Genomic DNA, 116,428 nt, shown 5'->3' on the forward strand with positions numbered 1-116,428 from the left:
AGGATAAAATTAAAATTACTTTAGATACTTTCTGGCACATTGAAAAAAATGCAGTTCTAAATGTTACACTTCCCTATCAGTTTTCATACTTTGACACAGTATTTTTCACTTTGGAAATGTGAAGTTCCCACACTAGATTAAATGCAAGCAGAATAATTACTAAGCTGTCTTGTCATATGCATCACCCCATCAGTGAAACACTTAATGTTCAAGATGGGTTCTGCATAGTTTAAATTTCTCCTTTGTTTAGAGTACTTTGAGGGTTCTAGCTAAGCAAGCCACAAAGTCCCTGCAAGCAATATCTCCCATGAATTAATTTAATCTTCTCTCTCTCTCCAACCCCTGCTTCTCTGAGCCCTGTGATGGGTTTAGATTACTACCTGAAGCACATTCCAATTGAGTTACTGATCTTTTTAAAAGAAAGCCAAAAACAAAGACCTCTTATTAGAGCCAGTGTGCACCCTTTACATGAGAATGTGACTGGTGTACTTGCAGAACAAAGGAGCACAAAGCACAGTCTGTGTTAGCAGGGTGCAATGTAACCCATCCTTGATTTCGGCATGAGTGCTGGCAAACCATCCTTGGCCTTTGCAACTGCACAGAGGCGCTTTTAAATGTGCCTGATAATGCAGTCCCTTCCATGGAATCCAATGCTCACAGGTGAGTTTGCCTGCAGCCCTGCTGTTTTTCCCATCAACACTAAATGATGTGATTAGAGGAAATGTTCTGTAATAGTGTAGGAGGCAGGAAAGGGGAGCTAATTGAGACAACACTAAAAAAATAGAACAATGTATCCTGTATATCTATATATCTATCTGTCTATCTATCATCTATCTATCTATCTATCTATCTATCTATCTATCTATCTATCTATCTATCTATCATGATTTACTTATAATTTTATTTTGACAACTAAAAATAAAATGGCTGCTCCGCCAGGATGGAGGAATAGACAACTAAAACATTCCCAACAAATAATTTGCCAGCGCAAAGGGACTGAAGGATTGTGCCGGCAGGACTGAAGATCGACATGTCAGAGGTTCGAATTCGGGGAAAGCATGGATGAGCTCCCTCTGTCAGCTCCAGCTCCCCATGCGGGGACATGAGAGAAACCTCCCACAAGGATGGTAAAGCATCAAAAACATCCGTGCAACCCCTGGGCAACATCCTTGCAGACAGCCAATCCTCTCACACTGGAAGCAACTTGCAGTTTCTCAAGTCACTCCTGAAATAAACAAACAAACAAAAGCCTTCATTTAAAGATCTCCAAAGAAAGAGACACCACTCCTTTTCAAAGCAGTCTGTGTTCCGGTAAAACCTCTTTCCTTGTGATTTGAATCAATTGGTTTGTGTTCTAATCTTTGAAGGAGGAGAGAGCAAGCTTGCTCCATCCCATATATGACGCTAATTGAAACATGTAAAGATAGCTATCATATCATCTCTGAGTCATCTTTTCTCCATGTGAAATAACTATACATGTATAATTTAATTAAATATCTAGTGGGCGAATGTTGCGTGTCTTCAAGTAATTTCTGATTTATGGTTGCCTTAATGCAAACCTATCAGGGTTTTCTGGGACTTGGGCCAGCCAGTGGGTTTTCATGGATGAGTGGGGATTTCAACCCTGGTTCCAAGAGTCGTAGCCCAATATCAGGGAACATTTGTGAAAAGCCCCCAATTTCTGAAGTAAGAAACAGGTCCAGTGTGGAACACATCTCACCACACTAAAACAGTGGATGTGGTTCTTAATGAGACATGCCACATCATCACAGAATGTCTGCGCCCTATACTACTGGAGAAATTACACTGTTTAGTTGGTATTGCACCACCTGATATCTGCTGGGAAGTAGCAGCCAATAATGAAAGGACCAAGGTAGTGACATCTCCGGCTCACCCCCTGTTTGGATATCAGCCAGCACGCCAATGATTTAAATCAAGGAATAGTTTTCTAAGATCTACAGAATTACTCACCTCAGCAAGCAAGAGTCCAAGAATGGCAGGCTAAAACCCAGAACCTCAATCAATGGCTGATACCAAATGAGAGACTCCTCCCTGGGCACACAGAACACTGGGCGACTTGGAAGGCACTGAACAGATTGCACTCTGGCACCATGAGATACAGAGCCAACCTTAAGAAATGGGGTCACAAAGTGGAGTCCACGACATGCGAGTGTGGGAGAGAGCAAACCACAAACCACCTACTACAATGCAGTCTGAGTCGTGCCACATGCACAATGGAGGACCTCCTTATAGCAACACCAGAAGCACTCCAAGTGGCCAGCTCCTGGTCAAAGGACATTTGATATAATGCCTAGTTTTTAAACTTTGTGTTTTTAAAAATGCATTACAATTGTACCCTTGGTTCACTCTTGATATGATAAATAAAATAAATAGTAAGAAACATGGGATTCTACAACCAGATCAGATGGAATTTTAACTGACAGAAGGAGCCCCTGGTGATGCAATGGGAAGCGGGGTGAGCTCCCATCTGTCAGCTCCAACTTCCCATGTGGGAACATTAAAGAAGACTCCCACAGGATGGTAAAACATTGAGCATTCCCTGGGCAACATCCTTGCAGACGGCCAATTCTCTCACACCAGAAGCAACGTGCAGTTTTTCAAGTCACTCCTGACATGAAAAAAACTTGATAGAAGAGAACTTTACATTGAGAGAGAATGAAAAAGAAAATGCATCCCCCCAAAGGGCACAGACAAAAATACCAAGTAGTATGATCATTTATACATGGGGAGGAAAACGTAAATAGTCACAATAATATGAGAAATTACATTATAAGGGAAGAATGTGACCAAATGACCTGTCTGCCTGCTGCTCAGTCCGCATCTACACTACCATGTAATGCAGTTTTTAACTGCACTATACAGTCAATGTAGATGGGGGCTCCATCTTCTGAATTCAGGCTCTGAATTGAAGCCTCAAAGCTCCAGCACTCTTCTCTGTGTTCTTTATATTTACACTGGACTTGGACTGGAAGCAAAACAGGATATCTTCAAACAGGACTATTTTCAGTGTAATGCAGCAATGGGCACCATCTCAGGACCTGGGAGCCAGTAAATCATTTTTTGTTTGTGAAAGAGGGTAATCTGGCCCTTTAAGAAAGTCTTCCTGTCAAAATAACATATAAATGTTTTTCTGTTCTGACCAGAGGTTCGAAAGTAGCAACCGGATATTTTTGCACCATTTTTTGCGAGGGGAGATCTAGAAAGTTAAATTGAAGGTACAGAGTGTTGTTCACCCCAAACGTCACCTGTAGCCATCTCCTAGCCAGTTCCTGTTGGTCTTCATAGACTCATAGAGTTGGGAGAGACATCTTGGGCCATGCAGTCCAACTCCCTGCCAAGAAGCAGGAAAATTCCATCCAAAGCATCCTCAACAGATGGCCACCCAGCTTCTGTTTAAAAAACTCCAAAGAATGAGTCTCCACCACACTCCTGGGCAGAGAGTTCCATTGAGGTGTTGCAGGTTTTTTGGGCTGTATGGCCATGTTCTAGAAGCATTCTCTCCTGATGTTTCACCTGCATCTGTGGCAAGCATGAGGTTGTGAGGTTTGTTGGAAACTAGAAAAATTAGGTTTATATATCTGTGGAAGGTCCAGGGTGGGAGAAAGAATGCTTGTCTGTTGGAGCTAGGAATATTTCAATTGGCCACCTTGATTAGCATTTGATGGCCTGACAGTTTTTAGATGTGGCTTGTTACTGCCTGGGAAATTCCTTTGTTGAGAGGTGATTAGGTGTTCCTCCTTGTTTCTTGTCTGGAGTTCCCCTGTGTTTGAGTTTTGTTTTTTATTTACTGTTATAATTTTCATTGCTGAACAGCTCTCACAGTCAGGAAGTTCTTCCTCATGTTCAGGTGGAATCTCCTTTTCCTGTAGTTTGAAGCCATTGTTCTGCATCCTAGTCTCCAGGGCAGCAGAAAACAAGCCTCCTCCCTCCTCCTTCTGACTTCCCCTCACATATTCTACATGTCCATCATGTCTCCTCTCAGCCTTCTCTTCTGAAGGCTAAACATGCCCAGCTCTTTAAGCCACTCCTCATAGGGCTTGTTCTCCAGACCCTTGATCATTTGAGTTGCCCTCCTCTGGACACATTCCAGCTGGTCATCATCATCATCATCATCATTTAATAACTTATTAATCACCCTCCATCTGAGAATGCTCTAGGCGATTTACAGCTAAATTATAAAAGATAAAATACATACATACAAAAATTAAAAATTAACAGAGATTGAATGCTCTAGTAAAAAGCCAGGTCTGAAGTGTGAGAGTAAAAGGCCCTAAGTCACGCATGGCTCTCATGTAGTGCGGCAAGGAATTCCACAAGGCAGGGTCAACATCTCCCTTCAATTGCAGTACTCAGAATTGAACACAGTATTCCAGATGTGGTTCAAGTTGTTTCCAATTTATAGTGACTCTATGATGCCTCGATGAAGGGATTTTCTGAGATGTACTGAAAGAAACCCAGTGGGTGTATATGGTTGAGCAGGGAGTTGAACCCTGATCTCCTCAGCCATGGTCCAAAACCCAAACCAATATGCCACTCTGACTCCCACAGTGCTAAGCATCCTAGCACAAAATGCTTTTTCTTCCATTTCTACAAAGTCAAAATCATTTATCACTTCTCATTCTCAGTATTAGGATATGCTCCCCTTCTACTTTTGCACATTCTCCTCCTGTCCAAAAGGCAAACAATTCATATTTAAATCCAAACAGTCCCCTTCTGATAAATGTCTGACCTGAATATAAAGGCTCAGAGAGAAATTCTCTCTGATTTCAAGAGTATTCAATACAATCATTCAGAATTCAAAGGGATGAGAACAGAGATAGCTTTAGATGTGACTGAGCTGATTAGTGTCAAGGCATCAAAAAAAGGCAAGTTCAAAGGCATCCTCTGTGCGGTGCCTGTGTTAGAAAGGATGTTTTTAAAAGCCCAAGAAAGCAAGCTCCTAGCCTTCACCAGGCAGAGAAAAGCGGGATTAGAGACTCTTGCTGTTCTTTGAACCTCATAAAAGTCATGCTGGGAAACAAAGTGAGGCGGGATACAACAGGATTTCAAGCTAAAAACTGTTAATATGTTGATTTTATTTCACCTACAGCTTTTAAAATTAATTAATCTATAAATACATTATAAGTGGCATTAGCCTCCCAGTCCTGAGATGCTCATATGCAGGATAATCTTATGCCACGAATGAAAGAGTGAATGGGTAATCAATGTGAAATGGTTACACATAGGATATGTGGACATATCCTTCCGTCATCATCTTGAAATGTATGCATTCCATGCATTATCTTGAAATGTATGCATTGAAGAAAGAAATATACAAGTTTGTCTACTCTACCCACACTAAGCAGTTGTGCCTGTAGACCAGTGGTTCTTACCCTGTGGGCCATGGACCACCAATGGGCTGTGAGGATGAAAATCTGGTCCTCGAACCTCCTTCTGCTTTATTTTATTTTATTTCCGCTCTTTTTGTGCTGCCTGTCAGTCCTTCCCTGTCGCTGACCATGGCATATGTTCTGTATCAGAAACTAGAGCTGATATGATCTATCCAATGCAATTTTCTGAATCAGCACCCAAAACCGAATCTAAAGTTGACCAAAAACTGATTCGTAACCCTTTTGGTACTAATGTTAGAGAGTGGTCCCTGGTCAAGCTGTTCCTGGTTAAAGTGGTCCTTGGTCAGAGTGGTCCCTGGTCAAAAAAAGGTTGAGGACCACTGCTGTAGACATCTCTTTTCCTCTGATGGAAAGGCTTAAGTTGATCACATAACACAACAATTGTATGTTTGTTTGAAGCAGATTCAGAAATTAAAATACAACACCTAGTGTATCAAAAATCTAACTGTATCTAAATAAATGTTCCTCTGCTCTCCCACTATGATAAACCAGAATCTAGACAGAATGGGAGCCCCAAGTTCTTACATATAGTTTGCCAAGGTTGGCAAATAATTTCTTTAAATCATATGCTTTGGGGAAAATTCCATGAAGCTAGCAAACAAGATAGAAGCCAAAGCCAAGCATCTAGGTATCAGTCATATGCAACATACACTGTGTAACCTTCACAATGTCAGCTTGTTCTTTTGGAAGAATTTCCTTAGCACCAGGATACACCGATAACAGAATGTTCCCCTTCTCGGTGTTTATTCAGATGTAAAGTGGCTGTCAGAAAGGTTTTTGCTAAGGATTTCGCACACTTGATTGGGGGTTTTTAAGCAGAAGGTAATGTTCTGAAGGGTAAGAGTTTACCAAGAGATACCCTAAAACAGTTTTCACAGAGAAAATTGGGCAAGAACCATAACAACTGAACAGCAAGAGGAGGGAAAACACTTAGGTTAAAAGGGGAATCTGATAGCCATGTTTAAATATTTAAAATATTTATGCTGCTTCATAGATAAGACAGGGCTTCTTAACCTTTTCCACTCATGACACCTTTTTAGTCCAAGAAATTTTAGCATGATCCTGGGTATTTTAGTTTATTTGTTGTTGTTTATTCGTTCAGTCACTTCCAACCTCATGGACCAGCCCACGCCAGAGCTCTCTGTTGGGCGTCACCACCCCCAGCTCCTTCAGAGACAGGCTCTTTAGCATGGTAAAAACAGAATAAATTGTGCAGTAAGGAGACCACATCACATAGGTAAACCAGTGGTAAAGAAATACCTATTTACTCTAAATGACTTTAAGTCTCCAGGGCAGAATGAGTTGCATCTGAGAATTTGCAGATGTCACCTCAGGGCCATTATCAATTTTGTTGTTTGTTCATTCAGTCAGTTCCAATTCTTCGTGACCTCATGGACCAGCCCACACTAGAGCTCCCTGTCAGCTGTCACCATTCCCAGCTCCTTCAGAGTCAAGCCAGTCACTTCAAGAATACCATCCATCCATCTTGCCCTTGGTCGGCCCCTCTTTCTTTTTCCTTCCATTTTCCCCAGTATCATTGTCTTCTCCAAGCTTTCCTGTCTTCTCATTATGTGGCCAAAGTACTTCATCTTTGCCTCTAATATCCTTCCCTCCAATGAGCAGTCAGGCATTATTTCCTGGAGGATGGACTGGTTTGATCTTCTCGCAGTCCAAGGCACTCTCAGAATTTTCCTCCAGCACCACAGTTCAAAAGTATCTATCTTCCTTCACTCAGCCTTCCTTATGGTCCAGCTCTCACATCCATAGGTTACTCCAGGGAATACAACCGCTTTAACTATGCAGATCTTCGTTGCCAGTGTCATGTCTCTACTCTTCATTATTTTATCAAGATTGGTCATTGCTCTCCTCCCAAGAAGGAAACACCTTCTGATTTCCTGGCTGCAGTTTGTGTCTGCAGTAATCTTTGTGCCTAGAAATACAAAGTCTGTCACTCCACATTTTCTCCCTCTATTTGCCAGATACCAATCAGTCTGGCTGCTATAATCTTGTTGTTTTTTTTTATGTTTAACTGCAACCCAGCTTTTGCATTTGCTTCTAAGTATAAAATCAAACATTTACTGATAGTGAATTAGCATTTGTAAGACTTACTAAACAGCCTGATTTTTCATTCTATGATGTTTACCCGGTACATTTTCTGCAGAGTTCAATGTAAACATTGCTCAACAGATTCATGCGAAGTTAAACCAGCCACTGTTGCCAAATTTCTCAAGACCCCAACATTGAGCTAATGGGACCCTATTTAGGATTTGGGACCCACAGTTTAAGAAGCAGTAGACTAGCCACCTCATCAGATGGACAGCTGCAGAAGAAGGTGGCTGTCCGCTTCGTTACGAGGCATGGGGAATCCAGTGTCCCACACTTCACATTGTTCACATCATCCAGCTTGCAGGGAGGGCGATCACATGGGGGGGGGGAGGAGCATGGAGCATGCATGGTGCATGAGGCTTCCCCCCATAAGTTGTGCCCCTCAGTCCCACAGAGCTGGCACAACATTGTTTGATGGGAGCTGGTCAGCTCCATGGGCGATTGGGGCTGTTTGCTACTGAATCTAATCCTGTATGATGAGGTTGCAAGACATAGAGAAATGGATTCAAATTGCAGGAAAAGAAAATACACCTAAACATTAGGAAGAACATCCTGATGGTATGAGCTTTTCAATAATGGAGTGTGGTGGAGTCCTCTTCTCTGGAGGTTTCCAAACAGACTGTTGAGAGTGCTTTGACTGTATTTTCCTTCATGGTACGGGTTGAGCTGGATGGTCCTTGCAGTCTCTTCTAACTCTTGTTATTCCAAATCCCATCACATGTATTAGTCTCTGCTCCACTAACTGCAGAGGAGGAGTGAAAGATTAGTAATTCAAAGCTTTTAAGCATGGATGAGTATGAGGAAGCATGTGATGTTGGCCTGTAAACTTTCCACCTTCCAGCATTAATGGCCTGCAGTGTTGGAATGGAAGGAGGAAGGAAAGAGAGAAGGAAGGAAAGACTAAAGGGAAGGAAGGAAGGAAGGAAGGAAGGAAGGAAGGAAGGAAGGAAGGAGGGAGGGAGGGAGGGAGGTAGGGAGGGTAAAGAGAGCAAGGGAAGGATGAAGGAAAGAGGGAAGAAAGGAAGCATGAAAGGGTGGAAGGGAAGGAATGAGGTAGAGAGGGAGAAATACAGAGGTAAGGAAAGAAGGGAGGGAGGGAAGGAGGAAGGAAAGAGAGAAGGAAGGATTGGGTTGTGTGAGAGAGGAGGGCCTGAGAGAAGAGCCCAAGGGGTTTGCCCATACCTGATCTACACTGTAGAATGAATGCAATTTGACACCATTTCAACTGCCATGGCTCAAAACTATGGCAATCTGGGAGTTGTAGTTTTACAAGCTCTTTGGCCTTTTTTGCCAAGTAGTGCTGCTGTCTCCCCAAACTACAACTCTTATGATGCCTGGCTCAAGAGCAGTACGTGTGAAAAAGATCTTGGAGTCCTCGTGGACAACAAGTTAAACATGAGCCAACAATGTGATGTGGCGGCAAAAAAAGCCAATGGGATTTTGGCCTGCATCAATAGGAGCATAGTGTCTAGATCTAAGGAAGTAATGCTACCCCTCTATTCTGCTTTGGTTAGACCACATCTGGAATATTGTGTCCAATTCTGGGCACCACAATTCAAGAGAGATATTGACAAGCTGGAATGTGCCCAGAGGAGGGCGACTAAAATGATCAAGGGTCTGGAGAACAAGCCCTATGAGGAGCGGCTTAGGGAACTGGGCATGTTTAGCCTGAAGAAGAGAAGGCTGAGAGGAGATATGATAGCCATGTATAAATATGTGAGAGGAAGCCACAGGGAGGAGGGAGCAAGCTTGTTTTCTGCTTCCTTGGAGACTAGGACACGGAACAATGGCTTCAAACTACAAGAGAGGAGATTCCATCTGAACATTAGGAAGAACTTCCTGACTGTGAGAGCCGTTCAGCAGTGGAACTCTCTGCCCTGGAGTGTGGTGGAGGCTCCTTCTTTGGAAGCTTTTAAGCAGAGGCTGGATGGCCATCTGTCAGGGGTGATTTGAATGCAATATTCCTGCTTCTTGGCAGGGGGTTGGACTGGATGGCCCATGAGGTCTCTTCCAACTCTTTGATTCTATGATTCTATGAGTCCATAGCATTAAGCTATTCGACACTGTTGATGTACCCTAAAAAATGCCCAGCACATCCCAGCCTTTGTGGGATTGTGGGATTTATATTATGTATATAAAGATCTGTTCATTGCGAAATATTCTGGTTTAAACCTCTTCCTGACATGGTAGCATTTTGCATGTTGCTAGACTTACATATGGAGTCTCACATCTGCATTCTGCCCAAGATGGACAATATCATATACTTTTTGTAATCATTAAGCCATCTCTCTTCCAGAGCACTTTGAAAAGAAACATTCCAGAAGTAAATCTGTCTGCCAGATGAAGTTTCCAAAGAGAGAACTTCGTTGATCAAAGCTTATTCCATTTAGAGTCAGCTGTCTTCATTATCCCCAGGTCAAAAATGTTTTTTCCCTTCCCAGCCACACACCTCCACTTACAGTAAGTGGTGAGGATTTAAAAAGAAAAGAAGAAGAAAAACGGGATAAAAAGGTCAGTTGGAATCCAAATGGCATTTTTGACCCAAAAAAAAGTTAAAACATGTTACCTTTTTCGGCAAGACAAAAGCATGCAGGGCGGATTACTTAGATTCAGAAAAATGAGGTGTAATTGTACCCCGAGGCTTGGAAATCCCATATGATACTGTAGTGCACCAGAAACACCCAGTTTCATTTGTCTCTACAAATAACTACTTTGCTGAACATCACTATGAAAAATGACTTCTAGAATCTACTAAGTGGTTGAGTTTGGATTTGTTTGTTTTTGTCTTATCTGTTATATATAGTTTTGTGTTGAATCAAGATGGTCAAACAGGATTCCTTCATTTGCACATTGATTGCACAGTTTCTATATTATCTGTTGTTGTTGTTCATTCGTTCAGTCGTCTCCGACTCTTCGTGACCTCGTGGACCAGCCCACGCCAGAGCTCCCTGTCGGCCATCCCTCATCCCCTTTTTGCCTTCTCTTCCAAGGAGAAGGCGAACTACAAATCCCAGGGTTCCATAGCACTGAACCATGGAAGTTAAAATGTTGAACTGCATTCATTCTAAAATGTAGACTGTGCCTTTGGTATGTTCTGCCTCAGTCTCAACTAATCAAAATAGTTTTCTCTTGCTGAATGGAAGGTGCAAGTGAAGGAGTTAACTCATGAGCTTCTTGTGTTTATTTTTTTAAAAGAAAGAAGCATGGGTCAGTGATGAGGGAAAGAGCTAGGTGGGAGATCCTCAGCTACTATTAAGGTAATAATATATCCCAACCCAAACACAGATTCCAGGAATTATAGCTGCTATTCAGTACTTCCTCTCTGCCATTACTACCCTCCTGGTCAAACTTTTTGGCTGAGATGCGTGGATGCAAGACCAACAAGGACCTGGAGCAGTGCCATTCCAAACACACAGGAGAGGTGAGCCTGGAGGTACTGGTATATATATGTGTGTGTGTGTAATACACACACACACACACACATCTAAAGGTTGCCTTGAGGATAGTGGAATTTCCCTATCTTGAAGGGAAAACTGAAGTTGCCACAGAGACAACATTAAGAAGCTACAGTTGGAAACAAGTCAAATAAAGAGAGAGAATGAGAGCTCTGGGAAAAGCTTCTTTTTGTTGTTTCATGTCCAGGAGCCACACACATACCAAAGTGAAGTGGTTTCCTAAACTGAGGAATAAATGGACTACAAGGGTTGCTAGGTATTACTGGTTAAATATTGAATATTCAGGAAAAGGAATGTGATGCACCCAGGTAGACTGTGATCCTACTAGTTAAAAGGCAATGTACAGGGACTTTCCTGCATAATTTATGATGGGTATGTGCAAAAGAAACATATTGAAAAAATGTTAGGAAAGTATAAATGAGATACACATGGAAGAAGACAGTATTGTTCTACTGGTTTCTGGACTCTTTTGAAAAATGAATTTCCTAAGATGCAGGGTGCATCTACACTCTATAATGAATGAAGTTTGGCACCACTTTAACTGCCATAGCTCATTGCTATGGAATCTTGTAATTCATAGTTTAAGGCACCAGCACTCTTTGGCAGAGAAGGGTAAAGATCTTGTGAAACTACAATCCTGGGATTCCATAACATTACATAATGCCAGTTAAAATTGTGTCAAACTGCGTTAATTCTGCAGTGTAGATGCACCCCTAGGAGGCACTCCATAATAATAATAATAATAATAATAATAATAATAATAATAATAATAATGACAATAACTTTATTTTTGTACCCCGCCACCATCTCCCTGAAGGAACTCAGGGCGGATTACATGGGGACCAAACCCAGCCAAACAGAGTTAAAATACAAAATAAAATACACGTAGAACACCATAACACATAATTAAAAGCATAATTCAACATACAACAACCAGTTATAAGTGAACCCCTCACACTACACAGCTATAGCACTTTGGGTTTCATGGCTGGGTTGGGATTAGAACAGTGTTTCCCAAATCCTGTTCTTCCAGGGACCTCATCATAGAGATAAGCCCCCACCCCATCTAGTTCTGTTTTGCTGCCAATTGCCTTACAGCAACCTGTGCCCCCTCTCTCCTTCCCCTATCACCCCCCCCCCCCAATAGCATTGGCACCCTGTCCCTGCCCCCATCAGATGGGGGAAAGTGCCTAAAAATGCAGGTAGCTTTGTTGGAGCTACCCGAAACATGGTTTATCTTGTGACACTTCCTCTCCACTTCAGCCTCCAATGGGGCGAGGCCATGACCTGCATCATGTGATGACACTTGGCAGGCCCCACCCCCAAAGAGGAGCGAGAAGTCCAAAAACCCCAGTGTGATGAGGTGGCAGGAGTTCTGAACTCCTAGAATCCCTGATCATTGGGCAAACCAGCTGCGGCTCATGAGAGTTGAAGTCCAAAACATCTGGAAGATGAGAGTTTGGGGATCACTAGGTTCCTTTCTACACTACCTATATCCCAGGATCTGATCCCAGATTATCTGATTATCCTAAATTACTTGGCAGTGTCGACTCATATAATCCAGTTCCAAGCAGATAATTTGAGATCAGACACTGGGATGTAGGGCAGTGTAGAAAGGGCCTAGGTTAGAACATTGCTCTCCAGCCTCACAACCCAAGACACAAACCATTCCACAATGCTGGATCAGAGCTCTTTTAGGGCAGATCAATTGTCAAGGCTTTTTTGCAAATAGCAGATCTGTAGTTGAATAAGAATGTTAACATTGGGCCTTTCTTAAAGAATTATGTTTTTCTGAGATCAAGTAGTGATTATTAAACCAATACAAGGCGGTAGTTTGCATCCCATTGTAAATCTAAGTATCCACTTCGAGAAGCATAAACGCCAACATTTTAGAGATAGAAACCAGGATATGTCTGGCCAAGCAACATGAGTTCAAGATGGCCAAAGTTATTAAATGGGGACAAACACACAAGCCTGGATAAGACTCCATCTCCACCTTTCCTATCCCCTTTGCTTAGTTAACTGAGAGCAAACTATTTCAGCACTTTGAAGTCAATTTGCAGCAACTGAAGGACAAAGAGGATGGAGAAAGTGGGCTATTTTTAAAGCAGTTGAAAAATCAGGTGGCAGAAGATGAATGGGGACTATCCCTGACAAACCAGGGCAGTTGATGTCTAGGATGGTGCAACACTTCCTCTGTACAAAGAAGTAGAAAAAGGAATACCTGTTAAGAGTTTGGGTAATTTTAGATTGTTTATTCATGCTATTAAAGCAAATAGCTCTTGAATCCTGAGACTTTTGGATGTCTAATGTTGTAAATGGACAAAAATTAGCTTAGAGTCTGTTTCCAACTTTCACTAATCCTTTCATAAGACTTCAGTCAAACTGCCTTGCTTTCTGTTGTTGTTATAACCTTTGTTGGTCATAATTGGCTGCTCACTTGGCTCTTTTCTCAGAAGCTAATGCACCATTACTGGCATTGGGAAAGAAAGTCCTTGCCAGTCAAAACAGCCAGTTTTCAAAAATTACAAAGCCATATTACCATTCCCCTTTGCTCTCCCCAACACAAAGACTCTTCACAGGTTATTTTTAAGTCCAGTTAATGTTATAAGACAGGGGTCTCAAACTCATTTTCACCAAGGGCCACATCAGCCTTATGATTGCCTTCAAAGGCCCATTAGTAACTTAAAGCTGTATAAATGTAACTATGTTGCTCTGGCATTAAAAGCTTCCTGGGTCACAAAAAAAAGGACACAGTGGTCTGGATTTGGCCCACGGTCTTGCATTTGATATGTGTACTATAAGAGGAAGCAAGAACCTGGATAGATCAAGAACACAATTGGAGTTCTGCAAAAAGAAAACCTGTGCCTTTCAAACTACATGTCTAGTGCTATCTCCTTCCTTACCTTCAGATCCTGCATCAGAAGTACATTTCCTGTGACGGCTGGGCTTATAACTTACCTCTGCTTTGATATTGAACTACAGCAAAGCTGTTACACTTGTCTCTTTTATCTTTTCTGTTGTTGTTATAACCTTTGTCAAATTTTATGCTGCAGGCTTCTTGGTCTGATTGCGGGCTTCATTGTGTGTCATTTTTCTTCTTGGGTTTAGCCATTTGTGAGAAATCTTCATTTTCTTGGTGCATCCACTGTAAATGCCCTCCACAGATAGTCTCTGCTCGTGAGTGATGGGTGGATCTGGTTTCCTGCAAACATTTTCATTTCCAGTGTTGCCAAAGTTTTGAAAACCTATGAAGACTGCATGCTTGCTTGCCAATATTCAAAAGCACCAATTCAGTTTGAACTTAATAATAATAATAATAATAATAATAATAATAATAATAATATGTTATCCACCTCATCACAGCAGGATACAACATGATTAAAACACACAGATAAAGTATAACAGTATTATATTATATTATGTTCTATTAAAATATTTCTATTAAAATATATTAAAATCCTCCTCTATGGATGGTCACCTTGTCATGGTGAGGGGCCTTGTGTGTTCCAGTGAACCTGTGGACGTAACACCGGAGTCATGTACTCTATCAGGGGCCGCAAAGGAGGGTCCAGACCAAGCACAATCCGAAAACACAAAGACCTCAATGGCAAATCAGGTGGAGGATAACGTAGTATATGTTACAACGGCTGTGAAGGTGGAAGAAGGTTGCAACAGATGAGAAGCCACCATCGTCGTGTTAACCATGCCACTGGTTTGGAACCTCATTCTGTGAAGACTGTGTGTTGATCAGCTGTGCACTAAACTCCACATTTTTTTAAAAAAAAAACTCACTCAGAGTCTTCCAAGAAAAATAAAACAAAACTAAAAGTCCCATGGCAATCAACAAGTAGCGATGGGGACAGGACTGTGAAATATGGAAGCCCCTAGTCACAGACTGGTACATGAGCATTGGATATAGATTCAGTCGGTCTACCTCAAGATCCTAGGCAGTTGAGTAGTCCAGCAGCTATATCCATGACTGAGCAGCCCCTTTGAGGATCCACTCAGTTCATCCCACATGGGGAAGGGGCTAGAAAAGGTCTGGCTCTCAAATCCCAGACTGGACTGCCATGTCCAGAGGGGTCACCACCTTGCGGCCAAAAAAGTAAGTTGAACTTTGGAACATGGAACGTATGGACGTTGTTGGACAACACAGACAGCTAACACCCTGAACACAGGACTGCTGTTATTGTAAGGGAGCTGAGGTGTTTTAACATCAACATAGCAGCACTTCAAGAGACCCGGAGAGCAGGAGAGCGACAGCTGAAGGAAGAAAAGGAGGCTACACCTTCTTCTGGAAGGGACTGTCTGAAGAAGAATGAAGAATGCACGGAGTTGGCTTTGCTATCAGATATGACCCAGTGAAATACGTGTCCGAAGCACTAATTGCTCTCAACCCTCTAAATTAACCTTGAGAAATACCAGCAGGCAACCATCATCAGTGCCTTTGCACCATAGATGCTGATGAAGATGTCAAGAAAACTGTTTATATTTAATCCTGTTTTTATGTTCCTATATGGTTATGCTGATGTTTTTATATTAAGCCACTTTGAGTCCCCTTCGGGGGAGACAAAGTGAGGTATAAATAAATATAATAAATATTATAATAATAAACAGTTGGGCAAGATAATTGTTGCAATCGGATTGGAGAAGTTCGATACTTGGACTACAGCCCCCTCCATCCTTAGTCGAAATAGTCAGTGCCCTTTTCCAAGATTTCATCAGAATATGACTTAAAATTAATATAAAATCTTAATAATATAAACATAATATACAATTGGAAGAATATTTCACAGAAAGTTGAATTTGACTCCCACCCACTTGAACAAGTAATTCAACAATTGGGCGTTATGCCACAGTTCAGCGCCACAACTAACCCAACAGGAAGTTAGGGTTTTTCTTGGATTAACTACAGGTGTAACCTGTTATCCTTGTCACAACAGCCTTTAAGCCATCACTCTTCAGACAAGAGAGAGAAAAAGAGAAAAAGAAAGAGAGAGAGATATCATTAAGAAGTATTTGTTTATGAAGCTGTTCTTCGAATTGTAACATGAACAGAATGACAGTAACTAAACTTGGGTTTTGCTCCTTGGTGTGGTGCCTAATTCTTCAATACAATTTGTTCAGAATAACCTTTTCTTGAGGTGGTTCTTGCTCCTTGTTTTCCTGAGCCACTTAACTCCATGCTGTCAGGGCTTTGCATATTGCAATGCTATTGGGTGAACATTCGCTCTTTTTAAGGTTGAAAAAAAGTGCACAACTCTGATCAGTGTTAACAGCCTGATTCTGCCGCTGGTGTTATTATGTTTGGACTCAGAAAATCATGCCAGTAGAAAAATGATATAGGGACAGATTTGTGTACTTTGCCATACTATCTTTCCACTGCTGCAATGTAATGTATTTACTACATGTTTATTCCCTACAGCTGGGATTCTACATCATAGATGCACAGTAGGCTCTCGCTTAACCAACACCCATGCGGATTGGTAGATGCCACCAAAAATGTAGTTTTTGGTTGCTTGTGAGTTACTATTAAAAATAGACCTGACTAAGGACTTCATCACATGCAAGTTCCCCCCAGTATCCACACACTTCTAAAACAGTTCATAGGCAAAGTACTATGGAGCCCATCATATGACACAGACAGACTTCCAGCTGCCATCCATAGTGTTTTGTCAGTGAACTATGCCAAAAGTGTGGAGAAACAGGGGGAACTGGAGCTGGGGAGAAATTGTCTTCTGAGATCCTTATTCATTTCATGTCAAAGCATTGCATAAATAAACAAGCATAAAACTAATAAAATAGAGGGAACACAAGCAGCCAAATAATTTTAAACCAAAAATGGGCAACAGCGACCGCATTGTCTGTAGCTTTAAACATTTCTTCTGAGCCTCTGATGCACCTGGAAATGAGAGATAGCACTTAAAACATGTAGGAAGGGATCTGTCAGGAATGGGCATTAAGATGGTGCCTTGGGTCTCCTTTAGAGTAACAGGATTGAGAGGGAAAATAAAGTATCCCAGAAGTGGTGTCTGTTTTAAGAAAAGTGCCTTGGGTCTCCTCTAAGCAGATGTTTGAGGTGGGAGGAGGCAATCCTGTGTGATGGTGGTAAGTAAATTCACTGTCACCTTTAAAGACGGAATCCCATGCAAAGAAAACGATTCTACATGCAAGAAGACAATTTCCCCTGCTTTCCCCCATTTTTCCCAGCTCCAGTTAATGAAGTCCTAATATTATATCCCATACTATAAACTCTGTATTGACCTGATATTGAAATACAGACTGGTTTGACGAAAATGACATCGAGATCCAAAAGCTAATCGACAAGAAAAGGAAAGCCTTCCAAACATGGCAGAGAGACATCAACTGTGCTGCTAAGAAAAAAATCTACGCCAGTGCAAAAGCTGAGGTCCAAAGAAGGACAAGAGAACTCAAGAACATCTGGTGGACAAAGAAGGCTGAAGAAATCCAACACCTGGCAGATACCCATAATGCTCAAGGATTTTTCAAAGCCACAAAGGTCATCTATGGGCCAAGAAACCATGGCATACAGCCTCTACGCTCATCAGACGGAACCAAACTCCTGAAGGACCAAAAGTCAATTGCACTACGTTGGAAAGAACACTACCAAAGCCTCCTAAACCGCAGCTCCAGTGTGGCCGAAGAGGTCCTCTCACAAATCCCGCAACAACAAACCAGGGATGAGCTTGCAGCACTGCCTAGTTTGGAAGAAGTCAGCAATGCCATCAGCCAACAAAAGAACAACAAAGCCAGCGGACCGGATGGGATCCCTGCTGAAATCTTTAAAGAGGGAGGACCTGCGCTGACACACCAACTCCACCAGCTCATAGAAAAAATGTGGGTGACCGAGAAAATCCCAGCAGACTTCAAGGATGCCACCATCATCACCCTCTTCAAAAAAGGGGAAAGAACAGACTGCGGAAACTATCGAGGTATCTCCCTTCTAACCTCTGCTGGAAAAATCCTCGCAAGAATCCTTGCAAACCGCCTTCTGCCCCTCTCAGAAGACACCCTCCCAGAATCCCAGAACGGCTTCCGCCCCTCCAGAGGAACCGTGGACATGATCTTCACTGCACGACAGCTCCAAGAAAAATGCAGGGAACAAAACCAACCTCTGTACATGGCATTCATCGACCTTGCAAAGGCATTCGACACAGTGAATCGCAGCGCTCTCTGGACCATCCTCCAAAAAATCGGGTGCCCAAGCAAATTTGTGAACATCCTGCGGCTCCTCCACGATGACATGATGGCAACAGTCTTGGACAGCAATGGCTCCCAAAGTGACCCATTTAAGGTGGAATCGGGTGTCAAACAGGGATGTGTTATTGCCCCAACTTTATTCTCCATCTTCATCGCCATGATACTACACCTTGTTGATGGGAAGCTTCCCACCGGAGTGGAAATCATCTATCGGACAGACGGCAAGCTATTTAACCTCAGCAGACTGAAAGCCAAAACCAAGGTCACAACAACATCTGTTATAGAACTCCAGTATGCTGATGACAATGTCGTCTGTGCGCATACAGAAGAAGATCTACAAGCCACTCTCAACACCTTTGCAGAAGCATACACAAAGCTTGGCCTGTCACTGAACATTGAGAAAACCAAAGTGCTGTTCCAGCAGTCACCAGCTGCCCCCTCTCCAATGCCAGAGATACAGCTTAATGGTGTAACATTAGAAAATGTCGACCATTTCCGCTACCTTGGCAGCCACCTCTCCACCAAAGTCAACATCGACGCCGAAATACAACACCGCCTGAGCTCTGCAAGTGCAGCATTTTCCCGAATGAAGCAGAGAGTGTTTGAGGACCGGGACATCCGTAGGGATACTAAGGTGCTTGTCTATAAAGCTATTGTCCTCCCAACCCTCCTATATGCCTGTGAGACGTGGACTGTCTACAGACGTCATATGCAGCTCCTGGAACGATTCCATCAGCGCTGCCTCCGGAAAATCCTGCAAATCTCCTGGGAAGACAAGCGGACAAACGTCAGCGTGCTGGAGGAAGCAAAGACCACCAGCATTGAAGCAATGGTCCTCCAACATCAACTCCGCTGGACAGGCCACGTTGTCCGGATGCCTGACCACCGTCTCCCAAAGCAGTTGCTCTACTCCGAACTCAAGAATGGAAAACGGAATGTTGGTGGACAGGAAAAGAGATTTAAAGATGGGCTCAAAGCCAACCTTAAAAACTCTGGCATAGACACTGAGAACTGGGAGGCCCTGGCCCTTGAGCGCTCCAGCTGGAGGTCAGCTGTGACCAGCAGTGCTGCAGAATTCGAGGAGGCACGAGTGGAGGGTGAAAGAGAGAAACGTGCCAGGAGGAAGGCGCGTCAAGCCAACCCCGACCGGGACCGCCTTCCACCTGGAAACCAATGCCCTCACTGCGGAAGAAGATGCAGAGCAAGAATAGGGCTCCACAGCCACATGCGGACCCACAAGGAAACCCATGATGGAAGACAATCTTACTCGTCCAACGAGGGATCGCCTAAGTAAGTAAGTAAGTAAGTAAGAAATACAGTAACTGAAAGCAATAAAGACAAACATAATGGAGTGCATTTTTATTTTATTTAAACACAGTTTTATGAATGCAGTATACAATTTTTTGCTTTTTTAAAAAATGCCATTTGCTTGAGAGTTCTGGTTAAATGAGTGTCTACTGTAGTTATGAATGCAAAAGTAGGGATTGTCTCCTAATTTGACTTCCCAGATTGGTCTTAACATCCAGCAGCTGGATCAAGCAACAGAGCTTTTTTCTTCTTCTGCTGATGAGTTGTATACTGCAGGATGGCATTTCTAGCCTCTTTCCACCAATGATCTCCAGTCTGACAAGGAGTCGCAACAGTGTAATGGTCATACTGGGGATTGTTGCCTGGAACACAGTATGGCTGCTGGCTCTTAAGGTAAATTGGGGGGGGGGGGGCATTTACTGTATTATGGTGGCAATAGTGCCATAATCTCACAACCTCTGAGGATGCGTGCCATAGATGCATGCGAAACGTCAGGAGAGAATGCTTCTAGAACATGGCCATATAGCCCAAAAAACCTATAACAACCCAGTGATTCCGGCCATGAAAGCCTTCAATAATATAGTGCCATCTGACACCAGTCCAGCTCTCTAAATTTAACAAAAACAACAATAGCTTATGCTGGAAATGTGGGAAGGAGACTGGAACTTATTACCATTTATTTTGGAGTTGTAAGAAAATAAAAAAAAATTGGCTATTGGTTCACAAACATACCCAAAATATAATTAAAACAAAATTTGACATGAAACCTGAGTACTATTTATTGAATATAACAGATCTCGATCTAAAGAAAAATGATGAAAAGATCTTCTTTTACCTGTCAACAGCTGCAAGAATTGCACAGAAATGGAAAGCTAAAGAAATACCTTCCAATGAGGACTGGATTAAGAAAATAGCAGAATTTATGGATTTGGATAGACTTTCTTACTTATTAAAGGAACAGAGTAAGGAAAAGTAAACAAACTGGAACCAACTTAGAGAATACTTGAGAGAAAAAGTAAAACGTAACATATACTATAAGGTACTATAAGTAAAATTGAATATAGAATATACGACACCATAAGAAGATTTACACAATTTGATGATCTTACCTCTGTGGACTGAACTGGAAGGCAACAATTTTTTTATTTTTTTATTTTTACCCCTGTGTTTCAACCCTCCCTACCTCCATCCCCCTATCCATACCCTCCCCTCTTTTCCACTTCCCAATACACTATCACTCTTTTAATTTCCCACTTTGCTATCACCTCGATTGTTCCCTCTCTTTCATTGTTAAAAAAACTCACAATAAAAATTATTAATAAAAAATAATAATATAGTGCCATAATCATCAACATATTGAACAGTTGTAGTCTAGCTTGCACATTTGTAACTGCTGAACAGGATGCCTGACAATATTTTTTCCTTATCCTTCTCCAATGAATGCAACACATTATTTATTAATTAATGAAGCCAATTTTATTGATTCTTAGATCTCGCATATCATTAAAAATACACACACACACAGTAGTTCTTTTTTCAATAGTATCTTCACAACATTCCTGTGACGGGCGCAAGGTCAACCAACATGCTACATGGCTGATGGTTGATTTCAATGCAGTTCTTTCCAGGTTTTATTCAACACTAAGAACTATACTAGACTGATGCATATCCTATACTTTTGGTAAGATAAGTTTCAAGGAACTATGAATAAGGTAACAAAATATAAATCAATGAAACAATATATAGAATTTGACAGGATAGATGCAGGCTTGCCTGCTAGTTCTGAGTATTCAGCTCCCTAACTCAGAACAAAGGTACATTTGGACAGAGAAAATAATGAAGTCACCAGAGAATAAAGAAGAAAGTGTAACACAATAGTGTTAATCAGGCAGATGCAGTCATTTATAAGCAGACAGACAGATTGGTCAGTTAGTGGCCTTGTATAGGTGGTGGTGAAATATCTTCTTCATTGTCTTGGTGAACCATACTTCATTTGGTTGAATAAATAAATTCTGGAGATAGTATAAAACTCAGTGGCTGAAGAATAAAAGGTTATTGACAACAACCTGTAACACAATCAGATGTTGGTGATGCTGTTCCTGGTAAATACCCTTAAATATTGGTTTTGCAGAGATAAAAGGACTAGGGTGGAAAACATGTTTTATTCATGTTTTAGAAGGGATGAATAATAATGTTATGAATTATATGTATATAAAACTGAGGGAGCGATTCTAAAGAAATTGTTATGCCTGCAGATTCTACTTTCCTAACGTTGTGTCTACTTTAATAGCTAACACACTTGAAGAAAAAAATATTTTCCAGTGTTTCATCTGAAATGTTGTATAATGTATGTAAAATCTTAGCCTTCATCTTTCATATGTGTTTTTTTTATTAATAAGTAATAATAACCAGCAAAGAAATTCCAGTGCAAGCCCATCAAGGCTTTGTGACAGGTTTAATTAACTTACTGACAAGGGCAGAGAAAGCTGTTGCCTGTTGAGAAAGTTAATGAAAACAGGATTATGTGCTGTCTGCTCTAGGAAAGGTTGTACTGATGCCTTTTGTATGGAGGCGAGGGAGACGGAGACCTTTGCCCCTTGCATTCATGTTACGAGGGTCTCCCATCACTGAATGGTTGAAGAGGCAGTGAGCAAAAGGCCTGGCCTTTAACCTAAGGGCATCACTTTGAAGACAATGAATGTTTTACTTTTGGGTAAATCAGAACAGACTCGAACTTACTTAGGGCAGGCAGCTTCCCACCCTCATTCCTGCAAATTAGCAGAATTTATTGAGATGAGGGTTTTTGCAAAAAAAATAATAATAATGGCCATGCAGTCTTCATATATGTTGACTCAAAGTTGCACTGAGTTTAGTGGATCTTGGTAGTTATTGAGTTGCACAGCCTGAACACCATTTACTTTTTTCACAGAAACTTAGGGCACATCCAAACAACCTCTTTGTTGTGGAAACTTCCACAATAAAAAGGGGGCTATCCAGATGACATTCTGGGCAACACTCAATTAATTCACTACAAACCAGGAAAACCCTGGTTAATGGTGAATTAATTAGATAGTGGATTTATTCCAGTCCAGACACCATTCCCACAGTTTTCTGGACTAAATTAGTCTGGAAAACTGGGGGAATCCCAATCCCCTCCCCCAAAGCCTAAAACCCCTTTTAAAAGTAAGAAAAAAACTTACCTGGCCTCCAGTAGAGTGTTGCTGAAGCTCTCCCGGTGCTTAGAAATGATGCGCCAGGAGGAGGGGGGGAGAAGGAAAATTGCTCCCCCCCTTTGCTCTCTTAGTGTGTCATTTCTACGTTTTGACAACACTCTACTGGAGGCCAGGTAAGCTTTCCTTACTTTTAAAAGGGGTTTTAAGGCTTTGGGGGAGGGGGATTGAGTCTCCAGGTGTTCTCCCAGGCCAGTCCCGAAAGAACATCAGGACACCCACCCCGATTTCTGGGGTGTGTGCGCATAGGGGCCCATTTTTTAAGCATGGATGCTCCTGGAATAAAGGGCTGTGTGGAAGCACCCTTAGATTCTATTAACCAGAAACCAGAACGCTCAAGCAACCAATTAAAAAGCAAAGAATACTTTAGTAGATAGTAGAAGGATATAGGTCTGTAGCAGGCCAAGTGCAGCCCACCAAGCATATCTAGTGGATGGCAGTCTTTACCAAGACGAATCCCCTGATTTTCATATCTTCCAAGCCAGCACAACAAATACAGGAGGCTACAATATTTGACTGTTGGTATGCTTTGTTTGGCTTGGTGTCCAAAATGACCTATGCCACATAAATTCCTATTTGCCAGAGCAAAAGCCTGCAGAACCTCAGCTTCTTAAAACACACACCGCTTGTTTTTAAAAAAAGAAAGGAAGCATCTCATTCTAGTGCTAATTTTGAAGGAGTCTCCTTTGATGTTCTTTTAGGCAAGACCTTTGATGTGACCAGTTTAAACATCTGTAACTAGTAATTTACATGCCAAGGTATAAGCCAATTGCACCTTGAGAGAGAGAGGCTGAGTCTGGAGAGGGAAGGCTAATTATACCTTTCCCATTTTAACTGCACATGTCTGCCGCTGGCTGATAGATGGTTGCGGCTCCATCCAAAGCCAGTCTTGGAGGAACATGTTTTCTGCACCTTTGGCCTCACTGCCTGCTAAATGCTTCAAATGTGCTGAATATCAGTGGAGGGGAGGGGAAATCCTTCCAAACCCAGGTAAATAAAGCACAGGTGTGCTTTGCAGGCACACCCTTCCAGCCTCTTGGACTGATGTTAATGTTTTATAGCTTGTCTTATGCTATGACTCAGTCTGAGTCTGCAGTGCTTTGGCCTATTGCTACACTGAAGCTGAACATAAGGTATTTCAGATCCGTTAATGCAAAGTTTAGCTTCTCCCCTTTACAGGTATGTGAACCAATTAATATCTCCATAATACAGTCCTCTTCCATCAACAAAATTGGGTAGAATCACAGCTTTGAAACCAGTTAATTACATTTATTATAATATTTCTTAAAATGTCTGCTAAACCACTGTTTTCTTTGTAAATATGTTTTAATTTTTCAATGATTTTGTTAAGAGTTTAATTCTCCTTTAATGCTGATTTTTGCATTTTAATATCATAATCATTTTCATGTGTAAGACTCCCAGATCTTACACAACTGCCTCCCTCCCAAAAGAGAAACATGAAAACATCTTTTTGCTCCTACAGACTTGCGCAGTTACACAAAAATAATAATAATAAAGGAAACAGTAATGGGACAGCAGAAAACATGTATGGCTTTACTCACAGCCTTACTCTGACTGCCACCAGAAATGTACTGCTGGTCATTTCAGCAAAGTGGGGTAAAAGATTGCACCCAAAACACAAACCCAAAAGACCAATCACTGACACAGAAGACAAGTCAGGTTTACCCATCAGGTTTACCCATCACACATGAAAAACTATGCTTCCAAGATGCACATGGTGGAATGAAAAATGATTAATACAGTTTATTGGGCCCCCTGCTGGTGCTGAGCTGCTGAACTTGCTGACCAAAAGATTGGTAGTTCAAATCTGAGGAGCGGGGTGAGCTCCCACTGTTAGGCCCAGCTTCTGCCAACATGTGAGTAGATCAATAGGTACTACTTCTGTGGGAAGGTAATGGTGCTCCATGAAGATATCGCTTCTGTGAGAGGGTAATGACCTTTGAGGTGTCTATGGACAACATTGGCTCTTCGGCTTAGAAACTGAGATGAGCACCACCCTGAGTCAGACATGACTAGACTTAATGTCGGGGGAAACTTTTACCTTTACCTTAAAGTCTACTGTCATCTGGTTTCAAAAAGTACTCACAGCAGATTCTTTGCCTATGAGTGCTTACAGGTGTCCAACGGAATGGACCTTGCATCATATGATAGGCCTCGTAGGTAGTTACCAGTAGGCAAAGAGAATCAGAGATGGGGTATAAGTGTGTATGATAAGGTCCTTGATTTGTTTTAATCTTGGATCTCATTTTGAGAGAAAGGCAGGGGATAAATCCAGGTCATGATTGCAGCATTATTGCACTATAATACCAAAATATTTATATATTAGGAAATAGGAAAAAAAACCTGAAAAAGGTTTAAAAGAACATAGAACACAGAAAGCACATCAATTCTCTTTGGAGGTTTTGCCTTTCCCAGCCAAGCAGTGGAAATGGGATGAGTTTTCCCTGCTGCAGATTTCCTTGGGAATCCCCGAGAGGAGGATAACCAAATCACTCCCACACCCACTAATCGATCATTCTGGCAATGAAAGGGAATGAGACATGAAACTGGATTCTGAATCAAAGCAGGAAAGGGAGTCATTAACGGATTATTTTCAGCACATTAAAAATTACGTTCTCAATGACTGTACAGCACAGTAGCATCAGGAAAACCACAACATGATGCAATAAGGCTGGGACAAAAGTGGGACCAAACCACTGCTATAACAGCATGATGTGATAAGGATCAGAGACATTCCGCCTCTGATTGCAGATATAACGCATTGTTCTAAAGGGACCTCATATTTAGCAACTGCAGTAGCTTTGGAAGTTTTGCCAGGTGTTTCACACACATTTTAAACATAATCTCTGTAAACATCATGGCAAGAACTACGTAGATTCGTAGGAAGGTTGGATTCTGTAGCCAAACGTCTCTCTGTGTTTTTTCCCTGTGTTCTGGCAATGGATTTCACTTCTTTCAGTATGCCAAGTGAGTACAGAACAAGGCAAAGAAAAAGGATAGGGAGAGTGAATACTTCAAAGCTTATGTTGCCCTTTCGGCCTCTTTATTCTATGAATGGGACATTGTCCCTCCCCAGGGGAAGTCTATCATATCCGTGTCACAATGTTGTAACTCTTTGCCAATGAAAATCTGGCCCTGCTGTTCTGCTTGGGCTGCATTTGTATCGGACGTCTTGTTTTAAATTCAAATACCAGATTGGGAGAAGGGGCGATGCAAGTTGCGAAACTAATTTTTCGGACTACATTTGCAGAACAGGATCGGTGTGGATGATGAGTGGTTAAACACAGCAGACTGTTAATGCAACATTAAATGTCTGTTCTTTCTTTAATTTGTACTCTTGCTCCAAAGCTTGCAAAAATATATACAGGTGCTTGCTTGATTTATGCCCTTTCTAACAGGCTGTTCACAAGGCACATAAAGCTAAGCAGCTGTTTAAATCTTTGCAGGATCTTTGCCATTGTTCCTGTTAGCTTTGCAGCTGTATCAACGGATGGCTACAGAAGGAAATTTTACCACGTATATAAAAAAAAAAACAGCTAGCAGAGAAGAGCATTACCAGTTGGAGAACTTCAAAGCTTTTCTAAATTTTTTAAAGAACAGCCAACTGCTTTGAATAACTGCATGAATCATAATATTCTTCCACATGTTTTTACATGTATATCATTAATTAATTACAGAAGAGCTTTGAACCCTTCTGCTGTTCATCTCTTCCCAACAAGAACCCAATTTATGAAATCCTGCCACAAATCTGGAAACTCTTTTATTTTGCGCATATTTTAAATGTATGCCTGTGAACAGTTGAAATGAACTCATGGAATACTGAACCTTCCAAGAGACCACAGGGGCCATCTAGTCCAACCCCATGTTGTGTAGTAAATGCCCTGCTATACAGAAAAAGCATAATCAAAGCATATGTTGCAGGCATATCTATCTACATCAGGCATGGGAAAACTTTCTAACTTGGGGGCCACATGGTGGGTTGGAGCAGGGTAGGCAGGCCGGGAGGGAGGGGGTTCTCCCCAAGTCCCTTCATTGCCCTTTCCTCCCCTTCCTCCTCTTTTGGAGGCAGAAAGAGAAGGAAAGACAGAAAGTTTTTGGATTCCAAAAGGGTTGGCCTTGGTCAGGATGAGATGGTGGACGGAAGAGAAAAAATGTATCCATGTGACCCTGTACTGCCTACTCCTGATATATAATCCTACAATCCCAGAGCTGGAAGAGACCCCCAAGAACCATCATGCAAGAAGGCACAATCAAAGCACTCCCAATAGACAGTCTCTGCGGAAAAGCCTCCAGAGAATGAGACTCCACCACACTACCAGGCAGCCTAGGCCACTCTCCAACAGTTCTTACCCTCAGGAAGTTCTTCCTAATCTTTTCAGCCAAATCCCAACCAGCCAGCATACCAATGCCTAAAATCAAGAAATAGTTTTCTAAGATCTACAGAGATACTTGCAAGAACACCTCAGCAAGTGAGAATCCAAAACACAGGACCTCAAGCCATGACTGATACTGGATGAGAGACTCCCCACTGGGCACACAGTAGCAGCCAATAATGAAAGGACCAAGGCAGTCACATCTCCAGTCATCCCCTGTTCGGATGTCAGCCAGCACGCCAGTGCCTTAAATCAAGAAATAGTTTTCTAAGGTCTACAGAGATATTTGCAGGAACACCTCAGCAAGTGAGAGTCCAAAAATGGCAGGCTAAAACCCAGAACCTCAATCAATGGCTGATACCAAATGAGAGACTCCCTCCTGGCACACAGAAAACTTGGGTGACTTGGAAGCACTGAACAGACTGTGCTCTGGCAGCACGAGATGCAGAGCCAACCTTAAGAAATTGTGCCACAAAGTGGAGTCTGTGACATGCGAGTATGGAGAAGAGCAAACCACAGACCACCTATTACAATGCGGTCCAAGCCCTGTCACATGCTCAATGGTGGACCTTCTTATATCAACACCAGAAGCACTCCAAATGGCCAGCTACTGGTCAAAGGACATTGCAGCTATATAGAGCAAGACATTTTCAATTGCTGATGTCATTATATGAAATTGCTGTTATTCTACCTCTTTTTGCTGTTATGTTTTTCTTGAATCAGGTATCCCCATGAAGATTTTCTTAATAATTTATTGAAGTAGATAATTGGAAAAGTCACAGAATTTTGGTGGACATAAGTTAGGTAAAGGTTTTCCCCTGACATTAAGTCCAGTTGTGTCTGACTCTGGGAGGTTGGTGCTCATCTCCATTTCTAAGTCGAAGAGCTGGCGTTGTCTGTAGACACCTCCAAGATCATGTGGCTGGCATGACTACATGGAGCGCTGTTACCTATTCATATTTGCATGTTTTTGAACTGCTAGGTTGGCAGAAGCTGGGGCTAACAGCAGGAGCTCACACTGCTCCCTGGATTCGAACCTGCGACCTTTCGGTATGAAGTTCAGCAGCTCAGTGGTTTAACCCACTGTGATACCGGAGCATGGGATTCTGAAAAACGGTGGTATCTTGTTGTGTGTCTTCAAATAGTTTCCAACCTATGGTAATCCTAAGGTGACCCTTTCATGACATTTCTTGGTAAGATTTGTTAGGAAGAAGCTTGCCTTTGATGTTTCCAGTGTGTGACTCACAGTGGGCTTCCATGGTTGAGTGAGGTTTTCAATCCTTGTCTCCAGAGTTGCAGTCCAGGCTATATCTAGTGGCATTGAGATTAAACTCTTACTTTCCCAATAGGAAGAACTTCTCAGCAGGTGCGCTGTGCTCTTCAGTGCTACATGACTTGCTTGACATAAAATATGTTGAAAGGTTAAATTTAATTTATACACAAGAGGCAGGGACCTCTAGGACATTTAGGCAGCCTTTCTCTCCTGGTTATTTGCACAATCATTTATCATATTAAACTATAATATAAACACCTGGTTTGCAATAAACACCTTTTAGCACTGCCTAATTTTAATTATTTTGATATCATAATTTATTTTATAGAGGATTTTAGTATGTTATAAAAGTTGTTAGTTCACCTGTATTCTCTTGGGCTTCAACGGAAAGTGTTACAACAATTTTCCTCCTCCTGGAATCAACACTATGATACAATATATTTTAGCTAAAAGGGAGGTTTTATCCTTTGAAAAGGCTTTAGATCTTAAGAGTATGATCCAACCGCTAACCTCCGCTCCATGCAATGACTCTGAAGGGGGAGTTTTAAGCATATGTTTGCTTGCACTCTTTAAATCAGTGGGACTCAAAAACATTTCCTTTACATGCAGATTCCAGGTGATCTATTGATACTGCTTTGACATTAGGATTTAATGATTTGTATACTATTATCCTGGAATTCTAAACAAAAGATGGCTAGTATAAAATTACTTCAAATACATAAGCAATGCAAATGTAGTTAAAATGAGATGCAGCTGGTCTTGGTCTTTATTTCTGCCTCAACTCTGATTCTTTCAGGAAAAAAGACAACCAGAAATTATTATTTCCTCTACTCCTGTGAAGATGTGTAAGGCATAAAGGGGAAGAATAGTGGTAGCAACTGATCTTCAGTTTTGGCAGAAAAAGGGTGGTCAGAGATCCAGCCTCCTTGGCTATTTGATTGACTTGATGGCATTTAATACCAACAAGAAAAGTCTGAAACGAAAAGCAGGGCGTAAGGTAGATACAAGCCCTTTGCCTGAAGGCAACTGGCACCCAACTGTTGGAGAATTCTTCTATTAAAGATGTTATTTCTAAAATGTAGGTTTTTTAAAAAATGTAATTCAACTCTATCCATGCTCATTCTGTCTTCTGCATGAGTTCATCTTCTAGATCCCTTCAGATATCTAAAGATTGCTATCATCATATCTCAGTCTTCTCTTCTCCAAGCACGCAGGAAATCAGAAGACGTTTACTTCCTGGGAGGAGAGCAATGACCAATCTTGATAAAATAGTGAAGAGTAGAGACATCATATTGGCAACGAAGATCTGCATTGTTAAAGCAATGGTATTCCCCGTAGTAATCTATGGATGCAAAAGCTGGACCATAAGAAAGGTTGAGTGAAGGAAGATAGACGCTTTTGAATTGTGGTGTTGGAGGAAAATTCTGAGAGTGCCTTGAAGCACAAGAAGATCCAACTAGACCATTCTCCAGGAAATAATGGCGACTGCTCACTGGAGGGAAAGATATTAGAGGCAAAGATGAAGTACTTTGGCCACATAATGAGAAGACAGGAAAGCTTGGAGAAGACAATGATGCTGGGGGAAATGGAAGGAAAAAGGAAGAGAGGCCAACCAAGGGCAAGATGGAAGGATGGTATCCTTGAAGTGACTGGCTCTACTTTGAAGGAACTGGAGGTGGTGATAGCTGACAGGGAGCTCTGGTGTGGGTTGGTCCATGAGGTCACGAAGAATTGGAAGTGACTGAATGAATAAACAACTGATAATGGCCCTGAGATCACATCTGCAAACTCTTTTAGTAAACTCAGATGCAACTCATCCTTCCCTGGAGACTTAAAGTCATTTAGAGTAAATAGGTATTCCTTTACCACTGGTTTACCTATGTGCTGTGGTCTTCTTACTGCATAATTTATTCTACTTTCACCAGATAAAGCACCATTTTATTTTTGGGAGAAAACTGAGACCAAGAATGTCTGAATATTTTGGCCTTCTTTACATTTTATTATGATTTTATCATATTGTCTACTTCTATTGTGTTGTTGTTTATTTGTTCAGTTGCTTCTGACTCTTCTTCCTCATGGAGCAGCCCACGCCAGAGCTTCTTGTCAGCTGTCACCACCCCCAGCTCCTTCAGAGTCAAGCCAGTCACTTCAAGGATACTATCCATCCAGCTTGCCCTTGGTCAGTCCCTCTTCTTTTGTCCTTCCATTTTCCCCAGCATCGTTGTCTTCTCTAAGCTTTCCTGTCTTCTAATTATGTGGCCAAAGTACTTCATCTTTGTCTCTAACAACCTTCCCTCCAATGAGCAGTTGGGCTTTATTTCCTGAAGTATGTACTAGTTGGATCTTCTTGAGGTCCAAGGCACTCTCAGAATTTTCCTCCAACACCACAGTTCAAAAGCATCTATCTTCCTTCGCTCAGCCTTTTTTATGCTCCAACTCTCACATCTGTAGAGAGGGGAATACTATTGCTTTAACTATGCAGATCTTTGTTGCTACTTCTATAAAGACATTTAACATTAGAAACACATAGAATGTGAGATAAAAATTGCTTTATGTTTTACATACTGACAACTAGAAAGCAATAAAAAACTAGTGAGTGACAAAATGGGGAAAGTGTGTTTATGCAGTTTAGGAATAATCTATCCAAAACAAACACTAAACATAGTCCTTTGATTAGGCACTTGCAGAAATTTTAAAACTGCAGAGCCTTGGGGAATTCCAGAGAAGAAAAAAGGTTTTTCCTTCTCTTTGCATGATGTAATCTCAGCCAATGTTCACCTTCTGGCCTGAAACCCAGACCCACAAGGCAAACAAAACATACAATTACTGCTTTCATTCCTTTTTTCAGCTACTTGGTATTTTTGAAACATGCTGTACATTTTGTCTTGCTAGGTTTTCCCACTTTGAATCCAACTTCACTTCAATATATCCGGGAAGCTGCTAGCTGGGTTCAGTTAGGCTTTGTTCAACACGGAAGAAAGGAAGGAAGGGAGGGAGGGAGGGAGGGAGGGAGGGAGGGAAATATTCAGCCTGAAATGTTACAAATATCTTCTTAAGGGCACATTTTGATGCTGTTGATTTAAGTCTGCTGCAAACCACGTAAAAACCTTGGGTTTTTATTATTACATGTAGAGGCGTTATCAACTCATTGTGGCAGACTTTTAACAGTGTAAGGGGCACATGAAGGAGAGCGAAGATCACTTCCCCCCGTCCAACAAAGTTTTTCACTCTTGTTTACTAAGCAGCAGAAATTATATTCTGCTAATACTAAAAGTGTGTGTGCATTGTCCCACAGTCTGCTTGTCATATAAGTGGTGACATGCGGTTTGCTTATTTACATTATTTAAATAGTTCCCTGTATGGAATCCTTTTCATACATATTGATCTCATCTCTAAGAGGTCACATATGCAAATGCAAAGCCCAAACAAATGAGAAAAAAGGGTTACTTTGCTCCATAATGGTACAATGCAAGAAGTCTGATTCTTAACTATCAATAACAGAAAAGCTCCAGTTTCATGGCCTCCCCATTTTGTTTATTTGGCTCTCAGTCTAAAAAGGCCCACATAGCACTGAAATTCCTTCTTGTTTGTCCACAGTTGTAATACTGCTCAATTTTAGATTCAATTTGGGGTGCTATATCGGAAAATTGCATTGGAAAAACCACATCAGTTCTAGTTTCTGATACAGAACATACATCATGGTCAGTGACAAGGAAGGAGTGGCAGGTGGTGTGAAAGAAGTGGTAATAAATAAAATAAAATAAATAACAAGGAAGGAGACTCGCAGACCAGATGATGTGTCCTGATAGTCTCAACAATGATAACTGGGTGGTAATTTTGATTTTTTAAACAAAATTCATAAAAATAGCATTTTGATCTTAAGAAATCCTGTTTTCTGGGTTGCTTTTACCTCTTGGATCTGTCATTCCTTTCTAGAGATCTTATAACAGGACTCCAAAAAAGGAATACATATCAGTGCCTGCCGATATAGTCTTTGAACCAGATAATATGTATTAGAGGAAAGGCAACCAGGGCAAGTCCCCAGTACTAAGTTACTTCTCCAGTCATTGACCGAAAAACCTATAAGGAAATAGATGTGTGCCAGGTACACATGTGACTGCAAGTATCTCATCACCTACCTCAATTCATTGCTTAAATTCAAACCTTGTCAAATCAAAAAGGCATGAAAGGTGGCTGTGCCAAAAGTTTTTTGTTTATGCTAAGCCAGTCCTGGGAGCTCCCCATTATGTAAGCTAGCTAGTTGCTGAGCAGCACAACCAGCACTTGCTAAAGAAGTAAATTAGTGGATAAATTAACCTTGTGTTCAGTATAAAGAAAGGATGGGATTCCTAAAAAGTCCCAAATACATCTGAAGAAACAGGGCAAAGTTGCCAACTTTTGAACTTTGTATCCTTGAACATCACTTTGATATGCAGCAATTAGCTAGTGATGATATTTAGCTAAGCCCCATGAAAAGGCTCATCTGCACTAGTAACTTGAGCCAGGAGATTGGGTTACTAGAAGGGAAAAAAATCCACACATAGCAGCACATACCAGATTCATGCGTGACTGATGGAACGGCACTGAAGTAGGAATTGCCCACGGAGAGGACAGAACTGGAAAGTGAAGGTTTGCTTTACTGCAGCAGGATAAACATTGATTCTTGTGAAGATGGGATGACTAGAAAAATCATAGATGCAATTTTTGAAATTATGCATCCCACTCTACTCTGGTCCACAGCAAACATTGGAAGAGTGATTATATCACACATTTCTACAATTCCCGTTGTTTTGCTGTCAAGATTGATGTGTTGAAGTCCACGGTATTTTAATCAGCTTCTACTACCAAATATTTAACAGCAATTGATACACAAACATTATTACTCAACAAGACATACAGTGAAAGCTAGGAGAACCTTCATTTGCTGTTTCTGTATATCATACAAATGTTAAATGGCAGGTTTTTTTCTGGCCACTGTATAAATATAGTTTGCTGTTTTTTAAACATTCATAAATATAGTTTGCTGTTTTTTAAAAAACATGAGTAAATGGAGATTAGTATAATACATGGTTGTGCCTTATATAGACAAGGATATACATACTATAACATACTTGTGACAAAGACAGGTTTTGGGGCCAAAATTATATTTTGATGTGACATATGAATAAGTCATATGAAAGAGGGGCCAACCAAGGGCAAGATGGATGGATGGTATCCCTGAAGTGACTGGCTTGACTCTGAAGGAGCTGGGGGTGATGACGGTCGACAGGGAACTCTGGCGTGGGCTGGTCCATGAGGTCACGAAGATTCGGAAGTGACAGAAGGAATAAACAACAACAATGAATATATCAAGGGCCATTTTGTAGAGGGAAGGGGCCAGTGCTTTCTCATGGTGCCAGTCACCCATGGCCATTGCCACCATTTTCCCACTCAGGCACTCAAAAAGGACAAAAGTTGAACTGTGTTAGACAAAGTAAAAGGGGGGGGGGGGTGTCACTGCTTCATTTGGCTTCATCTGGGACAGATTAAGCTCTTCTACTCAGGGAAGGGGATAATTCCTTATTTTGATAAGAGTTAAGGTACAGTACTTACATTGATTTACAAATAAATTGCCCCAGGGTTTTGGCATGATTTTTGATTAAATGTTTAGACTTATATAATAGTTATATTAGCATTCAAGTTGTTAGGAAACTTGATCAAGCAACTGTATGAATGTAACTTCAATTCACAGAAATTTCTCCTACCACACACCATAAAGGGCATGGTCAAAATGCACAACTCTGTTCACTCCTCACACACTCACTGTTTGGGAAAGGGGCCTAGTTAGAACATATTTCCAAGTCATGTAAATACTGTGAAAGGCATGCCTATTTTAAAGCCATACCCAAAAGGGTTTTTTTAAACAAGAAAAACACTTTACTCTCAGGTATACTTTTACTTTTGTTTCACATTTTTCATCAAGATTTAGCAATATAATCAACAAGTGATTTATGTACATTATTATATATAAATTAAAAATCTTCACCAGAATATTTAATTTTCTCTTCTCTTTTATTCAGAATCCATAAAGAATGTTTCAAAGTCTTGATCTAAGTCTGAAACAAGGGCATCCACAAAGTCTTCCAGTGATGGGTACTTCTGAAGCATACCTAAGGAAAATAACACAGGGAGATGGTCAAGACTGAAAAGACTTTGCATAAACCTAGAATGACTGCAATTTGGGTGATAAAAATCAGTATCAAGACCCTCTACCAAGAAGCACAGGCTGATTCAGAAATTCCATAAACATCTACCTTTCTTTAAAAAGCAATGTTACAAAATGCACACAGCTTGAAACAAATACCAAGTATCTTGCATAAAATATATCATGTGGTCTTATTACTACAATTTTTATTTCGGCTTCCGCATCACAATTGCAATATTCCAACATCAAATCATTTTACTTCAATGCTTTGTTGCACCCTACATCCCTGGCCCTAATGCTGTTGAAGGCAAAAGTCTGAAACTGGCAGCCTCCTCTATGTGTCCTTCACCCACTATGTCAGCAGAGATGACGCATGGCATGTGAGGCTTGCTTTGAGCTCAGCCAGCTCTTTTGAAGCCCCAACTTCAGGACTAAGCCAGCTCTTAGAAATGCCAGCTGAAGAGGAGGAATGAAATCAAATCTGCTGCAGAAGCTTTAGTTAGAAACCCAATGTCCAGGGTCATGACCATCTCCACCCTGTAGTATGTGCATATGTGTTATCTGGAACATAACTTCCCACTAAAAGAATATAAAGTTAAAGATATATAAGTATGCATTTTTCATATATCAGGATCTTATATTAAATTTGCAACACTGCTCTTCAGTGAAAATGGAGATAAATCTTAGGATGTTATGATCAATTTAGTAGTTTTAAAAACGAAGACTTACTAGTCTTTATTTACATACTTTTATTCTGCCAGAAAGTAGTTTTGGACTTCCTGGTTCTGAACTGGCAGGAAGCTTGAAGTTTAGACTTCATTGGGTATATATATGCTATAGACAAGGTGCAAGCATTAATGTTCTTCATGTGTTGTTCTCTTATGACTTTTATATAGCCCTCTGAAGAAAGTCTTAAGATAAAAGCCATTAGCAAATATGGGACCACTCCCCAATGTTAGTACTAAAAGGGTTACAAATCAGTTTTCGGTCAACTTTAGATTTGGTTGGTTATTTGGTGTGTTGATTTAGAAAACTGCACTGGATAGACCACATCTGTTCTAGATTCTGATTCAGAAAATATGCCATCCAGTAGTCGCCAACTGCTCACCCACAGAAAACCATGTTTAATAATCTATTGCTGACGTGGTCTATCCAATGCAATTTTTTGGCTCAGCACCCCAAATAACCCCAGGAACAGGCCTAAAAATGAAGACACCAAGACACCAAGGCACCATGGAATGGCTCTGCTCAGGGGGAGGGGGGAGCAGGAGAAGCAGCAGTCAGGGGGCTTGTTGTCGCGCCTTTCATGGGTAGTCAGCCTCTCCCCTCCCAACATCCCCGTTGCCTCAGCACTTTAAGATGTTTTCGCAAGACCAGTTGCTCTCATTACAACAGTATAGTAATGGTGAGGCCATGAGCCATATTTTAGTTCTTGAGGACCACTGCTGGTCCACGGACCACAGATTGGGAACCACTGATTTAAGCCCATCTTAAATGTCCACTGACATTCCGTTTTCCATTCTTGTATGAATATTCCGATAAGTACAACAATAAATACTGCTACACACCTAAGATTTTCAGTTTCTGTAATGATGGTAGTAATTGTGGCAGGTATTCAAATATTGTAGGTACAGATGTATAATCTAGTGTTATGGATCCATAGCTGATTTGCATTCAGTAGTCATACCCTAAACTTATGTAAATGCCACTCTAGCTGACCAAGTGCATGATGGATGGACGGTATCCTTGAAGTGACTGGCTTGACTCTGAAGGAGCTGGGGGTGGTGACGGCCGACGGGGAACTCTGGCATGGGCTGATCCATGAGGTCACAAAGAGTCAGAAGTGACTGGACAAATAAACAACAAGCTGACCTTAAAAGCCAGCAACTGGATCAGGTGAAGGATCCATTCACTTTCTGATCTGGTGGCATAGAGGACCACGTTTCCACCATTCCTGCCAGAAAGTGAAGTGGCAATAATAAGAAGCCAGGCTCCTATTGGAAGTCCTTGTTGCAGCCCTGCTTGCTTATGAAAAGAAGGCAGAAACATCCTTCTGGAGTTCAAATTGAAAGGCGAACAGATTTTCATTGCCAAATTGTGGGGGTCAGACCAGGAGATGCTACAGAGATGTAAGCAAGCCGCCAATCTAGGATACCAGCTAAGGATGGTGATAATAATAAAAATAATAGATGCTGCTTCAGCAGCATTTTGAGTAACTACATCTAGCTGAGCCTTTTAATAAGTTTCTGCAAGAATCAACTAGTTTGATTAGGTTCTTTGCATATACAGTAATAGTTCCAAAGAACATACACCTCAGCAGGAAGAGAAAGGGTCCAGATCTTGAGGCAATTTATAGCTGTTTCTAAAAAGAGCTTCTTGCAAGCATCTTAGAGCACATCATGATTTTAATTAAGTCTAAAATATGTGCTTTGCAAGTGACAACAAGAATGCCCAAAAGACAGTTGATGAGTGGTTCAAATTTAAAAAAAGGGAAAGAACTAATAAAAGAGGAGAATTGAAATATATTCCAATATTTTCATCATCAAAGGTAGTGTAGGAAGCATTCTGAATCTCTGGCTATGCTCATTACTGGGCTGTATACTGACCATAAGCTTTGGTTCAGCCAGCCATTAATTGCTTTGGAAAATGGAAATTTCTGTTTGTATCAATTTAGGGCTAGTCCGTTCTGATTTGGATCCAAGACTTGAGTCAAGATTCAGAAATCTTAGGCTTTGCCTTTTAATGACTAACATCAGAAGTCAAAAAATAGCTATAAACTTGTCAGAACTGGAATTTGGAGTGGCCATGGTAGCCCCTTAGGACTTGTACCTTCCATGTTAGATTTAATAGGTACAGGGAGTTGTATTATATGCCTTTAATTTTTTTAAAACTGGAGTTTGGAGTGGGCCTGGTTGCCCCTTAGGATTTGTATTTTCTATGTTAAGTTAATAGTACAAGGAGTTGTATTATATGCCTTTAATTTTTTTAAACTGGAGTTTGGAGTAGCCATGGTTGCCCCTTAGGACTTCCATGTTGGATTTAGCAGGGTACAAGGAGTTGTATTATGTGACTTTATTTTTAAGGGTATTGAAATAACATTTATTTATTGGCAGATTAAATGTATAGGGATAGCTACCTAACCTGAGAGAAGAACAATTTCAGTTGAATATATTTTTGAAATTTGTTCCTGCCCTTAGCTCACCAAATATCAATGTGAAAAGATAGAGACTGATGGATAAAGTGTATTAATTAAGAAGCTGGGAGATTGTATTAAAAATGATGTATCTGTCTTTTCTGAAAATTTATTAACATGAATTCTATAGCCAGAATGCGGATAATTTTTGACTCACCCTTGTATATACGAATTAAAGTTATGAAGGATGTAAACTGATTCCTGCTAGGCAAGCAAGATTTTGCTTTCATTATCCCCCCCCCCCCCCCCCCACACACACACACACATTTCAGGCTTCAACCAAAACTAATGTTTCTCCTTATTTCTTTACATTAAGCAGTATAAAAATGCAATTTGGAGGGTCAGGATTTGGAACTTGCAAAGGGGACATATCACAAAAGGAGCTGAGAACCAATAAAGATGGGGAAGTAAAGTTCTGATGAAACACCATAGTCAAAACTCCTGTCATAATCACATTACGATTTACAGAAAGATGACAAAAGATATTGATAAGCTGGAATGTGTCCAGAGGAGGGAGACCAAAATAATCAAGGGTCTGGAAAAGAAGCCCTATGAGGAGCAGTTTAAAGAGCTGGGCATGTTTAGCCTGAAGAAGAGAAAGCTGAGAGGAGACATGAGGGGAAGTCACAGGGAGGTATTTAGTATCAATTACTTGCACCCCCTTTCCCTTTTGCCCTTATTCAATTTTTTTATAGCTTTGGCCAGCTAGGCTTTTGTTTTATGCACTGAGGTCTCTCCCATCACTCTCTCAAACATTTCAAAACTTGAAATGACACATTAAGAATTTTCCATGATTACCTCACATCAAACTTAAGAAATGCAGAGAAAATAGTAGTCCACACTGTAGCCACATGTGGAAAACTGGACTAAAAACTTCAAAAAACAAAGTCAGACTGATCAAAGCTCTACCAGGCAAATAGGTTCACACACCCCAAGGATGAAGAACCCAAAGATCACATGATGATACCAATATCCCTTATAACTATAAAGTTGAAAGGATGGGATATAAAACAGAATACACAGCTATTGAGTTCCAAAGGAGATCTAAGAAAGCCAGCTGCCATTTTTAAAGCTGTGAACTTATTTTATAAGTATAGCCTGGCTATGATTCCAACTCAGTCCCTCCCAAGCCTTAGGCAGCTTCAGAGATCATCTCCTTTGAAGTACTACACCTTCAACACTTGGGCTGACCACACCTTTTCTGGAAATAGTTTCAATCAGAAACAATTGAACACTGAAATACTCTTTGTAAAAAACGGTTCTCTGTTTTATGGTAATTTTTATTCTTTTTACAAAAATAGCACAAAACCACAATATGACACAATACACATACTAAAAAGCAACAAAAGAAAAAGAGAAAAATAAAAATAAGAGAAAAAAGGGGTTGACTTCCCGTTTGACTTCCTCCAAAAACAGTTCTCTTGCTTTGGTTCCATTCATTTTAAATTATTACTGGTTACTGCTGCTTACAGCTACAGCATAAAACAACTAAACACTAAAGGGTCATAACTTTTAGATGAATCTTCAATTAAAACGTAACATCGGGTTAAAACCGGCTATAATTTTCACAATCAAGATATCTAGGAGCAACTGGAAACAGCTTCCATATTTAGTGTTTTCTATAGGATGATGGGGAACATTTGGCCAATTGGATGTTTTAGACCAAAACCGCCTTTAGTCACCTTCGGGGCTGAGAAAGGTGGTATATAAATATTGGAAATAAATAAACTTTCACATTTGTTCTTTACCACTGGCAATGCTATAAGCAGATAACTTCATTCCCTGGTCAACATTTTTATTTTATTTTTTATTTGTATTCAATCTTTTAAAATTCTGTATGCCTGATCTATGAAAGAAAGAAATGACCAGCTATTACTCTCCTTGTGGCAAAGCTGATAGGTAACACAACATGGGAGGAAGCGATGAAGAGACATCTTCATTGTTCTGGGGATGAGGTGAGCAAAAAAAAAAACAAAACAAAAAACTTGTAAAGTTGTCACACTTCTTATGTGCCAACAACTAGAAAATAGTAACACTACTTGAATGCATCTTGTATTGTGTCAAAGTCTATCTGTCTGTCCGTCTGTCTGTCTCACAAGTCTGTTGCTAGGTGAAGTGGCCCTCTGTGATGCCACTGGGAAAGAAAGGTGGCATGTGTATGAGGGGAAGGGAGGAAGAAAAAAGTCATGTTGCTATGGACACATTGTGAGATAGGTCCTTTCAGAACTGGAGAAGGGAGGGAGGTGGAAGAAAGAAAAGGGAGGGAAAGAGGGAAGGAAGAAAAGGAAAGAGGAGCAGTATGAGCAGAGTGAAAGAGAAAGAAGCAATAAAAGCAGGGGAACAGCGGCTCCTACAACACCCAGGCAATGTTGAATTCACTAGCATAATCTAAAAAGTAAATGAAAGGCGACATTGGTAGGTTTAACTTGCAGTTGGCTTTAAAGCAAGAGCGGTAGTGTTGAAGGCTTTCATGGCCGGAATCACTGGGTTGTTGTAGGTTTTCCGGGCTACTTGGCCATGTTCTAGAAGCATTTTCTCCTGACGTTTCGCCTGCCAACCTCTGAGGATGCCTGCCATAGATGCAGGCAAAACATCAGGAAAGAATGCTTCTAGAACATGGTCATATAGAATCATAGAATCATAGAATCAAAGAGTTGGAAGAGACCTCATGGGCCATCCAGTCCAACCCCCTGCCAAGAAGCAGGAATATTGCATTCAAATCACCCCTGACAGATGGCCATCCAGCCCCTGTTTAAAAGCTTCCAAAGAAGGAGCCTCCACCACACTCCGGGGCAGAGAGTTCCACTGCTGAACAGCTCTCCTGACTGTGAGAGAAGTCAGGAGAGAAAGCCAGAAAAACTTACAGCAACCAAAAGCAGTAGTATTTGTCCAAATGCGAAGTGGAGTAAAGTGGTCAGAAGAAATCAAGCAGTGACAATATTGATATTACCTTGAACCATGAGTATGGGCTCTTTTCCACCTCCATGCGCCAGCATTTCTCTGCGATAATGTTCACCCATTGCTCTGAGGGAAGAGATGGTATTATTATTTACAGTCACCTGTAAACACAATCTGTTCCAGTTTCCTGTCACTCCTGTCTCATAGTTCCTTGCTAAAGTGACCCAAATAAAGGTCTAATGAAGTCTGGCACCTTAAACTCACATACCTGTTTGTGAAAGGCATTCTTTAAAGTTAAACTAGAGCCACAAAGCTTACTGGCAATCAAACCAAAGTATGACAAATTCCTACACATTTGTGGTGCTGTTTTACAACTTACTGCCTCCAGATATTAAGCTTTCTTTGTGTCAACTACAAAAGTTGTAAGTTTATTATCAGGACTTACTAAATGATAAGAAACTCCAGCTCTGAATGTTCATATTTTGTATAATCTCCTTTTCCACACTAAATAGGCAGTGGCAGGGCAGTTCCAACATAAAATAAATGTGGTATTAATTTAAATCAATTTAAGTTATTCATGGACAGTAAATTCTCTATGTGATATCAATGGGTTAATGGAATTAAAAACTGATGATTGACACATACATCATTATAAGGGAACTGCATTTTTGTAAGCAGATAGGCATCCAGGCAGGTGCAAGTCCCCACGTTAATTTAAGGGTAATGTCATGGAATTTCAATCTGCCTCCAGTCTGGAAAATACATAAGCAGGCACAGATCCTTCATCTCAGTTGTCATAGAAAGAAGAGGGGCCCCATGCATGTGCTTCATACCTTCCAGTTGCAGGAAGCTCTCCAGCTCCCCACATAATCCTCTGTTTGAAGCTTTAATTAATTTGAAGCATTTCGCATCAAACTGGAGAAAGTAACTCATCAGGACTACAGTGATGGGCTCAAATGGAATAAGCTATACTTATCTTTCCTTGTGATTAGAAGTGAAAGAAGCTTTTTTATCTTATTATACATTTCTATGACATTAACAGAAAAAGTTTAGCACCTGCAGTGGTCATGGCAGTGCAGTGGTGGATGACCATAAAAATGTACCAATTTACACATATTATTAATGCCTATATTTTACACATGCATACACATACAGACACACTATACTAGCAAAACCCATTATACAATACTCTTTTAATAACCAGTAGTTTTAAAACAGTGATAATGAAATAACAAAAATATCATTTCTCCACACTAAGAATACTCTGTTAATTCCAATTCACAACTCCACTGCTTCATAAACTTCACATGTCAACATGATAATAGATATGTTTGTTTCTATTTAAAGCAAACAAAAGCAGGGAAACAGAAGGAAGAAGGAAAATAAAGGTGGTGACATTATTTCAAACTACTAAATTTACATCCCTGATGTCCCATATGTGTGAATGCACACATGACTGAGTTTTAAGGCGTCTTCTTTCCCTAATACCTACACTTTGACATGGAGAACAAGGTGAAATTGTAACTGTATGAAATGAACCGAATGTCAAGACCCCAATTATGGGCCTGCCATATTTATTTATCGTGTCAGGGGCAGACCAAACAGATGCATTGCATTTTTAACAAACAAACAGACAGACAAACAAAACACAAAGTTTGCAAGCTTGGTAGTTGATTAAATGTTCTTTGACCAGTAGCTGGCCACTTGGAGTGCCTCTGGTGTTGCTGCAAGAAGGTCCTCCATTGTGCATGTGGCAGGGCTCAGGTTGCATAGCAGCAGGTGGTCCTGCCATAAAGAGCAACATTTGAGGGAAAGTATTTGTTATATAGAGTGGGCCCCTGGTGGCACAGCAGGTTAAACCGCTGAGCTGCTGAACTTGCTGACTGAAAGGTTGGCGGTTCGAATCTGGGGAATGGAGAGAGCCCCCGCTGTTAACCCCAGCTCTCTATGCAGTCATGCTGGCCACATGACTTTGGAGGAGTGTACGGACATTGCCGACTCTTAGAAATAGAGATGAACACCACCACCCCAGAGTCGGACACAAATAGACTTAATGTCAGGGGAAACCTTTACCTTTATTTGTTAGTATATCAGAAAGTGTTCGTGTAAAAGAAAATTGAATGCATGACTACTGCTAGATATAAAAATTAGTAAGCTAATTGGCAGGTGAGAGATAAAATGCCATTAGATTGTGGGAACAACCAAAGGTTTGCTATGTACCTGGATTGATAAAAGGATGGGAATTATGGAGGATGGAGTGGAAGGGAAATGGTACCAAGTTAGTTTCCCAGGGGAGAGACAGTGTTAATAGCCATAATGTAATGTTTTGATTAGAGAGGCAATTGCATTTTTGGCAGTCAAGTGTAACAGTAGAAATGTTGTTAACCAATTAACATATTAGCATGCAAATTTTGAAATGCAATGTCTTTATAAAGTAATGAAATTGGTGGTAATGATTAATGCATCATAGTTCTGCTTTTGCTGCCTTTTCAATAAAGTTTCAAACAAAGTTATTCTTTGTTTGAAAGTGAGACGGTTATTGAAATATAGGCTAGGCCCACATCTGACACCAACCAAGGTTACTGTTCTCTGCTTTTTTACCTGTCAAAAGTGATCAGAAACGGGAGTGTAAAAATGCTGCTGCCCAACAGGTGTTTATTACGAGACCGCATAACACTGGTCTTGCAAGAACTACACTGGCTCCTAATTTGCTTCTGACCTCAATTCAAAGTGCTGGTTTTGATTTGCAATGCCCTAAACAACTCAATATTGCCTTTTCCCATATGCACCTGCTAGAAATCTGGGATCTCCAGAGGAGGAACTGTTGCATGTCCCAGCACCTCATGAAGTTTCATAGAATCATACAGTTGGAAGAGACCTTGTGGGCCATTCAGTCCAACCCCCTGCGAAGAAGCAGGAAAATCGCATTCAAAGCACCCCTGACAGATGGCCATCCAGCCTCTGTTTGGTTGGTGGGTACATCTCACAGGGCTTTCTCTGTAGCAATGTCATGACTTCAAAGCTCTCTACCAAAGGAAGGATGACTCCATCTCGTTTAATTTTCCAGAAGAGAGCTGCTCTGCATGCATTCAATATTTAAAATAGCTAGTTTTAATAGTTTCATAATTAGATTTGAGGATTGTTTTGACTACTTTTCACTGTTTTAAAAGAATATCTAAATTTACTTTAATATCTTCTATTGCTTTAATAGTATTTTATTGGCTCATCACCCCAGGAGTCATTGCGGGCTGGAAGGCAATACAGAAATGCTGGGAAGGAAGGAAGGAAGGAAGGAAGGAAGGAAGGAAGGGAGGGAGGAAGGAAAATACTGTGTTCTAGGAGAATGAAACCAGGAAAATTAACTGTTTACATGTGTACCTGTTGAATGGATCCTGCACAAAACACTTTTTCCATACCATGGAGGCCACAGCCCTAGACATGAGGTAGGAATAATATTTGGCACCATAACCCACAAGATGGCTGAATCTGAGTTGCCAGGCCTGTATGTGAGGGAGAGAGGGGGGAAAGAGAATCGTTAGAATGTCTGGTTTGAAACTAAATGGTTTATAAAGATGTGGAGCAAGAATCCATTTCCCCAGAGAATAAACAATGCAAAATTCACTAGAGACCAACAGATATAAAAACGCAGATATTCTTAGGGCCCTTCCACCCAGCCCTATATCCCAGAATATCAAGGTAGAATATTCCACAATATCTGCTTTGAACTGGGTTATCTGAGTCCAAAATGCCATAGATTCCAATTCAAAGCAGGTAATGTGGGATTTTCTGCCTTGACATTCTGGGATATAGGGCTGGGTGTAAGGGCCCTTGTACAGTTCGCACGAACCAATTGTACAGGTGTGGATGATTATGGAGGGAATTAATCTCAGGCCTCAATTGTGTATAAGAATATATTATAGAGGAGGCCAATTATTACTTGTAAATTAAGGTAACTGCCACCAACGTGAGGTATTTGAGGTACCACCGATGAGATCTGGCTTTACAGACGCAGATTAATTGAGATGAGATGGTCTTCAACAAAAGATAACAAGTTTATTGTGTACAAAGCGTATGGTTGCAGGCTGTTAAATAACTTATAGAACTTTGAATATCACTTGGTTTGTAATACAGTCCACCCTTCCAAATAACACAGCTCGTGGCTAACTTTTACTGAGGTGAAGCTCTTTAGTGAACAATGTTTCCTACTATGAATAGCCTTCCAGTTTGATCTTACCTTGATCAAATCTCTGATCTCTAGTCCTTCCTTGACTAGGGATTTTAACAAGCTTCCTTTAGTCTTCCTTGACTAAAGAAACTGGTCAGGTTTTTCTCTTCAGCCCTTCTAGACTGAAAAACCTCCAGCTGCTAACACACACCTCTCTCCCAGGCTTTTCAAGCCTCCACACTCACTCACACACTCACACACACTCTCCCTTTTCCAAAGACGCACATAACTTTTCCTGCTTGGCTCTGCCCACTTCTCACTCCCCTGAGCTAGCCTGCCTGGTCTCCTTGGCAACGCTCACTGTGGATTCAAACCAGATAACTCTAGTTTTAGCTACTGTTACAAACACAAATATATACTTTAACAGTTAAACACATACATAATATCAATGACTTCTGCACAGCCCTTAGTTATATACACAGTAATTCTTTTTGAAGGATTAAAAAAGCACACGTTACATGTGCCACTGAGTCTTATTTTCCATCTAGGTTACACACAATGTTGCACCTGGAAAAGATAAGGCTACAATAATCTGCCCACCCCACCCACATCAAAAAACAACAAAAAATAAAAACCCAGCAGCAGTAGTCATGTTCTTGTGACTTTTAAAACAAGACCTAACAAAATATAAGTTGGGAGATAGATGAGATGCCTCCTATAAAATATTCTTCATTGGTTTGTTTCTGTATACATAGCTGATTGCTATTACTGGTAATTCTATTGCTACTCATCCATACACTGTCAGGGTTTTATGAATTTGATTTTTCTCCTACTAAAGTTAGTAACATGTCTCCAGAATAAGGGAAATGTGACTTCACAGAATGAGATCCAGGGGATTGTCCAAGTTTTCATTCAATTCAAAGTGGAAGCAATGAAATTGACATCCTGAATACTAAACAAACCTTGTGGTGTACTCTGATTTGCCTAATTCGCAAGAAAGGTTGGACTGCATTTACGGAGATTACTTGATAGAAGTTATGGCTGGGTTTTCTTTTTATGTAAATCCAAAACAAAGCATGTTGACTACAGAGAGCATTTCTGATGTTTGTTTTCAGTTCATTATTGCAATTTAATTTGACTTTGGATTTGTAACAGAAAACATTCCTATGTACATATTTTCTGCAACACCTGTATATTCTTGTAAGTGCCATTTCAAATCATTTAGTTTATTACTATTTCTTATACCATGGCTCAGTTGTAAATCAAAATGGCATAGTCAAGAAACCAGAAGACAACTGAAACTTGGAAGGGTAGCTATGAAAGAACCACATAAAATTCTCAAGCGTAAAGATACATAATTATATATTAAAGCCAGAATCATCCATGTTAAGAGACTTCCAAATTCAATTTTTGGTGGTGAAAACTGGACAATGAAGAAAGCTGTCAGGAAACAAAACCAACTTATTATAAGTTTAAGGCTGGAAGTGAGTTGTATGTATAGATATCACAGGCTACCAAAAAGACAGATAGATACATGAGTCTGAAATCAAATTAGACATAAATCCCATCTAGCGCTCTAGATGAGTAAACTGAGGCTATCATACTTTGGAAGATCATGGAGTGACATGACATATTGAAATAGACAATGATGTTCATTAAAGTGGAATAATAATAATTATTTTTATACCCCACCTCCATCTCTCCAGAGGGACTCGGGGCGGCTTAAATGGGGCCAAGTCCATCAGAACAGTTAAAAACGTAATACATTAAAATGCGTATCAACAAAATAACAAAAAGCAATATAACAAAATAAAAACAACAACCTTAAGCAGTATATAAAACAAACATCAGAACCAACAACCAATGGTAAATGTTCAGTGGAAGGAAACTGGGTGAGAGGAAGACATTATTACAAATGGAATGATGCAACAAAGAATGCCAAAATCTGGCATTTGCAAGATGTAAGTAGGATTGTCAATGACCAAAGGTCTTGAAGCTCCATCATTCACTGTAAGTTATTATTATGTTTATTTATACCCTGCTTTTTCTCTCCACAAGGAGACTTCAAGTTATAGCAACATATCAAACCAAAAAAGTATGAAAAAAGTGCAGTTCTGACAATTTCAGTTTTTTCTCCAAGAACAAGGGGTTGTTTTGATCTGTTCCAAACATCCTATCTTAATGAAAGCCGTTAAAAGAGACATGGACAACTGTGGAGGTTGCAGAACGTTTACCTGAAATCAGCTTAATTTGTTTCCAATCTTTTACATAACACAATACATACTTTTACCCCTTATTCTTAACAATGACACCCTACACTCCAAAGCTGGTTCCAATTATTCTGCAAGATTTTTTTTTCAGTGGAATCTGAGTTCCCACCACATCAGAAACCTTTATAAAGCTTCTGCATCAATCTTTTCAATGTCGGCTTATATATTTACACATCTTATCAGCTCTAAGATCTACCTCTAAGAAAGGTGAGAATAAAATCAACAGAGAGGTGAAGATTACTGGCCAATTAATAACTATGAGTTTTCAAAGAACAGATTCCTGAGAAACACAGCTATGTCACAATAAAATTGCACACTAAACTAAGAAGACTTCTTGAGGATATTAAATAGTATTTGCAGTAGTCTCCTCTAAGCTTTGAAATTGTGCTTCTCGTTAGTTTTTGAAATCACGTGTGATCTTTGTCACTCATCCTTTTTGACAATTCAAATAAACTTCGAGTGTTTCGAATTTCCCTTTGGACCCCCCACCCCCTAGGGCAATCTATACAAATATGTAGAGCACACATCTTGCTGAAGGTCATGTTTCCAAGTTGCCAGCTAGTTGATGAAGTCTTCGGCTACATGATCTGCTCCTCTAAAGTATGCAATAAGACCTGAAAAAGCTGTAGGAAAACATTCCAGAACTTTATTAAACAGTGGTGTGTTCTACAGCATTGCCCAAGGGTTATGATAACATGCCATGTGTAGGTCATGTTCCTGCCTGTTTTTCATACAGTGTAACTGACAGAAATGAAGGTGCCTGGATGATCTATAAAATTAATCGTTAAAGATGCCTGATCCTCATCAACCTACCAAGAATTATCTTGTCTGAAGCTTTTCCAAAACCCCATACATGGTTTTTATTAGAAAGAATCAAAAGCCGGCCGCTTTCTTGTGGCCAAGAGTCTTAAATAAGACACACACTGGCTATTCTCTAGGATTATAAAACAAAGTTTTAAGAGCGTAAGTACAATTCTCGACATTCTGTTTAGCACACAAAAACCTTTGATGCAGACTGTAGACACATGCTATCTAAAGAGTTTGGTTAAAACTTTAAAGCTGTTAACAGCCTACATTAGTCGATCTTGATAGAATTATTGAGCAAAAACGTCAGGCAGCACAAAGTCAATTCTCATCTGCCATGTGTTAAAACAATAAGATTTTTTTTTACGGAGGAAGGCCCAACTGTATATAATAGTGAAGACTAATACAGACAATCTTGGGCTCAAGATTTTTGAGTCCCATTTGTCTATTCAGTGAGCACCCAAACTCCCAATTTCAATTTGCCTTGTATAACATATACACTATAATATCCCTCAGCTGAACACCAGTATAACAGATCCCTATATAATATATCACCAAATATCACACTGCTGGACACCACTATAAAGGAATGTATGTAAATTCCCACCACTGGACCCCAGTAAGAAGGAAAATATCACAACCAATGACGCGAGGCTGGAGGCTTATTGATAATATGTCTGGGCAGCATGGTTCTTCCTCCAAAGATATACCTTTTCCTCAAAAATCCTCCCCCTGTGCCTCCAATTTGGTAACGAGGTGTAGATAGATATATGTAATGGTAGAATGAACACTGCTTGTCTTTTACTCTTCTTTTGGTTTAAAGCTGCCACCAACCCAAGCTGCCTTAGGATTTTTAAAATCAATTTTTGAGGTAAACTTTTTCCACTTCTGCCAACACTGCTCTTCCCCTAGCTCCCAGAATGACTGTTTGGATAAGAGGCCTTTTTGTGGTATTAGGATGTTAAAGTGACTGGAATTATCACAAAGGATTAATGATAGATTGAGGAACGATAGAGACTTTTTGCAAGTTAAATAGAAAAAGATTTATTTATAAAAACAGACAACTAACTTCTGAGAGGCACAAAACGCTTGACTTGTTACAAAAGTATTACAGCTTGATGGTTGCTAGAATGAGTTTCTTCACTTAGTTACAGTCAGAGCTAATCAAACAGATCTAGCTGCTGGTAACAAAAATCCCTCACTCTACTTCAGAGAAATAGTAATGAGTTTCTGACTAACCTATCCTAGGTAGTCCCCTGAGTTATCAGCTAACTCTTCCCAGAGTTCTTCCTGCTAACTAACTCAGTCTAGAGAGCTAATCCCTTGTGCTATCACCCACAAGAAATCAGGTTGTTGCCTGACTTTTCTCCTGTCAGCTAATCAACCCGTCTGACACAGACGCACTCTCCCTGAAAACCTAGTTTCCAAAAACACTTCTTCACCCACCAGCTCCCAGTTCTCAACTCTCATAGAAGCTGAAATCTTTTCCCTTCTAAGACTTGGCTCCTCCCACTTGCTCTAGCCAATCCCAGGAGACATCACACTCCTCCCATCTTCTAACTATCCTCACTCAAGATGGCTGCTTCCCTGGCTTACACTCTCAAAATGGAGGTTTGCCATACTGTTATCCAGGCTTCTTTTCCGGCGTACAAGGTAAGATTCACTACACCTTGCCATGCAAGAGGCTATATAGTGTGATGATTGGGTAGCTGTGAGTTTTCCGGGCTGTATGGCCATGTTTCAGAAGCATTGTCTCCTGAGGTTTCACCCACATCTATGGCAGGCATCCTCAGAAGTTCTGAGGATGTCTGCTATAGATGTGGGCAAAATGTCAGGAGAGAATGCTTCTGGAACATGGCCATACAGCCTGGAAAACTCACAGCAACCTAGTGATTCCAGCCGTGAAAGCCTTTGACAACACAGCGTGATGATTGTTTCTCATTAATCTTGTGGTTTGAACTGCCCATTAATCAAGGAATAAAGTAACGAGAATCTGGGAAGGAATCCTAAACTGACAGCATATGGAATTTTAATAAGCAAATATTTTGTCAATTATCTTTAAAAGAACTGAGAAGCAGAACGAATAATGAAATCCAGACCGTCATAATTATGGGGAAATATATTTTAAGTGTTACATAAACCACCAGGAATTATCTGTATTTGTTTCTAAAACAAAGACCTATATTTTTTGGTGGTGGTGGTGGCGGCGGCGTGGATGCAACACATGCTAGTGTTAGAATTTTAGAAATCCAAAATTATTGTTTGAAGAAGATAGTTTTAAACTAATTAAATAATATATCTAGTTATTCAAGATTTTCTGACTAAAAGAATATACTATTTTTGGGGGTCAGAGTCTTAGAGTGCATATATATACTGTAGAATTAATGCAATTTGAAACTACTTTAACAGCCATGTCCCAATGCCATAAAATCCTGGGATTTGTGGTTTGGTGAGGCACTAGTACTCTTTGCCAAATAAGGCTGAAGATCTTGTTTCCACAAATACACAGCACTGCACCATGGCAGATAAAGCGGTGTCAAACTGCATTAATTCTATAGTACAGCTACACCCTTATCTGTCAGAAGGAATAATGCAGTTTACTTTTAGTGCAATCAAATACATAACACTTTTATATAGAAGCAAACAGCTTTCAGTTTCATGGAACTTTGATCATGGTGTATGTGTAATACGGCACATTCCCGTAACTATTGTATAACTCACAAGATGGTGTTGAATATCCTAACTACAGGAATTTTGTCTTACACATAAATATCGTTTGTGATAGAAGTAAGGCAGCTGGATCCCTGGGATAGCTTTTAAGTCACAATTAATGGAATCTTAAGATATGGAGGCCTTTTGAACAGGTGCTAGTTGTTGAAAAGTAACAGCAGGAGAAGGCTGTCGTATTCATGCCCTGCTTATGACCTTTGCAAAAATATCTGGTTGACCACTGTGGGAAACAGGATGCACACATTCCTTCATCTACACACCTGCTCAAGCACTGAGGTCGGTTGGAGTGGTGATCTTCTATGCTGCACACGTGGGGAGAACACATTGTAGTAGGATATAGGAGAGAGGTTTATTGCTGTGATACGATGGTTATGGAATTGGACAGCCAGTGCTGGTGTCAAAACATGGCCTTTTATGAAAGCCTTCAGGATCTAACAGCTTTAATCTAATTGGCGTATATGTTATAGTTTACAAGAGTTTAGATCCTGCTATGTGGTTTTACTCTCTCTTACTTTAGTGTTAAATGGTTTAATATACTTTTAGTCTTCTTAAAATTAAAACAAGATGATGCTTTAAACTGATATTATAGTTCATCATCCTGAGATCTTCCAATATGTGGCAGGATATGAATATTTAAATAAGATGAAATAAATAAACTATTCAGTAGTACTGTAGTGGAAGATAAGCTCTGTTCCAAAATAATTTACCACAAAAATATGAGTCTCCCAGATTTTATAGGGTATGAACAGGACAGGGTCTCAATGACATAATAACATACTTCATTAACATATACACAAGTGTGTTCACAGATTTGGAAAAAGGGGCACTTCAAATTGCTTCTCCTCTTAGGAATGTGCTTTGTTCAATGCAGAGATAATTCTAAAACAATAGGATGGTGCCTGAAACTTGGAGAAGTGTGCTAGTCCACTTCCTATGTTTGGGATTGAGGAAAATCTACCATGTTTGTTATTGTCTTCAATCTAATCAAGGAAGGAGGACCTTGCCCCTTCTCAAGACTATGTGTTTGACACAGGGTTAAACTCTTTCTGTGGGTCCCAGATTGAGTTTTGTGCTTATTTTTTTCTTGGAATAACTGCAAACAACCATTCCTTAATAGAAAGGAAAGGCTTACTGAGCTGCATAATTCACAGTCACCTTGCTCAACTACTACAAGGAGAAGGAGGCATACACTTGCTCTTTGACTAGGAGAGTTCATATTCTGCATCTTGTAGGGTTTATTATCATCTATATCTATATCTATATCTATATCTATATCTATCTATGTATATAATAAAAGTCAAAACTTGTATGCGGAGGACAAAAGTGTGGCGGGAGGAGTATGTGCCAGCGTTCTGATTGGCTGCCGCTGTGGTGCTATTTGCATATGGTCTCTGATTGGCCAGCTTCAAGAGGAGCCCCTGGTGGAGAAAAGAGTTCATGACAGAAACGGAGACATGAGAAGGAAATTTGCATATGGTCTCTGATTGGCCAGCCTCAATTCCAAGATTCCGAGATGACAAAGAGAGGAAAGGAAAAAGCCAGAGGGGGCTGAGTCAGACAATTACCAATACAGACCACACTTGGCACACAGAGCCCCTATGACCCACTGGACATCCTACTGCAGTTTGGAGGAGGATGAACCATGGATGATGGGACTTGCAGTACCATCACTCACATTCTGAGACCGCTGTTAACCTCATCCAATGACTGATCAGGACCAAACTTGGCACATAGACCTCTCATGACCCACTTTACGTCCTGGTGTGGTTTGGCGGGAGATGGACCATGGATTATGGGACTTGCAGTACCTTTGCTCAATTCTTGAGACCACTGCAACCCTCATCCAATTACCGATAAAGACCAAACTTGGCACACTGAGTCTCCATGACCCACTCTACATCCTGGTGCAGCTTGGAAGAGGATGCACCATGGACGATGGGACTTGCAGTACCTGCACTCCCTTCCTAAAACCATTATAACTGCCAACAATGATGGATCAGGACCACAATTTACACAGAGAGCCCGCATAACCCACTCTACATCCTGGTGCGGTTTGGAAGAATTTAACAATGGATGATGGGACTTGCAGTCACTTCACTCACTTCCTGAGACCACTGAGACCCTTGCCAATGACTGATCAAGACCAAACTTGGCACACAGAGTCCCCATGACCCACTCTACATCCTGGTGTACTTTCGAGGACGACAGACCATGGATGATAGGACTTTAAGTACCTCCACTCTCTTCCCAAGACTGCTGCAACCCTCATCTAATGTCCGAACAAAACCAAACTTGGCACACAGAGCCCCCATAACCCACTCTACATCCTACTGCGGTTTGGAGTAGGGCATACCATGGATGATGGGACTTGAAGTACCTCTACTCGCTTTCTGAGACTGCTGCGACCTTCAACAATGACTGAACAACACCAAACTTGGCACATAGACCTCTCATGACCCACTTTACGCCATGGTGTGGTTTGACTGTGGATCGAGCATGGATTATGGGACTTGCAGTATCTTCGCTCAATTCCTGAGACCATCCAATTTCCGATAAGGACCAAACTTGGCACACCGGGTCTCCATGATGCACTCTACATCCTGGTGCGGTTTGGAGGATGATGCACCATGGACGATGGGACTTGCAGTTTCTTCACTCACTTAGTGAAACTACTGAGACCCTCATCCAATGACTGATGAAGACCAAACTTGGCACACAGAACCCCCATGGCCAACTCAACATTCTGGTGAGGTTTGGGGGAGAACAGACTATGGATGATGGGATTTCAAGTACCTCCACTCACTTCCCAAGACTGCTGCAACCCTCATCTAATGACCAATCAAGACCAAACTTGGCACACAGAGCCCCCATGAGAGACTCTACATCCTGGTGCCGTTTGGAGGATGATGGACCACAGATGATGGGACTCACAGTACCTTCACTAACTTCCTGAGACCACTGCGAGCCATATAAATAACTGATAAACACCAACCTTGATATACAATTCCTTTCTCTCATAACCCGGGCAGCGCCGGGTCCCCAAGCTAGTATATAATAAAGAAGAGTGTTTGTTTGTATAGGACAGAGGAATTGTGGAGGGCGGTGTATGTGCCAGCGTTCTGATTGGCTGCCGCTGTGGTGCTATTTGCATATGGTCTCTGATTGGGCAGCTTCAATAGGAGCCCCTGGTGGAGAAGAGGGTTCATGGCAGAAACGGTGCATGACAGAAGGAAATTTGCATATGGTCTCTGATTGGCCAGCCTCAAATCCAACATTCCGAGATGAAAAAGAGAGGAAAGGAAAGGCCAAAGGGGGCTGGGTCAGAACACTCCCAATAAAGACCGAAATAGGCACACAGAGCCCCCATGACAAACTCTACATCCAGGTGCAGTTTGAAGGAGGATGCACCATGGGCGATGGGACTTGCAATACCTGCACTCCCTTCCTAAGACCATTACAACTGCCAACGATGATGGATCAGGACCACAATTTACACAGAGAGCCTGCATAACTCACTCCACATCCTGGTGCGGTTTGGAAGAATTTGACAATGGATGATGGGACTTGCAGTCACTTCACTCACTTCCTGAGACCACTGAGACCCTCGCCAATGACTCATCAAGACTAAACTTGGCACATGGAGCTTCAATGACCCACTCTACATCCTGGAGCAGTTTGGAGGACGACAGACCATGGATGATGGGACTTCAAGTACCTCCACTACCCAAGACTGCTGCAAAACTCATCTAATGACCAATCAAGACCAAAGTTGGCACACAGAGCCCCCACGACCCACTCTACATCCTGCTGCAGTTTTGGAGAAGGGTGGACCACAGATGATGGAACTTCCAGTACCTTCACTCACATTCTGAGACCTCTGTAAACCTCATCCAATGACGGATCAACACCAAACTTGGCACATAGACCTCTCATGACCCACTTTACGTCCTGGTGTTATTTGGAAAACTTTGGAGATGGATGATGGGACTTGCAGTACCTTTGCTCACTTCCTGAGACCACTGAGACCCTCGCCAATGACTAATCAAGACTAAACTTGGCACATGGAGCACCAATGACCCACTCTACATCCTGGTGCAGTTTGGAGGAGGACAGACCATGGATGATGGGACTTCAAGTACCTCCACTCCCTTCCAAAGATTGCTGCAACCCTCTTCTAATGACCAATCAAGACCACACTTGGCATACAGAGCCCCCATGATCCACTCTACATCCAGCTGCAATTTGAAAGGGGATGGACTTTGGATGATGGGACTTGCAATACCTTCACTCACTTACTGACACCACTGCCACCCTCATCTAATGACGGATAAAGACCAAACTTGGCACACAGAGCCCCCATGACCCACTCTATATCCTGCTGCTGTTTGTAGGAGGATGGCCCATGGATGATGGGACTTCAAGTACCTTCACTCACTTCCTGAAAATAATGCTGCCATTATCCAAAGACCAATAAAGACCAAACTTGGCATACAGAACCGCCATTACCCACTTTCTCTAATAACCCGGGCAACGCCGGGTCCCCAAGCTAGTATATAATAAAGAAGAGTGTTTGTATCGGACAGAGGAAGGGCGGAAGGGATATGTGGCAGCGTTCTGATTGGCCAGCCTGAAAGTTCCAACATTCGGATTGGCTGCCGCAGTGCTGCTATTTGCATATGGTCTCTGATTGGCCAGCTTCAAGAGGAGCCCCTGGTGGAGAAAACAGTTCATGGCAGAAACGGGGACATGAGAAGGAAATCTGCATATGGTCTCTGATTGGCCAGCCTCAATTCCAAGATTCCGAGATAACTAAGAGAGGAAAGGAAAAGGCCAGAGGGAGCTGAGTCAGAAAATTACCAATACAGACCACACTTGGCACACAAAGCCCCCATGACCCACTCTACATCCTACTGCAGTTTGGAGGAGGATGAACCATGGATGATGGGACTTGCAGTACCATCACTCACATTCTGAGACCGCTGTTAACCTCATCCAATGACTGATCAGGACCAAACTTGGCACATAGACCTCTCATGACCCACTTTATGTCCTGGTGTGGTTTGGCCGGGGATGGACCATGGATTATGGGACTTGCAGTACCTTTGCTCAATTCTTGAGACCACAGCAACCCTCATCCAATTACCGATAAAGACCAAACTTGGCACACTGAGTCTCCATGACCCACTCTACATCCTGGTGCGGCTTGGAGGAAGATGCACCATGGACGATGGGTCTTGCAATACCTGCACTCCCTTCCTAAAACCATTATAACTGCCAACAATGATGGATCACGACCACAATTTACACAGAGAGCCCGCATAACCCACTCTACATCCTGGTGCGGTTTGGAAGAATTTGACAGTCACTTCACTCACTTCCTGAGACCACTGAGACCCTTGCCAATGACTGATCAAGACCAAACTTGGCACACAGAGTCCCCATGACCCACTCTACATCCTGGTGTACTTTCGAGGAGGACAGACCATGGATGATAGGACTTCAAGTACCTCCACTCTCTTCCCAAGACTGCTGCAACCCTCATCTAATGTCCAAACAAAACCAAACTTGGCACACAGAGCCCCCATGACCCACTCTACATCCTACTGCGGTTTGGAGTAGGGCATACCATGGATGATGGGACTTGAAGTACCTCTACTTGCTTTCCGAGACTGCTGCGACCCTCAACAATGACTGAACAACACCAAATTTGGCACATAGACCTCTCATGACCCACTTTACACCATGGTGTGGTTTGACTGTGGATCGAGCATGGATTATGGGACTTGCAGTCTCTTCGCTCAATTCCTGAGACCACTGCAACCATCAGCCAATTTCCGATAAGGACCACACTTGGCACACCGGGTCTCCATGATGCACTCTACATCCTGGTGTGGTTTGGAGGATGATGCACCATGGACGATGGGAGTTGCAGTTCCTTCACTCACTTAGTGAAACTACTGAGACCCTCATCCAATGACTGATGAAGACCAAACTTGGCACACAGAACCCCCATGGACAATTCAACATTCTGGTGAGGTTTGGGGGAGAACAGACTATGGATGATGGGACTTGCAGTACCTTAACTCACTTTCTGAGACTGCTGTGACCCTCATTCAATGACTGATCAAGACCAAACTTAGCACACAGAGCCCCCATGACCCTCTCTCCATCCTGGTGCAGTTTGGAGGACGATGGACCACAGACGATGGGACTCACAGTGCCTTCACTAACACCCTGAGACCACTGCGAGCCATATAAATAACTGATAAAGACCAACCTTGATATACAATTCCTTTCTCTAATAACCCGGGCAACGCCGGGTCCCCAAGCTAGTCTCAAATAAAGGCGAGAATCTGGAAGCACATCTACAGATGAAGTTATGCAGGAGTATTTCAAGTCCTGAGGGTTTAAAAGACATGTTGACTCCCACACTGATGCCTATGCCAAGGATCTACTCTATTCTCTTAGGGCACTTTACTAAACGCACAGCTCAGTCGATGTAGACACTGAAGGTGAAGGAGAAGGCTTGAATGCAGTACAACAATGTGAACCCCACTTCTTACAATCATGCATAAAGATCACAGCACATCTGCTCCTATAACTGCAGAAATACAAAACACCAGTGGGTGTAAAGACTTAATGTTCATGGTAATAAAATGATTGCAAACTAGCCTTGGTTAAGGGGAAAAAACAGATAATGTTCCTTTCCCCTTTCCTTAAACAAGTATGAGATTCCCCCCCCCCCCCCCGCCCCACAGAAAACCTAAAAGAACTTTTAACTGAGAGGGAGGGAGTCTGTTTTAACTAGGATGCTAAACCCAATTAAACTGCAGTACAGTTATCCCCTAAAGGCACCAGATCCTGTCTCATCCTGGGAGGCCAAACAAGGTCACCTCTAATTAGTACTTGAAGGGATACTACCAACAAACACCAGGTGCCAAAACTATATTTCAGAGGAAGGAACTGGAAAGCCATCCCTGGATATTTCCTGCCTGAATAAACAGTCTAAAATTTGTGGGGACACTGTAAGTTGATGGGCACGTTGAAGACACATATACACAGTTCTCTTGAGATGATAGCAGAGAAGACAGAACTATCAAATGAAATGAAAGGTCAAGATTCAGAGTGACTAATTTGAGGAAGACCCTATCTGTGGCCAGGCGGAAACATAGTCCTGTATGTGGGCCTCAATGGGACATCAATCTTTTTATTTAAGTATGTTTAGTAGTAGGTTAAAATGGGATATATTTACCGATTGCACTTCATCCTGCCTTCATATTAAAAATGACTCTTAAACCTGTTAATAGCACTATAAAAAATTAAGCAAGAAAATCATTACCAGTAAGTAAGAAAGGTTCTCGGAATGCATGCTTGAAGTGTCTTAATTTTGAGTTTTCTGCTAATTTGATAATTCTACAGGCTTTTAACAGTATAGCCGTATGCATGTTTGTTGTGAAGTGTTACATGGAGCTTACTCACAGGTTACTAAGCACAAGCACAGGGCTTCAGCCAAAAACCAAGAAAAAACATTTTGAAGTCAAGAACAGGAAAAAAGAAAAGCTAAAACAAAAACACCCCTGAGATTTTGAAAAGTGGGTCAAACAAGAAACTAAAGGCTTCAATTTATAACACTTCTATGTTTTTATTACCAAGTCATAAATAAACCCAGAAAGACAAGTGATATAAATATTTTTGCAGTAGTTTATACTAGAAAAGAGGAAAGGAATTTAACAAGCAATTAACCACTTAGGTGTTTCTGGAAAGCTTCCATATGGTCTTAGAGATTATATATATAAGACAGAGCAATGGCTTATGGGAGTTTTGCCTTAGTTTTAATAGGACTGGTTAGTCACAACTAACCTGTGCCTCACTGCAATCTTATACTTATCTCCTCAAATGTAAAGCTCATTTGAGGTCAAGAGAACTGATTTCTAGGCATGTGAGGGTAGGATTACAGCTTTAACTTTATTTGGTTTGGGATCATTTTCTGTAGTTTTCCTGTTTAAACGAAAAAAATGAAAGGCTTACAAAAAGCCAAGATTCATGTGCTGATTTCAAAGTACCAACTTTTGTTATGGTTTTGAAATCCATGTTGAGTTTATGAAACCACCCCTATAAAGTAAGCACCGCAGACTATTTACAGAATATTCCACAAAAGGGTTTGTTACACATTCATTTAAGTTTCCCTTTCCTTTGCACAGTCTCTTAAAATCTAGTTTTACGGTGTACTTTAAGATGACACAGTTGAAAGCTCATCTCAGGGTATACAGTATGAATAAACAAAAAGCTTTTCCACTTTAGTTGAAACAGTTACAAGCATTCCAGAATGGAGATATGTTTTCAAGACTCTAAATTCTAATTTTAAAAAATGCCTGTGTTTATATAAATTGAATGAAAAGAGTCAAACTGACGACATTTGATTTAAATTGATCCTTTTCTACTTTCTATATAAAAAGTACAACATCCAATTTTTTTGAATTACAGATGAAAAGCACTCTAAGCACCGATGGTATATGTAGGCTAACAGTTATATTATACTCATAAGAAATTATAAACAAAGTAAAACCCAAGTGATTTGAAGTGGTAACTCAGGATTTTTTTTGAGGCTTTACTCTAGGAATTTGTCCAACTCCGCCTCTAGAATCCTCTCAAAGCAGTGAAGTTGTCGATCTTCCTCCCAGCCTATTTTAGTCAGAGGAAGACCTCTCTCTCTCTCTCATATTTACAAACACAGAATTATATGGAGAGTGGGGTCACTTAGTCTTAAAAAAAATCCCATCCATCTAAATACAGTCCATGGGATGAAAATGAGACAAACAGACATTAGGCCTCCTAGTGGGTAATATTGGCCACCAACTGGGGAACTAGAGGAGATACAAACGGGCTGCAGGCTGCAGTGTGGACCCTGAGAACCACACTTAGCCCATCCCTGCCTTATAGCAAACCAATACTATGCTTGTCCAAAAAACAACAAAGTATCTTCCATAGGTTGTATATCAGAGACTAGGGAAAATTGTCCCTCCATTTTATTCCTTGACTATATCTCCCAGAAGACCCAGTCAGTCTGGTTGATGAACAGATGATGAGAATTGTGGTCCAAAATAACACTGGATCAAAAATTTCACACTGTAGCTGTAAATTCAGCAAACAAGCCATATGTTGAGGACCACAAGGCACTAAATGTCTCATGACACCACATATCTGCAGCCCACTTAGGGTAGTAAAGCCTGTCCCCCAGCACTCTACAATCTGATGGACTGTAATGTAGTGCTGAAACTGACCAAATCATCTGCTGACTGGCAACTACTTACCAAAGCAGACTCTTTTAAGCATGGCCATCACTCATCACACTCCAGTTGAAGAAACGGAAAGATTTGTGTATATTTGTGTCCCTGCAGAACTTTACTCTCAGGAATAGCAGTGCCAGAAATTGTTGAATTTCACCTCATAGAATTCTGACCACTGTCCATTTGGGGCTCCAGGAATTTAAGTCCAAGTGGCACAGCGGGTTAAACCACTGAGCTACTGAACTTGCTGGTCGAAAGGTTGGTGGTTCAAATCTGGGGAGCAGGGTGAGCTCCTGCTTTTAACCCGTTTCTGCCAACCTAGCAGGTCAATAACATGCAAATAGGTACCGGATCTTCGAGAAGGTAACAGCGCTCCATGTAGTCATGCTGGTCACATGACCTTGGAGGTGTCTACAGACAATGCTGGCTCTTCGGCTTAGAAATGGAGATGAGCACCACCACTCAAGAGTCAGACATGACTAGACTTAATGTCAAGGGAAACCTTTACCCTTACTAATATACAGAACCACTGTTCTACAGTGACATGAACATACCATTGTTAGAGGAAGGACACATGTTAACATGTGCCATGGTGTATGCATGGCAATGTGTGAAAGGCAATTTTTGAAAGGAAGAAAGAGGATGAATTTTAAGCTTTTGCTTCTCTTTTTACCCTGAACCATTTTACAACTTGTTTGTGGTTAGCTTCACCTTTGTTTCTAAAGCAAAACTACAGAATGAAAACATAAAGTGAAAAAAGCCCACCACTATTCTGCTCATGCACGCATGGATTTTTTTTTTAAATAGATTTTACTATGGAGTATTTTCTGGGGTTTTTAGTTTTGAGTGAAAGAAGATGACTTTATTCTGTAAGTTAATTTGAAGAAGACACTGGTTGCTTTTCATTTTCCTTTAAAACAAGAATTTGCATTAACTGGTACTCACAGTATTAGGAACATATGGCAATCCATAAAATTTCTCTTGCGTTTCCTTTAAAATGTCTGTGGTTGATTTCTCTAGAGGATGTTTCCCATGGTATATTTGGTCCAGAACAGCATAAAAGACCTAGACAGATAATATATGTTATACTTGACTGAAGCTCAGGCTTGCCATTCACTGTGTGGTTAACCAATCCAGACATGTAGTGTTATTTAAAAAAAGATTAAAGAGCACATGTTTCCTTGCTTTTCTTTAGGTAATCAATGCAAAACATCATATGGAATGATTTTGTTGACAAATACAGTATTCTCATTGTATGAATAATAGTTTGTCAAAATGAGCCTAGTATTTTCACAGGTCTCTCAGACTGACCCAAAGGATTACATGTTACATCAACTGTGTATATACATTTATGTTATAAAAGTATCCTTCTGTCTCCTCACAACTATTCAGATACTCAGATGCTATATATGATCAGATTTAAGATTTCCATTTTTTAGAAAAGATCTCGTGGGCCATCCAGTCCAACCCCCTGCCAAGAAGCAGGAAAATCGCATTCAAAAGCACCCCAGACAGATGGCCATCCAGCCTCTGCTTAAAAGCCTCCAAAGAAGGAGCCTCCACCACACTCCGGAGCAGAGCGTTCCACTGCTGAACAGCTCTCACAGTCAGGAATCTCCTCTCCTGTAGTTTGAAGCCATTGTTCCACGTCTTAGTCCCCAAGGCCACAAAAATCAAGCTTGCTCCCTCCTCCCTATGACTTCCCCTCATATATTTATACATGGCCATCATGTCTCCTCTCAGCCTTCTCTTCTTCAGGCTAGACATGCCCAGCTCTTAAAGCCTCACCTCATAGGGCTTGTTCTCCAGACCCTTGATCATTTTAGTCACCCTCCTCTGGACACATTCCAGCTTGTCAACATTCCCTTCAATTGTGGTGCCCAGAATTGGTCACAGTATTCCAGGTGTGGTCTAACCAAGGCAGAATAAAGGGTAGTTTGACTTCCCTGGATCTAGACACTATATTCCTATTTATGCAGGCCAAAATCCCATTGGCTTTTTTAGCCACCACATCACATTGTTGGCTCATGTTTAACTTGTTGTCCACAAGGGCTCAAAGATCCTTTTCACATGTACTGCTGTCAAGCCAGGCATCCCCCATTCTGTATTTTTGCATTTCATTTTTACTACCTAAGTGGAGTATATTGTATTTGTCACTGTTGAACTTCATTTTTGTTAGTTTTGGTCAATCATCTCTCTAATCTGTTAAGATCGTTTCGAATTCTGCTCCTGTCTTTTGGAGTATTAGCTATCCCTCCCAATTTGTTGTCTTACATTCATATAAAATCCTATACAGGTATGTGCACATTTGGTCTTAATAGGAACAAGTCAAGCAGAGATGGAGAATTATATTCTTAGATCCTCCAGATGCTTTTAGAGGTCTTTCAAAATCGACTGTAAACAGCTTGGTACCATTCTAGCGCTAGTGCTAATTGTGTTGGACTCAAAGGGACCTGGTTCAATCTAAATTATATACAAAGAAAATAATCTTCAAGTAGTAGAATACACATCTCCAGGGATCAACTAAGCAGGACCCTTTCAAGCAACTCTTAGAATGTGGTCACTAAAACACAAAGTCTGGAGGACTTGACTTTCCCCTCCAAATTTTCCGAATGTTACAGGTTTTTATGTTTTAAAAAATTGTAGTGTATTGTTGAACCCTTTCAAGGATGGAATCACAGGGTTGTTGTGTGGTTTCCAGGCTGTATGGCTGTGTTCCAGCAACATTTTCTCTTGATGTTTCACCTGCATCTATGGGTTGCATCTTCAGAGGATCCTCTGAAGACGCCAGCTACAGCTGCAGTGAAATGACAGGAGAAAATATTGCTAGAACATGGCCAGATAGTCCAGAAATGACACAACATCCCCAAATGCAGTGCTTTCTCTAAAGAGAGGAATGGTGCATTATGTATTCTTGAATCTCAAGAGTTTCTCTCTCCCCAATGAAATCAGCATAATTTGAAAAGGCGTAAGGTTGACTGGATTGTATGCAGATATTCACACATTTTAAGAACGTCGTTTCTTGGCTCTAAGAACCACCAATTATCTGCCTTTGCTCTGTGGAACTTGGCAAAGAACGTTACAGCATGACTTTGGGTAGGACATGCCACCCACGACTTTCTGGTCCTAATGTCTGGAAGGCTATAAAATAAAATGCTTTCATCATGTTAAGAAAAGCAAGATAATATTTCTGACACGGGAAATATGAGAAAGATGGTATTCCATATGACTTGGATACTGAAAAAACAGAAGGCCTGCTGCGTCTCGGGGGGAAAAAAACTAAATTACTATGAAACTCCAAAATGGTTACAGATACACCAGTAGTTTTGCCCTAGGGCAATTTCATTCTGGTTTTTAATGGAGCAAAAGTTATATTATTTTGGATTCCAAAAAGAGTGAGGGTCATATCTTAGAGTGGTTTGCTCATATAAAAAGACCTTGCATAAAATGATGATGATGATGAGCACACTGGGTGCAGTGCCTAAAGACCTTGGTCTGCACTTAAAAAACAATTGGTGCTGACAAAATTACCACCTGTCAGCTGCAAAAGGGCACCCTACTGGGATCTGCACACATTATTCGCTGATACATCACACAGTCCTAGACATCTGGGAATTTTCCGATGTGTGATCAAATACAACAGCCAGCATAGTGACCTTGTTTGTTGTGTACTAATCTTGTTGTGTTTCAGAAAAAATAAAAAGTTTGGTGAAGTTGTTATTAGAATGAAAGGGGGTTTTAAAAATCACTTCTTCCTCAATGCAATCCAGTCTAAAATTGATTCTTTTGATGTGAAAAGGAAGCGCTAAATACCTTCCATTCAGAATTCCACATATTTCCAGTCCATCTGTGGCTTTGGAGTCAACTGAAGGGGAAAGAGCTAGGAATTTAAAGGTATAATTATCTAAGCCTTGATATCCTGCTGTGGCTTGGAAGAGATAGGCATTTTACCACAATTATGTTTCAAACTGCCCTTGTTCTTTGCGGGATGAAGTGGATGACCTAGGCATAACACTGAGTCACCCTGCAATTTGCAAGAAGCTGAGGACACTGCTATCGCTGCCAGAAGGAAAGTGACTCTGCCATTATGGTTCTTGATGTCATGACGCAGATGGCATCAGTATCTTTCACAATGGCATGTTTTAAAAGCAGCAAATCTGAAGCAAGTTTTAGGCAGGGCAGTCTTCCTCGCAGGAACACTGTGACTGACTGAGAGTATCCTTAGTTGATCTGAGCCTGATTGTTCACATAGCAAGGGCAAAAATAGAGACTTGCTCTTAGCCTGGAACATCTCCAAAGGTGGAGACATTTGGGAGGTGATACAAAGCCCTTTTCTCCGAGCTAGCACTTACTTGCTGCTTTCTGTTTAAAAGGTTTCCTAGTCTAAATAAAGAATACGGTATGCATTTTTACATGGCACTCAAGGCAAAACATTTTAAAAAACAGTCAGGGAGACAAGGGCTAATCTTGTCATCAACCTCAATGAGCATTTCTGCTTCCAATAACTTCTGCTCTTGCAGACCAGCTTCATCAGACAAGGATTAAAATGACCTACAGTATGAACTAAGGGTGAACAAACAGATGCATTTAAGACCACAGCTAACATTTAACTCTCCCTCTGGCAATGCATTTTAGGCTTTTCGCAAGAAAAGTTTTCTTTATTAAAGAGAAACAACTGAAAAGGGATTGCCAATTGACTTCCTTATCCACCGAGCCAGTAACACTTAATTATTTACAGAGCACCACTGATAACTTCTCAAAAAAGGTCAATAGTTTAAAAGCTATTTTAATCATTTGAGGGGCGTAAACAGAAACCAAATGTGTTTTGTAACAGAAGAGAACATATAATGAAAGTCTTATTAGTTTTTATGTTCCAGATGAACAGAACTCTCCTTTGATTTTTTAAAAAGAATGTGTGGTAGGTGTGTGCTTATTATGGGTAAGGCTATATTCCATTTGTATAGCTGTCTAAAATGGAATAAACTCTAATTAAAAATGTTTGAATGTATTGCCTCTTTCAAATAAATTAGATTTGAGTCTCTTTAAAAAAAATCCATGCATAGGTTCAGCTTGTAGTTTTGGCAAAACATATTTATTTATTATAGATTTATGATGGTATTTAAATCTAAAATATAAACATTTCCGAGAGATTATGTTGCTCCTGTTTGCATGATTAGTTTCTGAAAAACACATGGCAACTAGGCAAACATTTCAGGTTCATTGCCAGAAAGTAAACTAGGCCTGCTTGGTCTCGCTCTGGATGTTTATGTTCCAGGCTGGTGGTTTCCGAGACATTTAAGGGCTACACTGCTTATAACTCCAAGATAGCCCACAATTAACATGGGCTTCTTTTGAATGTGATAAGGCTGCACATCTACTGCCTCATCCCTTACACAAGTGCCACAAACAAAGCACCTAGATCAATGGTTCTCAAAATGTTTGTCCTCCAGAGATTTGGGACATCTCCCAGATGCCCTAGTCAAACAGTTAATGTTCAAGAATTCTGAGAGTTGAAGCTCAAACATTGAGAAACACAGATCTAAATATATAAATATGACCCATGCCTTAACTCTCATTCTGCCTTAAGTGATGTGCAGGGAAATGCTGACATTGATTTTAACCTTGCTTAATGTTAACCCAGAGTTCCCTTTCAATCAGGATCAAAAACTAAGTTTATATTTCAAACTGAACCTAATTGAAAGGAAATGTAAGCCCCTTATACACTGCCCTATATGATCCTAGATTATCTGTTTTAAACTGTATTATATGAGTCTCCACTGCCAGATAAGCTTAGATGTCCAAATGAATCTCCCCCTATGAACCATCTCGAAGGTTAAGATCATCCAAGGAGGTCCTGCTCTTGATTCCCATCCCCCTCGCAGAAGCGACTGGTGGGGATGAGAGACATGGCCTTCTCAGTGGTGGCCCCTCCCTCCCCAAGGAAATTAGATCAGCTCCCTCCCTCCTGGCCTTCAGGGATCATAGAATCAAAGAGTTGGAAGAGACCTCATGGGCCATCCAGTCCAACCCTCTGCCAAGAAGCAGGAATATTGCATTCAAATCACCCCTGACAGGTGGCCATCCAGCCTCTGTTTAAAAGCTTCCAAAGAAGGAGCCTCCACCACACTCCAGGGCAGAGAGTTCCACTGCTGAAAGTGAAGACATGAATGTGGGACCAAACCTTTGGACAATGATTCCCAGTGCAATAATGAATAATGCAACTGACAACTGGAATGGCTACAGGAATCTGTCTTTGGATTGTGTGGTTCTGATTGTTTTAAGATTGATATGTTTTAATTATGTGGGTTTAAAGAATATATTGTTTTAATTCTATATATGTATTTATGGCATTGAATTGTGCCGTTGTTGTGAGCCACCCTGAGTCCCCTTTGGGGTGAGAAAGGTGGGATATAAATGCAGTAATTAATTAATTAATTAATAATCTGGGGGAAAGCAGATAATCTGGGATCAAATCCTGGGATATGGGGCAGTGTGGAAGGGGGCCTTAGTTAGCATTGACCATGGTGGCACGTTTGTTCTAATACTGACTTAGCCAAAGTGAAAATTAATTCAGGGGATGCATAGGGATAGAAAACATACTTCTGAAAGTAGTTACCTTTATTAATGGCATTTGAAAGACAATCAGGTTTCCATCATCCTAGAGACTGACGCCAAGACTGGATCTACACTGCCCTGAATCCCAGGATCTAATCCCAGATTATCTACTTATCATAATCTGGCAGTTTAGATTTATCTAATCTAGTTCAAAGCAGATAATATGGGATCAGATCCTGGGATATAGGGCAGTGTAGATCCAGCCTAAATCTCCTTTAATTTTTTTTCCAGGCTGGAGACCTTATTCTAAAATAAATTTTAGTTTTTTTGCTGCCATATGTTAAGGAAAGATCTGCATTTATTTGCATCTCTCTCACACAAACTTCATCACATTTCAAAGAGCTGGGATGGATCAGATTACCCATTTTAAGTAAAGATATATGCAAAGACAATGGATCTTTAAAAGGGCAGATTTCGAAGGAAATTTTTGTTAGTACTTTAAAGTAAAAAAAATGAAATTAAATTCATTAATAAAATTATATCTATTTCAATGAAATAATATTTAAAATTATATTCTGTTAACGAAAACATTGTTGCCACTTTATAATAAGGTTAAACTCATATGGAACCAATCAACATACCTGTAATTGCATATCAGCAGCAGCACAAACCTTTTTAGATTCACAGAGTCTTGACACCATGTTTTTGGGCAGTGGCTTGAATCAAAAAGAAGACAAAAATTGTAAATTTTAAAGATTTTTATATGTAACTAAAAACATAATAGAATAATATGAAGTCATATGGGAGACCCTCACTCAAGATTCTCATTTTGCCTGTCATCTGAACTGCTTTTCAAGAAGACACTCAATTATGTTCTGTTTTATTACGCTTCCTTTTAAAAAGAAAAGGTACACATGGAAATACAACCAGCTGTTTTCTCAGGCCAAACTAAGGAAGTAGCAAATGACATGAAGCACAAAATCACTTTTTTCTTGGAAAGAGAACCCCTTGATTCTGCATAAAAGGACTAGATGCTAGTATAGGAAGAAAAGTACTAACCAATAGGATGGGATAGTCCTCAATGATTCACTCTTTGCTGTGCTGTACCTTTCACCTTATTTCTGGTTCAAATGGTGCACTCTAATTTTCTAATGATACCGAATGATAGTTGATGCAATGGGTTAAACCCTTGTGACAGATTAAACCTGTCGGTCAGCAGCAGGACTGCTGACGGACAGGTCAACGGTTCAACCGGGAAGAACGGGTTGAGCTCCCTCTGTCAGCTCTAGCTCCCCATGTGGGGACATGAGAGAAGCCTCCCACAAGGATGGCAAAACATCAAACATCCTGACATCCCCTGGGCAATGTCCTTGCAGGTGGCCAATTCTCTCAACATTAGAAGTGACTTGCAGTTTCTCAAGTCGTTCCTGACACAGGAAGAAAAAAAAGGATATTGCAAATCAGTAATAATATTTATAAAACTGCTTTTATTCCATTTTTGGTTTCAATGGGAAAACTCCTACTGAGTGGAAAAGTGAAAATAAACACTAGTTTCTGGCACAAATGCAGATTTTTCCTATATAGTCCATGCTCGAGGGAGCACATGACAAAGTCATTGTGGAGGGATATTGCAATTGTTATTATTTCTAGATTGAAATCAAAAGCAGCTAACATACCTTATTACAATAACTGCCTTATTACAAGAGGAGCATTAAGTAGCACAGAAGAGATATCTCTTTAATTCATTCAAGACAGAGAGAGGGAGAGAGAGAATGAATATGACTTGGAAAACCATAGCTAGAAGCAACCCTCAGGAAACAGTTTCACTACATCTACTTTTCTTCTTTTTATGCACATATCCTGAGGTTATCCTAAGCTTTCCCCTGCCGTCATGGCATTTAAGACACAAGGAAAGGTTTACTTATAGCCGAGTGGGAACCTCCCTAACTGGGCTCCTATTTCCAGTGGCAGCCCTGTGTTTCATATAATGTACAGGTCTGCTCTGAGTGTTGGAGTGATGAAAGCTTCTAAAAAGCTTCTTTAGCTCCTAAAATGGAACACAGATGTCTGGCATTTACAAAGAACTATTCGATCATGCCTGAAGTTTTACGGTCGAAGGGTTTAAAAATTATTTTACCAAAATCCGACCACACACCAACATGTTCAGGTTCTGTGCCATTTATGGCATCCAGAAAAAACTATTATGATGTTAATGGAATAAAAGCAGTTTTATAAATATTATTACTGAAAACTGAGTAAAATGTTACTGACTTACTGAAGAGACACTGGAAGTGAAAACAGATACGAAAATTGAAAGAGTCCTTTACATACTAGTTAGGCCAAGCAAGATCTGTAATTTTCCCATTCAGAAAATAGCAGTATAGTTTTGAAAATTTAGGAATGTTCTGCATGTGCAACATTGTAATTTTCCATAGAACCCCCTCCTCGTTTATTCCACACTGTAGTAAAATTGCTATTTTGGGACTCAGCCCCCAGATATGGGCCCTCTGATTAGAAAAAAAATCTAACCAGAAGAACAGACTTCCTCACAAATATGCAGGCAAACATGAAAAGACCAGCATCAGCGACAGACCACACACAGTCCTAATTGGCACAAACAGAGATAAAAGCAAGACAGGTGAACCCAAAGCTTTCCTCTTTTTTTACCTCTTCTAATGAAAGAAATGTACAAGTTGCAAACATAACACACTCTCTCAAGCTGGTAATTATTACTTTGCAAGTTAATCCTTTATTCCTCTCATCTTCACAGCTATAGCCCATAATAGCCAGGTGGCAAACCTTGCTTAAGGGGAAGAATAAGTTCGGGCATCCAAGAGGCTCAAAGAGCACTCATTCATTTTGCTGTGTTCTGTAGCTTAATTTACAAAGTCAAATAATTAATCTTGCAAAACCGCATAAACAGAACTTGTGGCAAGACGGATACGGTCACTTTCTTCTTCACAATGGATGGAGTCAACATGAGGCAGTTCTCACTTAGTTTTAATTTCCTTCCATGAACCACTGGAAGTGGACCATGGAGTTGTGCTGGAGCATCTAGAGCAGGGGTCCTCAAACTATGGCCCAGGGGCCGGATACGGCCTTCCAAGGTCATTTACCTGGCCCTCGCTCAGGGTCAACCTAAGTCTGAAATGACTTGAAAGCACACAACAACAACAACAACAACAACAAAAACAAGCACCGGGATTGTGGCGCAGCTGGCTGAGTGTCAGCTGCATTAAGATCACTCTGACCAAAAGGTCATGAGTTCGAAGCCAGCCCAGGGTTGGAGTGGGTTTCCAACCAATTGTGTGTAGCCTGTTGTCGACCTTTGCAACCTGAAAGACAGTTGCATCTGTCAAGTAGGAAAATTAGGTACCACCTTAAAGGGTGGGGAGGCTATATTAACTGATTTATGAGGCCATAAAGAAGACTCCAGCAAAGCATTCCAGCGGGGAAGCATGTGGGGAATGTGGAGGTGATTCATCAGCAACGCAGATGGACGACGAGAGTGACAGCTCCCTTGGCGGCCAGAAAAAGTTAAATAGCCTCTGTGTATGTCTGTATATGTTTGTATGTCAAAAATTGGCATTGAATGTTTGCCATATATGTGTACACTGTAATCCGCCCTGAGTCACCTACGGGATGAAAAGGACGGAATATAAAAGCTGTAAATGAATAAATAAATAAACAACAACAATCCTATCTCATCAGCCAAAAGCATGCCCACACTTTCCATTGAAATACTAAAAAAATATATTTGTTAAAATTGTTCTTCATTTTAATTATTGTATTGTTTTTAAGTATTTATTGAACACTGTGCCATATTCATAGGAATTCATTCATGGTTTTTTTTTCAAATTATAATTTGGCACTCCAACAGTTTGAGGGACTGTGACCTGGCCCCGTTTAAAAAGTTTGAGGACCCCTGATCTAGCGCATCCCAGAAAAACATTCTCCAGGTCTTCCACCAGAAACCTGTTGTTAACCTCTGGCAGAAGCTGACCACAGAGTCACACTGGAGGACCTCGAAATTGAGAGACCATATTAATCAAAATCATGAAGAATCAAACTCATAAAAGTTAAACTGCATATGTGGAGGCCCGACTGTGATTATTGGAACTAATACAAAGTCATCGTTTTAAAACAATATGCAGTATATAAATAAATATTGCATGCACCAATAGACTACTATGCTTTAATGCAGTGGTTCTCAACCTGTGGATCCCCAGGTGTTTTGGCCTACAACTCCCAGAAATTCCAACTAATTTACCAGCTGTTAGGATTTCTGGGAGTTGAAGACCAAAACATCTGGGGACCCACAGATGCTTTAATAGAAGATAAATGTAAACTGCATCTTTTTCAAAATATAGTGGTCAAACTACTGTCTGATGTGTACTTTAGAAACCGTGTTATCACTCATCTTGACATAGCTGTAATTGCTTTCAGTTTGCCTCCAAGCTGAAACTAGTAGCTTTGACCAACCAAACCCTAAATGAAATGGTGCCTGAATTATGCTGTGAGCACATGAGACATTAAATGAGACAAGGCATTCTTTGTACAGCAGCGCCTCTATCCTACTGAGCCTTCAACAGGCAATAGAGATTATATTGTATCATGTGAACCTTAAAAACAGTTTTAAGTTTGCCTTTAGAGAATGAAGTTGAAAAGAAATACAAATGCTATTTAATCTGTCGTGAAAGAATGCTGTCTTTTGAAAAAAAAAAACTGTTTCAAAACAGAATCATCTTGAACACCAACATTTAGAACGCCAGCATTCTTTACAGAATTTTCAAGACACCGAAAATTGCTTAGTTTTTCTTTATTTAGTGGTTAATAGTCAAAAGCAGTGGTTCTCAACCTGTGGGTCCCCAGGTGTTTTGGCCTACAACTCCCAGAACTCCCAGCCAGTTTATCAGCTGTTAGGATTTCTGGGAGTTGAAGGCCAAAACATCTGGGGACCCACAGGTTGAGAACCACTGCCCGAAAGGGAGACAAGAAGTGTGAGATTCAAGTACCTTACATAAATGTACCAATTCATTTTTCACAACATATTGGCTTTTTAGTTACACCTACCTGACCCGTCTTATAGTGCCTTGCAAACTGGTTTACTACTCGATAGTCATTTGCAAAGTACTCCATCAAGATAGAGGGAACTTCAGCAAAGTCAGTGGAACATCTTGTTCCTGTAGACAATAATGCAGGAGCATGAACATGCAGGTAGTCATAATGTTTACATGAATTCTTCTCTCTTTCTCAAACTTCCTATTAGCTCTCTACGTATTTGCACTTTTGATGAACTCTGATAAACCATTTATTAAGTAAATATTTCACTTCTATACGGTTATTGTACTTATTGACAGAGAAGCTAAATCATAATCCTGCATGTTATACCGAAAATCACAAAGTAAAACACAATATTTAAACAGCTGGGTGAGGTGCCTTATAAAGCTGTGGATCACACCCTTTATAAACGTAAATCAAGCTGCAGCCAATCTGGCCCCACATGAAATACCAAATCTTTAATTGCCTTAACTCTACACCCAGTTACAATAAAAATATCAAACTATGCTTGAGAATTTAATCCCGGTTACAATTATTATCACCCACATCTGTCATATTTGCTTTTCTTTATTGTTTGAGATGTTTTCTTGATATTTCAAGAGATTATGGTAATAAACGTTTTTCACTATTAATAACTTTTTCTCAAATCTAGTTTCTTCCCCCTTATGACTTTAAACATTTCCAAATAATCCATTTCCTAAGCAGCAAACATTTACTGTACTGTATACACTCATGCCTAAGTTGACCGCATGTAGAAGTCAAGGACAAGTTTTAGAGCCAAAATTAGGGATTCTGATCTGGATGCTTTAGCAGCTGGTGTGCAATGTAGCAGCTAGGCAGCAGCTGCATACTATATATATATATATAGTTATATAACCATTCCACTGAAATAACAAATATCTACTAATTAAGTTTTGGGGTCAATTCAGTGTGTTTGTTTTTACCTTAAAAGTTTCAAAAACTATCTTGGAAGCTGCTTGTCTCATTATAAACCTATCCATTATAAAGCATATTTTAAAAGAACACCTCAACTAACCAGTGCTTGTTATGGTACACAAGAGAAGACTTTTTACTGCATCGTTTCCAAAAAGTGGCTAAAAAAGACTAAATATTCTCTTTGCTTTTTTAAATAAGAATTCAGTTCTTCAAGCTGGTCTTCTAAATTGTGGCTCTAACATTTCATTGATTCCACATATTATTACTTCTATTTAAGCAGTACATTTATGCAAAGGTATATAGTAAAGGTAAAGGGTTTCCCCTGACATTAAGTCCAGTCGTGTCCGACTCTGGGGTATGGTGCTCATCTCCATTTCTCAGCCGAAGAGCTGGCGTTGTCCGTAGACACCTCCAAGGTCATGTGGCCAGCATGACTGCATGGAGTGTTACCTTCCCGCCGGAGCGGTACCTATTGATCTACTCACATTTGCATGTTTTCGAACTGCTAGGTTGGCAGAAGCTGGGGCTGACAGCTGAAGCTCATACCACTCCCCGGAACTGAACCTGCAACCTTTCAGTCAACAAGCTCAGCAGCTCAGCGCTTTAACCAATAATATTAATAAGAATTACATTGTCAGCCCTCTGGATCCAACAGGTTCTACATTCATAAATTCAACCAACTACACAACTTGAAAATACTAGAAAAATCCAAAAAGCAATCTTGATTTTGCAGGACACTGAGCACTATGCTGAGATACTTTGTTGTAGCCTCCTGCCCTGTCACTTATCCTCAGTTCTCTCCAGAGTTAAATTGAGAAGTTTCGCATTTTATTAAAGAGATGCCGTTTTAAATAAAATTATGAAACAAAAATGAAAGAAGTGTTCTTGGTTTGTAAGTGTTATTTCCTGTATAATTGTTTAGTAGTTGTTAACACTCCAGAAACTTCGTTTTTGTGGCTACCACAAACTATGTGGAATTGGTTGAGACTCTATGAAATATTCATTGAAAAACTATAGTAAAACGTGACATAAGATGACCCGCAAGTTTTTGCAGTATAATATTTTTTTCCATGTTTTCATGACAGAGCCAATTAGAAAATGACATTTATAACCCAGGAACAATTGTGTTACGTAGTGCGGTGTAATGGTCCTTGAGCATCTAGAGATTTTGGGATCAATGGGGAGGCTTGAAACAATACCTCAGTGAATGTGAATACTCATTGTATTACTAATATGCTACTAATAGTGAACATAATTGGAAATGATATGAAATTTGTCTTAAAGTGCAGTAAGAAATTAGACTGACTTCTGACATTGCAAGATAACCAGATAAACTGTTCACCACAAGGTTGTAAAACATCTGGGCATCCACTGGGCAATGTCCTTGCAGATGGACAATTCTCTCACACCAGAAATGACTTCGAGTTTCTCAAGTCGCTACTATAACACAGAAACACCAAAAAAACTACAAAATAACTAGAAAGAATGACACACTTATCAGACCTTTAACCTGTACACCAATTGCTTACCAGTCACATGTTGGTATCGAGTCCTTCCCAGCATTGAATGCATAGCATGACCCATTTCATGGAAAAGATTCTCCATCATTCCAGGAGTTAGCAATGTGGGTGAACTGCTTGTGGAATGAGGCAAACTTAGCATAAGAACAACAACAGGAATTTGGTACTCTCCATTTTCTCGTAGTCTGCCTCCACGGATAGTAAAGTGACAATCCTGTTTTGGTAAAGAGAAATTAAGTCAGGGGAAAAATCCAAAGCTTCATCACATTGGTATGAATCCAACACCCTTTTCATTGCCAGAATCTGTTTACAATTACAGAATTATCTGAAACCGAGCTATTATACGGTACCAGACGTTTCCTATATTTGAATGTCTGAAATGAGGCCTTTAGTTTAAGTTGGTGTTTGGCAATCTGTTTGCAAGTTTGTTACTCTATTTATTTTTTAAGACTGCTGTGCCAAAGTGACTTTTGGTGCACTTCAGAGCACAATTCTACATATCAAATTCAAATAGCATTCCAACCTTTGTATTCATTTTAAAAGGGAAAGAGAGGAAAAAATAAAATGCCATGCAATGATATGCCTTATTTAAAAATTTGAAAAATGTCACACACTATCAGCTGCTCCTCTTCCCAATAAGCCCTGGCTTGAGAGATCACTGGGAGACAGATGTAGAGGCTATAGAAGGGAGACATTCCTGAGATTTAATGAATATCAGGGTTCAAGACTAAGACTGACCCTATAATGCAGCTTGAACTGCACTGAACTCAATAATGTGGTCAGTGTAGAACCAGCCTCATTTACACAGAGAAAGGTCCTACTCAACAGATGCTTGTCATTGAGTTAAACAAAGTGCAGGCTTCCCAACAAAACTATTGATTACTTTGTTTTTATATGGATTGTGGCTAACCTAGATATTTTTATCAAGTTCTTTCTAAAACAATCAGGATATATCTTTGTATGGTACAATTTAAGAACTAATTTTGCTGGTATTCTGGATACTTCATATGGCACAGAAAGCACTTTTTGAGTACTTTGTAAGTAGAAGACAGCAAGAGGGATGAGCAGGAACTATTCTGATGTTTAGTAGTTTTCATCACTGTGGTATCTAAACTTCTGATTAGGTAGCCTATAATGGTGCCTGATTTTACACGTTACAATATTTACATGTTATGTGTATTCCCATGGTTTTTAAACCGTAATTTATAGCATTCATATTTTAAATATGAATTTGTGCACACTTTCTTTCTCTGAAATCTAGCATAAAACTCACAATTTGCAAATTCTTAAAGCAAGTTACTCTAAGGAGATGTGGAAACATTAATTCTATCAACACTGCAGTAACCAACAACATTATTTTCCATTCTAAATTGTTAATTCCAACCACTGAAATGGGAAGTTGGTGAGTGAACACTTACATAAATCCCACTCCTTCAATTGGTTTGTTCTAGCTGAAATTAACAACTGGTTTATACCTATAACTGAAGGAATGGTTACCTGATGAGGTTTATCTGGCCTTTGAAAGAAGTCGCAGTAGATATATCCCAATAAACCTTCTTGCTCATGGACAACTGCCTGAAAAAAATGTAAAAATTCTAAGAGAAAGATAAGACACTGATATTCATTTGTTTTTGAAAACACTCCAAATGTGGCACCTTTATACAAACTTTTTGAAAGTGGGAATATGTACCCTCTCTTTCTTGATAATTCAGCTTTCCACTCTAGCAGTTTACAAAGAGACAGAAGTACAATTCTATTGCAGCACAGAAAGGAAACAAAGGAGGGGGAAATGAAATCTAGCAGCCCCTTTACGACTTAGGGGTTTGTTACACGAGGCAGGCAAATTGCAATTACAGCCGACTTATCACAGGACCGGGCTGTGGCACAGTTAGTTAGCTGCATTAAAACACTACTGACCAACAAGTCATGAGTTCGAAGCCAGCCTGTGTTGGAGTGAGCTCCCAGCCACTAATAATCTAGCTTGCTGTTGACCTATGCAGCCCAAAAGACAGTTGCATCTGTAGGAAATTTAGGTACTGCTTTATGCAGGGAGGCTAATTTAACTAATTTATGATGCCATAAAACCTTCCAGCAGTTTGAAGAAGAATGAGAAAGTATTGCGTTAAAGGACTCTGTGTTACAAGTAGACTGTGAAGCGGCAGTTCCCCCTGTGGCTGGATTTGAGCACACCCTCATGAAGCCGGAAAGACTGAAATATTAAATTGCCTCTGTTACTGTCTAGCTATGTTGTATGTCTAAATGGCATTGAATGTTTGCCATGTATATGTGCATTGTAATCCACCCTGAGACCCCTGCGGGGGTGAGAAGGGCAGAATATTGTAAATAGATAGATAAATAAATGGTGTTATTTTTTGTTGTTGCTTGAGGGGGGAATAATTGAAAAACATTTTTATAAAGGAGATTACTATTTCAGTTTGTAAAGGAAATGCTTTCCCATTGGGAGAGTGATGTTCTAAGTCCCACTCAATGAGGTTGTCCTGCTGTAATTGCAACTGGCCTGTCTTATATGATAAAGTCCTTAATTAAGTCAGCAGTTTTGTGTAAGTTTTATTGGGGTTCAATCTATTTCTTCAGCCACACTGCTGGGTGGTAACATTAAAGCACCAATCATGCAGCAGTTAGTATGGTGAAGGCGTGATTAGATTGTAACAGAATATAAGATACAAATTGGGAACCTGATATGAACATTTCTTTACCTTTTGTTTCTTTGTAATAATCTGGAGAAACTCTAAAAATAATCTTTCATTTTCTGCAGAATTCTCCTAAAAGTGCACTCCTATACACTCTTAGGCACTCTGGAGTACAACTAAAGGTTTCCCCTTGACATTAAGTCTAGTTGTGTCCGACTCTGGGGGGTGGTGCTCATCTCCATTTCTAAGCTGAAGAGCCAGCATTGTCCATAGACGCCTCCAATGTCATGTGCGGAGAAGGGCGGGGTAGAAATGTACGAAATAAATAAATAAATGACTGCATGGAGCACCATTACATTCATGCAGAAGTGGTACCTATTGATCTCCTCACACTTGCATGTTTTCAAACTGCTAGGTGGCAGAAGCTGGGGCCACCAATGTTTCAGTCAGCAAGTTCAGCAGCTCAGCAGTTTAACCCGCTGCACCACTGGGGGCTCCTGTTCAATAGTAAAGTTAGATTATTTGTAAGTTTTGCTGACATTCAGAAATAAAAATTCTTACCAATTTGCGAACATCTTCATACCATAATTCTCCCTTTTCAGTCTGTTCAGCATATAGAGATATTCCTAAGAGTTTACTGAATAAGATGTTCAGGCCTTCCATACACGCTCCAAGAGAGAAGAAGGGGCAATATAGACTAGGTTCAATATTATACCTAAAACATATAAAAGAAAGAGTTCTGTTACAAAAATACACACAATAATGTCCTTATTTAAATATTTTAGAGTGTGCAGTCCATGTATAAATTCAGCATAATATTATTTTTGTAACAAATAGGACACTTGTTAATATTCAACACCAAGACTGAAATCTGACATTATTTCTAGATGCTACCATTGGGGATAGGGATGAGAACAGAGATCCATACTCCTCTTTTTGCTGAGTACTACTTGTTTTAAAGTATGATTTGAAGCAGGGCTGGTCTATCAGATTCCTAACAAATGCAGTCAGAAGTGACCATAAAAAAAAGACAAGAGAAGAGGAGGCAGCTATTTTGAGTTATTTGTCATGTGTAATTTTTCATGCAAGAGTAATGCATCTACAGGTCTTCAACTAATTTTCCAATCATGGTGAAAACTGTACAACTGAATAAGTCCTCATCTACAATAAAGTTGGTAAGAAATGTTCTGTCCCAACTTCGGTTACAGAGCAGAGACATCTGGCAGCATGTTTTTATGAAAATTAAATAAGCTACAATATTACTCAAACATGATCCAACGTATCTGCTCATGCATAGTGGAATGGGATTAATATCCAATAAATCAATAGAGGATTGCATATTAATAGCACTAATACTCAAAATCTCTGATAAGAGATTCAAAGACAATTATATATTTTGTCTCCAAAGCCTAAGTGAATCCTGTTAATGTCATATACAAAAATAATGCACTGAAAAACTGTGACAGGTATCATAAATCTGGCAACAAAACTATCCTGTCTGTTGGGTTTATCAATTAACTGATTATTGCTTTGCTATTAGAGCCCCATACAACATTTTAAAACTGAAAACTTTTGCTATTATTATTTATATAATTCCCCAGATACTAAAGCAGTGCTATCTCATTCCTATGGAAATATGACTGTTCTAAAAAAGAATGTTAAGTACTTGATCTTGAATTGGGATGAGCCACTAATACCAAGAATATCTTCTTAAGAAAGGCGAGATATAGGAGATTATAAGACAAGTCAACTGTGCCAAGATTACGAATAAATTTAAAAATACAGAATGCCAAGTATCTAAGAACATGGCAGTATTAATCCTAATAGCTGTATTTAATAACATGTTTCTTTTTCAAGTGTCTGCTTCTAGAGCAAATAATATTTTCTCCATTGAACTTTAAATAAAAAGTTGAATAGAATTTTTATTAGGAAGAAATACCACATGTACATAAATACCCTTCATGAATCAAACTCAACACTAAATTATTTCATCTGTATTTTCATTTTGTACTTAAAGAATGAATAATGTGAGTATAGTTTAAACAAGAAGTTTAAACGGAAGGAGGGTTGGCCCTCCTTCTTCAGGAACACAATGAAAGCAGAGAAGACCACATTGCTAAAGGACAAAAAATGTATTACACCATTGCAAATAACTATTTTACAGTTTACATGGCTTCAATATATATAAATAAAGTGTGTACATGTGCCTTCAAACTGCCTGTTGAAATAAAGCATAGGCATAAAGAACAGCTTTCATCTGACCTTTATGCTGTGTATCTTGTATGTCATCTTTTTTATTCAGAATGTTTTAAAATGATAGGTTTTATTTACTCGTTACAATTAAAGGAGTATTCAAAACTATAGTTATTCCTTAATCACTATATATAAGAGAAAAGGCACAGTGTCTGTGTATATATACTGCCATGGCTCTATTCTATGTAATAATGACAGCTGTAGCTTTATGAGATCTTCATCAGCTGCCAAATATTGCTAGTAACTCACCAAACTACAATTCCCATGGTTCCACATCACTGACAGATGGCAGTTAAAGTGGTGTTGAACTGCATTATTTCTACTGTGGAAATGCACTCAGTTTTGTGCTAACAATAAATGCAAAAAAAGATACTAATAAAACTAAAGCTTTGGGGTTAAATATGAAATTTCATTTCTCTAAAAGAAAAAGTTTGACAAAGCTATGCAAAATGTATGGTTGCAGACAGATGGCAAATTGAAGCAAGAGCTCCTCCTGGTGTTAAAGCATTAGAAACACTATTAGGACAAGATAAAAATGGAAAGCACTTGTACTCATGCAACAACGTTCACCTATTTATTTATCTGCCCAGGAATCAATGGATTACTATCAAGTCACTATGGGGGAAGATCCACTGACCTACTATTGATGTTTGTTGCTGTTGTTTCCCAAGTGCCTTATGATGATCCTAAGGCAAACATATCACAGGATTTTCTAGGCAAAATTTATTTCTGCTACTCTAAGGCTAAAAGAGTATGACTTGCCCAATATTACCCTCTGGGTTTTCCTGGATGAACAGAGATTTGAACCTTGATCTCCAATTGCCCTAATCCAATACTCAAGCCACTATCTCACACTGGCTTATTGCTACTGACAACTGATATGAAGCATTTAAAATATCAGCAAAATCAGAGCCAAAGACATTTACTGAGTGCTGTTGTTTTTTAATTTACCATTTTCTCAAGTCACAGACAATAATGCAATATTTAGCAAATAGAAATAATTAAAGGTATTTAGGATCTGTATGTGAAGCAAAGTGCTCATAAGGTAAACATGTTACATTGACGGAATGATTGTAAACAGAGGGAGTTTAACAGCAATGTAGAGATGCATGTCTTTGTGGCTGTTGTTCTTCTAAATCTACACAAATGATCCCTGAAGTATTCTCCAAGTTTAAGGCATATTTATATTGGAACAGGCACACCTTTATATGTTCAGCATGGAGAACAGAAACTCGTTTTTTTGTGCAGAAATCTACATTTTGGTAAAGAAATGCATGTGGTTCTTTTCAGACGAAACACATGTGGATTTCCTATGCAGAAAATAGAGTAGAACTAGATTCCATACAAAAATTGACCTTTTGTGTGCAGAAAATATATTTCTACACTGGAAAAACTACATGATAATATTAGAATGCCTGTAAAAAAGGAAAAGCACCAGTTCAAAAAGAATGCTAGAATCATACCTCTCAGCACGCAATACGCCACTATAGTATGGATGATCCCAGGGCATCAATTCCTGAAATGAAAGATTCTAGGATTTCAGTGACTGTCAGAAAGGAGTGTTTTCACCTGTCAACCACAGATGAAGAAAGACATTAACAGATTACCTTTTCTCTGTTTTCCATAACTGAGGAGCCTCTAGTAAGCTGAGAAGGTCTGTGATGCATCATAACTGACTATGCTGGCCATATTTTGTGATCACCTACTTTATCCAGACACAGTGACTGATCTCCCAAAGCAGTGGTTCTCAAACTGTGGGTCCCTAGGCATTTTGGCCTAAAAGATCCAAGCCAGTTTACCAGCTGTTAGGATTTTTGGGAGTTGAAGGCAAAAACATCTGGGTACCCAAAAGTTGAGAACCACTTTCCTAAAGGGCAATTGGGAACTTATTCTACGTATGTTTCATCATTGTCAAAGGCCATCCATAAGACCATAAGCACAGTTCAAGAATCTAACTCATTCTGAACTACATAGCCTTCATAGTAGCTTACTGCAAACTTTGATTAGCCAGTTTTTATTGAAGCTTTATGGTCTGTAAAGGTAAAGGTTTCCCCTTGAAATTAAGTCTAGTTGTTTCCGACTCTGGGGGGTGGTGCTCATTTTCATTTCTAAGCCGAAGAGCCGGCGTTGTCCGTAGACGCCTCCAATGTCATCTGGCCGGCATGACTGCATGGAGCGCTGTCACCTTCCCACTGGAGCAGTACCTATTGATCTACTCACATTTGCATGTTTTCGAACTGCTAGGTTGGCAGAAGCTGGGGCTAACAGCGGGAGCTCACCCCGCTCGTTGGATTTGAACTGCTGACCTTTCGGTCAGCAAGTTCAGTAGCTAAGTGGTTTAACCCGCTGCACCACCAGAGGCTCCTTATATGGTCTGTATAGTTATCTAAATAAAGTGAAAAATATCATGTACCTGCTCTGCATGTTATAAATGTCTACTTTTCACTACTTTTATTTTATTTTTCATCTACTTATACCTATTTTAAAGCAGTAGAAGAGCAACATACAGAAGCCACATTCACAAATTAATTGATTTCTCCTTCTAGATTTATAAAACAGAAATTTAATACATGTACACTATTCACAACTTATGCAAACACAGACAAATCCAAAAGGGCAGATGAAAGGGGACTTGAAGTCATTTCTCTTGTCATCTCCAATGGTCAGTGAAAAAACTCTCCAGTCTACCACGACCTTTGTATAATATCTGGACAAGTGGGCAGATTTTCCAGCACAATAATTACAGAAATCTTGCCCTTGTTGTTCAACTAATGTGAGTTAATAACAGTCACATACATCTTTGGCTTTTAGGAGCATTATATCGGGAGATCTGGAAGCTGAACTAGAAACTTTGTGATCCAAGCTGCAATCTAGTTCTAGTATGCGATCAAGGGCTATATATGTTCAGACACCATGGCTTTTTCAAGCAAAACAGTATACATACAGAGTGATGCTCATACAGGATAAATGTCAGGTCAGGTGTGAAACCAAGAGTCTCCGTATGCAAGATGTACAGTAGGCTCTTCAAGCTCTGACACGAAGTCAGACCCATTTCAACTGTAACTGAATGCACTGACTTACAACTACAGATCTAGATCAATGTACTACTACCAAAGGGCCAATAAAGCACTGACAGCTTTAAATTATTATTATGTCTGCTAAGAAATCAGGACAGACATATTATATATCAAGAAACAGACCTATCATAAACAGACATATAAGAACACAGTGACTGGAAAAACTATAGTTTGTGAACAAAAGCATTGCAGTTTGCCAATTATTAAGCTGAACACATGTGATTTCTCAAATATGACCTCAGCCATTTCGAGACTGCATAAACTAATTGAACATAATGTTCAACATGCTCAAGAGAGTACATTATATTTTCCATCCTATGGCTTGACTACTACACAAATCACTGTGTTTAAACCAATATTGTTCTTTCAGCACTTAATTCCCTTAGAGAACATTGCCTTGAAACGCAACTCTGCTATAACATGAAGCCAAAAGAAAAAGAAAGGATAGATTACATCAAAAAGATCACAAGACAATATAGACATTATTTTCCCAAACTAGTGTACAACTCATTCAAATTACGAGAAAATAATAAATGCATAACTTACAGATTTGATAGGATTTACTTTCATTTTCATGCCTTCCATCATTTCAAAATCCTTTTGAATTCTACAAAGTAATTTAATCATTAACTTTGATAAAATACTTTCCGCAACATATGAATACTTTTAACATATAAGTAATTGTACAATATACTAATATAAACATCACTCAAAGCAAAAGAAATGAGCCAGATTGTCATTTTTTGTCATTTTTTAAAAAGTCTTTCCCAGTAAGGAAAAACTAAGCAGTGCTAAGAAATCAAGACATTGACCACAGAGTAATACTAGATGACTTAGTATTACTAGAGAAACCATATTATTCAAATCTGAAAATAATCAAATCTGCAGAAGTTAACCTCACAAATGTAGAACAACTGTAGTTGACTGCATGTGCGTCTTCACAAAACTACATCTCTTTTAATAAAAATGTGCATGCAAAAATCCTTATTTCTCTATTGTTTGCCTTAAAGCAATATCTGTTATCCAATTTAGTAAGACCAAATTATAAAAAGTGACTCACCTATTCAATAACTTGTCTGAAAGCTTTACAAGAAACTGCATTACTCTTTCTTTAAAAAAAAACAGAATGTAGGAAAGAAGTTAGCTAGGTAAACAGAACACTTGAGAAATAACAAAAAAAAAAACCCCTGTAAAATTCATTTAAAATAAACGAATCTACTGAACCAAGTATAATTCAGAAGGCCATAATACAAAACAGACTGAATGTAGAAACCATCTGGGTTCTGTTATAAAAGAATCCATAAACAAAATTAAACTTTAAAATGTGCACATTCCTGTTTTCTTCTTGTTCTTTTAGTAAGGAAAATCCTCTGATGAAATGCCATTTCAAACACCACAAAGACTACAATAGGCAATGAAGGAAGAGCTAGGGATTTTTTCCTGACTACTGCAAAATTTCTTCCCCCCCCCCCCATTCTTAAAACTGACTACAACACTTTAGAGTTTGAATGAGACCGTTCAGTCATTTCTGTTACTTTTACTTTTTGAAAAGGTAAAGGTTTCCTTGATATTAAGTCTAGTCGAGTCCGACTCTGGGGGGTGGTGCTCATCTCAATTTCTAAGCTGGCCAGCATGTCTGCATGGAGTGCCGTTACCTTCCTACTCATATTTGCATGGTTTTGAACTGCTAGGTTGGCAGAAGCTGGGGTTAACAGCCAGAGGTCACCCCACTCCCCGGATTCGAACAACCAACCTTCCAGCAGCTCAGTGATTTAATCCATTGTGCAACCAGGGGGCCCTATTAGAATCACCAGGGAGCCCTATGGTATGAGAATTATTTTTTCTAATACCATCCATATAATATATTTACTAATTATTCAGTCACAATCTTCCTTGGTTTTTTGGTGTTCTGAATTCATCGTTACTTTTACACGTGAAGCTGATAAATGGTTTCCATACATTATCAAATAGATCTTGTATTCCTCCTTTTGCTTTTTTTTCCATGTCAGGAGTGACTTGAGAAACTGCAATTTGCTTCTTGTGTGAGAGAAGTGGCTATCTGCAAGGACGTTGTCCAGGGGACGCACGGATGTTTGATGTTTTACCATCCTTGTGGGAAGCTTCTCTCATGTCCCCGCATGGGGAGCTGGAGCTGACAGAGGGAGCTCAACCCGCTCTCCCCAGATTCGAACCGCTGACCTATTGGTCAGCAGTCCTGCCAGCACAAAGGTTTAACCCATTGCACCACTGGGGGCTCTCCTCCTATTGCTAATCTTATTCTATAGGTTAACTTTTCAGATAAGGCTATAGCCCAAACCTTGTGTAACCAACTCTTTATTGATAAATTTTCTAGTTTTTTCCAGGCTCTGGCTATTTTGAATTTTCAGCACATAACATGAACAATGTAAGACTGTTGAGAGGAAGAGTTAAAAAGTACGGTACTTCCAATGACCTATTGATAAGATGAGCCAGGTTTTTCAGGTTGATTTTTGACTACATGAATATATAGAGCACTTGTTGCCACATAGTATGTTCAGTACAAGTATGTAATTTATTTAAAATGTTGAATATTGAACAAATTAGTGTAAAGTAGGACTACGAGAAATTTCACTAAAGCAAAAATTACTAATCACATGCAGAAATCAGCATAACTAGCATTCAGCCTCAACCTCCTTCATATTTTTCATTTATTTATTTATTTATGACATTTATATGCCGAGAAGGGGACTCAGAGCAGCTTCATTGTCACATTCTTTTATGTAAATTGGTATTACCTGGGGTTTGTGCCATAGTTCCCTGAAGAGCCCGATGAGCAAAAGTATCATATCCAACTAACTGGGCCAAAAGATTTCTGCTGGTCAGCAGTTCTTCTAAGCAGTTCAGTTGCTGAGCGTTTGGGTAGAGAAAAACCTTGTAGGCAATTTCACGTACCTAATGACAAATGAAGTGAGAAGTGATGGAAGGATGGATGGATAGCAATCATAGGAAAATTATACAACTAAAAAATGTTAAAAATTGAGTATCACCTTGTTGTAAAGAAAGAAGTACAATTAAAAGACTTCTTCTGTAACCTCGCAATGTTTCTCTTAATTGTTCCCAACATCATGAATAGTATGAGATCTGATCTACTGTGTCATATCAATTGGGAAGCATTAAAATTTGACTTCCACATTTAAGGAATATCCTCTACCTAAGCACTGCGAAGAGATTTTTTGGCAGAAAATGGACGCATAATATTGACATCACCCCTATTTAGTACTCAGTGGTCAGCCTATCAACAGAAAGAAGTCGCCTAAACAGAAGTTGCCTGGGACTTGCCTATTAACTCCAGAACAGGGGATGAAAAATGAGTCTTTTCTGCAGAAATGTTGCACTCCAGGTCAGGAAACACCTCTGTATTTAACTTTCACACTCCAAGTTAAATCAACAAAGCAGTTTACTGAAGATTATGTAAAAAGCACTTCAGCAAAAATAGTAAAAACTTCAAAGTCTATACATGCAAAATAGTCCACAAGGTTCAAGGTACAGGAGTAATCAAGAATCCCAAAACATCAGAACATCATGTTACAGTAAGTTGTAGCAGGACCGTGTGTGTGTGTTTGTAAGAAAAACCTTATGATGGTAATTATTATGGACAGCTGGTAATGTAGGTCAACCAGCAGTCTTGGACCACACCTGATATGGTATAACTGTATGAGTTTTTAGAATACAGTTCTGGAGAGCTTTTTCTCTGAGGAGATGTATGCTCAAAGGCTCTGCTCTGAGGAGCAGGTTGGAGAGAAGCCGTTATGCTGCTCTAAAGGAGGCTATGGCGGAATAGCTGTTTGCTCAACGTTTATGTTTTGCTTTCTCATTTGACTTAAGATGAAAATGCCTTATTTTGTGTTACTTACAAAAACTATGTAAGTTTCTTGCACTGTTTGCTTTTTGTATGCAACATTGCAAATTTGTATTTCATCTCTGCTATTAAGAGTAAATTATTTTTTGTTTATTTCTACTCTTGTCTGTGAGTCTTGTGCATGGGATGTAGCTAAGATCCGCTTGCTGCGCAACACATCAGGCACAGGAATACAAGGAACGGGGAGCACAAGGCAGCATAAAATCCAGGAATAATCTTTAAAACTTGGGATGCATGAATCATAAACAAAGGCATGAAATTAGAATCCCCCTGACCAGGACTTGGCAAGAGCTGTTGCCTCAATTATCAACATTGACCAGACTGGCTGGGAAATGCTCCCAGCCTCTCTAATATAGACATGAAGTAATGCCTCCTCACATGAGTTTCTGATATAGGCTTCTTCTGTAGCAGGTGCTGTGCCCTTTGGAAATTCTGCTGAGCAGCCCAACATTTATGAAAACTACTTTAAGTTTCCAGTTAACCAGCTCATTATTTTGCAACTCATTATTCTCTGCACCTGGGATTTCAGTCTCTGAACCTTTTCCCCTAGAGACCGACTCTTCTGCACAATCTCAGCAATTCTCTGGAATATGACCTTCACTAACTGCTGGAGACACAGACTAATCATTTTTAGGACTTAAAATCTCACGTGGACTTGCAGGCCAAGAGTTCACATGATTCGCATCCACATTAACATTGGTATCAGCCACAATCATGGGATGAACTGGCTGACAACAAGAACCAAGGATGTATCTTTGTTTCTGTGGCCAAAGCTACATGTGATGACAATGGCACAATTTCCATGGTATGAGAGGAGAAAAAGGTGTGCAATTTGAGGGAAAAATGAATGGGAAAAGCAGAACATTCCTCCTACACACCACTTATATCCTTACAGCTTGAATGCCCACAGGTAAACAACTGCTAGTAAGTGGTTAAGCCTTATACCATATTTCATCACATAATAGTAACACTCTCATTTTGAGGTGCCAAAATTGTATTTTTGTTTTCCTCACAAAATAGTCAGACCCCCATTTGGTGCTGATTTTACCTTTCTTCATTCTTTCTCCAAAGGCAATGCAGTTTAAGAGATTTGAAATGGAGGTCTCCAACTCTTCTCTGCTATCTCCTGCTTCTGAGGCAACACAGTTTTAAAAACCTGGAACTGATTTCTTAGGAGGAAGGAGGGAAGGTCTGAGTTCTAGAGACTTCCATTTCAGGTTTTTTTAAACTGCTTTGTCTCAGAGGAGTGAAAAAGGAGGGAAGAGTTTGGCTTCAGAGACCTCAATTTTATAGTTTTTGAACTGACTTGCATTTGGAGGAAGAGGGAGGAGAAGGGGAAGGGAAGATCAACCCCAAATGGCTCTGCAGTTAAAAAAATGGAGCTGGTTTGTTTGAGGCTGGATCATCCCTCCTCCTCCCCTTTCAGAGGTAAGGCATTATAGCTCAGAATATTGAAGCTTACACACTCTTCGTGCAATGTGATATATTTATCATATACATACCAGATCATCTGGGCTATCTGCATTGAGACCACTAATTTGAGCATAATTGCCTTCAACTGCAAAGTTATGGCGAATATGTTCTGGCAAAATGTGCTTGTCGATCTTGTTTGGGAGATGAGATCCAATGAGAAATTCATTACATAAATCCAATATTTTGACGTTCAGATTTACTGCTTTCCTACGCTATAAAAAGGAAAGACAAAAAACAGGCATAGCTTCATTAACACATTTCTTTTTTAAATGATGACGTAAAACAAGGAGGGAAAATCATACAGCCCTTTCTGATTTTCTTAGGCTGACACTCACAGCATCCTTAGCCACCACAACCAATGATGAATAATGTTTGGAGTTGAAGTTCAACAACATCTGGAAGTGTTGTCAAAGGCTTTCATGGCCGAAATCACTAGGTTGCTGTGGGTTTTCCGAGCTGTATGGCCATGTTCTAGAAGTATTCTTCCCTGATGTTTTGCCTGCATCTATGGCAAGCATCCTCAAAGGTTGTGAGGTCTGAGGATGCCTGCCACAGACGCAGACGAAACGTCAGGAAATAATGCTTCTGGAACATGGCCATACAGCAACCAAACATATGGAAAGCTGTATGATTCCTAACCATTTGCTAGAATGTCAATTACAATAATTAATCAGAAGATACTACATGGATCAAAATGGGGAAGGGTAAAGTGTGGACCATGAACTTCACTTCTGTGACATCCCAAGTCACCAGCGGTCCCCCAACCCCATTTTTTTAAAAAAATCTTGACCAATTTACATATGATTATCACCAGAATGCCCCAAAGGCAAAATCAATAGTTTTCCTTTCCTAACTTCAAGAACACTCCCCACCAGAACTCCCCAAAACAGAAAAAAATGAAATACCACTGATAGTGGGATGCACACAAAATGCTGGTACGCCACGTCACAGATGTGGAGATGAAAACTGGCTCCCATCATACATATAGTGGAATTAAAGGGTTAAATTGCTAGATATATTCCAGGTGCCTCTGTTAATATTTTCCCTCTTCGAGTAGAAATAATTACCTTTTTTTCATCCAAGTGAATCCCACTGATCTCAAAATCAAACATGAAAAGTTCAGCCACACGCCTAAAGGAATAAATTCTCATTTAGAGAAAATAATTGCAAGAAAAATATTATCACTGTTTATCCTTTCTAAACATAATCAGATTCCCATGCTACAGAGAAAATAGTATGTCAATTTAAGATATTATCAAGGCAGTCCTATGCGTATCTCCCCAAAAGTGAGTCATATTGAGTTCAATGGTCTTATCTTTATTTAACTCAACTCAGGAATGCATGTTATTTGTCCTTTTCATAAAGGATCATGCATTAATATTATATTTGCAGCTGGCAGTCCTGGATTCATAGTTTGCTATGATGGGTGAATATAGACATTTTGAATGAAGATTATTTCTAAAACTATGCCATTTTCTCTCCAATTCTATGCACTGTGATTAGAAATAAATTATACTTCCTCCCAAGTTATGAGGCATAGGAAGAAACCCTAACCCTGAAATAAATTATATATAATTTACTGCTGCAAAGTAATCTTTCATGTAATGAAATATATTCCTTACAAAAATATATTTTACATCTCACAATTAAGTTATGGACATAATTACCTCAGGATATTGTTATAGTATAACTACTTCTTAAATGAGTTAAGTAAATGGAAACTTTGTCTCTTAATAGCTGCAGGCAATGACAATGTTCAGAGAGAAAGTACATTTTTGTAATGTTTCCTATCTTCTCATCATACAGAGATATTATCTTGTTTTGCTTACAAACTTTGTACTAAACCATAAATCTTGGTCAGCTACTGCAACTAGCAACAAGGCAGGAAACATGTGCATATATCATAAAAAGAGATCAAATATCAAGACTTCAAAACATGCCCTTAAACAGAGAGAAAGTCAAAATTCAGAGGACCAGGATAATTAAAGTGTTATGAAAGTCAAGCCTGCCAAACAGGATGGAGGCACAGAAATGTGTAAATATCCCCTTAATTTCAGAAAATTGAGTATGTTTTAAGATTTGGCTGCATAATGTAACTAGAACCATGGAAAATCTATCAATATGGAACTCTGAATATACTGGAGTTCTATTAACAAGGCAAGTCACAACACTTGCAAATATATTAGATTATTTTAATGCATCTATAAAATATTCTTCCTAAGATTTCACAAAAATAAAACATTATGTACTCTGAAATTTATTACTCCGTTTCTGAATAATCTTTTACTGTCATAAAGTATGCAAGGGCCCTTCCATATAAGCCAGAATATCAAGGCAGAAAATCCCACAATATCTGCTTTGAACTGGGTTATCTGAGTCCACACTGCCATATATACCAGTTCAAAGCAGAAAATTTTATTCAGTTGTGTGGAAGGGGCCCAAATCTATCAAACAGTCAACATTCAGTATTACATTGAAGTCTCTACTACAAGGAAAGGAACGTTGTGCTTCAAATGATGGAATGAATCTCCCAGAACTCCCCAGCCAATGATTAAGAATGCTGAGTGTTTCCACCCGATGACTTCTGAATTTCCAAGCCCTTTCCTCATAGCTGCTGTATGCCTTCAAGTTGGTTCCAAAATGAAGGGGATTCTATTGTGGGGTTTTCTTGGTGACATTTCCTGAGAGAGGGACAGTTTTCCCTTTGCCTTCCTATGAGGCTGAAAGAATGTGACTTCTCTAACGTCACTCAGTGAGTTTGCATGGTTGAGCAAGGACTCAAACCTTGGCTCCACAGCCATAGTCCCATGCTCAGACCATGCCAGTGCTTCCCTCTGTCTCATCAGAACAAACGTAATCATGTGTACCTTGTTTCTGGATCAAGGGAATCCATAACATCTTTATCAGCCAACAATTTTCTCAGACTTTGGCACAAATCTACATCTGTATTTAATCTAGAAATATAAAAAGGACCAATTAGTATCAATGCAATAATTAAGTTTTAAATTTACTTTACTATATTTTTGATATATCATAAATTGATTCAACTTGTTTTAGTCATCACAGAATGCTAATACAACCATAACTGGCTGGCTCACCACAATACTTAAGCATTGTTCATTACTATTATACATTTCAACAGAAAATAATGTCCTAGGATGCTTCGATGTTAGACTTTTAGAACATAACTACCTGCTTCTCTTAATAACAACAACAACAACAACAACAACAACAACAACAACAACAATAATAATAAATCTTCATTTGTATTTCACTTTTCACCCAAAGTAGGACCCAAAGCGGCTTACAGCATTATAGAAAAGACCATACAAAACAATCTGCATATGTAAAACAACATCCTATAAAAACAAATTTACAATAAGAAATAAATAAACATATTTAAAACGCTTGTCTAATACAATTATTGCAGGCAACTCAACAAGGCAGATTGTAAACATTAGCAGGACTCATAAAGGTTAGCCTTCCTGTCATTATAACTAAGTGTCTTCATCAAAAGGTAGTGCAAATAGGAATGTCTTTAGCTACTTTTTAAAATATGTTAGGGAAGGGGCTGTTTTAACCTCTTTGGGAAGGGAGTTCCAAAGAGTTGGAGCAGCCACTGAGAAGGCCCTCTCTCTTGTCGCCACCAACCGCATTTGTGATAGTGGCAGCAATGAGAGGGTCTTGCTAGAAGATCTTAATGTTCGGGCAGATTGGTATGAGGGGATGCGGTCAGATAGGTACGTAGGACCTGAACCATTTAGAGCTTTAAAGGTCAAAACCAGCACCTTCAATCAGGTCTGGAAAGTAACTGGCAGCCAGTCCAGGTGCTTTAGCAGGGGGGGTAGTATGCTCCCTGGGTCCAGCACCTGTTAATAACCTTGCTGTAGATCTCTGAACTAACTGAAGTTTCCAGACACTCTTAACGAGCAGCCCCACATAGAGCTTGTTACAGTAGTCCAAATGGGATCTAAACAAGGCATGGAAAAGCCAAGTCCGGCTTTTCAAGGTACAGTCGAGCTGGCACACAAGTTTTAATTGTGCAATGGTCCTCCTGGCCACTGCCAACACCTGAGCGTTAGCAATGAGTCCATGAGGACCCCCAGATTGCGGATCCATGTCTTCAAGGGGAGGTGTGACTCCATCCAGCACAGGTTGCCACCCTATACCCTGATCTGCCTTCCGACTGACGAGGAGGATCTCCCTCAATTTCAATTTGTTTGTCCTCATCCAGTCCACAACAGTTGACAGGCACCGGTTCAGGGTCTGGGATGCTTCCATAGCTTTTGGAGGAAATGTGTACTAGAGTTGGGCATTATCTACATACAGATGGCACCAAAGCCCAAAACTCATGATGATCTCTCCCAGCGGCTTAATGTAGATGTTAAACAATATGGGAGACTGAAACCTGTGGGACCCCACAAGACAACTGACTTTTTAGAGTCATACCTGCAGTTAAGCCTCCTTTCATTATCCCCCTTTAATTCTCTAGGTGGTTCTTCCATCATTTCTCAGATGTCAAAAAGCCCAACTTTTGCAAGTATGGACAGGTAGAATATTCTTGGAAAGGTGCAGATAGCAATATATCCTTTTGTTTCTACAAGTATACATCATTATGATTTACTTATTTACTACATTTATACCCTGCCCTCTCTCACCCCGAAGAGGACTCTGAGCAGCCCACAAGTTATATGTACATACATTGTATTATATTATTACCATAGCACAATATTAGCATTATATATTACTATATTGTACTATGCCACTATACTGTAATATTATGAATAATATTATAAGTAATATATAATTGATATTATTATATTGTATTATTAGCATTGTATTACATTAAAACATTATTATCAATATTATATGTATATACAATATATATTATTATCATAGCACAATATTAGTATTATATAGTATTATATAGTATTATATAGTATTATATTGTTGCTGGGGGGGGGGGGTCAACTGTGATGGCACAGGAGACAAGGTGGAACTCTCTGCCTGGCTTCCCCTCTTCACTCTGGCCCCAGAGTGGTGGTTGGCGCTCTGGGGAAGGGCCCCCAACTGACGGCACAGGAGACAAGGTGGAACTGTCTTCCTGGCTTCCCCTCTTCCCTCTGGCCCCAGGGCAGGAGTTGGTACTGGGGGGAGGGCCCCTCAACTGATGGCACAGGAGACAAGGTGGAACTGTCTTCCTGACTTCCCCTCTTCATTCTGGCCCCAGAGCGGCTATTAAGCATCAATACAATAGCATTGCCTTTGCAGTCAACTTATCACCCTTGTTTATCTACTTTTTTGAGTTTTTTATATAGTAATAAAGAAAAAAAAGTTTTGTAAAAATGAGGTATGCATCCAATAACAATTAAATGCATAAAATTTGAATGGTAACTTGGAAAAAATCACACCTTCATCTATTTATTTTCATGAAAAGCAAGAAGGTCTGTAACCCTAAAAATTGATACTGAGATACAAAGTTCAACTCACCCCTGCTATGAATATGTTGCCTTGAATATTCTTCAAAGGAGATGGGCACTTCCTCCCTATCACCTTTTTCAGAGTTGCAGCCTTTTTCCTTGGCTCTGTCAACTTTTTAAGAATGCAGCCTTTCAATGAAACTCAATGGAAATGGGAGACATCCATTGGTACAGAGAAAAGAAGAATACTTCTGAAAATGCCTGATGAAAAGACAACTTTCCACCAAGATTTCCAAATACAGAATGGGCCTTATTCAACAATACACTGCTGTTCTCCAACAGTCATTTGCAGGGATTGAGCATTCCCAACATGAACTCTAGCAAAGCACAGAAGGAGTGATAGCAATTATTGTTGTTATTAAATAATTCCTTATTTAATAACAGGACTCTAAGGACTCAAAACTTTTTTTTAAACCCCTTCATGGTCCATCAGTATGTCAACTTAAAAGAGTAGCCATTTTTGAAGGTCCCAAGGGCAAGAAAATCACTACTGAAGCGAAGTGTACCTTCCCCTTCAGCAGCCATTGGGCTATGTGAGTCGAACATGGTGAGATAAACCGAAAAGGCAAGACTTTCAGGCAGTGAAAAGTGCTATGAACCAACACAGAATCATCGAGTTGAAAGAGACCTCATGGGCCATCTAGTCCAACCCCCTGCCAAGAAGCAGGAAAATCACATTCAAAGCACCCCCAACAGATGGCCATCCAGCCTCTGATTAAAAGCCTCCAAAGAAGGAGCCTCCACCACCCTCCAGCCAAGTCTGGAAGCAACTTGTAAAGTAGAAATGTACCTGCTATATGCAGAAATATTTTTTCTACCTGACATCTTAATTTATAAAAGAGATTTCCTCCCCACCCCACACACGTCATACATGAGAACAACAACAGTTATTCAAGGGAAAAGCTCAACACAACAAATAAAACATACTTTTCTACCATAGTACCAATACTTCTGCAGGCTTCTTCAGCAGCTTCTCTGAAAGCAGGATCCGGGTGAGCAATTTTTACAAAATCTGCCTGATGCAATAAAAAGTGGAGAAAGAAAAATAAAGAGGAAGGTTTTGGTGGAATTTTTAGGAAAGTTTGAAATTCTAGCTAAATTCTCATGGTATCCTCGTCTGCATAAACGCATACTGGGTCAAATCCAGTGAAGGGGTTCTTTAACAGAACAGAACAACTTCACTTCTCCTTACACACCCTTATCTCTTGCAACTTCTGTATAAATAGGTAAAGGTTTCCCCTGACATTAAGTCTACACATGTCTGACTCTGGGGGGGTCATGCTAATCTCCATTTCTAAGCCAAAGAACTGGAGTTATCCATAGACACCTCCAAGGTCATGTGGCCAGCATGAGTTCATGGAGCACCGTTACATTCCTGCAGAAGTTGTACCTATTGATTTGCAAACATTTGCATATTTTTCAACTGCTAGGTTGGCAGAAGCAGGGGCTAACAGTGGATTTGAACCACCAACCTGGTCAGCAAGTTCAGCAGCTCAGCTGTTTAACCCGCTGCGCCACCAAGGGGTATTGGGATAATGTTAGGTTTTGTTCAGAGTAAGGTCTACAGATAAGAGAAATAATTATTTTTGTATGAATAGATACTTGCAGGAGGCCAAATTTCATGTTTTGTTTTTACAGAACTAGAATCTGTTAATGGCATATTCACTCCACAGTTTTAGAAACATACTGACATACACTGTAAATCTCCACATACATGAGAGCAGGAAGTAGTCTGCATATAATTATGCCTCAAGCTTAGCTATGTGTCTCTTTCACTGAACATGTATGCATAGGAAAGCAACACCTTGGAGGAAGTCCCCATAGTGCATGCACTAAAACAACTAATAAACATCAGTCAGTATATTTAGAAAATATTAAGAATTGTAACATGAAATAAATTCTAAGAAAATTGATTTTTACACATAGCTTTATCCATTTATATTAAACTTTGGTAAGCAGACTACAGAAAGGAACTCAATTATGCAAAAAAGCGAAAACATTTATACCACAAAAATGTCTTACCTACTTCTCCAAAGCAGTACCCTGAAACTAGGGAATATCCCACTGATTTTAATGTGTAAGTAAATAAATCAGAACTTTAAAAGCAATGTGTTCTTTAGCCCGTTACATTTGGCACTGCAACAATGTATGAAATTACAGAGCAGTTACAAAGAGTAACAGGTTTATCTGTTTCAGTAGAAAGCCTTATTTGAGGTTCTGGTGTAATAGCTTATATTGCCATATCTGAAGTTGGTTTTGATAAAACTGGAGAATTCACATCCACTGATAAGTTTCAACACTTAATTTCAAAGTAAAGAAGATATCTTACTAGATCTGCAACTCTACACAAGGCATCTGAGAGCTGATCAAAGATCATTACTATTTCTTTCCCAGGAGGTGTAATACATGCTTTCTGGACTAGACGTTCTGTTTCTTGTAATGATTTTTCCTGAGCTTCTTGAAACCCTTCTGGACAGGTCAGCTCCGCTACACCAAACAAACCCTAAACAGAGAAAACAGAAGCAGCATAATGAACACACAGAAATCACCCAGTCTTCCATGTTTCTGAATTTGACTTTTGCAGATTTGTTTATTTATGGATTTGATGAAAGTGGGTTTTTCAATGTGGCTGACCACAGAATCATGCTGGAGAACCTACAGATTCCTTCAGATGTTTCTCTGGCTCTTCCAGGGCAATTCTGTGGTCAGATTCCACCAGAAGGTAACTATAGAATTATACTGCAGGATCTAGGTAACAAAAAAAGATTTGTTTTAATTCAAGCTTTTTATGCAGGTCCTGTGCCACCAAACTCAGCAAATGTAGAGGCTGACTAGGATAGGACAGGACAGACTTAAAAGGAGTGTTGTTGGAACAGCCCAAAGCCATCTCTGCTCATCTCATTTTACCATAATTGCTAGAAATATCCTTATACCAGCCTACATGTGGCCATTAGTGAAATCACATTGTCCCACTGGTTTCCCCATTACTAATACACAGAAGAATACTACTTCTGACTGTTCTTGCTGTTATGCACTGTCAGGTCAGGTTTGATTCATGGCAACCTTCAACAGACTCTATCGTTAAATAGCCCTGCTCAGGCCTTACAAATTCAGGACCATGTCTCACTAGAACACATCAATCCACCTGTAATTTTGTCTTTCTTTTTTCCTACTACTTTTAACTTTATCAAGCTTTCTTTTTCAGAGTCATGAAATGTATTGCCAGAAATCAATAGGCCATTTGAAGACAGACACACAGATGTTGTCACATGATGTAACTAAAGTATGTCAGACTTAGTTTAGTCATTTGGACTCTTGAGTGAAAGTTCAGACCGAATGTATTTATTGGTGAGCTGTAGAATTCTCTTCCAACACTATTTCACTGCCCAACTTTCACATCCATACATAGACATTTAAAATGCTATGGCATGAATGACCTTGACTTTGGTATTTTATATCTTAACGCGTTAACAGGCTCTATTTAAATAAATAAATATTTAATATTTATTTATTTAACAGGCTCTTTGGAGGTTGAGAAGGATGGGGTATAAATGTTCTAAATAAATAAATAAATAAATATTTAAAACATTTATATTCCGCCCTTTTCACCTCGCCGGGGACTCAGAGTGGAGCACAACATATATATGGCAAACATACAATGCCGGGACATAAAACCATAAATATATACAAACATCAAAATCACCTATATGCACTTTAAAATCAGTTGCTTAAAAACCATCTCAGGGCACCATTCTCGCAGCCAGAACTCAACATAGAGCAGAGTATCATATACCACTGAGTCAAAAAGTCTGTATCTCCTGAGGAGAACAAATTCTCAAGTGTATAACTTTTCCACCTGAAGTAGGCCGAAACTGGTCGTGGACAGTTCATCTACAAGCTACTCATAAGAAGATACAACTGTACTAAAAAAATTGCATGATATTGTTTCTTGTCGCTGTGAAGTTAAACAGTGTAGCATGTTTATATAATTGTTTGTTGAGCTTGATTATTGTTTATCTTATATAGTGGTAGTTTTGGGTAAATGACAGTTCACGCTATGAACTGTAGCAACTTCTGCTGTTATATGTTCATTCATAATGCTTTTATGATACAGGAGGCAAAACTTTTTGACACACTCTTGTAAATATATGTGTGTATGTGTCTATGTATGTGTATATATGTGTGTGTGTGAGTTCATTAAACTTTCCATTAATGTGGAAACTTTCGGGCCACTCTGTTAGCAAGCTACATTTATTTTACAGTGAAGATGCATCCTAGAACAGTAAGCCTTCCTTTATAGCAGACATGGGCAAACTTGAACCCTCCAGATGTTTTGGACTTCAACTGCCATAATTCCTAACAGCCTACCGGCTGTGTTGTCAAAGGCTTTCATGGCTGGAATCACTGGGTTGATGTGAGTTTTCCGGGCTGTATGGTCATTTTCCAGAAGCATTCTCTCCTGACATTTCGCCCACATCTATGGCAGGCATCCTCAGAGGTTGAGGGGTCTGTTGAAAACTAGGCAAGTGGGGTTTATATGTTTGTGGAATATCCAGGGTGGGGGACAGATGACAGGGTGGGGGAAAGAACTGTCTGTGGCAGAGATATGTGTGAATGTTGCAATTTGCCACCTTGATTGGCAGGCCCTTAGCCAGGATTTTGATTTGACGGGGGGGGGGGGGGGACGCTGAGGATCTATTCTAACAAACCTTTTGTATTGTTAACCCAATACTCCCATGCATATGGGATATATTGAGCATGGTGATCAGATCATGATATAAATAAACATAACAGTTTAAATAATAGAATCATAGAATCAAAGAGTTGGAAGAGACCTCATGGGCCATCCAGTCCAACCCCCTGCCAAGAAGCAGGAAAACTGCATTCAAATCACCCCTGACAAATGGCCATCCAGCCTCTGCTTAAAAGCTTCCAAAGAAGGAGCCTCCACCACACTCCGGGGCAGAGAGTTCCACTGTTGAATGGCTCTCACAGTCAGGAAATTCTTCCTCGTGTTCAGATGGAATATCCTCTCTTGTAGTTTGAAGCCATTGTTCTGCATCCTAGTCTCCAAGGAAGCAGAAAACAAGCTTGCTCCCTCCTCCCTGTGGCTTCCTCTCACATATTTATACATGGCTATCATATCCCCTCTCAGCCTTCTCTTCTTCAGGCTAAACATGCCCAATGTACCAGTAATGTACCAGTAAGGCCTTCTCGCAGACCACCCTGAGAATTTCAACATGCCTGTTGATTGGCATTCAGCGGTCTGCAGTTTCAAGGCCTGGCTGATTGCTGCCGGGGGAAATCCTGTGTTGGGAGGTGATAGCTGGCCCTGATCGAGTCTTGTCTGGGATTCCCCTGTTCTTTGAGTCCTACCGGCTGTTAGGAATTGTGGGAGTTGAAGTCCTAAACACTTGGAGGACCCAAGTTTGCCCATGCCTGGTGTAGATGCACCCTAGCAGTGTAATTCTTCGCCTATAGTCTTCCACCTTCTTTGGACTTCAACTCCCAGAATTCCTGACAGTTGCCCAAGACAGCTGAGGCTTCTGGGAGTTGAAGTCCCAAACACTTAAGGGACCCCTGCAGTAGAGTGAATACACTTTAGGGGGGTAACCCGCTTGGGGTGGAACGCTTTTGAGTTTTCCAGGGAAGGGAACGTGGGGAAGGAGGCTGGAGCGGCGACGGGGCCGGGTCCTCCTCACCGTCTGCCTCCTCCCGGCCTCCTGCTGCTGTTGCCGGGCGTTGAAGGCGGCGCCCACCGGGGACCAGCTGGTGCTGACCCTTCTGCGGGCCTCCGGGGCGGCGATGGCTCGCCTCAGGCCGCCAGCCGCACTCCGCGCCACGCGGCGCCACCCGGCCAGCATTGTCTCGCGGAGACCGAGGAGTCCTGAGGGAAACAGAGCTCGCCGCCGCGACTCCTACTTCCGGTTCCGGCGAGGAGCTCTGACGAATCAGAGACACGCGGAGGAAGAGGGGGCGAGGCCTCTTTTTCCTGCCCCGTTTCACTGCTTTCCTTGTTTTCTCACGGTACCAGCGACCTCTTGTGTCGTGATAAGAAATTAAGATTTCCTGCAAAGGGCAGTGTGGGCCTTGTTCTCTGACTTTGAGAGAGGACTTGGGGGGGGGGGGGGGGGGAGTCCCTTAATTCTCCTCACATTACAGACCAAAAGAGGCAAGTTCGGGATATTGTGTCCAATTCTGGCCACCACAATTCAAGAGAGATATTGACAAGCTGGAATGTGTCCAGAGGAGGCCGACTAAAATGATCAAGGTTCTGGAGAACAAGCCCTATGAGGAGCGGCTTAAGGAGCTGGGCATGTTTAGCTTGAAGAAGAGAAGGCTGAGAGGATATATGATAGCCATGTATAAATATGTGAGAGGAAGCCACAGGGAGGAGGGAGCAAGCTTGTTTTCTGCTTCCCTGGAGACTAAGACGCGGAACAATGGCTTCAAACTACAAGAAAGGAGATTCCATCTGAACACGAGGAAGAACTTCCTGACTGTGAGAGCTGTTCAGCAGTGGAACTCTCTGCTCCGGAGTGTGGTGGAGGCTCCTTCTTTGGAAGCTTTTAAGCAGAGGCTGGATGGCCATCTGTCAGGGGTGATTTTTCAGCAATAAAAGTGAACTGCAGAAAATAGCTTACTTGGTTGACATCATTGCCATCTTGAATGAGTTAACTTTATCACTGTAAGGACCAAATGCAACATGCCTCGATTTGTCTCAAAAGATCTGATCATTCCAAATGAAACCAGCTTTAGCAAAAAAAAATGAATGAAATTAAATTTGCATGTTGCCTACCTTATCTGCTTGCTTTGAGGAACATTACATTGAACCAGACAAAAGGCTTATAGTGATAATTTCTGTGAAAGAACGCTTGCACATGCTTGCAGATGAAATTTCATCATACTTTCCAAATCTACTTGGCACGTCATTTGCACTTGCCCATTCACAATCAAAATTGAAGATGTTCCTGAGACAGCATAAGAGGAGTTCATTGAACTTAACAGTGGTGCAGCAGGAACTGATTTATCTACACCAGTTACAAAATTCTGGATCAAGTGTTTGCAGTCATATTCTGTTCTGTCTGAGACTGTTTATTTATTTATTTACACTATTTATATCCTGCCCATATCAGCCCAAAGCCGACTCAGTTGCGCCGCTTTCTTCCATTTCCAACAACATATCTTTGTGAAACAAGGTTTTCCAGCTTGTTGGTTATCAAGTCTAAATACAGAAGTAGACTTGTTGTGAAAGATGATCTTCGTTGTTCTCTTGCAAAGACTGCCCCAAGAATTTCTTACATCTCAGCCTTTGCACTGATGTTGGCTTTTTACGCAACTGTCACAAAATGTAGCAATGTAGTTTACTGTTGTTATATAAAGACTTGTTACTCATGCTACACCATGCTTCAAGACAAAATTTCATTTATTTGTCATTAGAAATAAATATTTCACAATATATAATCACGTATTGTTTTTGTGATAAATCACCATTCTTTAATCATGTTCAATTTGTAACAATGAAAATACATCATGCATATCAGATATTTACACTACGTTTCCTAACTAGCAAAATTACAGTTATGAAGTAGCAATGAAAATGATTTTATGGTTAGGGGTCACCACAACATGAACTGTATTAAAGGGTCGTGGCGTATGTTTTATAGTTGTTATGTTATATGATTTTGTGTTCATAATTGAATGCTTTGCCCTCTGCTGGAAACCACCCTGAGTCCTCTTGGGGAGATAGAGCAGTATACAAATAATAATGATGTTGGGTCATGGAAGACCTGAAATGAAGGGTGAAGGTGCATCCCCTGTTTGATTCATAAACTATTTGTGTTGTGTGACACTTGCAACTAACCTCAGAGGGAACAGAGAAGCCAGAAGGATTGTGATGGTAGATTACTTCACTATCAATATGAATCAAAACATCCAGTTACTTTGACCCTCATCCCACTATACCGTACGGTCTTGTTCCATCAATAATGATGCACTTTAGGGGAAATGTATGAAAAAGCCGCAATCTCAACCAAAACAGGAATTTGAAATTTGAATTTGTTTTGTCTTCATAGAACAGAAAACCTTAAGAGCTCCACATGACTTGGAACATTTGCCAAGTATCTTTAGACCACCAAGTCTGACAATAACACTTTGCTTTTAGATTCACATTTTAGTTGGAAAGTAGGATCAGCCTAAATTATTCAGGCCCTGGTCAGCCTGAAGAGAAATTTTTATTGTATTTAGTAATAGCTACAGGTGGATTGTATGATATACAGTAGGCCCTAAACTTTCACAGAGGTGAGGAGTACAGGACCCCCACAAAAATAGAAGAAATGTGGGATTGCACCTCTCTAGGAATTTCCAAATCCTCCATTGTGACTTCCCACAAAGTGGATCATATAGTTGTGCTGGGGGATCTAGAGATTCCTAGAGAAAACATGCATTAAACCCACTAAAGTTGAACACAGAAATGTGGAGAGCCACCTATAAACCAAATCTCAGTCTATTCTGCTAAATTGTAATGGAACAAATCTGATCAATTAAAAAGTAAAACAACTCACTTGTCCTATAGCATGAACTTTTTTTTGTACCTTTGATATTCTCAGACTTATATGTTACTTGCAAAGTGTTATATAAATTGCGAGAAATGCTAAGAAAAAAACTGAGAGAACAACCTACAATAAATGTGAGAATGGTGTCTTCCAGGAACAACCTACAATAAATGTGAGATTGGTGTCTTCCATTAAAAAGTTTGTGGCAGAGATTGCAAAAATATCTTCTGTGAATTTTGTTTTCATGCTAAATCTTGATATGAAAATTGAGCAGAACCATATGCAGTTGATACCATTCTTTAAAAACAACTATTACAATTCAGATGGTGAAAAGTGGTGTAGGTGCTACAACATCTGATGTGCTGAATAGAAGGAAGCCAGAGAAGACTGTGTCATCATCTGGATCTGCATATAAACCATTAAACATCTCCCCTCCAAAGCTCTCCAACCATATCTGATCACCTTCCTTCAGTTCCAAGACAATTCCTCCGGACGCCTGATCTTCAGCACCTTGGTATTTATCTGAAGTGTGGAGCATCCTGTACCCATTTTTAACCAGAGCTACTCTAACATTCTTTACAAGAACAGTGATGTGGTAGGTGAAATAATAGACACCAGCAATCTGACAGGTGAATACTCCAGTGTCCGTGTTGTAATGGTTTAAGCTATTATACATCACTTTGTCAAATTTGATGGGAATATTTAAAGGGGGAAACTTAGTGCTGAGACCTACACTGAAGGCACTTCTAGGGAGGATGGGGCTACTACCACGATTTCCCTTATCTCCCCTGTCACCTTTCCCGCCTTTTTCACCCTGAATTCCTTTATTGCCCTTTGGTCCCAGGGCTCCAACCTCTCCTTTTGGACCAATGTAGCCCATTGGCCCCATGGGGCCCTTTAAACCTATTTCTCCTTGGACTCCAAGTTCACCTTTGGTTCCTTTGGGCCCAATAGGGCCAATGTCGCCTTTTAAGCCCTTTCGCCCCTGAAGTCCTAGCTCCCCCTTTTGACCTTTGTCCCCTATGGGTCCAGGCATTCCTGTTGGTCCAAATTTCCCTGGCCAGCCTCTCTCCCCTTTGGTTCCTTTATTTCCTTTCTCTTCAACTCTGCCATCAGTACCTGAAAAGGGAAGGAGAGAGAGAGAGGAGAACTATATATTTAATTTTCCAATCGTTGTAAGCATAAAATCAAGATAAACTATAAAAAGTATTTGCCCTACATGTATTAGCTAGCATGATACTGGTAGAAGATGAGAGGTACAGCCTTGGATTTTCAGACCATAGTTGGGAAAATGGGAAAAGAGATATTCAAAAATTTCTCAGAATTTCAGTTGAGAAAAGTGTAGAAACATCAGCATAGCAGAGCCTGGTTCCCAAGACAAACACAGAAGGGGGTGGGTGAGGATGGAGGAATCCTGCACTTGCATTTTGATCATGATCTATTCAGTGCAACACTTTGTGGGAGTTGGGTTTAGAGTTTGAGTGATTAGAAGAATTAATTAGAGCCAGTGTTAGGATTACTTAGGACATGAATGAATGAGCAAGTGAGAGATGTATGATAGAATTAATGTGAACCGGGATTTATCTCTACTAAACAATCTATGATGTTATCTCAGTTTAATAAACCATTGTTTTTTGTTACACACTTCAGCCTCTGAGAACATGGCACATTGGAAAGCTTGAATCTAGACATGATGTCTGGTGTCTAGTGGGGAGATACAATGCCACCAGGGCATCTAAAAGGTCACCACATTTGATACCATAGTAATGGGACACAAGCAGGTCCACACATTGGTGGCAGAAGGGTGGGGTGGGGGGGGGGGATAAGTGAAATCTCGCACATTTTGGTGGAAGCACAGCCAGTAAAATCTCAGTTCCAATTTGGTGATAGGTGACCTTGATCAAACAGATTATTTTAAGTCTTATCTAATTGCCAAATAACAAAAGATGAGTAAAAATTGTCATTAAAAATAGAGAGCTTGAACAGTTTATAGTTGCGCTTGTATGGCTGTATACAAATCAGTCACTTGCTAGGCAATTCCTAAGATATCTACCATATCTGATAATGCTACTGATAGTTAAATTATTAAATAAATGCCTTCTATCAACAATTAAACAAATGCCTTTTTTGAGATACTTATGGAAATGTTTTCTCTATGGTTGCCTGTTAGAGATAAATAGATTTCCGTAACAAATGAATGTTATAGTGTTGTGAAAATGATTGCTTCTTTATGATGTTTCATATGATGAACATAGTGTATCAATTTGATATAAGAAGTTTGATTCTATACATGCAATGTAAGGCTTATGCTAAGAATAGTCCTAGACTGAGAAAGAGACTATGTTTTGTTGCTGATTTGACACTGTAAATAAATAACCAAGAAGATCACAAAGTTGCACGTTCATTTCTCCATGGCAAATACTTCGAAATTCCAATGCTTAAGGTTACATATGATTTATCTTGATATTATGTCCACTTACTCGAACAATACTATTGTCCATGAATTTGGAAATTCCGGTGACCAAACCACTGAAGTCAAGGCAACTTCTAACAGATACAGTCTGACAAATAGCAATGGATCTGCAGATCCCCCAAATAAAGAGGAGTGGGAAAATCACATCTATTTCACACTTACATTATATTCTACACCCTTTAAATCCATGGTCAAATCTCTATCAAGTGTGAATTTTTGCACCAGTCTTGAATCTGATGGGAAAAATCTTCCTATGAACCAGCGCGAACTTTAAGATCTTCCGGGGAGGCCCTCCTTTCGCTCCCACCACCGTCACAAGTACGGCTGGAGGGGACGAGAGAGAGGGCCTTCTCGGTGGTGCCCCCTCCCCCCCCCCCCCCCGCCTCTGGTACACCCTTCCTAGAGAAATAAGACAGGCCCCATCCCTCACCTCCTTTTGTAAGAGCCTGAAGACCTGGTGGTTTAAACAAACCCTTGAGATCAACTAGTTCTAACTTAGCCGCAGATACTGTTGAAATTGGCCACATCTTTTTCTACCAATTACCCAGTTACTTCCTTCTATTAGGCCCTGGAAATGTACAGCCATAGACTCTAGCTAATTTCCTGGGCCCTCTAAAATTGCACTAGTCCCGGCCCGGCCTTTTAAGTTGCCTTGAACAGGCAGGATTTTTTAAAATATATATGTGCTGTTGTGGTTTGTAATGCTTATATTGAATTGTTAATTTTATGTTTATGCTGTTTTCCTTGTATGTATTGATTATGTTATTTGGAAACTGCTCTGAGTCCCCTTGGGGAGATAGAGTGGTATATAAATAAAGTTTTGTTGTTGTTGTTGTTCCTCTTATCAGAGCCACATCAAATACAGGAATGGTATTAATCCATATCAATCACTATTAGACCAATTCTTTTATTTGTGGGAGGATATACCCTTTTCCTTTTAAAATTAATTGCTGATGTGTTCAATGCTCACTTATGTCAACATCCAGCCATCCATGTCAGCAGAACAGAGCATGACATATGGTACAATTCAATGCATCACGGTCCATGTTTAAATACCACACATTTTCAAAGAAATTACTATTTGATCTCACCGGGTTCTCCTCTATCTCCAGCCACACCATCTACACCTGGTTTTCCTGGGTGTCCTGGTTCTCCTAGCAGCAGCAAGAGATAGGAAATATGGTTTTTAATAGGTTATTTAATTATTTTTAACATTTAAAGAAGGCCATTTCTCTAGTTCACACCTTTCTAGATTGCCCCAGTGCTTCACAAGAAAGAATTATGCCAATCCGAAGACTTTGGGAAGTTCATATTGGTGCAAAAAGTCCTTTGACTAATCTAGTACCCATTTCTTTCTTCTCTTCCCCCTTTTGTACCCAGTTTATTTCAATTGCTGCAGACTGAGTTCAAAGTGCAAAAGTAGTTCATAGCCAATTCAGCAGAGAAAAAAGGAAGAACCGAATCTTGCCTTTCCCAGTAGACTCAGGCAAAAGCAAACTGCTGCATTCCTCCTTGCTTGCCTATTCTTCCTCCATAATAACCCTTGCTGTCTTGACAATACTCTGATCTTGCTGACCATATGTGTCCAAATGTTCACCTGATAAATAAAGTATATGGCCATTGATATTTTAGATCAAAAGCTCAACATTATTTTTTTTTTAGGGTGTGTGTTTCATTATACACATGCATTATAGTAACTAGGCAGTTTGATACCTGGATCTCCTTTTCCCCCCTTTGTTCCATCTCTTCCATCTCGCCCCGGTATGCCATTGTGTCCAGGGTTTCCGGGTATTCCAGCATACCTTTCGGCACAACTGCTCTCTCTTTGTATCTCCTCTGCGCTCATAGCAATGGGCAGCAGAAGAAACCAGAGCTTCAAATTTAATTCCAACTGCAAGAATAAAATTTTAAAAATTTAGTGACTAACCCATTAATAAGAACAAATATTAAGTCATAATCATGTTTGTAATGGCATCTGAATGTCTTTCTGCAGAGCCATCTGAATCCTTGTGAGAGGACAATGCTGTAGTCCGTGGACTACCAGCGGTCCCCAAGAACTAAAGTATGGTCCATGGCCTCATCATCACTACACCGTTGTAATGAGAACAACTGGTCTTGTGAAACCCTCTTATCATGCCAAGACTTATGAAATATGGTTTTCTGTGGGCAAGCAGATGTCACATGTTCTACATCAGAAACTAGAGCCGATGTGGTCTATCCAATGCAATTTTCTGAATCAGCACCCCAAAATAATCAAAAAACAAATCTAAAGTTGATCAAATGCTGATTTTAACCCTTTTGGTACTAATGTTGGAGAGTGGTCCCTGATCAAAGTGATCCTTGGTCAAGTGGTCCCTGTTCAAAAAAAGGTTGGGAACTGCTGACTTAGATAAAGAGTGTATATGCTGTTCTTCTATACATTCTCAAATTAGACACTAAGGCTTTCTATATTCCTTACAATTACAATTTCACCTCGCTTTCAATGATTACCTGAGATGTATATTACACCAGTCAGACTTGAAAATTAAGCTTATTGTTTCTCTTTCAGTGAATGGTTAATCACAAACAAGCTAAGCTGAATGCAAAACACACAGTTTAATTATAATCATGTACTATTACTATATTCAGCTATGTTTTTCATCAATTTGGGAAGACTTGTTTAACAGCTTGAGCAGGACAAAGTTCTTGTTTTCATACTCTGTTTTTGAGAGCACCAAAAATAACCCTACCACCCAAGATCGAAGAGCACTGTAGGATCTTTTTTGGAAAAAAAATGATGATTGACATTTAGAGTGGCTGGTTAAGCGAAAAAAACACCCGTGTTCTACACCAAATAATCATAATGTCTGGGTTATCAGACCATCCTATGAAGATCAACTTGCTTACTAGCAAAAGTTAAAATAAAAATGAAGAACATTAGTATATAATTTAAAAAATCCAAGTTTTACAAAGTTAACATGGATTTGAGTATAGACCAAGCAAGATTTATATTACAGCATACTGTCACCAATGAAATCCATGAAAATTAGAAATGGGTGAATCTACACTGTAGAGTTAATGTAGTTCGACACTGCTTTAACTGCCATGGCTCAATGCTATGGAATCATGGGTACTGTAGTTTTACAAGTTATTTAGCTTATAGAGTGCTGATGCACTAGGTATCACAGCACTGAGCCATGGCTGTTCAAGTAGTGTCAAACTGCATTAGTTCTGCAGTGTAAATGCATCTTGAGGCACTTATGCTCTGAACCTGAATATCTCTTCTGTAACTAACCTTTTAAGAGTTAGTACTTCTTTGTTTCTCTGGTACCTCTTATATCTCTTTTTCTTGTAGATCCTGGACAAAATATATCCTGTGCCATATCAATGATAATATATTCTAAACAGTTTTAGACTGTTGTTATTTTGTGCCTTCAAGTTATTTTTGATTTAAGAAGGCCCTAATGAAAACTTACCATGAGTTTTCCTGGTAGAATTTGTTCAGATGATAATTGTCCATGATTTCTCTGAGCTGAGAGTATGTGACTTCCCTTAGGCCACCTAGTAGGTTTCCATGGACAAGTGACAATCCATCAAAATATATACAATGTATGATCATAAAACTATTTTAAAAATATTTGCAAAATGAATGTTGCCAGAAGTCTTCTATACTCCTTTCCTCAAAAATATTTTATTTCCCCAAAAGTTTTATATAATTTTATATTGTATAAATACTTAAAAAACGTATTGCCACTAAACTACAGAAAAATAAGAAATTGTCTTGTATAATCATTCTTACCATGCAAGTGGCTGAAAACATGTTTATCTGACACCAGTGTCCCTTCCAAAGCTTCTGCAGAGTATTTCAATCTGAGGCAACGAACATCTTTATTTATATCAGCGGTAATTGACTTACATATCACGAGATACAGGGCGAATAGATTTATTAGAAACAGATGAACCATATTATAAAAAGGCACATAGATCTAATTTTTCATTGAGTCTATCCAAGATAACTGAGAGTTTAGTTGGTATTTTCCAATTCATCACAATGAAGCAGGGAAGTATAGAGCTCAGTCTTTCTCAGTTTTGAAATGAAACGGATAATTTCCCTACCTTATTCACACTGTTAAATCTATCTATGGGGCTACAAAATGGAGTCCACAACATGCAAGTGTGAGAAGAGCAAACCACAGACCTCCTCTTACAATGCAGTCTGAGCCCTGCCACAATGGAGGACCTTCTTATAGCAACACCAGAGGCACCCCAAGTGGCCAGCTACTGGTCAAAGGACATTTAGTATAATGCCAAGCTTTTGTTTGTGTTTTTAAATACATTACAACCGTACCCTCAATTCACTTCTGACATGATAAAAACTGGAAATATATATGGGATAATATCCTTCGTTTCAGACATCCACTGGGTCTCTTGGACCATTATCTATCACAGAGAAGTAATGTTAAGTGATTTCAGCTCTGCGAAAACACTGTTTCACAGTAGATTATGGTCAAGGAGGGGCCCAATATGTCTATCTTTCCAGAAAACCAAATCAGACACAGATGGGTAGAACTAAAATCAGAAGCTTTATTCTCAATGGCCAGAGAGGATGTCAGCAGAGAGAGCTCTCAAAAAAACTGACATACCCCAATGCAAACATGCAGAAATGTTTATAGCACTTTGAAAATGGTTTGAAGCAAAAAACAAAAACAAAAAACATCTTTTGCTGCCTGTAGTGCCGACTGGACTGGTCCAAGGATCTGCAGGCTAGGATCTGCAGGCTTGTTGGCTGGGATGTACTGTCTGTCATTGTTGCCAATTGGCCTCCAGGAAATTTAATAAATTGTCATTGTTCACTTTGCTTTATTCTGTTTTAATTGTTTGATTTGCTTAGATTGTATTGTTATGTTGTGTGTTGAGGCCTCGGCTTGTGTAAGCCGCATCAAATCCTTCGGGAGATGCTAGCGGGGTACAAATAAAGTTTAATAATAATAATAATAATAATAATAATAATAATTGCGGGTTCTGCCTCTTCGGGGATGTGGGCTTGATGGTAGATTTCCCATTCTGGGGAGGACAATGGTCCATGCTAGTGAAACAATGGCTAGCAATGGGTGTTAGCCAGCCTGAATGAATTCCCAGCAGGATAAGAGAGAGTGTTGGGCAACTTCTGTGATTCTAGTTTGCCTTCATTGTTAGGTCTGCAGAGGCATTTGGGGGGGGGGGGGGATTATAGTTATATTCTAAAGTCCTGGATGTGGTGGGGCAACCTTCCAATGACATTCATGAAAGGTTACTACCAGTAAATGAAAAATCCAATATGTGGTGGCTGTTTATCTCAATGGGTAATAATTCATAATCTGGGGGTCTGGTTTCTCAATAACACTGGGGAACTACTATAATTAGTACACGAGAACTACGGATTCAACTCAAACTTTAAAAACCACTAGGAAAATGACTGAAAGATTGCTGTATCACAAGCAGGATCAATCAATTGTAGCATTGGGAGCAACCACAAGAGCCATCTAATCTAATCACTACCAATTAAAGCCCTCTGGATAGATGGCCATCCAGTCTTGTTGTAAAACCTACCAAGGAGGAGACTTTACCGCACTCCAAGGGAGCATATCTCACTGTCAAACAGCTCTTACCAACAGGACGTTCATCTTAATACGCAGGTGTTGTTGCTAGAAAATAAAAGAGGGTTAACTTGTGCATTGCCCTCCCCTTGGAGGCCCAACGAGTGCCTACATTGGTTTCTTTTTGGTGCCAAGTCAAAACTGAGCTTTTGGACCATAATTCACTTTTAAGATGTAGAGTACATGGTTTTGAAAAACACATACTTTTAGCATTTTAGTGCTGTTTTAATTTGGTTTTGTAATTATATATATATTTACCCATAGCAGAAAATCAAGGCAACTCCTTTACCTTGATCTACTGTCTTAGCAATTTGCAGGAAAATGGATGATTCATTTATAAACAATTAAAAGAGGCTATTAAATGAATAAATGATAAAAAGGCCATGTTTCCAATTACTAGATTGCCATCATGTGGTCATTTTGAATATTGCAGAAAATCCATGGTAAAGAATAATTCAGGATTTAAACTAGGGTAACAGTCCATCCTCCAGGAAATAAAGCCCGACTGCTCATTGGAGGGAAGGATACTAGAGACAAAGTTGAAGTACTTTGGCCACATCATGAGGAGACAGCAAAGCCCAGAGAAGACAATTATGCTGGGGAAAGCGGAAGGCAAAAGGAAGAGGGGTCGACCAAGGACAAGATGGATGGATGGCATCCTTGAAGTGACTGGGCTGACCTTGAAGGAGCTGGGGGTGCTGACGGCTGACAGGGAGCTCTGGTGTGGGCTCGTCCATGAGGTCACAAAGAGTCTGAGACGACTGAACGAATGAACAACAACAACAACACTTTGACTGGAATGTTGGCGGTTCGAAATCTGCAGGACGGGGTGAACTCCTGTTGATAGCCACAGCTTCTGCCAACCCAGCAGTTCGAAAACATGCAAATATGAGTAGATCAATAGGTACCGCTCCAGTGGGAAGGCAATGGCATTCCATGCAGTCATGTCGGCCACATGACCTAGGAGGTGTCTATGGACAACTCCGGCTCTTCGGCTTAGAAACTGAGATGAGCACCACTCTCAGAGTTGGAATCTACTAGACTTAATGTTGAGGGAAAACCTTTACCCTTTTTACAGTTTTATTACCCAACCCAAGGATTTCAAAACAGGCAGCAAGATTTTGGGTGGCCCATAACTCTTTGCTGGGTAAGATGATAACCAAAACAAACAGCTATGCTGGCTATGCTGAGGTGAGGAAGAGAATTTGTGGAGTTATCCTCCAAAACAGTAACACCTCAGTCCAGCTGTTACTCAGATCAGATTTCAGTATAAGGTGAAATACCAAGATAGACAACAGAATCTAAAATTAAAAAAATGAAGGCTTGCAGGCAGGAAGGATGTGGCAATGTCCTCTTGAAGATCTCTTTCATTCAGTTCAGCAGCTGGTTGTTAAGGGGGAAGGATTGTGTGTGCTTAGGCGAAGAGGCATAACTTAGTTAGGCGGACATAACTAAGTAACGGATCGACGAGTCTGGTGAACTCCTTTACTGTAAGAATGGAATGGACTACCTCTGACAATCTGGGATTCTTCCCCTTTGGAGGTCTTTGAACAAAGGATGGATGGGTATATTTCATAAGTGCTTTAGTTGTGCATTACTGTGTGGCATGAGGGTGGGCTAGATACTCCTTGAAGCCCTTTACAATTCTGCAGTTATTGGGGGATTCCACTACTCCCAGAACTTGGAAGGACTTTGTGTTTCCTGTGTCCATTTTTTACAAAATAGAACAGAATACTTGACACCCATCAAGGGCTGCAAAGGTTTTGAGCCCTTCTCACTAAGTTATTTGAAACTGAGTGAGACCTTTTTGCAAAGCCAGAAGTAATGTCATTAAAAATTAAATTTTGATGGAGATGGTATAAAGATGGGCTCCATTGGGGCTCCACTTCTAGAAACAGGGGCCCAACCCTTCGTAAACATCTAATCTCACCAATACGAGGGGTGTTCATTAAAGATTTCCCTTGACCCACTTTCTATGGACTGAGAGCAATGAAACTTGGCACAGTTATTATTCCTTCTTTACATAGGTGCCTCCTAGGGACACACAGTTCTCCCATCTTTTTAAGCAACTGTAAACACCTTGCTTGTAGAAGTCGACAGGTTGCTCCAAAAGCCATGTTGTGACTTAGAAAATCAGAGTCTCATCATCTGAAAAATGCTTGCCCTTCAAAAATAACTTCATTGTTGGGAAGAGGTAGAAGTCTGATAGTGCAAAGTCAGGTGAATAAGGGGGAATGTGGTAGAATTTCAAAGCCACGGGAGCATGCTTCCATTTGGGCAATATGTGAGTTGTGAACTGGTGCATTGTCTTGCAGAAGGCAGACACTTTTGGTGAGCATGCCGTGTCTCTTGGTTTTGATGGCCTCTCGCAATTTCCACAGTAGTGAAGCATAGTATGCCCCAGTGATCATGGTACCCTATGTTTGGAAATCCATCAGTACTGCTCCGTGCTGGTCCCAAAACACTGTGAGCATGAACTTGCCTGCCGAGAGTTGGGCACGTGCCTTCTTTGGAGGCGGTGAGTCATGTTTCCATTACATCGACTGGACTTTAGTCTCAGGATCATAGTGATGGACCCAGCTTTCATCCTGTGTGATCAGTCTGTTGAAAAAGTCCTCCTGGTTTCCATGGCACATTGTCAATAGAGCCTTAGAGCATTCAGCTCGTTCCTGTTTCTAGAAAGGTGTGAGCAGCCAGGGGGCCCAGCGAGCGGATAGCTTATGTATGTGATGGTCTTGGATGATTTTTTTCCCATGGACCCCACACTAATCTTGACATTTTGGGTTAGGTGGTGAATGGTTACGTGGTGATTTTCCAAAATGGCCACCTCCACTTGCTGGACGGTGTGTTCATCGATAGCAGAGTGGGGTCACCCTGGAATTGGAGCTGTTTGCACCAAAGTCTGATCACATTTGAATTGATAATGCCAGTTTTTGGCTACATCATATGATGTGGAATCATCACCATAAACCTCTTTCATCTCATCGAATGTCTCCTTTGGTGTGCGGCCTTTCAAGTAAAGGAATTTGATGACTGCTCTGTATTCTACTGGGTCTATTTCCAAACCTCACACCAACTTCAGCACCTGTACAATCAAGACCATTATCAGTTCTGAGTTGTAAATTGGCATGTAACCTATAGAGACTTATATCATTACACGTGTGCAGTTTCAGCGTCCTGTGATAAATAGAAGTAAGTGAGGGGAAATCTTTAATGAACACCCCTCATATAATGGAAAATGGAAATGTGTGAAACGTAACTTCTTTGATCATTTTTGAAATATCAAATGATTTAAATTATAAGTCTTAATATTTCACAGCAGGTATTACTTAAATTGCTCACTCTCTATTTTATTTGCAAATGCATTGATATGAAAGTAGTTTTTGGTGTCAGGGTAATACAGATAGTTGAAATAATAATTTTCAGTGATGAAACAAAAACATATCCTACAATATAAGCCTGGAATTCAGATCTCATTCTGTTCGAATTTGAAATGGCAGTTTTGTTTAGGCAAGGTGTCGTTCCATTTCTTTGACCTCGGTGTAATTGCATAAAACAGTGAGTGAACCAAATATAGAAAAACACAATAATTTTGGCCTTCAAATATTTAAAGCTCACATCCAGGATTTCATACACTAAGAAAAAAATCACAAAAATTAGAACTGTACAACGAAATTATAAGACACATCTGAGAAATGTTAACTTGTTACACGTTAAACCATAAACCAAGTAAGTGGAATGCATGTTTCTATATACATTTTTTGAATACAGATCTTTTACAATGTAAAGATAAGATGACATCCTGAATGCAAATAAATCTGGCAACATAGATAACTTAACAGCAAATATATATGAATGTAAAAGGATCCTATACATGATGCGCTTTAGCTGTCAACGGCTAGGTTTTTTCCCCCTGAAGCCATGATGTGTGGTTTGCCACAAACACAGTGGTATACAGCTGCTAAGATGCATAAACCCTATACAGAAGAAGCAAAGTTTTATAGAAAACTTGCCAAGGTAAAATATACAAGCAAGTTAAAGAAAGCGGCTCTAGTTAAGTGCAATAATTATAAACTACATATTAATTTGGAAGGCAACTCCCATATGCAGTTATCATACACACTCAGAAAGAAAGGCAGCTGACAATATACAGCAGGCATGAGCAAACCGTGGCCTTCCAGGTGTTTTGGACTTCAACTCCCACAATTCCTAACAGCCTCAGGCTCTTTCCTTTTCCCCCTCTTTCCTTTTCCCCCTCAGCCGCTTAAGCGGCTGAGGGGGAAAAGGAAAGAGCTTGAGGCTGTTAGGAATTGTGGGAGTTGAAGTCCAAAACACCTGGAAGGCCAAGGTTTGCCCATGCCTGATATACATTATAGCATTTTATTATGGCTCATGTCCTTTGGCTCAAACTCCAAGCTAAAAAATAAAACACCAGTTTTTAAAAAAAAGAAAATACAGCAATATGTGAAATGTTTCAATGGTCAATACCATTATCTGGAGCAAAATAACACTCTAGTAGGAAGCAAGAGAGCTAGAGTTTGGTGCCAATTGAGACCAATGGAAAAGAGAAAGTTTATGCTTTTCTTCTTTCCATGTATAAAGGCCAATGGTCAGTGCTTTAGTGATGTGAGACATCAATTCTGCTCTATAGTGTTAATTCATTGGTTCTGAACTTTGGATCCCCAGAGATGGCTGAACTACAACTCCATCCTCAACCAACATATTTAACAAGCAGGGATGATAGAGGTCTGTATTACTATTACTCCTACTACTATATTTCAATTGTCTCTTAAAACTGTCTAAATGATGTCAATATAGTTGTTTAATTGTTTGTCAGGTTTTGGAGCTGCCGGTGGTACAATGGGATAAACCCCTGTGCCGGCAGGACTGAAGACCGACAGGTCGGAGGTTTGAATCTGGGGAGAGCACGGATGAGCTCCCACTGTCAGCTCCAGCTCCCCATGCAGGGACATAAGAGAAGCCTCCCACAAGGATGGTAAAACATAAAAACATCCGGGCGTCCCCTGAGCAACATCCTTGCAAACGGCCAATTCTCTCACACAAGAAGTAACTTGCAGTATCTCAAGTCACTACTGACACACACACACACAACCCTTTTGTATCAATCATTGTATATTCTTCCATTGCAAGTCACCTTGGATCCTCATTGGGAGGAAGGCAAGATATAAATTAAATGCATGGAATTAAATAAATTGTGAAATGAAGGCAAGCATATGTTGAATTGCGTTAAGAGTAATCATAAATGTCTAGCTGATTTACATGTATATCTGGGTCAGGAAATCAAGAACCCTCCCACTATATCTGCATGCCCAAAGGGATTATAGTGCAATTTGCAATTTTTTTTTTACACATGCAGATTTCTAAATCCTTGAGGTGAAAGTGAAGGTGGGATTAAAAAAATTCTTGGAAAGACTAAGAAGCCTCCCACAAGGATGGTAAAACATCAAAACATCCGGAGTCCCCCCTGGGCAACGTCCTTACAGATGGTCAATTCTCTCACACCAGAAGTGACTTGCAGTTTCTCAAGTCACCCCTGACACGAAAAAAAAAACGGAAATAGTTGTTTGGATGCTGGCCAGAACTAACCTGAATATCTTGGGTAATGTCACTTTGGTTGAGAACATAACATTTGCATTCAAGAGCCTGAGATATTATAAATTTAGTTGATGTTTCTGGCCTCCTAGGATTCCAAAATAATTTGAAAATGAAATTATTCCAAAACGAAACAATGAAAAACAAAAAAAAACCTGTTATTAAACGTAGTGTGCACTCTAACATGCAGCACACATTTTGATACAGAGCAAAAACACAATGCAAAGGTGTGTGTGGAGTGGGAGTGGGAGAAGAGTTTGTTCAATAAAGGTTTGTACATATAGTATTGTGCAAAACATTGTTCCTGAGTGACCTGGATAATGATATAAGGCTTTGCAATATTTGAGAATTTCCTGAGAAAGTAACATCAGTGCAACTGTGTCCAGTTCTGGGCACCGCAATTGAAGGAAGATGTTGGCAAGCTAGAATGTGTTCAGAGGAGAGCGACTAAAATGATCAAGGGTCTGGAGAACAAGCCCTATGAGGAGCGGCTTAAAGACCTGGGCATGTTCAGCCTGCAGAAGAGAAGACTGAGAGGAGACATGATAGCCATATATAAATATGTGAGGGGAAGTCATAGGGAGGAGGGAGGGAGCTCGTTTTCTGCTGCCCTGGAGACTAGGATGCAGAACAATGGCTTCAAACTACAGGAAAAGAGATTCACCTGAACATTAGGAAGAACTTCCTAACTGTGAGAGCTATTCAGTAGTAGAACTCTCTGTCTGGAATGTGATGGAGGCTCCTTCTTGGGAGGCTTTTAAAAAGAGGCTGGATGGCCATCTGTCGGGGGTGCTTTGAATGCAATTTTCCTGCTTCTCGGGAGGGGGTTGGACTGGATGGCCCATAAAATCTAAATTCTATAATTCTATGAATTCTTAAGCAGCTGAGGGGGAAAAGGAAAGGGCCTGAGGCTGTTAGGAACTGTGGAAGTTGAAATCCAAAACACCTGGAGGGCCCAAGTTTGCCCATGCCTGCTATGGCTTCTCATGTAGCGTTAAGTGTTTTGAAATGTTAATGAACACAAGCATACTGATCTATGTTTATCACATCCAACATGGAAATCCAACAGAAATGGAAAAACAGGATCAGCCAAACAGAAAGTTCTTTCTGGCTACACAATTACAGCTCTATAGGTCAATGGCTATGGGTTCAAACTATGGAATCATAGGGTTTGTAATTTGGTGAAGCGCTGGGATTCTTTTTGCAGAGAATTCTGACTATCTTCCCCTAAAATCTCAGGATCCCAGATGATGGAACCAGGACACTTAAGGTAGAATAATTGTGTAATGTGAAAGGGTTGCATAAGTACAACAAATCTAAGGCAGCAAGCTTCTGT

The 116,428-nt window shown here is 40.1% G+C and overlaps 2 protein-coding genes across 2 annotated transcripts; both read right to left on the reverse strand.

Annotated features, from left to right (window-relative positions):
* Window positions 1-34,433: 34,433 nt before the first annotated feature.
* On the reverse strand, window positions 34,434-98,764 carry MIPEP (mitochondrial intermediate peptidase). Its single transcript, XM_067466576.1, has 19 exons — window positions 98,539-98,764; window positions 95,166-95,339; window positions 93,764-93,852; window positions 90,224-90,310; window positions 88,424-88,487; window positions 87,386-87,568; window positions 84,760-84,916; window positions 83,046-83,094; window positions 82,532-82,592; window positions 80,372-80,424; window positions 77,217-77,370; window positions 75,502-75,579; window positions 74,014-74,218; window positions 71,561-71,670; window positions 67,129-67,203; window positions 60,878-60,997; window positions 44,055-44,176; window positions 40,729-40,802; window positions 34,434-34,550 (listed from the first exon to the last, which is right to left on the reverse strand). The coding sequence occupies exons 1-19, from the start codon at window positions 98,698-98,700 to the stop codon at window positions 34,453-34,455; spliced, it is 2,115 nt and encodes a 704-aa protein (XP_067322677.1). The 5' UTR covers window positions 98,701-98,764; the 3' UTR covers window positions 34,434-34,452.
* Window positions 98,765-100,284: 1,520 nt separating this feature from the next.
* On the reverse strand, window positions 100,285-107,687 carry LOC132770059 (complement C1q and tumor necrosis factor-related protein 9-like). The gene is made up of 4 exons (XM_060766944.2): window positions 107,643-107,687; window positions 105,578-105,755; window positions 104,956-105,018; window positions 100,285-102,510 (listed from the first exon to the last, which is right to left on the reverse strand). Exons 1-4 carry the CDS (start codon window positions 107,661-107,663, stop codon window positions 101,711-101,713), a joined length of 1,062 nt encoding a protein of 353 aa, XP_060622927.2. The 5' UTR covers window positions 107,664-107,687; the 3' UTR covers window positions 100,285-101,710.
* Between the last annotated feature and the right edge of the window lie 8,741 nt (window positions 107,688-116,428).

This window comes from Anolis sagrei, chromosome 3 (genome assembly GCF_037176765.1).
Source record: "Anolis sagrei isolate rAnoSag1 chromosome 3, rAnoSag1.mat, whole genome shotgun sequence".
Lineage (NCBI taxonomy): Eukaryota > Metazoa > Chordata > Lepidosauria > Squamata > Dactyloidae > Anolis > Anolis sagrei.

Coding starts and splice junctions, on each gene's coding strand:
- LOC132770059 (XM_060766944.2), bottom strand. CDS start 107,663: ATGTTTTCAGCCACTTGCATG. Junction 105,756..107,642: donor TGTTTTCAGCCACTTGCATG/GTAAGAATGATT, acceptor TTATTCTTGCAG/TTGGAATTAAATTTGAAGCT. Junction 105,019..105,577: donor GGGGGGAAAAGGAGATCCAG/GTATCAAACTGC, acceptor TGCTGCTGCTAG/GAGAACCAGGACACCCAGGA.
- MIPEP (XM_067466576.1), bottom strand. CDS start 98,700: ATGCTGGCCGGGTGGCGCCGCGTGGCGCGGAGTGCGGCTGGCGGCCTG. Junction 82,593..83,045: donor TCAGACAAGTTATTGAATAG/GTGAGTCACTTT, acceptor ATTACTTTGTAG/AATTCAAAAGGATTTTGAAA. Junction 74,219..75,501: donor GGCCAGATAAACCTCATCAG/GTAACCATTCCT, acceptor TTACCAAAACAG/GATTGTCACTTTACTATCCG.